The sequence below is a fragment of the Hemiscyllium ocellatum genome, chromosome 16 (assembly GCF_020745735.1).
Source record: "Hemiscyllium ocellatum isolate sHemOce1 chromosome 16, sHemOce1.pat.X.cur, whole genome shotgun sequence".
In the NCBI taxonomy this organism is placed as follows: Eukaryota; Metazoa; Chordata; class Chondrichthyes; order Orectolobiformes; family Hemiscylliidae; genus Hemiscyllium; species Hemiscyllium ocellatum.
In genome coordinates, this window is record NC_083416.1 from 18,537,590 (window position 1) to 18,681,768 (window position 144,179).

Sequence of the window (144,179 nt, forward strand, 5' to 3'; positions counted from 1 at the left end):
GTAAAATATGCTGTTGCATTGTTTTGGAACTTTGGGAGAGAAAAGATCAAAACAACGACAATTTTAAAAGGAGGAAGACAGACAAAGGCAGTGACCACATGGTCAGTAAAAGAAACCTACACATTGCTGTCTGAGACAGCAGTGAATCTGCACTGTTACTGCCTTTGCTGTTTGAGTTCAAGTATCTCTGGACATTGGAATGCATCTAGGAAACATTAACAAATTCACCGCTGACCTTGTAGGAACCTGGGTGAGAGAACTCACAGCACATGAACAGATATGAGCATAGTTTTTTTAATGTAGCCTTGCTGTAAATCTACAGTAGTGAGTAGAGTGGGTTCTTTCTTGATTATGTGTTTGATTGAGATCTGTTCCAATTAAATTTTTAAAATATAAACCATAAGTATGAAGTTAGCCTGGAGTAGTGGGATTTTTAAAGAGCAATATGACAGTGCTATTTTCTGTGCCTGTAGATTGTGAAGGAGCAAAGGTGGCCTTTAGCCAAGTGATGCACTCTTCCTGTTGGATGTGGCAGTTTAGGGAGCATTTCCATGTTACTGATGATTATGTCTACAAGAAGTGTCTTTGGTTGTGAATCCAGTCAAATTGCATGGATCGGTTAGAGCAGCAGTTAGAGGCAATGATGAATTTACAGGAGCGAAGGGGTGTGATGGATGGCAGAGGAAGAGTGAAAAGCCACAGATACAGTCAAGTAGATGGATTAACTTCAGGAAAGATAGGAGATGGAGGCAGATAGTATAGGAGTCACCTGTGGCTATCCTCATTTCAAACAAGTATGCTGTTTTGGAAAATGTAGAGGGTGATGGATTATCAGAGGAATGTAGCATGAACAGCCATGTCTCTGGTATCGAGGGGTAAATCAGGTTCCAAGCAATCAATTGTGATAAGGGACTCTCTAGTCAGAGGCACAGACAGACAGTTCTGCAGCCAGCAGCGAAAAATCAGAATGGTGTGTTGCCTCCCTGGTGCCAGGACCAAGAATGTCCCAAAGAGGGTGCAGAATGTTCTCAAACAGGAGAGGGACCAACAGGAGGTCATTGTACACATTGGAACCAATGACATAGGAAGGGAAAAGGATGAGATTCTGAAGGGACAATGCAGGGAGTTAGGCAGGTACTTGAAAAGGAGGCCTTCAAGCGTAGTGATATCTAGATTACACCTGGTACTATGAGCTAGTGAGAAGAGGAATTGAAGGATGGAGCAGATGAATGCATGGGCTGATGAGCTGGCGCAGGGGACATGAGATAGCTTTGAAAAATAGTGTTAAGAAGAATCCAAAGGGATTCCACAAATACATTAAGGACAAAAGGGTAACTAGGGAGAGAATAAGGCCCCTCAAAGATCAGAACGCAGACTATGTGTTGAACCGCAAGAGATGGAGGAGATACGTAACGAGAGTTTTGCATCAGTGTTTACTGAGTAGAAGGACATGGAAGTTACATAATGTAGGGAAATAGATGGTGACATCTTGAAAAATGTCCATATTGCAGAGGAGGAGGTGCTCGATGTTTTAAAACGCATAAAGGTAGATAAATCCCCAGGACCTGATCAGGTATACCCGAGAACTCTGTGGGATGCTATGGAAGTGATTACTGGGCCCCTTGCTGAGATATTTGTATCATCAATAGTCACAGATGAGGTGCCAGAGACTGGAGGTTGGCTAACATGGTGCGTCTGTTTAAGAAGGGTGGTAAGGAAAAGCCAGGGAACTATAGACCAGTGAGCCTGGAGAAAGTTGCTGGAGGGAATCTTGAGGGACAGGATGTACATGTATTTGGAAAGGCAAGGACTGATTAGAGGTGGTCAACATGGCTTTGTGCATGGGAAATCATGTCTCACAAACTTGTGTTTTGAAGACATAACGAAGAGGATTGATGGGGGCAGAGTGGTGGACGGGATCTATATGGACTTCAGTAAGGTGTTGAACAAGGTTAGCAAGGTTAGATCTCACGGAATACAGGGAGAACTAGCCATTTAGATACAGAACTGGCTGAAACATAGAAAACAGAGAATGGAGGTGAAGGGTTGCTTTTCAGATTGGAGGCCTATGACCAGTAGAGTGCCATAAGGATCAGTGCTGGATCTATTGTTTGTCGTCATTTATACAAATGATTTGGATGTGAACATAGGAGGTATAAGTAGTAAGTTTGCAGATGACACCAAAATTGGAGGTGCAGTGGACAGCGAAGAAGGTTACCTCAGGTTTCAACAGGATCTCGCTCAGATGGGCCAATGGGCCGAGGAGTTGAAGATGGATTTTAATTTAGAGAAATGTGAGGAGCTGCATTTTGGAAAAGCAAATCACAGCAGGATTTATACACTTTATGATAAGGTCCAGGGAGTGTTGCTGAACAAAGAGACCTTGGGATGCAGGTTCATACATCCTTGAAAGTAGAGTGGCAGGTAAATAGGAGAGTGAAGAAGGTGTTTTGATATGCTTTCTTTTATTGGTCAGAGCATTGAGTATAGGAGTTGGGAGGTCATGTTGCAGCTGCACAGGCCACTGTTGGAATATTGTGTGCAATTCTGGTCTTCCTATCAGAAGGATGTTGTGAAACTTGAAACGGTTCAGAAAAGATTTTCAAGGATGTTGCCAGGTTTGGAGGATTTGAGCTATACGCAGGGGCTGAACAGACTGGGGCTATTTTCCCTAGAGCATCAGAGGCTGACGGGTCACCTTATAGAGGTTTATAAAATCATGAGGGGCGTGGATATAGTAAATAGACAAGGTCGGTTCCCTGGGGTGGAGGAGTCCAGAACTAGAGAGCATAGGTTTAGGGTGAGAGGGGAAAAATGTAAAAGGGACCTAAGGGGCAATGTTTTCATGAAGAAGGTGGTACGTGTATGGAATGAGCTGCCAGTGGAAGTGGTGGGGGCTAGTATAACTACGATGTTTAAAAGGCATCTGGAGGGGTATATGAATAGGAAGGGTTTGGAGGGATATGGGACTAGATTGGGTTGGGATATCCGGTCGGTTTGGACAAGCTGGACTGAAGGGTCTGTTTCTGTGCTGTACATCTCTATGACTCTAAGAAGTTGACAGTGTCAAAAGTTTTGCTGATGTTGATATGGCAGTTGGTGTATTTTTTTCTTGAATCTTTCCACACATTCACACAGCACTTCCCTTATCAGCCAGTTTAATAACAAGGGGAGGGTTTGATCTGAGGGAACGAAGTGCAGCAAGTTCAGAGGGTGACAGGCTAAACTGGGGGGTGGGAGCAAAGAAAACAAAATGGCCAATGTTCTCGATGATAAGGTCAAGTACAGGTAACAGGCAGAGAGAGGGGTCCGACTGGAAAAGGAGACAGTCTGTGTGATGGAGAAAGCAGTCCTGTCCAGCTGGAGTGGGGAGTATTGGAGATGGAGAAAAGGTTCACACTAAAGATTAACATTTGCTTGGCAAAGAGAACATATTGTGTATTTTTCAATTATAAATTAGAATGTTGTCATATCTGCTTGGGAGGACACATCAGCAAAACTATCAAAGATAATGCTGCCACAATTAAGGACAAATCTGTACTGTCAGCACAAATGACTTCCCTGATTATCAGGACTAAATACTCTGGAAGGCCAGCATTGGAATCAAACCCAAGTGTGTGTGTGTATGTGTGTATGAGCATGTGTGTGTATTGTGTAATACAGCCAGCAGAGGGAGCTTGTGTTCAGATCCCTGTGTCTCAGCACTGCACTTGAATGCATTCAGCTTTCCTGTTCCTCTCTGCAAATCTCAGAGCTCATGATTGAAGTGAATGACCAAGGAGTCTGTAACACATTGTCCACTGTCCAAAAGTGACTGAAGAAATCTATGACACACTGTAAGAGACTGAGGGTGGTTCGGGGAGTCTATAACATACTATCCACTGCCTGAAAGTGATCACAGAATCTACAACATGCTATCAGTGACTGAGAGTCACTAGGAGAGTCTATATCACAGTGTCTACTCTCCATAGATGATTGGGGAATCCATAACACACTAAAGTTGGTTCTGATATAATAAGATAGTTCCATTCCCACACAATCCGGCATTGTAAGAAAATTGTGTAATAGCAGAGCTATTTAAACTAATGGGACCAGGATCGCATTATAACCAATACAAGTAAAGAAAGTTCATGTTCTACAAATAATGGTCTAAATTCTTCAAACATGTTATAGTTCAATTTGCGTTGAAAAAACCCGAGTTTTAACAGAAGTGACTAAATCCAATGTTCTTCTTCCTGTTGCTTCTTTTGCATTGTGTTGTATGGGAGGGGGAGCAGTGTTGGGTGAGGTTGAGGGTGTGGGTGAGGGGGCGGTATTGGGGGTGTGGGTGGAGGAGCAGTGTTGGATGGGGTTGAGGGTGTGCGCGGGGGAGCGGTGTTGGATGGGGTTGAGGGTGTTGGTGGGGGAGAGGTGTTGGATGGGTTTGAGGGTGTGGGTGGAGGAGCGGTGTTGGACGTTGTTGGGGGCTGGGTGGGGGAGGGCTATTGGATGGAGTTGGGGGGTGAGGGGGAAGGCTGTTGGACAGGGTTGGGGATTGGTTAGGGGGGCCTGTTGGATGGGGTGGGGTGGGAGGGGGAGCGGTGTTGGACAGCATTGGGTGGCCGGGCGAGGTGGGGTGGGGGGAGGCGAGGGTTCACATAAGGTGTGCTGCTGCCTCGTCTCCTGAACAGGGAGCAGATGTAACAGAAAACTCCAAACCCCTGAGGAAAGGCATTGAAACACTTAACCAAATAATCATTTATCCGAACGATGTCGTGCCTGCCCATCTCTTTCCGATAATTGAGGTTCCTCTGTATTAGCAAGGATAGAGGATTGATTAACAGAAGCAGAAAGAAGGTGCATGTTGCAGTTCATAGACAGTGGAATAGTGCTGCAACAGTCAGTATTGGGGGACACAACACTTTACATTCTATATTAGTGACCTTGACAAAGGAGCTGAGAAGAATACAATTCCAAGTTTGATGTAAATGTAAACTATGAGAAGAACACAGAGAGGCAACAAAGAGATAAAGACGATTTAAGCGAGTGAGAACAAGACTAACATAAGGTAAAGAAGTGTGAATGTTTTCACTTTGATAATATATATCAAAAAGCAGAATGTACTTTAACAAATTGTGCAACTTATTCAGATGAGAGACACACGGTGAAAGAGAGGAAGAAAGAGAGGAAGGGAATGTGGAGCTGAGAGCTGGAGGGAACAAGATAGAGAACCAAAAGGATAAATTGGAAATGGAGGAGATGTGGAAAGGAGAGGAAGCAGGAAAGGGAATCATTAGATGATGGGAGGATGGACATAAGAAATTTGAGTCAAAGTAAACCATTCAGCCCATTGAGCCTGCCCCACCATCCGATACAATCCTGACTGACCACTTCTCAATATCTCTCTATTCCCTGAGAAATATCCATTTATCTCAGCCTGAAATATATTCAATGATGGAGACCTCACAACATTCTGGGGTAAAGAATTCCAACCCTCCAAATAAAGAAAATACACCATATCTGAGGCTCAGTTGATTAGCCCCTTATCCTGAGAGTGTGTTCTCTTATTTAAGATTCTCTAGATCAAGGGAAACATTCTCTCACTCTCTGCCCTGTCAGGTGCCTTCATAATCTAATGTGCTTTAATGGAATCACCTCTCATTCTTCTAAACTACAAAAAGCACAGATTCAATTTCCTCAGCTTCTCAGCACATGACAGTGCTCTTAATCTCAAGCTACAAAATGACTGTACCACTTCCAAAACAAGTATTCTCCAGATATGAAATAGGGAATGGAATAAAACACACAGGACTTCTTGCTATCTAAGTGGCATCCTCAGTCAAATGCTTGCTACTATCCAGTGATTATTATTATCCAGTGATTGCTACTATATACTACTTGCTACAATCCAGTGATGACTATTATCCAGTGATTGCTGCTATCCAGTGATTACTGCTATCCAGTGATTTCCACTATATCACGATCCTGACCATCCAGTACCTACTACTATCTAATGATGCTGACTATCCAAAACTTACTACTACCATGCTAACATAAACAGTACAGCCCTTTCACCCACCATGTCTGCACTGACCATGATGCCATTCTAAACTAATCCCATCTGCCCTGCACATGGTCCATATCCCTATATTCCCTGCCTGTTCATGTCTGTTTGAGTGGCCCTTAAACATTGCTATTATAACTACCACCTCCGTGTCAGCATGTTCAAGGTACCTACCAATATTAAAAAAACTTGCATTGCACATCTCATTTAAACTTTCACCCTGTCACCTTAGACCTATGCTTCCTTATATTTGACATTTTCAACCTGGGAAAAAGGTGTCAACTATCCATCCTATCCATACGTCTCACAATTTCATATACTTCCGTCAGGTCACCTCTCAGCCTCCGACATTCCAGCAAAAACTATCCAAGTTTGTCCAACCTCTCCTATAGCTAATGCACTTTAAACCAGGCAACATCCTGAAAACCACTTTTGCAACTTCTCCAAAGAATCCACATCCTTCCTATAATGTGGTGACCAGAACTGTACACAATATTCTAAATAAGGCCTAACCGAAGTCTTATGCAGCTACAGCATGTCTTGCCAACTATTTTACTCAATTCCATAATCAATTAAGGCAAGCATGCCATTCAACTTCTTTACCACCTTTTCGAGTTGGGTTGCCACTTGCAGGGAGCTGGACTTGCACCCCAGCATCCTGTTATATGTCAGAGCTTCTAAGGGTCCTCCAATTTACTGTATGCTTTCCTTTTGCATTTGACTTCCCAAAATGTATCGCCTTACATTTGTTTGCATTAAACTCAATCTGCCATTTCTTCACTCAGTTTTGAGCTGATCTATATCCTGCTTTATATTCTTTGACAACTTTCCTCACTCACCACAATTGCACCAATATTCATGTCATCCACAAAATTATTATTCAGAGTAGTAATATTTTCATCCAAATCATTTGTAGAGATGTATTGCGAACAATTGATGTTTCAGTACTGTCTTTGTGGAACACTACTTAATCTTACTTGTCAAGAGCATTTCAAGACTCCTTTTAGCTCTTCTAATTTCTTGTTTGAGTTCTTTTCTGCTCCCTTTACATTCCAAAAGGACCTTGCCTGATTTCGTTTTGCTAAATCTGACAATATACTTGCTTTTTCTTTTTGAATGAATATTCAATACCTCTTGTATCCAGATTTCCTAAATCTTGCCATCCTTATCTTTCATCCTGAGATGAACATGCAGTCCAAAATTCTGATCAATGGTCTTTAAAAGACATCCACATGTCTGATTTAGATTTACCCTCAAACAGCCACCCCACGATCTGAAATCATCAGTTCCTTCCTAATGTTTAAATCATTAGATAACTTATTTCATTAGCCTTCTCATAATTAGCACTTTGCCGCAAGAATCAGTCTCATCCTTTTCAATAACTACCTTAACACTTACAGAATTAGATCACTTCCTAAAATGCTTCCCCACTGAAACTTCAATCACCTGGCCAGGCTCTTTCCCAATACAAGGTCTAATATGGCCAGTTCCCTCACTGGACTTTCTACACATTGTTTCAAGAAACCCTCCTGGATGCACTGAACAAATTTTGCTCCGTGTGAGCCCTTGGCACGCAGGGAGTTCCAGTCAATATGGGAGAAGTTTAAACTACCCACTAAAACTAACATTGTTCTTTTTACAACGTTCCATAATCTACTTGCATATCTGTTCCTCTATGTGCCACTGGTTATTTGGAGGACGAGAGTATAACCCCATCAAAGTGATTGCACCTTGCTTATTTCTGAGTTCTACCCATACTGCCTCACTGAATGAGCCCACCAAGGTATCCTCTCTTAGCGTAGCTGTATTATTCTCTAATTAATCATGCAGCTTCCCTTATTACAACCCTCTCGATCTTGCCTGAAGCATCTAAACTCTGGAAGCCAGTCCTGCCCTTCCCTCAGCCATGTTTCTGTAATGGCTGCCACATTGTGGTCCATGGACTAATCTAGGCTCTAAACTCATCTGTCTTACATGTTATATTCCTTGCATTAAAATAAATACACTTCAGACCACCAGTCCCACTGCGTCCATTAACCTGGCTGTATTCTTCCTTTTAGACTTGCTTGACTTCACCTCTAACCTCTCTTCAGTTATGACATGTGCTGACCTGCTACTCTACCACATGAGTTTAAATCCTCCAAGTGACACCAACAAACATCCTTGCATAGATATTGGCGCCCTTCCAGTTTAGGTGGAACCTTTCCTTTTTGTACAGATCCCTTCTTCCCTGGAAGAAATCTGACTAATCCAGATATCCTAATCCTTCCCTCCTACACCAGATGTCAATCACACATTCAACTGTGTTGTCTTCCTATTTCTGACCTCACTAGTATGCAACACAGGGAGTAATCCTGAGACTACAACCCTATAGATCTGCTTGTTTAACATTCTACCTAACACCCTAAATTCCCTCTGCAGAACCTCATTTCTCTTCCTGCCTGTTTGTTAGTACCAATATGGACCACGATCCCTGGCTGTTCACCCTCCCCCTTCAGAATACCTTGTGCTTGTTCAGAGATAACCTTGGCCCTGGCACCAGAAAGGCTGCACACCAACCTGGATTCTCACTTGCGGCCACAGAAATGCCAGTCTGTGCCCCTGACTACACAATCCCCCTTCACTGCTGCTCATTTACACTTCAACCCTCCCTGCTCCCTGCTTGATAGTCATGATGCCACTGACCTGACTGCTGTTGTTGCTTTCCATGACCCCGACAGTATTCAAAACACTGTTTGAGAGGGGAATGTCCACAGGGAACTCTTACAATGCCTCCCTGCACATCCAAGCAGTCACTCATCTATCTGGCTGAATTTTTAGTTTGACCACATCCCTGAATTTCCTACCTATAAAACTTTCTGTCTCTGGTATGCTCCTCAGAGAGTCCAATTGCCGCTCCAACCAATCCACATGGTCTGGGAGGAGCTACATGTGGAAACACTCCCTGCAGACACAGTTGTCAGGAGCATGTAACTTCCTCCTGATCTCCCACTTCTCACAGGAGTAGCATACCACTGCACTAATGCCCATTCCTGCCCCTTTGGTAGCTATTGGATTAAAAGAAATGGAAAGACCCGACCTTGCGGTATCTGAGTGCTGTTCCCCCTGCTCAGCAAAGCTTAATGCTCATCGAAGCCACACTTCAACCTCACTGCTGAGGTTTCTGAGCCATAGCCAAATTTTCTAACGTCACACCTCTCCATCTCGTTCTTTCATTCCTTTTTTATGGATTGCAAATGAGGAAGGAAAGGAAATACTATTGTAATAAAGTCATAGAGATGTACAGTATCAAAACAGACCCTTCAGTCCAACTTGTCCATGCTGACCAGATATCCCAACCTAATTTAGTCCCACTTGCCAGCACTTTGGATATATCCGTCTTAAACCCTTCCTATTCATGTATCCATCCAGATGCCTTTTAAATGTTGTAATTGTATCAGTCTCCACTACTTCCTCCAACAGGTCATTCCATACACGTACCACCTTCTGCGTGAAAAAGGTGCCTCTTAGGTCCCTTTTAAAATTTTTCCTCTCACCCTAAACCTATGGCCTCTAGTTCTGGACTCCCCCACCACAGGGAAAAGACCTTGTCTGTGTACCTATCCATACCCCTCATAAACCTCTGTAAGGTCACCCCTCAGCCTCTGACGTTCCAGGGAAAACAGCCCCAACCTATGCAGCCTTTCCCATAGCTTACATCCTCCAACCCTGGCAACATCCTTGTGAATCTTTTCTGAACCCTTTCAAGTTTCACAGAATCTTTCCAAAATGATGGAGACCAGAATTGCACGCAATATTCCCACTGTGGCATAACCAATGTCCCAACTCAATACTCAATGTACTCAATACTCTGACCAATAAAGGAAAGCATACCAAATACCTTCTTCACTAGCCTATCTACCTGTGACTCCACTTCCAAGGAACTATGAACCTACTCTCCAAGATCTCTTTATTCAGCAACACTCCCCAGGACCTTATCATTAAGTATATAAGTCCTGCTCTGATTTGCTTTTCCAAATGTAGCACCTCACGTTTGTCTAAATTAAACTCCATCTGCCATTCCTCAGCCCATTGACCCATCTGATCAAGATTCCCTTTGTACTGTGAGGTAACCTTCGCTGTCCACTACACCTCCAATTTTGGTGTCATCTGCAAATTTACAACCATACCTCCTATGTTCACAGGAGAAAGTGAGGTCTGCAGATGCTGGAGATCAGAGCTGAAAATGTGTGGCTGGAAAAGCGCAGCACGTCAGGCAGCATCCAAGGAACAGGAGATTCGACATTTCGGGCATAAGCCATTCCTGAAGAAGGGCTTATGCCCGAAATATCGAATCTCCTGTTCCTTGGATGCTGCCTGACCTGCTACGCTTTTCCAGCAACACATTTTCAGCTCCTATGTTCACATCCAAATCATTATATAAGTGATGAAAAGCAGTGGACCCAGCACCGATTCTCGTGGCATACCACTGGTCACAGGCCTCCAAAATGAAAAGTAACCCTCCACCACCATCCTCTGTCTTCTACCTTCAAGCCAGTTCTGTATCCAAATGGCTAGTTCTCCCTGTATTCCATGAGATCTAATCTTGCTAATCAGTCTATCATGAGGAACCTTGTTGAACAAATTACTGAATTCCATATAGATCATGTCCACTACTCTGCCCTCATCAATCCTCTTCATTACTTCTTCAAAAAACTGAATCAAGTCAGTGAGACATGATTTCCCCTGCACAAAGCCATATTGACTATTGTCTTGCCTTTCCAAATACATGTAAATTATGTCCCTCAGAATTCTCTCCAACAGCTTGTCCATCAATGATATCAGACTGGCTCCATGTTAGCCAACCTCCAGTCTTCCGGCACCTCATCTTGTTTGGGGCTTCACCATTCTTTGACACCAGGTGTTTTGTGAGTCTTTTCTCAGTCACAGTGAGTGAGCCAACTTCTCCCTGAATCCTCCTCAGTCACTTCTGAATCTAGCCCTCTGCTATCCAGGAGTGAGAGAAAGAGATAGAGAGACACAATGTTAGAAAATTTGACCATGGTTCAGAAACAGCAGAGCCTCGGCTTTAAGGTTGAAGTGTTACTTTTGCAGTTAAAGTGTGAACTTTGATGTGCATTAGGTTTCGCTGAGCAGAGCGAGTGGCATTAAGATACAGCAAGGTCAGGTCTTTCTATTTCTTTTAATCCAACAGTTGCTATCCAGCGTTTGCTGCTTTTCAGTGATCATTAACATTGCGATGCCCTTCCCTTCTTCCCAATTCCCCCTCCTCTCTGGATCCATTGCCCCAGATTTGTTCAGTTTTCACCCTCAGTGATTATGCCTGAATGGCACCAGCTAGTACCCTCCAGCATGAACACTGTCAGTTTTGCCAGATTCAAGGGGCATTTGACCCACCTGATACTTCTATAGTGCTTCTATTAGCTGCTGGCTAGCAGCGCAATTTATAGGCGTCTGAAGTCAGGTCAAGTCTGAAGTTACAGGATGCTGCGAGTGAGTAGAGATTTCAGTCATGTGAATGGTGTAATTTAGTTGGATAAGTATGATGTTGCACTTATCCAACTAAATTACACCATTCACATGACTGAAATCTCTACTCACTCGCAGCATCCTGTAACTGGTGTGCAAATTGAATTCAGATGCAGATCGACAGTGATTGAACAGAATGGTGGAACAATCTCATGGTCAGCTTCTGTCTCTCTCATCAATCTGAGCTCTCCTTTTTCCTACTTTGAATCTGATACATTGCAGCCTGTTGCCACAGTTTATTGAAAGGGATGTTCCCAATTAAAGAGTCACATAGTCATTCAACACACAAACACACCCGTCAATCCAACCAGTGCACGCCAACCATGTTCCCAAACTAAACTAACCTCTCCTACCTGAGCATGTCCCATATCCCTCCAAATCTTTCCTATTCAGGAACTTATCCAAATGTCTTTTCAACATTGTAGCTGTACTTGTATTCATGGCTGTTCTTTCCACACACAAACCCACTCTGTAAAAGTAAAGTTGCCCCCAAGTCCTTTTTAAATCTCACCTCTGACCTTAAAAATGCACTCCATTAAAAAGACCCTTGTCATTCACCTATCTATACTCCCCATGATTTTACAAACTTAATAACGTCATCCCTCAACCTGCTATGCTCCAGTGAAAAATGTCCCAGCCCATCCAGTCTATCTTTACATTTCAAACCCTCCATTCCTGGCAACATCCTGGTACATCTTTTCCGAACCCTCTCCAGTTTAATAATATCCTTCTGTAACAGGGTAACCAGAACTGTATACAATACTCCAGAAGAGGCCTCACCAACAACCTATACAACCTTAACATGACATCTCAACTCTTTACTCAAAGGGCTTAACCTATGTCTACCTATGATACAAATTTCAAACATTATCTACCTGAACCCCAAGGTCTCTCCCTTCTACAACCCTAGCGAGGGCCCTACAATTAATTGTATAAGTCCTGTCGTTGTTTGTATTACCAAAATACAATACCTCACATTGATCCAAATTAAACCCCATAGAGTCACAGAGATGTATAGCATGGAAACAGACCCTTCGGTCCAACCTGTCCATGCCGACCAGATATCCTAACCCAATCTACTCCCACCTGCCAGCACCCGGCCCATATCCCTCCAAATCCTTCCTATTCATATACCAATACAAATGCCTCTTAAATGTTGCAATTGTACCAGCCTCCACCACATTCCATACAGGTACCACCCTCTGCGTGAAAGAGTTGCCCCTTAGGTCTCTTTTATATCTTTCCCCTCTCACCCTAAACCTATGCCCTCTAGTTCTGGACTCCCAATCCCAGGGAAAAGACTTTGCCTATTTACCCTATCCATGCTCCTCATAATTTTGTCAACCTCTATAAGGTCACCCCTCAGCCTCCGAAGCTCCAGGGAAAACAGCCTCAGCCTGTTCAGCCTCTCCCTGTAGCTCAAATCCTTCAACCCTGGCAATATCCTTGTAAATCTTTTCTGAACCTTTTCAAGTTTCACAACATCTTTCTGATAGGAAGGAGACCAGAATTGCACACAATATTCCAACAGTGGCCTAACCAATGTCCTGTACAGCCGCAACATGACCTCCCAACTCCTGTACTCAATACTCTGATCAATAAAGGAAAGCATACCAAACACCTTCTTCACTACCTGTGACTCCACTTTCAAGGAGTTATGAACCTTTGTTCAGCAACACTCCCTAGGACCTTACCATTAAGTGTATAAGTCCTGCTAAGATTTGCTTTCCCAAAATGCAGCACCTCGCATTTATCTGAATTAAACTCCATCTTCCACTTCTCAGCCCATTGGCCCATTTAGTCAAGATCCTGTTGTAATCTGAGGTAACCCTCTTCGCTGTCCACTACACCTCCAATTTTGGTGTCATTTGCAAACTTACTAACTATACCTCTTATGCTCGCATCCAAATCATTTATGTAAATGACAAAAAGTAGAGGACCCAGCACCGATCCTTGTGCCACTCCACTGATGACAGGTCTCCAGTCTGAAAACAACTCTCCACCACCACTCTTCTATCTTTGAGCCAGTCTTGTATCCAAATGGCTAGTTCTCCCTGTATTCCATGAGGATCTAACCTTGCTAATCAGTCTCCCATGGGGAGCCTTAACGAACGCCTTACTGAAGTCCATATAGAAGGGCAAAGGACTAACTTGGATTGTGCAGTCAAAATAAAATAGAACTATTCTAATCCCATTTCCACCTCTTGGCCCTTTGCCTTATAATCTTGGCATCACAAGTTCACATCTGAATACTTTTTAATGTCTCAAGGGTTTCTGCCTCTGCACCCTTACAAGCAGTGAGTTCCAGATTCCCACTCTCTTCTGGATGAAAAAACATTTCCTCACATCTCCTCTCAGACTTCTGTCCTTACTTTAAATCTATATCCCCAGTCACTGATCCTTCCATCGAGAGAAAATGTTTCTTCCTGTCTACCCTATCTATGCCCCTCATAATTCTATACATCTCAATCATGTCCCTGTCAATCTTGTCTGCTCTAAAAAAAACCCAGTCTGTCCAGTTTCTCCTCATAACTGAAACTCCCCAGCACAGGCAACATCCTGGTAAATCTCCTCTGTCCCTCTTCATTTTGATCATATCCCTCCCATAATGTGAATTCCAGAACTGCAAACAATACTTTAGGTGTGGCCAAACCAGAGGAATGTCCTTGCTCTTAAACTCTGTACCTCAACTAGAGTCATAGAGTCATAGAGATGTACAGCATGGAAACAGACCCTTCAGTTCAACACGTCCATGCCGACAAGATATCCCAACCCAATCTAGTCCCACCTGCCAGCACCCAGCCCATATCCCTCCAAACCCTTCCTATTCATATAACCATCCAAATGCCTCTTAAACGATGCAGTTGTACCAGCCTCCACCACTTCCTCTGGCAGCTCATTCCATACCCATACCACCCTCTGTGTGAAACAGTTGCCCCTTAGGTCTCTTTTATATCTTTTCCATCTCACCCTCTAGTTCTGGATTCCCCAACACCAGGGAAAAGACATTTTCTACTTACCCTATCCATGTCCCTCATAATTTTGTAAACCTCTATAAGGTCACCCCTCAGCCTCCGACGTTCCAGGAAAAACAGCCCCAGCCTGTTCAGCCTCTCCCTATAGCTCAAATCCTCCAACCCTGGCAACATCCTTGTAAATCTTTTCTGAACCTTTTCAAGTTTCACAACATCTTTCCGATAGGAAGGAGACCAGAATTGCATGCAATATTCCAATAGTGGCCTAACCAGTGTCCTGTACAGTCGCAACATGACCTCCCAACTCCTGTACTCAATACTCTGTCTAATAAAAGAAAGCATACCAAACGCCTTCTTCACTATCCTATCTATCTGCGACTCCACTGTCAAGGAGCTATGAACCTGCACTCCGAGGTCTGTTTGTTCAGCAACAAAGCCTAGGACCTTACCAGTAAGTGCACACGTCCTGCTAAGATTTGCTTTCCCAAAATGCAGCACCTCGCATTTATCTGAATTAAACTCCATCTGCCACTTCTCAGCCCATTGGCCCATTTGGTCGAGATCCTGTTGTAATCTGAGGTAACCCTCTTCGCTGTTCTCTACACCTCCAATTTTGGTGTCATTTGCAAACTTACTAACTGTACCTCTTATGCTCGCATCCAAATCATTTATGTAAATGACAAAAAGTAGAGGACCCAGCACCGATCCTGGTTCCACTCCACTGGTCACAAGCCTCCAGTCTGAAAAACAACCCTCCACCACCACCCGCTATTGTCTACCTTTGAGGCAGTTATGTATCCAAATGGCTAGTTCTCCCTGTACTCCATGAGATCTAACCTTGCTAATCAGTCTCCCATGGGGAACCTTGTCGAAAGCCTTACTGAACATAGAACATAGAACATAGAAAAATACAGCACAGTACAGGCCCTTCGGCCCTCGATGTTGCGCCGATCCAAGCCCACCTAACCTACACTAGCCCACTATCCTCCATATGCCTATCCAATGCCCATTTAAACGCCCATAAAGAGGGAGAGTCCACCACTGTTACTGGTAGGGCATTCCATGAACTCACGACTTGTTGAGTAATGAATCTACCCCTAACATCTGTCCTATACCTACCACCCCTTAATTTAAAGCTATGCCCCCTCGTAATATCTGACTCCATACGTGGAAAAAGGTTCACATGGTCAACTCTATCTAAACCCCTAATCATCTTGTACATCTCTATCAAGTCACCCCTAAACCTTCTTTTCTCCAATGAAAACAGCCCCAAGTGCCTCAGCCTTTCCTCATATGATCTTCCTACCATACCAGGCAACATCCTGGTCAACCTCCTTTGCACCCGTTCCAGTGCCTCCACATCCTTCCTATAGTATGGCGACCAAAACTGCACACAATACTCCAGATGCGGCCGCACCAGAGTCTTATCCACCTGCAACATGACCTCAGGACTCCGGAACTCAATACCTCTACCAATAAAAGCCAGTATGCCATATGCCTTCGTCACAGCACTATTTACCTGGGTGGCAACTTTCAGAGATCCGTGTACGTGGACACCAAGATCCCTTGCTCATCCACACTACCAAGTATCCGACCATTAGCCCAGTACTCCATCTTCTTGTTACTCTTATCAAAGTGAATCACTTCACACTTAGCTACATTGAACTCCATTTGCCACCTTTCTGCCCAGCTCTGCAGCTTATCTATATCCCGCTAACCTGCTACATCCTTCCTCACTATCAACAACTCCACTGACTTTCATATCATCCGCAAACTTGCTCACCCAACCTTCTAGCCCCTCCTCCAGATCATTTATAAAAATGACAAACAGCAATGGTCCCAAAACAGATCCTTGCAGAACACCACTGGTAACTGCACTCCAAGATGAACCTTTACCATCAACTGCTACCCTCTGTCTTCTTCCAGCCAGCCAATTCCTAATCCAAACCTCCAACTCACCCTCAATGCCATACCTCCGTATTTTGTGCAGCAGCCTACCATGGGGAACCTTATCAAACGCCTTACTAAAATCCATATACATCACATCTACCGCTTTACCCTCATCCACCTCCTTAGTCACCTTCTCAAAGAATTTAATAAGGTTTGTGAAGCACGACCTGCCCTTCACAAAACCATGCTGACTATCCTTGATCACATTATTCCTATCCAGATGTTCATAAATCCTATCCCTTACAATTCTCTCTAAGACTTTGCCCACAACAGAGATAAGACTCACTGTCCTATAGTTACTAGGGTTATCCCTACTCCCCTTCTTGAACAGGGGAACCACATTTGCTATCCTCCAGTCTTCTGGCACTATTCCTGTAGAACCAATGGCTCTGCAATCTCTTCCCTTGCTTCCCAGAGAATCCTAGGATAAATGCCATCAGGCCCAGGGGACTTATCTATTTTCACCCTTTCCAGAATTTCCAACACCTCTTCCCTACATACCTCAAAGCCATCCAATCTAATTAATTGTGACTCAATATTCACATCGGCAACAATGTCCTGTTCCTGAGTGAATACTGACGAAAAGTATTCATTCAGTGTCTCCTCAATTTCTTCAGCCTCCACATGCAACTTCCCACTACTATCCTTGACTGGACCTATTCCTACCCTAGTCATTCTTTTATTCCTGACATACCTATAGAAAGCCTTTGGGTTTTCCCTAATCCTACCAACCAAGGACTTTTCATGTCCCCTCCTTGCTGCTCTTAGCTCTCTCTTTAGATCCTTACTGGCTACCTTATAACTCTCAATCGCCCCAATTGAGTCTTCACGCCTCATCTTTACATCGGCTGCCCTCTTCCCTTTAACAAGGGATTCCAATTCCTTATTAAACCACGGATCCCTCACACGACCTTTTCCTCCCTGTCTGACAGGTACATACTTATCAAGGACACTCAATAGTTGCTCCTTGATCAAGCTCCACATATCGATTGTACCCTTTCCTTCAAGCCTACTTTTCCAAGCCACGCATCCTAAGTCATGCCTCGCCGCATCATAATTTCCCTGCCCCCAGCTATGACTCTTGCCCTGTAGTGCACACTTATCCCTCTCCATCACTAGAGTAAAAGTCACCGAATTGTGGTCACTGTCCCCAAAGTGCTCACCTACCTCCAATTCTAACACCTGGCCTGGTTCGTTACCCAGAACCAAATCCATGCCTTATTTCCCAAGAGTAGGTCAAGTTTTGCACTTTCTCTAGTAGATATATCCACATACTGAATCAGAAAATTGTCTTATACGCACTTAAGAAATTCCTCTCCATCTAAACCTTTAACACTATGGCAGTCTCAGTCGATGTTTCAAAAGATAAAATCTCCTACTATAACCACCTTATTATTCTTACAGATAGCTGAGATCTTACAAATTTGTTTCTCAATTTTCCTCTGACTATTAGGGGGTCTATACTACAATCCCAGTTAAGTGATCATCCCTTTCTTATTTCTCAGTTCCACACAAATAACTTCCCTGGATGTATTTCCCGGAATATCTTTCCTCACCACAGCTGTAATGCTGTCCCTTATCAAAAATGCCACTCACCCTCCTCTTTTGCCTCCCTTGCCTTCCTGTAGCATTTGTGTCCTGGAACATTAAGCTGCCAGTCCTGCCCATCCCTGAGTCATGTTTGTATAATTGCAATGATATCCCATGTTCCTAACCATGCCCTGAGTTCATCTGCCTTCCTTGTTAGGCCCCTTGCTTTGAAATAAATGCAGTTTAATTTATTAGTCCTAACTTGTCCCTGCCTGCCCTGAGTGTTTGACTCACTTCTGTTCTCAACTATACCAGTCTCAGATTGATCTCTTTCCTCACTTCTCCCTGAGTTCCCCCCCCCCCCCTACCAACCTTACTAGTTTAAATCCTCCCAAGCAGTTCTAGCAAATCTCCCTGCCAGTATATTAGTCCCCTTCCAATTTAGGTGCAATCCGTCCTTCTTGTACAGGTCACTTCTACCCCAAAAGAGATTCCAATGATCCAAAAATGTGAATCCTTCTTCCGTACACCAGCTCCTCAGCCATGCATTCATCTGCTCTATCCTCCTATTCCTGCCCTCACTAGCACGTAGCACTGGGAGTAATCCAGATATTACTACCCTTGAGGATCTTCTTTTTAAATTTCTGCCTAACTCTCTGTAATCTCCCTTCAGAGTCTCAACCTTTTCCCTTCCTATATCGTTGTCTGCCACTGCTTTTGCCCATTGTGGGAAGTTAGGGAAGAAATTGTTTTGCCCTTGGGAGAAATATTTGTATCATCAATAAACACGGGTGAAGTACCAGAGGATTTTAGGGTAGCCACTGCTTTGCCGTTGTTTATTAAGGTCTCTTTGTATTCTTAAATAACCTTCTTCACTGTCCATTATTGCCACAAATTTTGGCATCATCTGCAAACATATGAACTATACCTCTTATATTCTCATCCAAATCATGTACATTTATAAAACACAAACAAAAGTGGACCCAGCACTGATCCCTGTGGAACACCACTGATCACAGGCCTGCAGTCTGAAAAACAATGCTCCACTACCACCCTCTGTCTGCCACCATCAAGCCAATTTTGTATCCAATTGTCAAGCCCACTCCGAATCCTATGTGATCAAACTTGACTAATTAGTGTTCCATGTGGAACCTTCTCTAAGACTTTACGAAGATCATGTCTATCACTGTGCCCTCACCAGTCTTCCTGGTTACTTCATTAAAAAACTCATCAAGTTTGTGAGACATGACTTCCCTTGCACAAAACCATATTCCTAATCAGTCCTTGCTTCTACAAATGCATGTAAATACTATCTTTCGGAATCACCTCCAACAAGATACCCACCATCAATGTCAGATGCACAGGTCTATAGTTTCCAGGCTTCTCTTTCCAGCCTTTCTTAAACAACGGCAAAGCAGTGGCTACCCTAAAATCCTCTGGTACTTCACCCGTGTTTATTGATGATACAAATATGTCTCCTAAGGGCCCAGCAATTTCTTCCCTAACTTCCCACAATATCCCACAATGGTCCTGGAGATTTATCGATTTTTTTTTCTAAAACCTGCAGATCTTCCTCTTCTACAACATGAACTACTCTGACTTTGAATCATTCACAAGCTCAGGCCCCTCTCGAAGACATCCTCTCAGATGCCTCTTTGTAATCTGGATGCCCCAGATAAAGCTTCACACAAGCAGTTAGGAAATAGCACATCCGGGATAAGGCACAAACTGAGTGTTTCTGGGATTTTGGAGCACAATGGAAATTTGGTGCAGAGTGGAAGAGGTGCTTTTCCTCAGAGTGGAAGAGGTGGCACTGACCAGGAGTGGACACAGTGTTCGAGGTGGGACTGACCATGAGTGGACACAGTGTTCGAGGTGAGACTGACCATGAGTGGATACAAGGTGGAACTGATATGAAGCTAAGTGAGACTGAAATAAATAGAACTTAACTATTTGATTAAATTGTTCATTTTGCTGTTTGACCATCTCCAGAATCACATGCAGAGGAGCAGTGAGAGTTGGTTCAGCCTTCTCATCCTTCTTTATCCAGACCCCCAGTTTTCAAAGGGAACGAGGGAGATTGAATACCCAAATTCACAAGTCTCACCAGCACTGGGTACGAATCCTCACTCATACTGACCCGAGACAGTCAAGACAAAGCAATTTATCTCCTCAGTCATTTTCTCGCCCAGGAGAGCAACAAACTTTCTTGCTGCTTCTTTGACCCAGTTTCTTGCACACTTCTAACAACTTGCGTTCTCATTGTACATATTTCTGGGCTTTTTATTTATTAGTTGACAGACTGAGTAAGAGAGTGTTGATTTGTTGATAGGATAGGATAGCGCTTACAACAGAAGGAGCCCCTTGAGATTGTAGGTTATATCTGAAAGCTGGGTCACCTCAACTCCACCCCAACAGGATGGCGAACTGTCTCAGATTTCCACGTACAATACCTAGACTTCATGGGTTAAGTTACATGGAGATCTTAGACAAATTAGGCCTTTATTCGCTGGAATTTAGAAGATTAACAGGTAATCCAAACAAGGTTTTCAGAATATTAACAGGGAAAGGCAGGGAAGATAAAGATTAACCATTTCCACTGGTAGAAGATTCTAGAATCGGGGCAGAAGAAACATTAGAAAACACTTCCACATGCCAAGAATAGTGAAGGTTTGGAATTCTCTTCCTATAACAGCTGTAGATAATGATTCAATTGTTAACCTTACATCTGTGGCAGAGAAATTTCTACGAAGCAAGGGACATGGGCCCAAGGCAGGGTGTAGGACCATTCGGCGCAGCCACTTTGGCGTCAGCGATTCGGCGCGGCCAGTTTGGCGCAGCCCCTTTTGGCGCAAACCCATTTAGGCGTGGAACTGTTTCAGTGCAGCTCATATTTATTCCTTTTCAGGCTTAAACACAAGCATTAATGAAAGCAATAAAATGAAAAATAATGCTTATCCTCTTTAGTAAAAATATTAAAAAGAAAATAAAAATGTAAGAAATAAGGTAAATATGAAAAATCTGAAATATGACATTTATTCAAAATTATGGGCAATCCCTCATAAATATTCAATGTCATTTCTCTCACTAAATCTTCTTACAAGTAGCTGTATTCTAGCGTCTGCTTCCCTGAATTTCTTCAATTTCAACAGAATATCATTTTAATGGCTTATAGTTTATTTAATAATAACTACAAACTACTGAATAACTACAAAACAGTTCTGTACCTAAATAGGTCGTGCCAAACCGGTCTCGCCAAATCGCTCACGACAAAGTGGCTGCACCGAATGGTCCCATTCCGAATTAGGCCATGATCTATTGAATGGCCTATCCTGTTCCAATATTCCTGTGTTCCATTCCTTGACCCACCTCTCTTCCCAGCCACATATGTAGTTTTTAAAAATTCATTCATTCATAGATGAGAGGCCAGCATTTATTGCCCATCTGAATTGCCCAGAAGACAATTAAGAGTCAACCACTTTGGTATGGATCTGGAGTCACATGAAGTCCAGACCGGGTAGGGGTGGCAGATTTCTTTTCCTGAAGGACATTAGTGAACCCGATGGATTTTTCCAACAATCACCAATGGCTTCATGGTCATCATTACACTCTGATTCCAAATTTTTATTGAATTCAAATTCCACCATCTGCCATGGCAGGATTTGAACCAGCACCCCCAGAACGTTATCTGGGTCTCTGGATTAACAGTCCAGTGATAATTTGTGAAGGTTTGTAGCTCAGGTTGAGGTTTAGGGTGAAGATTTGCTTGCTGAGCTGTAGGTTTGACATTCAGACATTTCATTACCTGGCTAGGTAACATCATCAGTGGCGACCTCCAAGTGAAGCGAAGCTGTTGACTCCTGCTTTCTATTTATATGTTTGTCCTGGATGGGGTTCCTGGGGTTTGTGGTGATGTCATTTCCTGTTCATTTTCTGAGGGGTTGATAGATGGTATCTAGATATATGTGTTTGTTTGTGGCATTGTGGTTGGAGTGCCAGGTCTCTAGGAATTCTCCGGCATGTCTTTTGTCCCAGAATAGATGTGTTGTCCCAGACGAAATGGTGGGTTTTTTTTACATCCGTGTATACGGCTACGAGGGAGAGAGGCTCGTGTCTTTTTGTGGCTAGCTGGTGTTCATGTATTCTGGTGGCTAACTTTCTTCCTGTTTGTCCTACGTTGTGTTTGTGGCAGTCTTTGCATGTAATTTTGTAGATGACATTCATTTTGTCCATGGGTTATATTGGGTCTTTTAAGTTTGTTAGTTTTTGTTTGAGAGTGTTGGTGGGTTTGTGTGCTATTAGGATTCCGAGGGGTCTTAGCAGTCTGGCTGTCATTTCTGAGACTTCTTTGATGTATGGTAAGGTGGTTAGGGTTTCTGTCTGTATTTGGTCTGTTTGTTGCGGTTTGTTCCTGAGGAATTTGCGGACTGTATTTCTTGAGTATCTGTTCTTCTTGAATACGTTGTATAGGTGGTTCTCCTCTGTTTTCCGAAGTTCGTCTGTGCTGCAGTATATGGTGGCTCGTTGGAATAGTGTTCTGATACAGCTTTGTTTGTGTGTGTTGGGATGATTGCTGGTGTAGTTAAGTATTTGGTCAGTGTTTGTCAGTTTTCTGTATACGCAGGTTTATAGTTCTCCGTTGTCCTTTTTTTCGACTGTGATGTCCAGGAATGAGAGTTTGTTGTCGGTTTCTTCCTCCTTGGTGAACTTTATGCCTGTGAGAGATGTGTTGATAATGTTAAATGTCTCTTCTATCTTGGTTCATTTTGGGATGACAAAAGTGTCATCTACATAGCGGAACCAGATTTTTGGTTTGATGGTTGGTAGGGCTGTTTGTTCTAGTCTTTGCATTACCGCTTCTGCTATGAATCCTGATAACGGAGATCCCATGGGTGTGCCGTTGGTTTGTTTGTAGACTATGTTGTTGAACATAATCTCGTAGGCTAAGCAAAGACATGCCAGAGAATTCCTAGAGGCCTGGCACGCCAACCACAACAGCATAAACAAACACATAGATCTAGATACCATCTATCAACCCCTCAGAAAACGAACAGAAAATGACATCACCACAAACCCCAGGAACCCCATCCAGGACAAACATATAAATAGAAAGCAGGAGACAACAGCTTCACTTCACTTGGAGATCGCCACTGATGATGTTACCTAGCCAGGTAATATGAAATGTCTGGATATCAAACCTACAGCTTAGCGAGCAAACCTACACCCTGAAGTCCAGTGATGATACCAGCATGCCGTCACCTCTCCGCTCCCCCCCCCCCCCACCCCACCCCCCATGGGTAATCACCCAACTACCATATCTATCCATCAATTCACATACCCATGTACAGTCTCAGAAACACATCCAAATGGATTTATAACTTTTTAAATGTACAAAGAAAATGAAAAAAAATCGCAATATCCATGGCCTTCCTCATTTTCCTGCTGAATGGCTCAAAATTGCCTCCTGGAGATTCATCCTTAGTTGCTGTGAGATCATAACAGTCCGGGGCAGTTGTCAATTCTCAGTGTAACTGTGACCAGCTGGAGATTATCTGTATCCTCCATAACACCCCCACATCTCGAAACACAGGATTGTCCTCCCCTTGCAACACTGAGACCAGACCAGTACTAATCACCCTGCCCCCAACACTGAGGGAGGACCCTAATGCTAGCAGTGTATGAAGTGATGAGAGATTGTTGGTGGAATTGCTAAGTGCTTGTGAATTTTGAAAGTGTGTGTATCCAGCCAACATCACCTGACACTGGATCAACATTGCATTGTGAAATCATCTGGCTCAAACAGATGCTCCATTGACTTTGACAGTTTTCCCTGAATACATTCACTCCAATACAATTCCTCCAGTGCCAGAGGAAACATTACAGAAGCTCTTCACAGGAGGCTCCCAAGCACTGAGGATGTCACCTAGACAGGGGACGAAATCTCTGCAACACAAATTCCCAGTTCGGCGAACAGAACCACAACAATACAGAAGTCAGTCACAGACATGAATAATAAGCAGCAGAGTTTATCATTGCATTAATTCTAAGCAGATTCCCTACAAATGATATCTCTTTTGATGGTCCATGGCATGATTGTTAATGGGTGTGGTCATTACTGGAAGTCTTATGGTTTACTGACTCCACAGCTCACCCAGTTGTGCCTTGTAGTGTCTTCAGGAAAATTACCCACACAAACTGCCTATTGGAAAGTGGACATTGGAAACAGTCAGCCGTTCAGGTAGCAGCTAAAGAGAGAGATTGAGGTAAGATTACAAGTCAATGGCATTTCATTGCTCATTCCTCATGAGAATCAGGATACAAGAACTGATCTTGTATAATCACTTATACTGGTACTGAGATCAGAACTCATTTCCTTATTGTGAGAGTTGGGAATCTTCGGACTTTTCTATGCCAGAGAGCTATTGATTCTCAGATATCGAATGTATTTAATATGACATTCAATAGATAGAATTTCGGGTCCAGAAGGGAATTAGGGAATATGGGAAAGTGCGGGTTGATGCAATTGACCATCTTGTAGAAAGGAGCAATGAGGTCAAATGGCAAAATGGCCAACTCCAGGTTCTATATCCTGTAAAAGAGATTAGCTTCTGTATTTACTGATCAGGAATCCTTTATCCAAAATGCTTACCACCAACTTTTTTAGATAAAAGATATTTTAGTTTTCCGATACAACTGATAGGTTGTTTGGACCCTTTGGCAAAAACTTCACCTTAAGGTCAGTTCTGGTCCATTTGGCCAAGTGTAGTTGCCCTTGAGAAGGTGATAGTGAATTGTAGGTAGACCCACAATGCTGATAGGGAAGAAATTTGATTTTGACTCAGCAACAGTGAAGGAATGGTGATATACAGTATTTCCAAGTCAGGATACTGATTGGCTTGGAGGGGAAGATGCAGGTGATGGTGTTCCCATATATCTGCTGTACTTGACCATTCCAGATCAAAATGACCATGGGTTTGGAAGGTGCTGTCTAAGGATCTTTGGTGAATTGCTGCAGTGCTTCTTGTAGATGGTACGCACTGATGCTATGAACATCACTGGTGGAGGGAGTGGATGTATGTGGATATGATGTCAGTCAAGTGGTGTCAAGCTTCTTGAGTGTTGTTGGAGCTGCAATCATCCAGATAAGTGGGGAGTGTTCCATCACAGTTCTGACTTGTGCCTTGTAGATGGTGGATATACTTTGGGGAGTCAGGAGGTGAGTTACTCACTACATTATTCCTAATCTCTGACCTGCTCTTGCAGCCACTGAGTTTATGTGGTGAATCCAATTGAGTTTCTGGTCAATGGCAACCCCAAGGATATTAATAGTGGAGTATTCAGTGATGGTAACACCATTGACTGTCTCAGGGCATTATTTAGATTGCCTCTTATTTGAAAGGGTCAATTTCAGACATTTGTATGGCATTGTTACTTGCCACTTGTCAGCACAGGCCTGAATATTGTCCAGATCTTCTTGCATTTAAATGGTGCTGATCATTGTGAAATCATTGGCAAACATCCCCACTTCTGATGTTATGGTCATTGATGAAGCAGCTGAAGATGATTGGACCTAGTACACTACCCTGAGGAACTCCTGCAGAAATATCCTGGAGCTGAGTTGACTGACCTCCAACAACTTCAACCATCTTCCAATGTGCCAGGTATGACTCCAACCAGCAGAGAGTTTGCCTCCGTACCTATTCATTTCAGTTTTGCTAGGGCTCCTTGATGCCAAACGGTTGAACGCAACCTTGGTGTCAAGGGCTATCAATCTCACCTCCCCTCTGGAACTGAGCTCTTCTGTCCATTTATGAACCAAGGCTGTAATGTGATCAGGAGCTGAGTGGCCCTAGTAGAACGTAAACTGGGCATCAGTCAATAGATTATTGCTGAGCAGGTGCTGCTTAATAGCACTGTTAATGATATCTTCCAGAACTTTACTGATGATCGACAGTAGACTGATGGGGTGGTAATTGCCCAGTTGAGTTTGATCTGATTTTTGTAACAGAGAGACAGACAGAATGTGAGAGAGATGGAGAGAGACAGAGAGAGAGAGAGAGAGAGAGAGAGAGAGGGAGAGACAGAAAGAAACAGAGAGAGACAATGAGAGGTAAGGAGACGGATAGAGAAAAAGGGTGAGAGAGATGAAGCCTTCTCATTGGGAAAAGGGTCTACAAGCAGAGAAACCAGCCCTCTACATGTACCTTCATTAGAAAATTTATATAACTCTGCCAGGTGCTGATCACTCTCAACATTAATTTTGATTCATTAATTGATGACAATCAAAAAAGGAGATGTTTTGTAGTAACATCTTAATATTAACAGGTAAACATGACTGGGTGCAGGAAAATTCATGAACCTCTGGCCGCATCCAGGAATTGACAAAAAATGAATTTTTAGTTTCATCTTTCATTCTTCCAAACTCCAGTAGACATTACAGATCGAATCTCCTCAATCTCTCCTCATTGAACTTCCTTGCACTCTCTCTGGGACATGTATATCCTTAGAGAGGAACCCATATTGCATAGAGTGACAGCCATGGTCTCCTCAGTGCCCTGTTTAATTGTACAGACTTCTTTACTCTTATACTCAAACCCCTTCATAACAAAAACACTAACTAACTGACCATTCCCGTCCTAAACATTTCCTGTAGCTGCATATTAATTTTTTAGACGAGTTGGACAGAAGGGTCTGTTTCCATGCTATACATCTCTCTGACTCTATGTACAAGGACACCCTCTGAATGCAAATGATTTTTATTGTCTCACCATTAATAAAAATGTTCTGCTTTTCGATGTGGAGTGGATAACACCACACTTCCTTCATTACATTCTCTCTCTTATGTCCTGGCCAGTCACTGTAACATGGGTATATCCTTTTGCAGGCTCTTTGCATGTTCCTCACAACTTACGTTCCCATCTAACTTTGCCTTGTCAACAAATTTGGTGAGAGACAAAAAAAACTGCAGATGCTGGAATCAAAAGTAGACAAACAGGAGGCTGGAAGAACACAGCAAGCCATCAGCATCAGGAGCTAGAGAAGTCGACATTTCAGGTGTAACCTGAAGAGGGGTTATCTCCCTCCCCTTTCTTAACTTGTCCGTTTACCCCCCTGCCCACTTTATCTGCAGTTCCCCTTACACCCACCCCCAGTCCTGATGAAGGGTTATACCCAAAATATTGACTTCTCCATCTCCTGATGCTGCTTGGCTTGTTGTGTTCTCCCGGCCTCCTGCCTGTCTACTTTGTCAAAAATGAGTTGCCTAATTCTGATAGTGATGAGGTTTGAAATCATTTTGGGATACTGTTATCGTCTATTCCGCATTTGCAATTTTCCTCAACAACTTTCCTATAGTTCCCGAAGCAGAAAGAAAAGCTGATTGGTCCATTTTACATCTATTGCCCAGAATTCCCACAAGGAATGTGCTTAGCATGCATTGAGCATTAAAGTTTGAGCTATTTGAGATAGTTAAAAGGCTTTGAATAAGTAAATGGGGAAAATGAAATTTGTGGTGGGACAGTTCAAAACATAGGGTAGAATCTTCAGATTTGAGTCAGGTTGTTTAAGTGCAGATGGCAAGTAACACTATTTCACCCAGTGAGGAAGAGAAATCAGGAAGTCTCTTTCCCCCACAAAGAGGGTGAGGCCAGGACCCACCTGAAAATCTCAAAATTAAGCATCACAGGCTTTTGTGACCCAATTGTTGATGGACAATATCAGTTGTTAAATTCAGACTGTGAGTAAGATGTTGAGGAAAGGTACCGAAGCAGAGCGAACAATATCGATTTGATAGGTGGTCCTGAGCTGTCAGTTTGTCACGACAGTGAGCCGAGCTCCCAACGATAAACTCCAAGAATGATAAAGCTCAAAAAGAGGCCATTAGCCTCTCGTGTCTATGTTGGCTCTCTGAAGGAAATATTCCATTTAGTTTCACTTCTCCAGCTGCTCCCCTCTAACTCTGTGAACCAATTCTCCTCAAATTCACATTCAATTGCCTTTTGAAGGTACCAATGGAAGTTTTTTAAATATGTTGCTTAATTAACAACACTTCTAACTTTTCCTCTTATCCATTGGCAATGATTTTAAATTGCTGAGCTCTGGTTCCTCCTCCAAACCTGCTTCCTCAGTCTGAAGATCCTGCTCCCTGCATCACCCCAGTAACATTCCTTTCCAAAGCTTTCTAAGATGTAATAGCCAGAAATGTACACCAAAGGCTAAGGTTAAACAGTGATAAGAAAAAATTGTGTATTCTGATTTATGTTCACTGTCTCTTTATGGAAAGCCGAGTGAACAGTTTCTAAACTATTCTATCAACTTTCCCAACCACATTTAAAGGTTCTCCAATATTTACCCCTCAGGATTCCTCTGTTCTTGACCCTACTTCCAGACTATCCATGTTACCTTGCTGATTAACCTCTGACTAACAAGCTGTACCTTCCAACATGTGTCATCTCTCAAATATCCACATACAACTATATATACAGAAACATTTAATAAAACACATTAATATGTCTCTGCCATACTTTTAAGACAATCTACTGAGAACATTCAGTCAGGATTAAATATTTATTTTCAATGAGCCGTTAGTTAAAATGTGGCCAATCGGTGTGTTACAAGCAGAGAAATTCATATTTCATATGACAGGATGTGCAAGTGTATTCATTGCTGCTGCTGCTGGGAGTATCAGTTACAGACTACTATAGTGAGCCACAGAACAACCAACCAGACAGGGAGGTACAACAGCTTGCCAACATGAGAGTTGCCAAGGTTGCGTATCATAGATTTGAAGCATTTTAACAAGAGTGGAAGAAAACGAAAAACAAAATAAAGAGAGAGAAAGAGACAAGTGGAGAGAGAGAGAGAAAGAGAGAGAGAGACCAATCGAGACAAGCAGGTGTGCAAAGGCTTAAGGTGGAGAGACACACAGACGTAGGGAGTGAGAGACAGAGGTGCAGAAATGGCAGAAAGAGGGACTCAGACCAAGAGGAAGAGTGAGAATTAGGCAGACAGAAAGTAACATATCCAGAGTGAGAGAAAGAGAGAGAAAGAGAGAGAGAGAGAGAAACAACGGAGAAAGGGAAAGAGCTGAATAAGGGACGACAATACAGAAAAGGAGAATGAGATAGACCGAGAGGCATAGAGAGAGGAGGGAGAACAAGAAACAGTGATTCTGTAAATGGGCAGACAGCGCGGAGAGTGAGAGGTGGCGACATCAAGATAGAAAGTAAGAGAAACCAAAAGTAAGAGACAAACTGAAGGAGACAGAGAGAGAGCAGGATATGTACAGAGTGAGAGAATGGTGATCTGTACAGTAAAAGGAAGGGTGTGGAAGCAAGGTAGAGAGAGAGCATGTGAAAGAGGGGAGGAGGAAGAATAGTGATAGCGATTTAAGGAGAGGGTGATGCAAGTTGGACGAGGTCGGTGAGATTACATTCAGCAGTTTGTCATGAAGGGGAAGGAGTGCCTCCCAGCGAAGTACTTGGAAGGATGCTGAATATCAAAGGCGAGTCAGAGGGGCTGCAGACTCTGGGAATTGTGATTGTAGTATGTACATCACTGAAACTTCTCCACTTTCTTGGACTCATTGATTTCTCTGACAGTAAGTGAGACTCCCACATTCTCCTTTGTCTTGCTGTGTCCTTATTTTGCCATGCGTTTAACCATTTAAGGCATGATAGTTTTAGCTCAACCTGCTGGGACTCCAGCTGTTTTATTTTCCTGTAAAACGTTTCCTGCCTTGGTCGCAGCTCTGAGAAGGGGCTGCAGCCCTGAATGTTGAGAGTATCTTGGTCTGCACTCGGAGTTGGGACTCCTGTCTGCTCACAGTTCTCCCAAACTGCACAGAGAGATCACGTAGCTTCTCATTTCAACAACGAGTTTAAATAAATATACAGCAGCTTCCTGAAGTTGGGACAGATTTATCCTGAGTCAGCGACAGCAAAGAAACTAGAGCAAAGAAATCCTGATGGAGATGTGGAGAATCGGGGAAGGACAGTGTTCAGAACAAAGCAAAATCACAGACTGGGAGGGGGCAAAGATGCCAGGAAGTGTGAAAGGGAATAGGGCAGTGAGAGAGCAAAAAGGAGAGTTGGAAGCCTCAGGAGGTGCCATTGTTATCAACATCAGAACCTCTTTATCATCATCACTGTCTGCTTCAGTGCACACGCCTGGGATCTGGAGGGACTAGGCAGAGTGGAGCTGGGAAATCTGATCCCAACAATTAGGAAAGAGTGAGCTCAAGATGGGAGGTAGGGCTGGGTTTAGGGAATTGCAATTGGGGGAGGGGATTATGTCATCAAACGCTGCAACTGAGAGAAGGAAAGCTAAAGGTTTCTGTGTGTGAATGGTAGGGTAGAGACATATACTTTGGGGTATGGGGTGGGAGGGGGCGGGAGGGTGGTGTGATATGTTCAGATCTGTATACTTGACACAATGTACTTGGGTCATAACCTGGGGTTGCATACATAAGAGATACATCTGGAGACTTATACGTGGTGCCATATAATGGGGATATATACCTGGGGAGATATACCTGGGTCTGTGTACATGGGTCTGTAAAACTAGGAACATATATATGGGGCATGTACATGGAGGATAGTTCTGGAGGTATATGCCTACATCTGTACACCTGGGAAAAAATATCTGGGTCCCAATACCTAGGCTGTATACTTTGGGCTGAATACCTGTCACGATATGCCTTGGAGCATATACCTAGGGGCAGATACTTGAGACTGTATACCAACACTATGTACCTGGAGGCATATAACTGCACTTATATACCTGGGCTCATATACCTAAGGCAGTATACCTACAAGACACACTTGAAGGTGCACACCTGGGGTTGTATACCTGCGAGAATCTACTAGCGGCTGTATACCTGGCACACTATAGCTTGAAGTCGCTGTATACTGGGAGGATATGCATTGGACTTAAAGAACAAAGGGTTGGGCAGGTCATTTAGCAGAACAGATTCCTGTAAAAACAGCAGTCCAAGGTGGGTAGGGCCCCTTTCTGATTTTTAATTTAACACGCTGCCAAAACATTAGAATCTCAACCATGTGAGCACTTTGCAACTTATTTTCATTCTTACCCCCGCCCCTTCATCTTCCCCACGGCCCCCTACCCCCTGCCCCTTTACCTTCCCCACAGCCCCCTGACCACTGCCTCTTCACCTTCCCCGCAGGCTCCCAACCCCTGCCCCTTCACCTTTCCCATGCCCCCCCCCGACCTCTGCCCCTTCATCTTCCCCGCAGTCCCTCCCCCAAACCCTCCCCCTTCACCTTCCCCACAGCCCCCCAACCCCTGCCCCTTCACCTTCCACACATCCCCCCCCCACCCAAACCCTCCCCCCTCACCTTCCCCACAGCCCTCCGGCCCCTGCCCCTTCACCTTCCCAATAGCTCCCCGACCCCTGCCCCTTCACCTTTCCCACAGCCCTCAACCCCTGCTCCTTCACCTTCCCCACAGCCCCCAACCCCTGCTCCTTCACCTTCCCCACAGCCCCCAACCCCTCCCCTTCACCTTCCCTTCAGCCCCCCGACCCTTTACCTTACCCACATGCCCAAAACCCCGCACCCTGACCCTTTACCTTAACCAATATGCCTGTAACCTCAGCACCCTGACCCTTTACCTTACCCATAACCTGTTCAGTCTGACCCTTCACCTTACCCACTTGCTCATAGCCCATGCACCCTGACCCTTCACCTTACCTACGTATGCATAACCCCTGAACCCTGACCCATCGCTTTACCCACATGTCCATAACCCCTGCACCCTGACACTTCACTTTACCCACATGTCCATAACCTCTGCACCCTGACCCTTCACTTTACCCCCATGTCCAGAACCCCGCACCCTGACCCTTCACTTTACCCACATGCCCATAACCCCTGCACCTTGACCCTTTGCCTTACCCACATGTCCATAACACTTGCACCCTGACCCTTTGCCTTACCCACATATCCATAACCCCTGCACCCTGACCCTTCACCTTGCCCACAGGTCCACACCCGCTGCATCCTCATCACTGCTGCTTCACCTTACCAACAGCAGCCTTCCCCCAGCCCTTCCCCAACACATAGCACACTGCCCTTTGCTTGTTCACTGTACCCACAGCCCCCACCCCTTTACCCTCCCCAAAGCACCCTGACCCCTGCCCCTAACTCCTTGGCACTCTCCCCTCAAGGTCGCCAATTCTGATTGCATTCATTCCCGGAGATTCCCAAATGACCCCCTAGCTCCACCATCCCCACCCCTTCCAGCGGGTCTTCCCATGGATTGGAACAGTTTGTATTCCCATCAGCAAAATTCATAAAGTCATGGAGGAGTCCAGAGAAAATGTGAAAAAGAAGCTTGTTTTTAAAACCTGGGGTCTTTGCACCTCCGAAATCAGTAGGCACTATTTCTTGACCCCAGAGAATCCAGTGAATCCTTGGCAGCCCCACCTTATTTTCATTTCATTTGTGGGATCAGTGACTAGCCAGCATTTATTGCCCATCCCTATTTGCCTTTGAAGGCGTTTTGTAGCAATTGGTACAACTGAATGGCTTGCATTTCACAGGATAATTGAGAGACAACCACTTTGCTGCAGGTCTAGAGTCACATATAGGCAAAACTGGTGAGGGTGGCAGATTTCCTTCCCTGAAGAACATTAGTGGGTTTTGCCGACAATTGGCAATGGGTTCCATTGTTGTCAGTAGATTCTTAATTTCTGATTTTTTTTTATGCTGTGGTCGGATTCAAGGCTGGGACACCCGAACATTAGTTGAGTTTGTAGATTAATAGTCCAGCAACAATACCACTTGGCTGTCACCTACTGTGCCATTTCCTGTCACCCCCTGTCACCATCTCCTACAGTCCCAGACCCATCGCCTCTCCTCCCACCCACACAAGCCTGGACACTCCACAACCCACCCCTCCCAACGCCCCCAATTTCATGCCCCTAAACCTCAACTCCACTGTCCATCCCAGAAACATCCACACTCTCCTAAACACCCACTTCCTGCACACAACAGATTGTCCCTGAGAGCGAGTGTGAAGCCACTGTAAGTAGGACTTGCCCAGGGATAGCTGAAGTAGACTGGATTAAAAATAGCAGTGGTGTGCGATGGTGTGCGAACTCCATGTGTAAGTACAGTGTGTGTACTCGATCAAACTGACAGCAGAAAGAATGTGAGCAATGAGGAGAGCTCAGTACCAGCCACACTGAGCAGCTATTAGTGCGAGATTCCAAAAAAAACCTCTAGCACATCACATTTCTCAATGAGGTACATAATCCATCATGATCTCACTGTAATTAACAGCAGGCACTGGATGGGTGAGCTCCCCCAAGCTGCAATTGAGCCTTTTCAGCTCGCACTTGCATACAGGGATCCATTGGAAAAGGTCGGTTCTAGACCACCTATATAACGGGCCCTAGAACCTTCCATTCAACTAGGAAGGGAGACAGCAGAGGCCATTCACCACATCTCAAAGTCAGTACTGAGGGAATGCTGCACTATTGGATGGTCAGTACATAGGGAATGTGGTATTATCGAAGGGTCAGTATGAGTGAATGCGGCACTGTGGAAGGGACAGTACTGAGGGAATGCTGTACTGTGGAAGAGACAGTACTGAGGGAATGCTGCACTTTGGGAGGGATAGTACTGTGGAAATATTGCACTGTGGGAAGGACAGTACTGAGGGAATGCTGCACTATCAAAGGGTCAGTACTGAGGGAATGCTGCATTATCAGAGGGGCAGTACTGAGGGAATGCTGCACTGTGAGAGGGACAGGACTGTGGAAATATTGCACTGTGGGAGGGTCAGTACAGAGGGAATGCTGCACTGTCAAAGGGTCAGTATTGAGGGAATGCTGCACTATTGGAAGGACAGTACTGGGGGAATACTGCACAGTGGGAGAGATAATACTGAAGGAATGCTGCATTGTGGGAGGATCAGTACAGAGGGAATGCTGCACTGTAGGAGGGTCAGTACAGAGGGAATGCTGCACTATCAAAGGGGAAGGTGCAGAAGCCACCGAGTAGTAGTCATGGGCGATTTCAACTTCCCAAATACTGATTGGAAGCTCTTTAGATCAAGTAGATTGGATGGGGCGGTGATTGTGCAATGTGTCCAGGAAGATTTTCTAACTCAGCACATAGATTGTCCGACCATAGGGGAGGCCATATTGGATTTGGTAATGAACCGGGACAAGTGATGGGCATGTTAGTGGGTGAGCATTTTGATGATGGTGACCACGATTCTGTGACTTTCACCTTGGTTATGGAGAGAGATAGGTGCGTGCAACAGGGTAGGTTTTACAATTGGGGGAAGGGTAAATACGATGCTGCAAGACAGGATCTGAGGAGCATAAGTTGGGAGCATCGGCTGTCAGGGAAGGATGTTGTTGAAATGTAGAACTTTTTCAAGGAACAGATACAACGTGTCCTTGATATGTATGTACCTGTCAGGCAGGCAAGAGATGGTCGTGTGAGGGAACTTTGGTTGACGAGGGAGATTGAATGTCTAGTAAAGAGGAAGAAGGAGGCTTACATAAGGTTGAGGAAACAAGGTTCAGACAGAGCGTTGGAAGGATACAGGATAGCCAGGAGGGAGTTGAAGAAAGGGATTAGGAGAGCTAAGAGAGGGCATGAAAAATCTTTAGCGGGTAGGATCAAGGATAACCCAAGGCCTTTTATGCATATGTGAGAAACATGAGAATGGTGAGAACTAGGGCAGGTCCGATCAAGGACAGTAGTGGGAGACTGTGTATTGAGTCGGAAGAGATAGGAGAGGTCTTGAAGGAGTACTTTTCTTCAGTATTTACAAATGACAGGGACCGTATTGTTGAAGAGGAGAGTATGAAACGGACTGGTAAGCTAGAGGAGATGCTTGTTAGGAAGGAAGATGTGTTAGGCATTTTGAAAAACTTGAGGATAGACAAGTCCCCCGGGCTGATGGGATATATCCTAGGATTATGTGGGAAGTAAGAGAGGAAATTGCAGAACCGTTGGCAATGATCTTTTCGTCTTCACTGTCAATGGTGGTGGTACCAGGGGACTGGAGAGTGGCGAATGTTGTGCCCCTGTTCAAAAAAAGGAATAGGGATAACCCTGGGAATTACAGGCCAGTTAGTCTTACTTCGGTGGTAGGCAAAGTAATGGAAAGGGTACTGAGGGATAGGATTTATGAGTATCTGGAAAGACACTGCTTGATTAGAGACAGCCAGCACGGATTTGTGAGGGGTAGGTCTTGCCTTACAAGTCTTATTGAATTCTTTTAGGAGGTGACCAAGCATGTGGATGAGGGTAGAGCAGTGGATGTAGTGTACATGAATTTTAGTAAGGCATTTGATAAGGTTCCCCATGGTAGTCTTATGCGGAAAGTCAGGAGGCATGGGATAGTGGGAAATTTGGCCAGTTGGATAGAGAACTGGCTAACCGGTCGAGTGGTGGTAGATGGTAAATATTCAGCCTGGAGCCCAGTTACAAGTGGAGTTCCGCAGGGATCAGTTCTGGGTCCTCTGCTGTTTGTAATTTTTATTAATGACTTAGAAGAGGGAGTCGAAGGGTTGGTCATAATTTGCAGATGATACGAAGATTGGTGGAGTTGTGGATAGTGGGGAGGACTGTTGTCAGCTGCAAAGGGACTTTGATATGATGCAGAGCTGGGCTGAGGAGTGGTAGATGGAGTTCAATCCTGTCAAGTGTGAGTTTGTCCATTTTAGAAGGACAAATAAGAATGCAGAATACATGGTTAAAGGTAGGGTTCTTAGTAAGTTGGAGGAGCAGAGGGATCTTGGGCTCGATATTCATAGCTCTTTGAAAGTTGCCACTCAGGTGGATAGAGCTTGTAAGAAGGCCTATGGTGTATTAGCATTCATTAGCAGAGGGATTGAATTCAAGAGTCGTGAGGTGATGTTGCAGCTGTACAGGACCTTGGTAAGGCCATATTTGGAGTACTGTGTGCAGTTCTGGTCGCCTCACTTTAGGAAAGATGTGGAAGCTTTGGAGAGGGTGCAGAGGAGATTTACCAGGATGTTGCCTGGAATGGAGAATAGGTTGTACAAGGATAGGTTGAGAGTGCTAGGCCATTTCTCATTGGAACGGCAAAGGATGAGGGGTGACTTGATAGAGGTTTATAAGATGATCAGGGAAATAGATAGAGTAGACAGTCAGAGACTTTTTCCCCAGGTACAACAGCGTGTTACAAGGGGACATAAATTTAAGGTGAAGGGTGAAAGGTATAGGGGGATGTCAGGGGTAGGTTCTTTACCCAGAGAGTGTTGGGGGCATGGAATGCGCTGCCTGTGGGAGTGGCAGAGTCAGAATCATTGGTGGCCTTTAAGCGGCAATTGGATAGGTACATGGATAGGTGCTTAAGCTAGGACAAATGTTTGGCACAACATCGTGGGCCGAAGGGCCTGTTCTGTACTGTATTGTTCTATGTTCTATGTACAGTATTGAGGGATTGCTGCACTATCAGAAGGACAATACTGAGGGACTGCTGCATGGTGGGAGAGATAGTACTGAGGGAATGCTGCACTGTTGGAGGGTCAGTACGGAGGGAATGCTGCACTGTGGGAGGAACAGTACTGAGAGAATGTTGCACTGTGGGAGGAACAGTACTGAGGGAATGCTGCACTGTGGAAGGGACAGTGCTGACGGAATGCTGCACTATGGGAGAGTCAGTACAGAGGGAATCCTGCACTATTGAAGGGTCAGTAAGTAGGGAATACTGCACTGTGGGAGGGACAGTACTGAGGGAATGCTGCACTGTGGAAGGATCAGTACTAAGGAAATGCAGCACTGTGCAAGGCACAGTACTGAGGGAATGCTGCACTGTGGGAGGGTCAGTACTGAGGGAATGCTGCACTGTGGGAGGGTCAGTACAGAGGGAATGCTGCACTGTGGGAAGGTCAGTACAGAAGGAATGCTACACTATTGGAGGGTCAGTACAGAGGAAATGCTGCACTATCGGAGGGTCAGTACAGAGCGAATGCTGCACTGTGGGAGGACAGTAGTGAGGGAATATGCACTGTGGGAGGACAGTACTGAGGGAATGCTGCACTGTGGAAGGGACAGTACTGAAGGAATGCTGCGCTATGGGAGGTCAGTACAGAGCGAATGCTGCACTGTGGGAGGGTCAGTACAGAGCAAATGCTGCACTGTGGGAGGGTCAGTACAGAGGGAATGCTGCACTGTGGGAAGGTCAGTACAGAGGGAATGGAGGGTCAGTACAGAGGAAATGCTGCACTATCGGAGGGTCAGTACAGAACGAATGCTGCACTGTGGGGGGACAGTAGTGAGGGAATGCTGCACTGTGGGAGGATAGTACTGAGGGAATGTTGCACTGTGGGAGGACAGTACTGAGGGAATGCTGCACTGTGGGAGGGTCAGTACTGAGGGAATGCTGCACTGTGGGAGGGTCAGTACTGAGGGAATGCTGCACTGTGGGAGGGTCAGTACAGAGGGAATGCTGCACTGTGGGAAGGTCAGTACAGAAGGAATGCTACACTATTGGAGGGTCAGTACATAGGGAACACTGCACTGTGGGAGGAATAGTACTGAGGGAATGCTGCACTGTGGAAGGGTCAGTACTAAGGGAATGCAGCACTGTGCGAGGGACAGTACTGAGGGAATGCTGCACTATGGGAGGGTCAGTACAGAGCGAATGCTGCACTGTGGGAGGGTCAGTACTGAGGGAATGCTGCACTGTGGGAGGGCTAGTACTGAGTGAATGCTATACTGGAGGAGGGACATTATAGAGGGAATGCTGCACTGTGGGAAGGACAGGACTGAGGGAATGTTGCAGTATCGGAGGGTCAGTACAGAGGGAATGCTGCACATTGACTGGGGCTTGATTTAACACTGTAGCACACTGACTGGTCCTAATTTAACACACTAGCGCACTGACTGGGGCTTGCTTTAATACTGTAGCACAATGATGGCAGCTTAGTTTAACTGCAAGACACTAGCTGGGCCGAGTTTAATACTGTAGCACACTGACTGTGGTTTGATTTAACCCTGCAGCACACTGGCTGGGCCAAGTTTAAAACTGCAGTGCACTGGCTGTTCCTAGTTTAATACTGCAGCACACAGACTATATCAAGTTTAACACTGCAGCACATGGCCTGGGCCTAGTTTGTAACACTGTAGCACAATGACTGGGCCTAATTTAACCATGCAGCACACTGACTAGGCCTAGTTTAACCACGGAGTGCACTGACTGGTGGTAGTTTAATACTGCATTGCACTGACTGGAGCTAGTTTAACACTGCAGTGATCTGACTAGGCATCCTTGAACATTGCAGCACACTGTCTGGGCCGAGTTTAACATTGCAGCACACTGTCTGGGCCTAATTTAACACTGCAGTACACTGACTATGCCTAGTTTAAACTGCAGCGCACTGTCTGGTGCTAGTTTAACACTGCAGCACACTGACTGGTGCTAGTTTAATACTGCAGCGCATTGACTGGCCTAGTTTAACCACGCAGCACCCTGACTGTGCCTAGTTTAACGCTGTAGCACACTGACTGGGCCTAGTTTAACACCGCAACACACTGACTGGGACTAGTTTAACACTGCAACACATTGACTGGGCCTAGTTTAACCATGCAAAACACTGACTGGTGCTAGTTTAACACTGTAGCACACTGACTGTTGATAATTTAACACTGTAGTGCACTGACTGTACCTAGTTTAACACTACAGCACACTGACTAGGCCTAGATTAACACTGCAACACACTGATTTAAGGCCCCAAGGGATCCTTCCATATCCGCCACAATTTCACATGCACCTCCACACACATCATCTATTGCATCCGCTGCACCCGATGTGGCCTCCTCTATATTGGGGAGACAGGCCGCCTACTTGCAGAACGTTTCAGAGAACACCTCTGGGACACCCGGACCAACCAACCCAACCACCCCATGGCTCAACACTTTAACTCCCCCTCCCACTCCACCAAGGACACACAGGTCCTTGGACTCATCCATCGCTAGACCATAACAACACAACGGTTGGAGGAAGAGTGCCTCATCTTCCGCCTGGGAACCCTCCAACCACAAGGGATGAACTCAGATTTCTCCAGTTTCCTCATTTCCCCTCCCCCCACCTTGTCTCAGTTGAATTCACCCCGACCTCAAATTCACCTGGACCGTCTCAGACCCTCCCCTTCCTAGACCTTTCCATTTCTATCTCGGGCAACCGAATCAACACAGACATCTACTATAAACCGACTGACTCCCACAGCTACCTAGACTACACCTCCTCCCACCCTGCCCTCTGTAAAAACGCCATCCCATATTCCCAATTCCTTTGTCTCAGCCGCATTTGCTCCCAGGAGGACCAGTTCCAATACCGTACAGCCCAGATGGCCTCCTCCTTCAAGGATTGCAGATTCCCCCCAGACGTGATCGACGATGCCCTCCACCGCATCTCCTCCACTTCCCGCTCCTCTGCCCTTGAGCCCCGCCCCTCCAACCGCCACCAGGACAGAACCCCACTGGTTCTCACCTACCACCCCACCAACCTCCATATACAGCGTATCATCCGCCGTCATTTCCGCCACCTCCAAACGGACCCCACCACCAGGGATATATTTCCCTCCCCTCCCCTATCAGCATTCCGAAAAGACCACTCCCTCCGTGACTCCCTCGTCAGGTCCACACCCCCCACCAACCCAACCTCCACTCCCGGCACCTTCCCCTGCAACCGCAAGAAATGCAAAACTTGCGCCCACACTTCCTCCCTTACTTCTCTCCAAGGCCCCAAGGGATCCTCCCATATCCACCACAAATTCACCTGCACCTCCACACACATCATCTATTGCATCCGTTGCACCCGATGTGGCCTCCTCTATATTGGGGAGACATGCCGCCTACTTGCGGAACGTTTCAGAGAACATCTCTGGAACACCCGGACCAACCAACCCAACCACCCTGTGGCTCAACACTTTAACTCCCCCTCCCACTCCACCAAGGACATGCAGATCCTTGGACTCCTCCATCACCAGACCATAACAACACGACGGTTGGAGGAAGAGCACCTCATCTTCCACCTGGGAACCCTCCAACCACAAAGGATGAACTCAGATTTCTCCAGTTTCCTCATTTCCCCTCCCCCCACCTTGTCTCAGTCAAACATTTTCAGCAACACACTGATTGGACCTGGTTTAATACTTCAGCACACTGACTGGGCCTAGTTTAACGCTGCAGCGCACTGACTGGTCCTAGTTTAAAACTGCAGCACATTGACTGGGCCTAGTTTTACACTGCAGCACACTGACTGGGCCTGGTTTAATGCTGTAGCACACTGACTGGACCCAGTTTAATACTGCAGCACACAGACTGGGCCTAGTTTCATACTGCAGCACACTGACTGGGACTAATTTAACACTTCAGTACATGGACGGGTCCGAGTTTAACCACACAGTGCATTGACTAGTCCTAGTTTAACACTGCAGCATACTGACTGGGCCTAGTTTAGCACTGCAGCACACTGACTGGTCCTAGTTTAATACTGTAGCACACTGACTAGGTTTCGTTTAACACTGAAGCATACTGACTAGTCTTTGTTCAACACTTCAGTGCACTGACTGGTCCTAGTTTAATACTGCTGCATACTGACTGGCACTAGTTTAACACTGCAGCGCACTGACTGGATCTAGTTAAACCATACAGCACACTGACTAGTCCTAGTTTGACGCTGCAGTGCACTGACTGGTCCTAGTTTAATACTGCAGCACACTGACTGGGACTAATTTAACACGTCAGTACATGGACGGGTCCTAGCTTAACCACACAGTGCACTGACTAGTCCTAGTTTAATACTGCAGCACACTGACTGTGCCTAGTTTAGCCCTGCAGCACAATGATGAGGGTTTGATTTAACCTGCAGCATATTGACTGGGTCTATTTTAAAACTGCAGTGCACTGACTGGGCCTAGTTTAACACTGCACCCCACTGACTTGGCTTAATTTAACCATGCAGCGCACTGACTAGGCCTAGTTTAACCATGCGGCCCACCGACTGGGCCTAGTTTAACCACGCAGTGCGCTGACTGGGCCTAGTTTAGATTAGATTACTTACAATGTGGAAACAGGCCCAACAAGTCCACACAAACCTGCCGAATCGCAACCCACCCAGACCCATTCCCCTAGATTTACCCCTTCACCTAACACTACGGGCAATTTAGCATGGCCAATTCACCTAACCCCGCACAATTTTGGTCTGTGGGAGGAAACCGGAGCACCTGGAGGAAACCATGCAGGCACGGGGAGAATGTGCAAACTCCACACATACAGCCGCCTAAGGCGGGAATTGAACCTGGGTCTCTGGTACTGTGAGGCAGCAGTGCTAACCACTGTGCCACCATGCCGCCCACTGTTTAACCACACAGTGCATTGACTGGGCCTAGATTAAAAAGTGAGGTCTGCAGATGCTGGAGATCAGAGCTGTTGCTGGTTAAAGCGCAGCAGGTCAGGCAACATCCAAGGAGCAGGAAATTCAACGTTTCGGGCATAAGCCCTTCTTCACGAATGAGGAAAGTGTGTCCAGTAGGCTAAGATAAAAGGTAGGGAGGAGGGACTTGGGAGAGGGGCGTTAGAGATGCGATAGGTGGAAGGAGGATACGGTGAGGGTGATAAGGTGAGGGTGATAGGCCGGAGTGGGGGAGGGGGGGATTGGAGAGATCAGGAAGAAGATTGCCGGTTAGGAAGGGTTGAGACTGAGACAAGTTGGGGGGAGGGGAAATGAGGAAACTGGAGAAATCTGAGTTCATCCCTTGTGGTTGGAGGGTTCCTAGGCGGAAGATGAGTTGCTCTTCCTCCAGCCATCGTGTTGCTATGGTCTGGTGATAGAGGAGTCCAAGGACCTGCATGTCCTTGGTGCAATTTCCCCCTAGACATGGTCGACGATGCCCTCCACCGCATCCCCCCCAGCCCCCGACCCCCCCGACCCCGAGCCCCACCCCTCCAACCGCCACCAGGACAGAACCCCACCGGTCCCCACCCACCACCCCACCAACCCCCACACACATCGCACCATCCATCGCCACATCCGCCACCCCCAAGCAGACCCCACCACCACGGATACACCTCCCTCCCCTCCCCCACCAGCACCCCGAAAAGGGCCTAGATTAACCATGCAGCGCACTGACTGGTGCTAGTTTAATACTGCAGAGCAGTGACTGGGCCTAGTTTAACACTGTGGTGCACTGACTGGGCCTATTTTAAAACTGCAGCGCGCTGACTTGGCCTAGTTTAACCATGCAGCGTGCTGAGGTCTGGTTTAACACTGCAGCAGACTGACCGGGGTCTAGTTTAACACTGCACCAGACTGACCGGGGTCTAGTTTAACGCTGCGGCAGACTGATTGGGGTCTGATTTAACACTGCACCATACTGACTGGGGGCTGGTTCAATGCTGCATCAGACTGACCGGGGTCTGGTTTAACACTGCACCAGACTGACCAGAGTTTGGTTTAACACTGCACCAGACTGACCGGGTTCTGATTTAATACTGCACCAGACTGACAAGGACCTGGTTTAATACTGCACCAGACTAACCGGGGTCTAGTTTAACGCTGCACCAGACTGACAAGAGACTGGTTTAACACTGCAACAGACTGACCGAGGACTAGTTTAACACTTCACCAGACTGACTGAGTTCTGGTTTAACACTGCACCAGACTGACCGGGTTCTGATTTAATACTGCACCAGACTGACAAGGACCTGGTTTAATACTGCACCAGACTAACCGGGGTCTAGTTTAACGTTGCACCAGACTGACAAGAGACTGGTTTAACACTGCAACAGACTGACCGAGGACTAGTTTAACACTTCACCAGACTGACTGAGTTCTGGTTTAACACTGCACCGGACTGACCAAGGTCTAGTTTAACACTGCACCAGACTGAATGTGGTCTGGTTAAGCATTACATTACTCTGACTGGGCCAAGTCTAACACTGGAGCATGCTAATTTAACACTAGTTTAACGTTGGTCCTAGTTTAACACTGCAGCACATTGATTGGGCCTAGTTTAACATTGCAGTGCACTGACTGGGCCTAGTTTAACACTGCAGCACATTGACTGGGCCTAGTTTAACACTGCAACGCACTGACTGGACCTAGTTTAATACTGCAGTGCACTGACTGGGCCTAGTTTAACACTGCAGCACATTGACTGGGCCTAGTTTAGCACTGGGGCTTGATTTAACAAAGTGTTGAATCTTTACTATATATTCTGTGTCCTATGATCCTGCTCCACTGTCTGCCTGATGAAGGAGTAGTGCTCTGAAAGCTTGCATTTCCAAATAAACCTGTTGGACTATAATCTGGTGTTGTGAGTGTTTTAAATCAGTAAGATCATTAGTTCATACAAAATAACAGCAGCAAGAGGCCATTGGGTGCATTGAGCTTGTTGTTTTGTTCTGCATGATCATGAATGATTTTGATCAGTTTCAACTCCCCTTACCTGTCTTACCCCCTCATCTTTGACCCCCTGTTAAAGCAGTGTAACTCAACCTTCAATGTAGTCAATGACCCAGCCTCCACTGCTGTCTAGGGAAGACAATTCAAAGACCAGTCTACACCTGAGAGAAGACAATCTTCCTCATCTCCATATCAAGCATGAGAGGCTCTATTTGCCCACCGCTGCAGCCTGAGTCCGTCCCTGTCTCTCGACGTTTTTATACTCATTTATTCAACTGACAGTATATATTGAATGTCTCTATATTTTGGGAAGATATAACCAAAATAAAACACTTCCTAAATACCAAATCATTCCTTTTCAGTCTATTCACAGACACGTACAGCAAAGTTTGGTTTAACTGGCACCTATGAACCAGTAGTGTTGATAAACTGGCAAAAATTATATGCCACAAATTCTGCAAATTTCACTGTATTATTTTGTACAATTATTATAGATTTTTAAATTTATGTAACTCAATGGAAGTATGCTTGTTGCTCAATTGAATGGCCGCACAAAACATCAACAGATGATTAAATTACGAGTCAATTCCTCCTCAAATTCCACGATCTGCTGCAATGTCCAAGAAGTCCATTGAGGGTGCGAGTGAGAGGGCTCTGCGTAGGTAAGTTTTATATAAGGCAAAGTGATTTAAGCCATAAATAAAGTATAACAAAGATGTGTCAACCCTTTACATTACATTTCTTTATTTACTGTTTGTTTTTACATTGATTAAGCAAACCAGAATATTTGATTTGTTGGCACATTCCTGGTCCCATTGGTGCTAGATAATAAAACTTTAGCTGTATTTGGAAAGTGAAATGTGCCATTCCTGTTCTGCAATCAGTCCCTTTGCTTTGCTGTGTCCAAAATAGTCACAAAATGGATAAGCAGGCAGCAGGTCACCTTTCTGTTGAAGTTCACAGTCACACTCTGTTAAGTCTGGACTCGACTCCTCCAACATGCTCTGGTCTGCATCCCGTCTACCATTCTCCTTAAATGTCGCTCATCCAAATCTGTGGTGCCCGTGTCTTAATGTCTAGCAAGTCCCATTCCCCTAATTAATGTGCTTGATGGCTCCCTGTTAAGCTATGCCCTAAATTATGAAATTCTCACCCTTGCCTTCAATCTCCACTCATGGAACCCTCACTCACCCTAATATCACTCTTTCTAATATTGGAGACCCTGTCTAGCGCGGTGCTCTGCAACTCCATCCCAAAACTCTTTGCTGCTCTCTCCTTTGGAGGATCCTTAAAACATGTCTGTCTTTTGACCTTCTGTTACTCTGCATCAGATGATTTGCGTGAAGTGTCTCAGAACGTTATGGCACTTTGAAGGTGCGACATCAACACAAAATATTAGATGAAATTTGGTCAGTCAGAGGTAAATTATGCAATATTCCAGGCAGCAGAATGATGAAGAATAGGCGCACTGAATCAATTTATTGAGCTGGATCTGCAAAGATCTTTTCACTCTGTTTATTTAAGCCGAGGATCAAAGCAGTTATGGCTCTATAAACAGTAATAAATACATCCATCAGAACATTAACATTGACTTCCAGTGATTACAGATGTATGGAAATATCGCATCTATTATCGTGTCAAAATGATCGATCTGTGCAGATAAGCAATGTTTTTAATCCGTGTACCTATGAACTAACACAGAAAACGCTGTTTTGAAAGGAGTGCTGAGGTGCAGTGATGTCGGTGAGAGGGAAGTGTTTAATTACTGTGCATATACATCAGGATGAGGACCAGTGATCAGTGAAGCTGCAGAGAGTAAGAAGCATTCTTTAACAGATCAGTAATCTCTCTGTGAGTGCAGGCTAAAATTTCATCAATATCAATTGGGAAAGTCAAATTCCAAATCAGGATAAGCAAAGCCATCCCCGTGCTTAGTGAACATAGTGAGAAGAGGAGAAATGTCTCCACCCACAGATTGGTGAGCCTGGGGATTTTTCTGCCATGGAAAGTGATTGAGGCTTCAACATTGAATGTTTTCAAGAAGGTAGTGTGAAGTTTTTAGGCCTAAAGGGTTAAAAGAGCATGGGGAGGAAGGAATGGGAACAGGGCACTGAGTTAGATGATCAGCCAGGATCATATTGAATGGAGGAGCTGGCTCAAAGGGCCAAATGTGCTCCTCCAGCTCCTATTTTCTATGTTTGTAAGACACATCTCCAAGTTAGGAGACAGCGAAAGCACTGCTACACGAACATACTCCAAATTTGGGAACTATGTAATGGAGCAGCTTGTGCAGGTAATGTGATGGGCTATGTATCTATTCCCTCCCTCATTGGTACCAGGCATTAGACAAGATGTGTTGAATGTGCTGATGAAATGTGTGACCTTGGCTGAGGGCTATTTGTGCCTCTGAGGTGCTGCTACTATTCTCCTTCATTTCTCTGACATTGTCTGGTTGTGCTTTCTCTTTTTACAGATAAGGTTGAAGATGAGCTGGAAATGGCCACAGTTTGCCATCGGCCCGAGGGCTTACGACAACTACAGGCCCAAACCAACTTCACCAAGAGGGAACTTCAGGTGCTCTATAGGGGCTTTAAGAATGTAAGATTTTGTACCTTCTGTCCAATTCTTCCTGAAGTAATTCCTAGAAAGATATGATTTGGAGATGCCGGTGTTGGACTAGGGTGTACAAAGTTACAAATCACTCAACACCAGATTGTAGTCCAACAGGTTTAATTGGTAGCACACTAGCTTTCGGAGAGCCACGCCTGTATCAGGTGGTTGTCAACTACCTGATGAAGGAGCAGCGCTCCAAAAGCTGGTGCTTCCAATTAAACCTGTTGGACTATAACCTGGTGTTGTATGATTTGTGACCTAGAAAGATAAGCTGCAGTAGAAATGGAAAGAAACAAAGTTTAATGGGATTAGGAAAGATCGGAGAGAATTTGACTGGGTGGAAATTCTACCAAATATGTCTGCAAATAATCAGTGGGAAACTTGCAGTTATGAATAAATATTATTTTCATATAGTGAAACCAAGGTGCAACAAAACATTGAGTTCTGTGGATAAACAGTAAACCACAACAAATCAAAAACTTGAAAGGGTGATCGTTAATGAAGGGGATGCTAATGAACATAAGGAGAATTAAATCTGCAGCTGGAGAACAGACAGAGTGAAAGGGATTATGAAAACAAGACAGCCGGTAATATAAATGTAAACAGTGAAGCACAGAGTCATTAAAAGCACAGTTCAAGAGAGTATAGCCACTTGGAGGTGAAGCTGGCAGTTTAACAGTGGAGCCATTAAAGTAATAACAGTGTTTGTCAATTTAGTGACGCAAGTGCAAGTGGTGATGACAAGAGGGTTGAATGAATAATCATTTGTGACAATTGCAGGGAAGTAGCCAGTGCAGTACCTGTCAACTTGCACAACTACATTCTTTGCTGGAGAGGGAAAGAAACTAGACTGGAGAAGGCAGGGGATTCTGGCTACCGTGTCTTATAGACAGGGCCAGACCTTCTCAAAATATTTTAAGAAGGTAGCCCAGACCCTAACTTTTTCTTATTTTAAAGGCAGATGTGTGGTGGACATTCCAGGTGTGATGCAGCTGGTCAAACCACTCAGCTTTAAGCCAAACAGAATTGATGTAAACACGCAGTTGAAACACAAACAAAAGAAAATGGAATTTAGGATAACTATTGGAAAATTTAACCAACCCAACACAGCAACTTAACTAAGAAGCTGTTCCAATTCCTGTAACATTCCATGAACACACCCCTTTGGAAAAAGGTAAATTCAAACACAGGTTCTTACAGGCAGGAGAGATTTCAGAGAGCAAAGTCAGCCAGGAATCATCTGCTGAAGCTTGGAACCCTTTTCTGGACTGCAGCAGCTTCCCTGCTACAGCTAAACCATCAGTTTCTCACTGTTACAACTAGCCCAAACTAAGCCAAACCTGAACTGGGACAACTGGCTACTCCCCTGCTTTTGTTAAAATAGACATTTCAGCACCTGTGCCTTTAGGACCTCCCTTGAAAAAAACCCAAGGACAAAATTACCTTGTTAAAGTGACAGTATTGTCACACCTTTCTCAATCCTCCTTAAAAACAGATATTATAGCCATGGGACTGAGAGTTGATGGAGTAGCATCTCTGCTGAAAAAGGGCAAGAAAGACAAAGCAGCTAAACGGAGACCAGTAAGGCTATAACAAAAACCAAAAGAAAACTGAAAATACTCAGCAGGCGAAAAATAGTTTCAGGCCTGTGACCTTTCATCAACCCTTAGACATGAAATTGTTTCTCACTCCACAGGTGCTGCCTGAACTGCAAAGTATTTCCAACATTTTCTGTTTTCTTTTTCATGTCCGACTTCCAGCATCTGCAGGGTCTTTCCTTTTTGTACTCATTAGTTTCAGGCCAGTTGTGGGCGAATTCCTAGAGTGCACAATTACAGTTGCATCTACAGAGTATTTAGGAAGGTACAGGGTAACAAAATGTATGTGAGGACTGCAGATGCTGGAGATCAGAGTCGAGAGTGTGGTGCTGGAAAAGCACAGCAGGTCAGGCAGTATCCAAGGAGCAGGAGAATCGAAGTTTCAGGCATAAACCCTTCAAAATGAATGAGAGCTTTTCAATGGAGATGTAGTTAACTGAACAAAAAGGATGCAGTAGAGGTGGGAATTGCAAATAGCATGTTGATGGATATTATTGAAATAGCTATAAAGGGCTACCAGTTCACACTTCCAAGTTAGAAAATGTAACATGTATCAAGGTGGCATCAAAAGAGGTTGGAGAAATCATGCAGGACATGGACAGGGTGGAAAGCCAAGGTCTTTTTCCTAGGGTGGGAGAATTCAAAACTAGAAGGCATTGGTTTTAAGGTGAGAGGGAAAAAATTTAAAAAGGACCTTAAGGCACATATAGATTGGTGTGTGCATGGAATGAGCTGCCAGTGGTGGAGGGGGGATACAATCACAATATTTAAAAGGCATTTGGATGTGTATATGAATAGGAAGGATATGGGCCAAGCGCTGGCAAATGGGACTAGGTCAAATTGGAATATCTGGTCAGCATGGACAAGTTGGACTGAAAGATCTGTTTCTGTGCTGTATGCCTCTGACTCTAAATGGGCAGGTATATGGCAAATCAGATTTAACGCAGAGAAGTGATACATTTTGGTTGGAAGAATGCGGGCAGCCGAAATGAACCAATTGCTGCTGCTTGTAGATACTCCTCCCAGGAAAGGAGCCTTCATGCTCGTCTGTTTGGTGTCACCTTCATGTATCCACTGCAGCTTGTCTGCTTTTACCAAGGCCACCCCCTTTATGAGTTCTCTTCGTTCTTGCTCCTCTTCATGTGTTTTATATTCCATAGTGGAACCAGCTGGACGCTCCAGCAATGGACGTAATCAGGAAGAATGGGCCAAATGGATTATTGTATGGTTCAATTATCCAGGGAACATTTGTAAAGGCTGTCTGACAGGAAGCTTGTTAGAAATAATCAAAGGAGAATACCAGAAGCAGCTTGGAGAGAACAATGATAGATGGAGAGCAAAGAAGGGCTGCTGTGTGAAATGAAGCAAGGATGGAAGTGGTGTACATCAGGGATTGAGCACACCAGTGATGCTACTGAGGTTAGTAATCCAGAGCAATGAGTTCACATTGCAACTAGCATTCCCATTGCACCAGGGAATTTTAAATTTAATCAGTTAACAGAAGCTAGTCTCAGTGTTGGTGACCATGAAACTATCATCTGGTTAAAAACCCATCTGGTTCACTAATGTCTTTCAGGGATAGAAATCTGATGTCCTAACCTAATCGAGACCATTGACTGCAGATACGCCACAATGTGTTTGACTCCAAAATGTTCTCTGAAATTGCCTAACAAGCTACTCAACTGTATCAAACCACTGCAGAAATGACAAATAAGAGTAGAGCTGAAACATAACTTATCGAGTAGCGCTTCTTCATAATAACCTGCTCACTATCCCTCAGTTTGGATTCTGACAGGGCCACTCAGCTCCTGACCTAATTACAGCCTTGGTTCAAACATGGACAAAAGAGCTGAATTCCATGGGGAGAGGAGAGTGACAGCCATTGACATCAAGGCTGCATTCGACTGAGTATGGCATCAAGCTGGCCGAGCAAAACCGAAGTTAATGAGAATCAGTGAGCAAACTCTCACAGGTTGGAATCATACCTGGCACTTTGAAAGATAGTTGCAGTCATCTCAGCTCCAGGACTTCCCTGTAAATGTTCCTCAGTGTCGTGTCCTAAGCCCAACCAACAGCTGCTTCATCAATGACCTCTCTCTGTCACAAGGTCAGAAGTGGAGATATTCGCTGATGACCACACAAAGTTCAGCTATATTTGTGACTCCTCAGATACTGAAGCAATCCATGCCCAAATGTAGCAAGACCTGAATACTCTACAGGTTTGGGGTGTCAAGTGCCACACAAATGCCAAGCAATGACCATCTCCAATAAGAGACAATCTAAGGACACAGTTTAAAGATAAGGGGTAGGCCATTTTAGAACAGAGTTGACCCAGAGAGTGGTGGATATATGGAATAGGAGAAAGTGAGGACTGCAGATGCTGGAGATCAGAGCTGAAAATGTGTTGCTGGAAAAGCGCAGCAGGTCAGGCAACATCCAAGGGACAGGAAATTCGACGTTTCGGGCATAAGCCCTTCTTCAGGAATGAAGGGCTTATTCCCGAAACGTCGAATTTCCTGTTCCTTGGATGCTGCCTGACCTGCTGCGCTTTTCCAGCAACACACATTTTCAGCGCTGGATATATGGAATGCTGTGTCCCAGAAAGTGGTGAAGGCCAAGTCTCTGGAAAATTTCAAGAAAGAGATGGATAGAGCTCTTAAAGATAGTGGAACAAGGGTTATGGGGATAAGGCAGGAACAAGGTACTGATTGTGGGTGATCAGCCATGATAATAATGAATGGTGGTGCTGGCTTGAAGGGCTGAATGGCCTACTCCTGCATCTATTGTCGATTGTCTAACCACCGCCCCTTGACAATGGGGATTACCATTGATCTGAATCTCAACTGGACTAAGTATATAAATAGAGTAGCTACTAGAGCAGTTTAGAGGTTAGGAATTTGGCACCTCATAACTCACTCCTGACTGCTCAAGGTCTGTCAACCGTTTGCAAGGCACAAGTCAGAGATGTGATGGAATACTCCCTCCTTGCCTGGATGGGTGCAGCTCCAACAATACTCAAACAGAAGCTCATAGAATGAAAGAGATCTACAATACAGAAGAAGGCTCTTCCGCCCATCACATTTGTGCAGGTCAAAAATAAATAGAACTATTCTAATCCCATTTCCACCTCTTGGCCCCTTGTCTTATAATCTTGGCATCACAAGTTCACATCTGAATACTTTTTAATGTCTCAAGGGTTTCTGCCTCTCCCACCCTTACAGGCAGTGAGTTCCAGATTCCCACTCTCTTCTGGATGAAAAAACATTTCCTCACATCTCCTCTCAAACTTCTGTCCTTACTTTAAATCTATATCCCCAGTCACTGATCCTTCCATCAAGGGAAAATGTTTCTTCCTGTCTACCCTATCTATGCCCCTCATAATTCTATACATCTCAATCATGTCCCTGTCAATCTTGTCTGCTCTAAAAAAAAACCCAGTCTGTCCAGTTTCTCCTCATAACTGAAATTCTCCAGCCCAGGCAACATCCTGGTAAATCTCCTCTGTCCCTCTTCATTTTGATCATATCTCTCCCATAATGTGGATTCCAGACCTGCAAGCAATACTTTAGGTGTGGCCAAACCAGAGGAATGTCCTTACTCTTAAACTCTGTACCTCAATAGAGTCATAGAGTCATAGAGATGTATAGCATGGAAACAGACCCTCCAGTTCAACACGTCCATGCCGACCAGATATCCCAACCCAATCTAGTCTCACCTGCCAGCACCCAGCCCATATCCCTCCAAACCCTTCCTATTCATATAACCATCCAAATGCCTCTTAAATGGTGCAGTTGTACCAGCCTCCACCACTTCATCTGGCAGCTCATTCCATACCCATACTACCCTCTGTGTGAAACAGTTACCCCTTAGGTCTCTTTTATATCTTTCTCATCTCACCCTAAACCTATGTCCTCTCGTTCTGGACTCCCCAACCCCAGGGAAAAGACTTTGTCTATTTACCCTATCCATGCCGCTCATAATTTTGTAAACCTCTATAAGGTCACCCCTCAGCCTCCAACATTCCAGGAAAAACAGCCCCAGCCTGTTCAGTCTCTCCCTATAGCTCAAATCCTCCAACCCTGGCAACATCCTTGTAAATCTTTTCTGAACCCTTTCAAGTTTCACAACATCTTTCCGATAGGAAGGAGACCAGAATTGCACTCAATATTCCAATAGCAGCCTAACCAGTGTCCTGTACAGCCGCAACATGACCTCCCAAACTCCTGTACTCAATACTCTGTCCAATAAAAGAAAGCATACCAAACGCCTTCTTCACTATCCTATCTACCTGCGACTCCACTTTCAAGGAGCTATGGATCTGCACTCCGAGGAATCGTTGTTCAGCAGCACTGCCTAGGACCTTACCAGTAAGTGCATACATCCTGCTAAGATTTGCTTTCCCAAAATGCAGCACCTCGCATTTATCTGAATTAAACTCCATCTGCCACTTCTCAGCCCATTGGCCCATTTGGTCCAGATCCTGTTGTAATCTGAGGTAACCCTCTTCGCTGTTCACTACACCTCCGATTTTGGTGTCATCTGCAAACTTACTAATTGTACCTCTTATGCTCACATCCAAATCATTTATGTAAATGACAAAAAGTAGAGGACCCAGCACCGATCCTTGTGGCACTCCACTGGTCACAGGCCTCCAGTCTGAAAAACAACCCTCCACCACCACCCTCTGTTGTCTACCTTTGAGCCAGTTCTGTATCCAAATGGCTAGTTCTCCCTGTATTCCATGAGATTTAACCTTGCTAATCAGTCTCCCATGGAGAACCTTGTCAAATGCCTTACTGAAGTCCATATAGATCTGCCCTCATCAATCCTCTTTGTTACTTCTTCAAAAGACTCAATCAAGTTTGTGAGACATGATTTCCCACTAACAAAGCCATGTTGAGTATCCCTAATCAGTCCTTGCCTTTCCAAATACATGTACATCCTTTCCCTCAGGATTCACTCCAACAACTTGCCCACCACTGAGGTCAGGCTCACCGGTCTATAGTTCCCTGGCTGTCTTTACCACCCTTCTTAAACAGTGGCATCACATTTGCCAACCTCCAGTATTCCAGCACCTCACCTGTGAGTATTGATGATACAAATATCTCAGCAAGAGGCCCAGCAATCACATCTCTAGCTTCCCACAGAGTTCTAGGGTACACCTGATCAGGTCCTGTGGATTTATCCAACTTTAACCATTTCAAGACATCCAGCACTTCCTCCTCTGTAATCTGGACATTTTGCAAGATGTCACCATCTATTTCCCTACAGTCTATATCTTCCATATCCTTTTCCACAGTAAATACTGATACAAAATATTCATTTAGTATCTCCCCCATTTTTTGTGGCTCCACACAAAGGCTGCCTTGCTGATCTTTGAGGAGCCCTATTGTCTCCCTAGTTACCCTTTTGTCCTTAATGTATTTGTAAAAACTCTTTGGATTCCCCTTAATTCTATTTGCCAACACTATCTCATGTCCCCTTTTTGCCTTCCTGACTTGCCTCTTAAGTATACTCCTACTATCTTTATACTGTTCTAAGGATTCACTCGATCTATCCTGTGTCTACCTGACATATGCTTCCTTCTTTTTCTTAACAAACCCTCAATTTCTTTCGTCATCCAGCATTTCCTATACCTACCAACCTTTCCTTTCACCGTGACAGGAATATACTTTCTCTGGGTTCTCATTATCTCATTCTGAAGGCTTCCCGTTTTCCAGCTATCCCTTTTAAATCAAATAGAGTTCTGTTCGCTGGCCCCAAAGTGCTCCCCCACTGACACCTCGGTCACCTGCCCTGCCTTATTTCCCAAGAGTATGTCAAGTTTTGCACTTTCTCTAGTAGGTGCATCCACATAATGAATCAGAAAATTGTCTTGTACTCTCCATCTGAACCTTTAACACTATGACAGTCTCAGTCTATGTTTGGAAAGTTAAAATCCCCTACCATAACCACCCTATTATTCTTACAGATAGCTGAGATCTCTTTACAAGTTTGTTTCTCAATTTCCCTCTGACTAATAGAGGGTCTATAATACAATCCCAATAAGGTGATTATCCCTTTCTTATTTCCACCCAAATAACTTGCCTGGATGTATTTCTGGGAATATCCTCCCTCAGCACAGCTGTGCCCTCACTATTCCTTATCAAAAATGCCGCTCCCTCTCCTCTCTTGCCTCCCTTTCTATCCTTCCTGTAACATTTGTATACTGGAACATTAAGCTGCCAGTTCTGCCCATACCAGAGCCATGTTTCTGTAATTGCTATGATACCCAGTCCCACGTTCCTAACCATGCCCTGAGTTCATCTGCCTTTCCTGTTAGGCTTGCATTGAAATAAATGCAATTTAATTTATTAGTCCTACCTTGCCCCTGCCTGCCCTGACTGTTTGACTCACTTCTGTTCTCAACTGTACCAGTCTCAAATTGATCTCTTTCCTCACTATCTCCCTGGGTCCCCACCCCACCTTACTAGTTTAAATCCTCCCAAGCAGCTCAAGCAAATTTCCCTGCCAGTATATTTGTCCCCTTCCAATTTATGTGCAATCATCCTTCTTGTACAAGTCACTTCTACCCCAAAAGAAATTCCAATGATCCAAAAATGTGAATCCTTCTCCCATACACCAACTCCTCAGTCATGCATTCATCTGCTCTATCCTCCTATTCCTGCCCTCACTAGCACTGGGAGTAACCCAGATATTACTATTCTCGAGGACCTCCTTTTTAAATTTTTGTCAAACTCTCTGTAATCTCCCTTCAGAATCTTAATCTTTTCCCTTCTTATGTCATGGGTTCCAATGTGGACAATGACCTCTTGCTGGCCCCTCTCCCCCTTGAGAACATTCTGCACCCTCTCTGAAACATCCTTGATTCGGGCACCAGGGAAACAACATACCATTCTGATTTCTCACTGCTGGCCACAGAAACGTCTATCTGTACCTCGGACTAAAGAATCCCCTAACACAATTGATCTCTTGGAAGCCTAGGTACCCCTCATTGCATTAGAGCCAGTCTCAATACCAGAAACTTGGCTGTTCGTGCTACATTCCCTGAGAATCCATCACCCCTTACATTTTCCAAAACAGCATATCTGTTTGAAATGGGTATATCCACAAAAGACTCCTGCACTATGTGCATACCTCTCTTACCTTTCCGGGAGTTATCCCATCTATGTGACTATATCTGAGACATTCCCTCCTTCCTATAATTGCCATCCATCACATACTGTTGCTGTTGCAAATTCCTCATTGCTTCGAACTGTCTCTCCAACTGACCTATTCAATCTGATAAGATTCGCATCCAACAGCATTTATAACATATATAATCCACAGTAACCGTTAAACTCTCTTTAAACTCCCACATCTGACAAGAAATACATATCAAGGCCATTCTTGTTCCTTCACAATCTACAGACCCAGAAAATAACACCATCTTATTCCTCTACAAAACACTGTCCCAGGTTAAATTTATACTAATAAAGACAAGCTTCCCATATATGTCCTCAACCATTTTATCAACATTTCCTGATACCTGAAGGGACCAGCTCTGATTCTCCTTGCTTCCTGGAGCCTACCATTTATCATTTACTTGCTTGCTTTGTTAGTTCTGCTCATCACCTCACATTTATCTGGATGATTACTTAACACCACAAAGCAGTCCGCTTGACTGCCACAACATTCACAAACATCCATTCTCTCCACCACCATGACCATTCTTATACCAGTCACAAAAATGTGACTCCTTACTGTGTTAGCACCTTGGAAATCATGCCCCACTATTCCTGGAGTCACGCTAATCAGAGAGTTTTTAAACAGTACATAAACATTCCCCAATTTATCTGACTTTCAGACCCACGTTGACAGAAACACGGACTAGGTTTTCTGTAATGCACTACTTATTATTTAAAACTTCTCTCAATATAGGGAAACAATAATGAACTGTCAACATATAATCTATGAATTAAAACTCAAATTCCTGATAAAATGACATTTACATTTGAAAACAATGGGTGTTGAGGGAAAAACAAGCAAAGGTAGTTCAATAGTTCCTATGATGATTCTTGTGCTGATCAGAAGGTAGCTTCTCAGTCATCCTTCTCTGGATGCAACCACTAGTTTACAAAAGGCAGAGGGTGGCTGATAAAAGGCCACTGACTTATCAACTAAAAGTTATAACTTCCAGAAAGAGCTGAAGAATGGATGAAGTGGCTCTCTTCAGGCTTAAAATGCCTTCCCACAGAGAACAGAGAGCTCCTGAGCTGCTGATACTTTTGTGGCTACTCTGTATCTCATTCAAGCCCCACACTGTTAAGCTACCTGAGAATCAAGCATTAAACAAAAAAAGAATTTACTTAGATGATTTGAAGTTAGCGACCAAATGCGATGAGTCAAAGTTCGCAGACAACAGTAAGGTGAGTGGTGGACCAAAGTGTGCAGACAACACTGAAAGTCTGCAGAGGGATATAGAGAGGTTAAGTGAGTGGGCAAGGGTCTGGCAGATGGAATACAATGTTGGTAAATGTGAGGTCATCCATTATGGGAGGAATAACAGCAAACTGGACTGTTATTTAAATGGTGAAAACTTATAGCATGCTGCTGTGCATAAATCACAAAATGTTGGTTCGCAGATGCAGCAAGTCATTCAGAAGACAAATGGAATATTGTCCCTTATTGCTCGAGGGATGGAGTTTAAAAACAGGGAGGTGAGGTTAGGCTGCAGCTGTATAGGGTGCTGGTGAGGCCACAATCGGAGTACTGTGTACAGTTTTGGCCTCCTTAATTGAGAAAGAATGTATTGACACTGGAGGGGGTGCAGAGGAGGTTCACTACATTGATTCTGGAGGTGGGAGGGTTGGCTTATGAGGAGACGTTGAGTAGACTGGGATTATATTCATTGGAATTTAGAAGGGGGGAATCTTATAGAAACATATAAAACTATGAAGAGAATAGATGCAATAGAAGCAAGGAGATTGTTTCCATTGGCAGGTGAAACTATAACTCGGGGGGGAGGGGAGAGACATAGCCTCAAAATAAAGGGGGGAGGCAGATTTAGGTCTGAGTTGAGGAGAAATTTGTTCCCCCAAAGGATTGTGAATCTGTGAAATTCCCTGCCCAGTGAAGCAGTTGAGGCTTCCTCGTTGAATGTTTTTAAGGTAAAGACAGGTAGAGTTTTGAACAGTAAAGGAATTAAGGGTTATAGTAAGTGTGCAGGGTCTGGGGTAAGTGGAGCTGAGTCCATAACCTTATTGAATGGCGGAGCGGGCTGGAGGGGCCAGATGGCCTATTCCTGCTCCTAGTTCTTATGGTCTTATGTTCTCATGAACTGTGAATGCTGGAAATCAGAAATAAAATCAGGATTTGCCAGGAAAACTCAGCAGGTCTGGCAGCATCTGTGGAGAGAAAGCAGGGTTAACATTTCTGGCCCAGTGACCCTTCTTCAGAGCTGATTGTAGCTAGGAAAACGAAAACTCTGACCTTCCTGTTGCTTGCCACTTCACCACATCACCGTGTTCCCTGGCCACTTGGGACCCTTCAGCCTTCAGGGCTCAATATCGAGTTCAATAATTTTAGGGCCTGAACACCTTCTCCCATGTCTTTACCCCAACTGCGCACATCAGTTCCTGCCTTCGCACAGGCTGCTATCACAACCATTGTCAGTACTAATGGACACAATTCACAGCTATTGGTTCTCCCACGTTGACCTTTACCTATTTTTTTTTGTCTGTCGAACTCTGGGTTTCATTTCCATTTGTTATTGACTCCTCCACCTTACCCCCTCCCCCAATCCCAACCATCTTCAGAAATATTTCCTAGCTATAGTCAGTTCTGAAGAAGAATTGCTGAACCCAAAACATTAGCCCTGCTTTGACTTCACAGATACTGCCAGACTTACTGAGTTTTCCCAGCAATTTTGGTTTTTGTTTCTGAGAACCAACCACATCGATGTTGGCAAGCAAAAGGACTTTGTCATCAAAAACTGGTCAGTGGTCCACAGATCAATCGACTACCATACCAATCAAAGCTCTGGGGGTATGCAGCCCCTCAACTCCAATACTTCTACAAGCACACTTCAACCTCTGCTCAAAAAACCCACTATGTTAGCTGTACTTAACATGCGTGTGTGTTATTTGCTATCAAAACATGCAATAATGCTGCAGCAATCACTGATTTCAAATCAGTTCTTTTTTCATTTCAAGCCCCATTAAAAATAAATAAAAGTTTAAATGTCATTACAAAAATACATGATACACAAACAGCAAAACACATTACTTACATCTATTCATTTTTCCTCCATCCTTATGAAGCCTTCTAAACTTAGCATTTCTTAGACCTTTAACTTATTCCATAATTTTCTACTTAGGACAATGTATCTGTACATTATCTTTCCCAATTCAGTGAATAATCTTTATTTTAAATGGTTACAACAAAAGACTCTGACAGAACGATATCACATTTCACATTTTAAACTTTTCAGTGGATTATAATCAGTGTAAATTAGTGTTTCCTTATTTTTGTGTTGGACAAAGACTTCAAAGTGTTGAAGAACCAATACAAACCCAAAGTCTTTTCTCCCCCAGTACAGTACTCCTTCTAATAATGGTTTGGTTTCCTAGAGTATTGCCCCACTGGTATCTCTATTTCCACCTCCTCACCTTGACAAGACAGCACCCATCCCAAGTCGCTAACATCAATCACCATTTTGAAAAGCCCAGAAAAATCAAGGGCGGCTAACCATGTTCATGAATTAAGATTACCTTCAGCTCCTCAAGGAACACCTGTCTTTCTGCTGTCATCACACTTTTGCTTGTTTCTTTAACAAATTCATTAAGGTTACAGCTACTGTACTGAAATTGTGCTCAAATTTCCAGTAAGATCCACAGATATCTAAAAATGTCATGATTTCTTGTTTAGTTTTTGGAGCAGGGAATCTATTTGGTAATACTTGTCCTTTTCCAACAATATGCCCCAAGTAAATTGCACTTGATTTTCCATAATCAAGCAAAGTTAAAGTTCTTACTTAGCCAGTGAACTGTAATTGCTTAAGCAAATCTTTGACTTCTTTTATGTGTTGTTCCCAATTGTTGCTATGGATGACATGAACCAAATACACAACACAGCTACAAACTCAAGCTACAACTTGATTTATAAGCCTCTGAAATGTAGATTAGGTTTTCATTAACTCAAATTGCATTACCCATATTGATATAATCCATATAATACATTTTTAGCTCTTGATGTTAATGGCACTTCAATAGGTTATTCTTTGAAAGGAATGAGACACTACATGCAACCTTCCAACAAGGGAATTGAGTCTGAATCTATCTCCATGACATTAAAAATCACACAACACCAGGTTATAGTCCAACAGGAAGCACTACCTTTTGGAATACTGCTCCTTCATCAGGTTGTTGTGGAGTACACGATTGTATAGCATAAGTTTACAGTGTGATGTAACTGAAATTATACATTGAAAAATACCTTGATTGTTTGTTAAGTCTCTCATCTGTTAGAATGACCATGATAGTTTCACTTCTTTCATATGTAAATCAAAAAACTTTTTCTTAAAAAGTTACCTTCTCAGGTTAACTGTAACAATTGGAGTCAGCACAAGATGTTGAGATGTTGAAGGTGTTAGCCCCCTGTGTCCCCTGTCTGTGCCATAATGTTTAGACTGATTCTAATCTAAAAAGTGAGTTAATAGAGTCTTACATGGATTCATGCAGTTTTTGAGCAAAGTACAATTTAACTCTCCAAGTACAAATTCACCCACAGACGTACATGTGTGTGTGTGTGTGAACAGACAGTTGTCTTGGTGCATGTAGGCACAAACAATATAAGTACAAAATGAGATGAGGTCCTGAAAGAAGAATTCAGGGAGCTCAGAGAGAATTTAGAGAGGAGGACCTCAAAGGTAGTGATCTCGGGATTACTACAAGTGCATGTGCTAGCCAGTGTAGAAATGAAAATATAGGCAGGATGAACATGTGGCTTGAGGGATGGGGTAGGAGGGAGGAGTTCAGATTTGTTGGACATTGGGACAGATTCTGGGGAAAGTGGGACTATTACAAAATGCACGGTCTACATCTGAACCAGACCGGAACCAATGTCCTGGGGGAGTTTTTGCTACTGCTGTTGGGGAGGTTTTAAACTAATGTGGCAGGGGGCTGGGAACCAGAAGAGAAAACAAGTAGGCAGCAAGGTTGAGACTAGAGACTGTAAGTAGTATGAAAATAACATTAATAAAGGGAGGAATATGCAGAGAGCAGGTGAACACAAAAGAAATGCATCTACTTTAATGCAAGGAGTGTAGTGTGTAAGGCAGATGAACTTAGGTCTTGGATTGGTGCCTGGGAGTATGACGTTATTGCAATCACAGAGACTTGGTTGAAGGAAGGGCATAATGATTGTCAACTAAATGTTCCAGGATATAGACGCTTAAGGCAGAACAGGGAGGGAAATAAAAGGGGAAGTGGAGTTGCATTACTGGTAAGGGATGATATCACAGCTGTGCTAAAGGAGCATGCTATGGAGATCTTGGGTAGTGAGACATTATGGGTGGAGCTGAGAAATAAGGGTGCAGTTACATTTTTGGGGCTGTATTACAGGTCTCCCAACAGTGACCATGAGGAAGAAGAACAAATAGGTAAACAGATTATGGAAAAACGGAGAGGGAGTAGGGTAGTGGTGATGGGAGATTTTAATTTTCCCAACATTGACTGGGATACACTTAGCGTCAGAGTTCTGGATGGGGTAGAATTTGCAAGAAGTGTCCAGGAGAGTTTTCTAGAGCAGTATGTCAATAGTCCGACGAAGGAAGGGGCCATATTGGACCTGGTACTGGGGAATGAGCCAGGCCAGATGGTAGAAGTTGCAGTGGGGGATTTCTTTGGGAACAGTGACCATAATTCTGTAAGGGTTTTAGAATACTCGTAGATAAAGAAGAGAGTACCGAACTGGGCCAAGGCCTATTATATCCAAATTAGGCAGGAGCTCGGAAATGTGGATTGGACATTTGAAGGGAAGTCAACATTTGAGATATGGGAGGCTTTCAAAGATAGGTTAAAGATAGTGCAGGATAGGCATGCCCCGTTGAAGGCAAAGGATAGGCAGAGCAAGATCAGTGAACCGTGGATGACAGGAGAAATTGTACGACTAGCCAAGAGGAAAAGGGAAGCATACATAAGGTCTAGGCAGCTGAGAACAGAACTGGCCCTGGAGGAATATCAGAAGAGCAGGACAAGTTTTAAACAAGGAATAAAGTTGGCTAAAAGGGGCCATGAAATAGCTTTAGCGAGCAGAATTAAGGAGAAGCTCAAAGCATTTTATTCTTATATAAGAAGCAAGCAGGTAGCTAAAGAAAGGATTGGTCCACTAAAGGATAATGAAGGATGGCTGTGTGTTGAACCTGAGAGAATGGGTGAGATTCTGAATATTTACTTTGCATCAGTGTTCACTGAGGAGGGGAACATGATGAATGTTGAGATTAGAGATAAAAGTTTGATTAGTGTGGATCACATTGACATAAGTTGGGAAGATGTGTTGGGTAGATTATAGGTTATTAAAGTGGACAAATCCCTAGGGCTGGATGGGATCTATCCCAGGTTGCTGAGGGAGGTGAGAGAGGAAATAGCTGGGGCCCTGACAGATATTTTTGGAGCATCCTTAAATACAGGTGATGTGCTGGAGGACTGGAGGGTTGCTCATGTTGTCCCCCTGTACAAGAAGGGTAGTAGGGATACTCCAGGTAAGTACAGACCAGTGAGTTTAATGTCGGTGGTAGGAAAGTTGCTGGAGAAGGTACTGAGGGATAGGACCGATTTATATTTAGAAAAGAATGTACTTATCAGTGAAGGCAATATGGTTTTGTGTCAATATGGGGAGATCGTGTCTTACCAACTTAATAGAGTGCTTTGAGGGAATGACCAAGTTGATAGATGAAGGAAGGGTTGCTGATGTCATATACATGGACTTTAGTAAGACATTTGATAAGGTTCCCCATGGTAGGCTAATGGAGAAAGTGAAGTCACATGGTGTGCAGGGTGTTCTAGCTAGGTGGATAAAGAATTGGTTGAGCAACAGGAGACAGAGAGTAGTAGTTGAAGGGAATTTCTCGAAATGGAGAAAGGTGACCAGTGGTATTCCACAGGGGTCAGTGTTGGGGCCACTGTTGTTTATAATATACATAAATGATCTGGAAGAGGGCACTGTTGGTATGATCAACAAGTTTGCAGATGACACAAAGATTGGTAGAGTAGCAGAAAGCATAAGGGACTGTCAGAGAATACAGGAGGATATAGATAAACTGGAGAGTTGGGCGGAAAAGTGGCAGATGGTTTTCAATCCAGATAAATGTGAAGTGATGCATTTAGGCAAGACTAATTCTAGAGCGAATTATACAATGAACGGAAGAGCCTTGGGATAAGTTGATGGGCAGAAAGATCTGAGGTTTGCTGCACAGGTAGATAGAGTGGTCAAGAAGGCATATAGTATTGAGTATAAGAGCTGACAAGTCATGTTAAAATTGTACAAGACATTGGTTCATTTGCATTTAGAATACTGTGTACAGTTCTGGTTGCCACATTGCCAAAAGAATGTGGACGCTTCGGAGACGGTGCAGAGAAGGTTTACAAGGATGTTGCCTGGTATGGAAGGTGCTAGCTATGAAGAGAGGTTGAGTAGGTAAGGTTTATTTTCATTAGAAAGAAGGAGATTGAGGGGGACCTGATTGAGGTTTACAAAATCGTGAAGGGTATAGACAGGGTGGATAGAGACAAGCTTTTTCCCAGGGTGAAGGATTCAATAATGAGAGGTCACTTTTTCAAGGTGAGAGATGGAAAATTTAAGGGAGATACACGCGGCAAGTACTTCACACAGAGGGTGGTGGGCATCTGGAACACGTTGCCAGCAGAGGTGGTAGAGGCAGGCATGGTAGATTCATTTATGATGCATCTAGACAGATGCATGAGTAGGTGGGGAGCAGAGGGATACAGATGCTTAGGAATTGGGCAACAGGTTTAGACAGTACATTTGGATCAGCTCAGGCTTGGAGGGCTAAAGAGCCTCTTCCTGGACTGTAAATTATCTTTGGTGTGTGTGTATCTTTCTGTCTGGGGTGTACACATCAGTCCAACACCGACATCTCCAAATCATATCTCCATGACCGCATTCTTACTATAATCTATACAAAGCTGCTTTGACCAGATTTAATCAAGTGGTTTTCCAGCATGTTCTGATTCTATGTTTTTACCTAATCTTGCTTTTCTGGGTTTAAGCAATATGGATGTTGTTTTCTCAGTCCTGATTCTCCTATGTACATATCCTGTTGAGTGAATGTAATACATCCAAGTGTACCTGCACAGGTCACCTCATAGTTTCTACTGGTCTTACACAATTCTCTTCGTATGAAACGCAGAATCTAACTGTCCCAATATTTCTCTGTTAGCTAGTTGAATTGTAGAAGGTTAACACTGAGAACTGTTTACTTCTCCCTGTTCCTCTTCTTCACTATCCCAGTAATTTTCTATTCCTCTTGCCACCTGAAACAGTTGTTTCTCCTTCTATTTCCTATGATGGCACCTTTTCAGCATGTTTATTTAATAACTGATTCTTTTTCCTGCAATCAGGAATATTTATCAGATAAGACACTTTACTAAAATCTTCCAAATGTTTTATATGAATTTCACTTTGAGAAATTCACCTTGTAAATGTAACAAGACAATTCCTTATCTCCCACTTGAAACACTCTTGTTGCTGCATGTTTATCCACCCATTTATTTTTTCATTTGTGCCTGGGAGGCATTCCTGTGCCATTCCTGTGAGTCTTTCTAGAAACATAGACACATGGTCCAACTTTGAGGACCCATCTTTCTGCTTCAAAGACTTCTTCCAATGTCGTGCTGCAATGATAACAACCTCCCTCTCAATGTCAGCAAAACAAAAGAACTGATCATGGACTTTAGAAAGATAGGAGGAGAATACGCCCCCAGCTAAATGACCATAAACCAATTAAAATGAGCTAACTCCATAGATTCCTTTGGAGAATCTTTAGAAATAAATAAGAAGAAATTTCATCATTTAACCCAATCCTGTGGGTATTCATGACAATCTACCTTATTTGATTTGATTTATTATAGTCACGTGTACCTAAGTACAGTGAAAAGCTTTGTTGCGAGCAGTACAGGCAGATTGCAGTAAGTAAGGACAAACAGATCATAGAGTGGTTAGACAGAGTGAGACACACAGGTTACACTGTACAGGGGCTGCGTGAAGCAAGATCAACATTATTTGAAGTTAGAGAGTCCATTCATTAGCCCAATAACTGCCAGGAAGAAACTGTTCCTGAACCTGCTAGTGGGTGTATTCAAGATTCTGTATCTCCTGCCTGACAGAAGAGGTTGGAGGAGAGCATTATTGGGATGGGATGGGTCTTTGATGATGTTGGCAGCTTTTCCTGGCAACAAAATGTGCAAATGGAGTCCATAGATGGGAGGTTGGCTTCAGTGATGGCCTGACTGTGCACACAACCTTCTGTAGTTTCTTACGGTCCTGGGCAGAGCAATTGCCATACCAGGCTGTTATGCACCCAGGCAGTACTCTTCCTATGGAGTATCTGTAAAAGTTGATGAGGATCCTTATGGACATGCTGAATTTCCTAAGCTGCCTGAAAAAGAAGAGGGGTTGTTGTGCCTTCCTGAGCTTCACATCTACGTGGGAAGTCCAGCACATGTTGTCAGTTATTGTCACTCCGGGGACCTTGACGCTCTCCATCCTCTCCACCCCTACTCCGTTGATGTAGATGGGGCATGTTCACCTCCTTTCTTTTTGAAGTCAATGATCAATTGTTTTATTTTGCTTACATTGAGAGAGAAGTTATTCTTATCTCACCACGACACCAAGCCCTTTATTTCCTTTCAGTAACTTGACTCATCATTAATATCCATCCTACCACAGCGGTATTGTCAGCGAACTTAGTGATGGAGTTCATTCAGAATTTGGGCACATGGTTGTGGGTGTACAGGGAGTACAGTATGGGGCAGAGAACACATCTTGGGGGTGCTCCAGTGTTGAGTGTTATCATGGAAGAGGTGAAGTTGCCTATCTTCACTGATTGCAGTTGATGGATTAGGAAGCTGAAGATCCAGTTACAGAGGGCGGAGCTCAGACCTAGGACTCGGAGTTGTGAGATCAGTCTGTTACGTTGATAGGTCAACTGTAGGGGATGGAAGCTGGCTGAGAGACTCGAGTTGATGTGGGCTATGACCAGCCTCTTGAAGCACTTCATAATTGTGGAGGTCAGAGCCACAGGGTGGTCGTCATAATGTGAATTCTTAGGTACTGGGATGATGGTGGTCTTCTTAAAGCAGGTGAGGACTTTAGGTTTCTAGGAGGAAGAGGTTGAAGATGTTGGTGAAGACCTCTGCCAGTCAGTCCACACACATCCTAAAGTGTTCAGCTTTCTTTAGGTTGATTCCCAGGAAGACCAATCTGCAGCAATGACTGTGGGCACAGGTGCATCTGGGACTGTTGGGGTAGGTAACACCTTGCCACTGCTATTCTGCTCAAACCGAGCATAGAATGCAGTGAGTGCATCAAGGAGGGATGTGTCTGCTATCTTGCTCTGCTACATTTTGTATCCTGTCATGTTGTTTAGGCCTTGCCACAGGAGACAGGTGTGGGTATGGTTGGTTTGGGCCTCTAACTTGGTCTGGTACTGCTTCTTGTCATTCCTGATGGCTTTGTGGATGTCATATGTGGATTTTATGTTTAAGTCTGGATCATTCAACTAGAATGCGCACGCCTGGTCTTCAACAGGGAATGGATTTCCCAATTCGTCCAAGGTTTCCGATTGAGGAACACCCAGATTGACTTTGTTGGTACACTGTGATCCATGCACTTGCTAATGAAGTCCATGACAATGGTGGCATACTCATCTAGGCTGTCTGCTGTGTTCTTGAACATGGTCCAATCCATCAATTCCAGGCAGTCCTGGAGAAGCTCTTCCAGAGCCTCGGATGAGCATTGTGTTACTTCCTGCGAAGGATCCTCCCGTTCAGTTTCTGCTCGTAAGCTGGGAGGGGGAACACGGTGATGTGATCTGATTTTCCGAAGTGGGGGCAGGGGATGGAGCGGTAGGCGTCTTTGATGGTTGTGCAGCAGTACTCCAGGTTGTTCGGTCCTCTCGTGGGGGCAGGTGATATGTTGGTGGTATTTTGGCAGCACCCTCTTTGTTAAAGTGACCGGCCATGATAAAGTCTCAGGGAATTTTGTTTACAGAGAATTTGTTGCTGTGTAAATTCTATTCAGGACATTCTTCATATCCGCATGGGACAGTATGTAAAGTGCGATCAGGATGGCGGAGGTGAATGCGCGCAGCAGATAGTAGGGATAGCATTTCACTGTAAGGTATTTCAGGGCCGGGGAGCAGTGGCTCACCAGGGTCACCACATCTGAGCACCAAGAGGTGTTCATTAGTGTTAGACCCCTCCTCAAAATATTTTAAGAAGGTAGTCTAGATCCTAATTTTTTTCTTATTTTAAAGACAGATGTGAAGTGGGCGTTCCAAATGTGATGCAGCTGGTCAAACCATTCGGCTTTAAGCAAAACAGAATTTATTTAAACACTACAGTTGAAACATGAGCAAAAGAAAGCAGAATTTAGAAAACCTTAACTATTGGAACACTTAACCAACCTGATACAGCTAAGGAGCTGTTCCAATATAGAAACACCCCTTGGCAGAAAGATAATTTCAAACACAGATTCTTACAGGCAGGAAGAAACAACATCCAGAGAGAGATTTCAGAGAAAGTCAGTGAGGAATCATTTATTAAAGCTTACAACCCTTCTGGGACTCAAACATCTTGTGAGTGCTACAGCTAAAACAAACTAAAAACTCTGAACTGGGAGAACTGGCTATTCCCCTTCCATTGTTAAATTGTTTTAGCTATCTAGCTCCCTGGACTGTTTGACACCTCTGCCTTTACAACCTCACTTCAAAATAACCTTTTTAAAATGAGAGCAGCATTGTCACAATTAGGAAGCGTACAATTCCGCCCTTTGCCTTACCTGAGGATGCTGTGCGGTCCCTTGCAAGACACAGTCAGGTATGGCAGGAGTGATTCATCTCTCTGTAAAACAGAGCACATAGCAGTCTCTCATCTGCCTCTGGAAGGTAAGTCTAGATCTGAGTTCATCTATATTGTTTTCGATAGCTTGGTGTTTGCTAAGAGTATGCTTGGGCGGGGTGACTTAAAACCATGTTGTTTTAATCACTCGGACATGCAAAGTGATTATTGATGCATGAGTTTTGCGTATTCCTACATTCCTTGAAATTGATATTTCACATGCTGATTTTATGATCGCTTCTGATCCTCCTTCCTTATGGAATGTATTAGGGAGTCTGAAAAAAATCAAAGAATTCCTACAATGCAGGGAGGGGCCAGTTGACCGGTCGAGTCTGTTTTGTCACTCCAAAGAGCATCCCACCCAGACCCAACCCATCCCTGTAACCCTGCATGTCCCATGGCTAATCCACCTAGCCTGCACATCCTGGGACACTACATCATGGCTAATCCACCTGCACATCTGAGGGCACCCAGCAGAAGCCAACACAGACATGAAGAGAAGGTGCAAGCTCCACACAGACTGTCAGCGAAGCCTGGAATCAAACCCAGGGCCCTGGTGCTGTGAGGCAGCAATGCTAACCACTGTGTCACTATGCCACCCGGGATCGAATGTTATGTTTCCTTTTTTATCTCAGTCATTAGCTATTACTGCTGTCTATCAAGAGGTTGCAACCATTTGGTCTTCAATGGATTTTTAAAAATTACAAAAGGTAGTATGTTGTTAAATTATTCCTCGAGAATGATCTCTTTTAGTGCTTTGTAAATGACTTCAACTCTGAATGTTCATATCCACCCCCCCCCTTCAAAATTACTTTGCTTACCTGTTTCAAATTCAATGCTGTTTTACCTAAACTTTTCCTTTATATTACAAAACATTTGCACCTAGAGGTAACTCATAGGCACTAGTTACAGTGTCATAATCCCTAGAAACCTCCTCTGACAGTAAGAGTATAAATTTCCTGGACTTTACCTGTCAATTTTCCTGTTTTAGTCACCCCCCATCTGATCCATTATTTTCTCAGAAGGAATAAATAATGCCTTAATGTTGATTTCCTGAAATTTTGGAAAAACCTGTACAAACCTAAAACATTTCCTTGCTGTACTGTTCAGATTATAACTGGAATTTTCCCCATCAGAGATTTCTTCTTCTCCCGGCATCCACTTTTGCAACAATATCATTCTCATTTCCAATTCCATTCTTTTCAATTCCATCTCCTTTTACTATTTTTTTCTGCTCACCCTTTGTCTTTCTCCACTGCCTTTAGCTTCAAACTGTTTTAACTGTAACTCTACACGAATTGATTCCAGTGTCTCACTACTTGGAATACTTGGTACCTTGTATGTCTTTATTTAGCCCAAATACTGCTTTCTGTCTTTAATTATTTCTGCCTTCTTAACCTTGGCAGGCAATGCTACTTCTAGTTTACTTGCTAATTCAGTTAACCTGGTTTTTGGGATCTTTATCAGGTCATCTCTTTTGGAAGGCTTTAGCAGTTTTTACTGCCATCATAGTTTCAACACTATAAAACCTGATATTTTCTTTTATCCCTTTATCATTGGCCATCTCCACATCTAATCTAATATTGTCTTTGTTCCAAAATATCCTGACACAAGACTCCCAAACTTTTTCAAGACTTCCTGGAGTGGTGCACTAAAACTCAAATCCTAATATTCCCTAAGGTACAAATCACGCAACGCCAGTTATAGTCCATGTAAGGTTTCATAAATCCCACTTTAGAAATAGAATCAGTCTGACCTACCGCTGGAACTCAGACAGAATTTAACTTCACACCTTCAATGCATTATCTGAGCTGAGATGAAGCCTATTGTTAAACGCTATCTTGAGAATGTAATTTTAAAAATGTTCTTGGATTTACATATTTAGGAACCAAAACTAATATGATTAATTCTGAAAGATGAAAGACATAAATCTGTTTAATGTTACATTCCATGACACTGCAATCCTGTTGCCACAAAGTCTGCATCTTATGATTCTGCTCCACAACCACCTGATGAAGAAGCAGTGCTTCGAAAGCTAGTGCCTCCAAATAAACCTGTTGGGCTATAACCTGGTGTTCTGATCCAGAATCTGGGTTCCAGCATCTGCAGTCATTGTTTTTACCTCGTTGCTTATAACCTGGTGTTGTGTGATTTTTAACTTTGCCCATTCCAGTCCAACACCAGCACCTCCAAATCATGGCTACCATTCCCAGAGTTGTCACAGGTGTGAAAATATCTCTTCAAACTATTCCAAAGTTTACTGGATTGACAAATTCAGAGTAAAGCACTCATCAGGTTTCTATACTTAGCAAGAATATAATAGCTTATTATAAACTATTTTTTTCTAACCAATGGCAAAATGGAAGTAGAAATTGCAATCTTTTGAAGATGTGACTTAAACTCTACCCCTTCTTAAATCTGCCCTAGCCCCTACTAGATAAACAGACTGACACACAAAGATAAATAAGATATGGATATTAAGGATGGGAAAAGTATTTTTTTAAAAACTTAGTGAAACACAGGCTCATATTCTCCACATTGTTTTCCCTGTGTATGTAGGAGGTGTGCATGAATATCCTGCAGAATCCACATCCAAGTAGGTTCTGAAGGACTTAGCCAGATCCCACTGGCAATCTCCTACGTTTGGAAGGCTTCTTAATGATCAATTTAAATCAGACAATTCAGAGGTTTCTGATGAAATTGAGAACAGCAGTTACTCATGGAAGATTAGACTCTGAGACACCTGAGTAACATCAGGTCTAGTCTAACATCTGAGTAATGATTCAACTCAACGCCAACTTATTTCGCACACCCCCAATTACATCATTCAGTCTCTGACTTAACAACCCCTCTCACTCACGCTGGGACCCCACACCCCTCTTCTGACCCTCTCCTTCTCTCCTCTACAGGCCCACTCTCTTGATCCCCCATCTCCAGATATGGCCCCTTCTCCCACTTCAGATCTGACCCCCTTCCCACACTCTGGACTGACCCACTCCCTTCCTTTGGTCTGAGACGGATCCACCTCCATTCTCTATCCTCCCAGCCCCACCTACCCCAATCCCCCACTGCCATCCCAACACAAAATGCCATCCGTGGACCTGACACCCACCCTCACTTGCCCTCCACCAAAACTGATTTCTCTCACACCCAATACCCTGGCTAAATTCTGCCTAACTTACCTGGTTCCTTTGCGCACTTCCCCCTACCCACCTGACACCCTACTCCTGAACCATGCGGCATCCTTCCCAAGGTGCCCCTGGCAACCCACCCTTTATTCACTTCGTAATCTACCTACCTGGCATCTTACCCCCAGCAACCTGGACCCTTCTGACCTAGCAACCTGCCCACTTGATATACCTCCTACTGGCATCCTACCCAGCTGGAACCACTCATATCTGGCACTTGACTGCCCATCCCACCTGATATCCTGCCCTCCTTCACTCTAAAAGCACTGTCAGAATGAAAGTACACGCTCCATGTTTTCTGAGGGACCCCTGAGTAGAATCTCCTGTCAGAAATCTGGAGCTCTCTCCTTTCACAAAACAAAGGGACACAGTGGCAATCTGTGTGAGATTGCCACTGTTTGTGCCACACCTTGTAATATCTGGCCCACACTTTTCAAGCACCAGGGTGGACCACAGGATTCAGTGAGCTGCTCGCTCTTGCTTCCTTTTGATTCTTTGATGTTGGCACAAGCTTGCCTCCCCATTGATTAGATTAGATTAGACTTACAGTGTGGAAACAGGCCCTTCGGCCCAACAAGTCCACACCGACCCGCCGAAGCGAAACCCACCCATACCCCTACATTTACCCCTTACCTAACACTACGGGCAATTTAGCATGGCCAATTCACCTGACCCGCACATCTTTGGACTGTGGGAGGAAACCGGAGCACCCGGAGGAAACCCACGCAGACACGGGGAGAACGTGCAAACTCCACACAGTCAGTCACCTGAGTCGGGAATTGAACCCGGGTCTCAGGTGCTGTGAGGCAGCAGTGCTAACCACTGTGCCACCGTGCCGCCCACTAAGAAAGACCTGATGCAGCTCATCATTAATGATAACTATGCCACAAACCTTCCTCCATCATTTCTCCGCCATCTATACTGGACCCAACCAACGCTGAAGTCGACACTCTTCAGGCGCCATCTCTCACCGCTGGGCCGATTCTCCTCCTCCATTGCCTCACTGTTGCATGTGCTAGACCCACCAACATGAGAGTTGCATCTCTCACTGTGGGGCCCACCTCACCTGATGTCGCTGTGATGCCCTTCTGCCACCAACTTGATGTTCAGGCAATTATTCACTGGTTGAGAATTTGTCCTTCAACATCTCTGAAGATGTTTTTATTCACCCTTCAACAGGCAGCTTTCAGAGGAAAGTGAATGGCAGCCAGCTATCTGTTAGAGGTTATCTGTTTCTAGTATCTCCACACAGGAGAGAGCAAGAGATTCTTCATACTTTCTCTTTGCGTGCTAGAGCTGGACCACTGACTGCACGCAAACCATGGTCATCTAGTCAGAAGCCAATGAAAACGTTGTTGTTGAGCAATTGTTCCCACGTTCAGAGCCTTTCAGTTCTGGACTACCTGTTTTTTGCTCTCACTGTTCCAGGACAGCACGACGGCTCAATGGTTAGCATACGACCCCATAATGCCAGGAAACCAGGTTCAATTCCAGCCTCGGGCGACTGTCTGTGTGGGTTTCCTCTGGGTGCTCCAGTTTTTTTTTCCGACAGTCCAAAAGATGCGCAGGTTAGGTGAATTGGCCCTGCCAAATTGCCCATAGTGTTCAGGGGTGTATAGGTTAGGTGTATTAGTCAGGAGTAAAAGGGTAGGGAGATGGGTCTGGGTGGATTACTCTTCGGAGAGTCAGTGTGGACTTGTTGGGCTGAATGGCCTGTCTCCACACTCAGAATTGTAGGACAGGACAACGTGGTCTTCAACTCTCAACATGCTCCAATTCTTGTTTAAGCTGACAGTCCAAAAGTAAAATAAATTGTAATAATGTGGTCTTTGCAGGATGGATTCAGAAGAGTCACCATGGATTTGTTCAGTAAAAATCGTTTATAATTAACTCACTGGAGCAAGCCTTAAATATTCAGCCTTTTGAATAGATTCAATGAATCAGTCTACACTGCTCTTGAGCAACTTCCAAAACTGGGAGAATAATTTCATCCTCCTCCCTCTCTCCAAATGGGTACCTTGTTGGTTATGTCCCTTGGTTCTAGATATCTTCAGGAGGGAGAGCATCTTCTCTGTAACCAGATGAACAAGCTACCTCAGAATCGTTTGGTCTGTGTTCTCAAGGTCTCATTCACCAAAGCTCAATGTAATTTTCCATCAAGTCATTGGACATTGGTCCTCAAATTCTGCATCTCCAAGCTTCATTTCATTTGTTGTTTGTTCTTTTTTCCACAGGAATGTCCCAGTGGAGTTGTCAATGAGGAGACCTTTAAGCAAATCTATTCACAGTTCTTTCCACAGGGAGGTGAGTGATAGTTCCATCAAAACATTCCAATAAACAAGGAAACTCCAATTGTTGTTTCATAAGGTCCTGAATCCATGAAATGAGCAGCTTAAGGTAATGGGAGTTGTTTGAAGAATGAAAACCCAAGCTCACTTAGTTTATCATCTGTCAGTCCTGAAGCAAGTATAATGGAAATACCGAGTAATTGCCTTCATACTGCTCTGAACAGACCCAGGCAGAAGGTGGTGTTTCTCTGGTGATAGAGAGCATTATGAAATATAGGCTCCAAGGTTACCTTCCCAATCTATCTGCAAAGGCTAAACATCATCTGTCATCTTCCTCAGATAGTGTTTTCCAAAATATTCTTTTCCTGAAAGCAATCCATCAAAGTTACATTTGAAGAATCATTGCTAACTTCTTCAACCACACCCTGTCCTTCCTGAATACCTAATGCTTACTGGAGGGGAGTGAATGGAGAGTGTTGAGCTTCACAGCCAGCTCAACTGAGAGTCACAAAAGGTAGGTAACCCTCGCAATCAGGAATTAGATGATATGGGGCGCAAGAGATTGGTAAAAAGAAAGTAGAAGGTTGCTGCTTCCTATCTGATAGTTGGGCAGAGGGTTGATGGAACAGGACGTGTTTGCAAGGAATCAGATTGTCAGAGTAGATGTTGATTTGTGTCTGATCCCAGAGCAGAAACAGATTATTTTATAGGACCAGAGTGTTAGATGTGGCATTACTGCTCCAGCTGACCCCCAAGCAGTAATGTGAATCCAGGTACCTGTTCTATGCACCCTTCAGTTGATGGGATTCCCAAAACCCACTTGGCCAGAACCTCCGTTGGAATAGAGTGAAAACCAGAGCTGTGCTGGCTCATTATCATGTTTCGATGATTGACTAAATCATGGAAGCAGATTGGTTACTCACCACACATACCATCTCTCCTACAATTGAAACAGTGAAGGTTCATGGTGAATTTAAAATGGTATTGTTGATATTTTGGCTGTAATGCGAGTCCACGAATCTGAGGTTATATTTTCTACTGAACTTTCCCACTTCACTCTCAGGTGGCATCCTCTGCTCTGACTGGTCAAGTCTTGTTCCGCACACAACCCCAAGCACCAGCCTTCAATCTGAATTACAACAGCAGACGCAGGCTGCCTGTTAAACCATGGAGTTAAAGCAGAACAACTGCCCACCACGCATATCAGATAGCTCAGCTAGGAGGGCCCTGAGACAGATCCAGGAAAGAAGCCTCCAACATTACTGCAAAGGGAATCTAAACCAAAAAGATCCCAAGGGCACATTCTCATAAATTAAACAATCGTATAGTAATGGCTAATAATTAATTTTTACAGTGAATAGATACAAACTGTAACTGAATTACAATAGAGAGCAGTTGGAGACAGTAGATAATTATTGTAGAGAGCAGCTAGAGACTAAAGTTACAGACTGTAATTTATTATTGCAGGGATTAGTTACAGAGTGTAATAAATTATTATAGATAGCAATTACAGTCTGAGAGATTAATATAAAATGCTGTTACAGATGCAGTGTATTATAATAGAGCAGTTACAGACTTTAATTTATTATAACAGAGACCAGTTACAGCGTGCAATATATTGTTTTAGAATACAGAAAAACACACTGTAAGGAATTATTACAGAGTGCAGTTACAAACCGTAATTATTATTACAGAGTGCAGTTACAGACTGCAGTGAATTAGAACAGAGTAGATGTTAGAGTACATGAACAGGGTATAACAGAAAACATCTTCAAACTGCAGTGATTTATTATGAAGTGCAGCTTCAGGCTGTGATGAATTGTAAGAGACTAACAGAATGTAATCAATTATTACAGAGAGCAGTAAAAGAAATATGGAATTACTAAAGACAGCAGTCAAAGATTTGAATGAATTATTGCAGAAAGCAGTTACAGAGATGACTATCCATAATTGTGACCAGTTCTAGGCTCCGGTGAATGATTTCTTATTACATCTGTCTTTTCTTCCAGATGCCAGCATGTATGCTCATTACCTCTTCAATGCTTTTGACAGTGCACATAACGGATCCATCAAATTTGAGGTAACTCTTCTTCCATGATAACTGGCCACTGCATGAAGATTTGCAACTGTGTTTACACTAAACACAGAATAGAATGATTAAGCTCAACCAAGTGTGAGGGAGCTCGATAAACACCACTAAAGATACATTCCTTAACACAGGGCACTAGGGGTTACTGAATGACAGTGTGAGGGATCTAGATTAACATCAGTAGAGATACAGACAGTCACACAGGGCTTTGGTTGGAGAGCGGTTACAGAGTGACAGTGTGAGGGAGCTGGTTAACATCATTGGAATTAGGGGATATTCTTCCACCTTCCCGCTCCACCCACTCCCCCTCCCCCAACTCCTTCAGTCCTCAGGCCCAGTTCTGAAATCTGACAGTTTTTTTAAAGTATCCTGAGACATACAGAACCAAGGCCAACTATGTGCCTCACTTTTCCCAGGAAATGGAGGAGGGATGAACATCTCTGGTCCTCCTGTGCACACACAAGACCATAAGACATAGGAGTGGAAGTAAGGCCATTCGGCCCATCGAGTCCACTCCGCCATTCAATCATGGCTGATGGGCATTTCAACTTCACTTACCAGCATTCTCCCCATAGCCCTTAATTCCTCGTGACATCAAGAATCTATCAATCTCTGCCTTGAAGACATTTAGCGTCCCGGCCTCCACTGCACTCTGCGGCAATGAATTCCACAGGCCCACCACTCTCTGGCTGAAGAAATGTCTCCTCATTTCTGTTCTGAATTGACCCCCTCTAATTCTAAGGCTGTGTCCACGGGTCCTAGTATCCTCGCCTAATGGAAACAATTTCCTAGCGTCCACCCTTTCAAGCCATGTATTATCTTGTAAGTTTCTATTAAGTCTCCCCTTAATCTTCTAAACTCCAATGAATACAATCCCAGGATCCTCAGCCATTCCTCATATGTTAGACCTACCATTCCAGGGATCATCCGTGTGCCAGTATGTCCTTCCAGAGGTGTGGGGACCAAAACTGGGGGCCTAAGCAGAGCTTTATAAAGTCTCAGTAGCACAACGGTGCTTTTATATTCCAACCCTCTCGAGATAAATGACAACATTGCATTCGCTTTCTTAATCACAGACTCAACCTGCATGTTTACCTTTAGAGAATCCTTGACTAGCACTCCCAGATCCCTTTGTACTTTGGCTTTACGAATTTTCTCACTGTTTAGAAAGTAGTCTATGCTTTTATTCTTTTTTCCAAAAGAATTGGAAGACCTCGCATTTGCTCACATTGAATTCCATCAGCCATTTCCTGGACCACTCTCCCAAACTGTCTAGATCCTTCTGTAGCCTCCCCACTTCCTCAGTACTACCTGACTGTCCACCGAACTTCGTATCACGGCAAGCTTCGCCAGAATGCCCCCAGTCCCCTCATCCAAATCATTAATATTTAATGTGAACAGCTGCGGCCCCAACACTGAACCCTGTCACTGGACACCGCTTGTCACTGGCTGCCATTCCGAAAAAGAACCTTTTATCCCAACTCTCTGCCTTCTGTTAGACAGCCAATCCTTACTCCGAGTTAAAAAATCGCACAACACCAGGTTATAGTCCAACAGGTTTAATTGGAAGCAACTAGCTTTCGAAGCGGTGCTCCTTCATCAGGTGGTTAGCATTGCTGCCTCACAGCGCCAGAGACCTGGGTTCAATTCCCCCCTCAGGCGACTGACTGTGTGGAGTTTGCACATTCTCCCCGTGTCTGCGTGGGTTTCCTCTGGGTGCTCCAGTTTCCTCCCACAGTCCAAAGATGTGCAGGTCAGGTGAATTGGCCATGCTAAATTGCCCGTAGTGTTAGGTGAAGGGGTAAATGTATGGGTGGGTGGTGGGTCAGTGTGGACTTGTTGGGCTGAAGGGCCTGTTTCCACACTGTAAGTAATCTATGGGCAATTTAGCATGGCCAATTCATCTGACCTGCACATCTTTGGACTGTGGGAGGAAACCGGAGCACCCGGAGGAAACCCACGCAGACACGGGGAGAATGTGCAAGTAAGTACCTAAAATGTGATGCCAGAGGAGGTGGTGAAGCAGGCAAATTTTAAGAGGCACCTTGACAGAAATATGTATCGGCAGGGAAAAAAGGGATATGGATTCTGTTGAGGCAGTATGTTTTCAGTTCAGAAAGGCATCATGTAGTCTTGGGGTCCATTCCTGTGCAATACTGTTCTTGTTCGTTGTAACCTTACATTGAGAGAACAGCATCAGTACACCAACGCAACAGATGATGAAGAAGGTTTCCCTCCTCCCACAGCCCAAATTGTGGGTTATCTTGAGCCAGACTTAGCCCCTTTTTAAAGTCATTGATGCTCACGTCACCATCATTGAGAGGTTAATGTTCAGTTTGCAAATCACATGGAAATGACATGGGGAGGTGATAGCTTAATGGTACTGGCATTAGACTATTAATTCAAAACTCAGGTAATATTCTGGAGACTTCGATTTAAATCTTTAGAATGATTGACCCCCTACAGTAGGGAAGCAGGCCATTCAACTCGTCGAGTCCACACTAACCCTCCAAAGAGCATCCCACCCAAACCCGCGCCCCCAAATCTCTCCCTGTAACCCTGCAATTCCCCATGGCTAATCCACCTAACCTGCACATCCCTGGACAATGTGGACAATTTAGCATAGCCAGTCCATCTAACCTACACATCTTTGGACTGTAGGAGGAATCCAGAGCAGGATGCCAGGAGATGGCAGAAATCAGTTTATGTAGAAGGCGGGTAAGGGTAGTTGTCAAATCCGTTGAGGGGATGGCATTGTTGGTTGGATCTGGGGTGGGTTTTCCTGAAGGGTAGAGAATGAAGGCAGATCAGGCACAGAGCAAGAGAAGGGGCAAATTGGGTCTGAAGCATGTGAAGGGCAGAAACTGAGTGTGAGAAAGAGGGTCAGATCCAGAGTAGGAATGTTTTCAGATCTGGAGTTGGGTAATGGAGACAGTGAATCTAGAGCGGAGGGAAAGAGGGCAGCAGAAGGCAGGAGAGGGCCTGAAGCAGGGAAGGGTGTGGAATACCATCATGAGTGAGAGGGAGTGTTAAATCAGAAACTGAATGACGCAGTTAGGCAATATGTGAAATAAGTTAGAGGTCAGTTATAGAATTATGGAGTCATACAGCATGGAAACAGTCCCTTCGGTCCAACTTGTGCAGACATCCCATCTGACTTAGACCCCTTGCCAGCATTTGGCCCATATTCCTCTAAACCTTTACTTTTCATATACCACTCCAGATGCATTTGAAATGTTGTAATTGTACCCATCTCCAACACTTCCTATCTCTCACCTCATTCCATTCATACACCACCCTCTGCATGAAAAAGCTCCCTGCTTTTAAGACCCTCAAAGGCTGGATACGTGGGCCTGTTTGTTTTCTTGTAGCCTGTCCTGGAGCATTTTCACACCAGGCCTGGTTCCTCTGTCTGAGCCTCAGAAGTGGACGGTGTGTATCAGGCCTCTTGCACCTGAAGTGTCTTGGAATAAATATATTGTCTTCTTCAGGCAGTAAAGGTATCAAGGTGCGACATACGCTGTCTCCATCTCAAATTCTGAGGTTTCTTCAACACTAGACCGAATGAGAGAACCCATGGACTCCAACAGCATTCCTGGGCTGTTCTGAGGTGGAGATTACATTTTGCTCTTGACCTGTCTGTGGGTTTGCAGCTTTCATGTGGTCTATGTGCTTGATCCGGACCGTCTCACCTGCCCAAACCTTGTAAGGGACCTGACCTAGCATCAGTCATGCCTCCTATGCATACAGGGCTATTTCCATGGTTTCATCCCCTGAAATAAACTGTGTCTCTCACTTGGAGGAGTCTTGTGTCTTGCATTTGGTGTTCCTGATGATGTTTCACCCTCCCCCCCCCCCAGTCCAGATTTAACCTGGTGCAGAGTCTTCTCCCCATTAACACTCTTCTGGAGCTGTCCCTGTAATTATATGAGGGGTGGTCCAGTAATCAAAGGGAACTGGGACAGTTTGGTATAGAGTAAAGCTGTAGGTTGTTTCTTTAAGCCTGTCTTCAAAGTTTGGACTGGTCTTTCTGCCAGGCCATTGGATGATGGATGGTATGGAGCTGCCCTTATATGCCTGAATATCATTCAACTTTAGGAAATACTTGAATTCCCTGCTGGTAAATGATGACCTGCGACCAATGTTTCTGGAAGCTCATGTCTTGTAAAAGATGCTCACAGCTTTTCTGTTGTCATCCCCGTGTTTGACGAATGAACTCTATGCACTTTGAGTGGGCGCTGACAATGAGTAAGAACATTGAGCTCATGACAGGGCCAGCACAGTTGATGTGTAACTGAGTCCAGGGTTTACCTGGCTATTCCCAATTGCTGGTGGTAAATATTGTCATTCTGGGCACTGCCCCAGTTATGTCTGCATCTAGTCCTGTTCCACCAGATATGGCTTCTTGCCAACATCTTGATTTTTGAACGCCTGGATGACCCTGGTTGGGGTTCAGCCAGTATCTGACCCTTTTGCTTGGGACGGTCACTCTTGCTCCCCATAGTAAAATGCTGTCTTCTGCAGTGATCTGGTCTTGTTGGGTCCAGAAAGGTTCCTGTTCTGGTTATGATTAACCCTTTTGTTACCCATCATCGCCATCTGTTTTAGTTTTGTCAGGACTGGAGCATTCACAGTCAGTTATCATCAGCGGTGAAAGGGTGTCCAGAAAGTTTAAAACCAGAATGGGCTCTTCCAGTGGTGAACACTGATGGTGTGTTTGCCAATGGGAGACTCAAGGCATCCACATTTGCTAATGGCCTCCTGGACAGTATTCCAACTTGTAACTGTATGCACTTAAAACGAGAGCATACTGCTGAATTTGACTTGGTGCTTTAGATGCCATAGATTTGTGTTCTGTGAGTATTCCTAGCAGGGGTTACTAATAGAAATTTAAATCTGTAAAGGTGTTGGTGGAACTGTCTCACACAAAGTTGACTATCAAACCTCCTTTCTCTATTGGGCATATTTGTGCCAAAGTCCAGGAAGTGTATACTATTGGGCATTCCTTTCTATTTGACTCTCTGTAAGCCACAGTACCCTGATACTCCAAGGGGGCATTGCATGTCAGCACCAGATCTCCCTTGGGATCACAGTGTGCCAACACCTTGGACAGTGACCACTGTTTCTTCACTTCCCTCAAGGCTACATCTTGGCTATGAGACCATTTCCAAGTCTGCCCCTTTTCCAATAGCAGGTGCAAGGGTGCCAGGAGGGAGGCCAGCTGACATATGAACTGTCCGTAATAGTTCACCAATCCAAGGGAATACCTGAGCTCCGATACAGACATGAGAGCTGGGGTACCTTCAATCATCCTCACTTTATCCTACAATGGAGTGGTTTACTATCCCCACAAAGGCAAACTGACTCATTGAGCTTCACAATCACTGTATTGCCTATCCCGGAAATTGGACTGGTTTGATACTTCCTTCACTTTCCAGCCTGATTTCTGCTTCTACTTTTGCAAATAAGGCAAGTGGCACTGCAGAATCGTGGAATTGCTTCCTGGTCAAGATGCAAAGTGGTCTTGGCTCCTCTGGTAGTCTGAGTCAAAAAGTGTGATGTTGGAAAAGCACAGCTGGTCAGGCAACATCCAAAGAGCAGGAGAGTCAACATTTCAAGTATAAGCCCTTCATCAGGAATGTAGAGGAGTTGGATCTGGATGAGGTCGGGGAGGGGGAGATAAGGAAACAGTGAAGTCAGTGTTGATGCCTAATGGTTGTATGCCCTGACATGGAAGATAATGTGTTCTTCCTGCAGTTGGCAGTGACTTTGATCTGGTGGTGGAGGAGGCCCAGGATGTGCATATCCTTGAGGAAGTAGAAGGGGGAGTTGAAGTGGTCAGCCACAGGGCAGTGGGGTTGTTTGGTGTGTGTATCCCAGAGACATTCTCTGAAACGCTCCACCAGTTCACCAGTTTCTAAATCTCCCCTGCCCACACCTCATCCTAGATCCAATGCTCCAACTTGGTACACCCTCTTGACCTGTCCATCTTCCTTCCCACCGCTCCACCTTCCTCACTGACCTATCACGATCATCCCCCCACCCCCCGCATCCATCTATTGCCTTCCCAGCTACCTTGCCCCCAGCTCCACCCCCAACCCTCTATTTATTTCTCAGCAGCAGCCCTCCCCCTACATTCCTGATGAAGAGCTTATGCCCAAAGCATCAATTCTCCTGCTGTTCGGATGCTGCCTGATCAGCTGTGCTTTTCCAGCACTATACTTTTTAAACTCTGACACTCCAGCATCTGCAGTTCTCACTTTCTCCCCTGATAGTCCCTCGACCTTCCTGAAAAAAATCCTGGTATTTAGTTAGGATTTCACTCAGCCATTTTGTTATCAAAAAATGTTGAGCCAATCAAGGTGAATCTTTCTCAACCAGTTTTGCCCCTTCAGGCTTGGGTCTGAGTCTTTTACTACAATCAGTGAAAACTGAACCAGCTGTTTCTCATAAGTGCTGAAGTGTTAGCCTTACCCTGGAAAGGTTCACAGTCCAGTGAGGTCTGAGACAAATTTAAGGTTTGGAGCACAGAGGGAATTTTGTTGAAGACTGTTTTAGCAATCACTGCACCCGTATCAACCTCCATGGGAACTGACTGACCATTTAATCAGCCATTTATTTTGATTGATTCTGATTTGGATGTTGCTGAGCAACTTAACTGTTCCAGATGTAGGTGGGCTTTCTGGGATGTACACTTTCCTGGATATCAGTCTATGAGTTGTCTTACTCAATTCAGGCATGGAAGGAATCTTTAGCTGTCTTGAGTTGACATGCCAGCAACAACAAGAATGGCTTGCCACCCAAAAACATGAAGAAAATTTTAACTGTTTGGCTGAGGCTTGGCTTTGTTTTGGGGTTTTTCCAAAGATAAGCCAGTTGTAGTGCCTGCTTGAAGTCAAGCTGGGCTTCAGCTAGTAGGCAGTTTTGCATGGTTACATCATTAATCCCACATACCAAATGGTCTCGCAGCATCTCTTTATGGGTTAAACCAAAGTCATATGCCTCTTCCAGTCATTTTAACCTCATTAAAAATCCCAACATGAATTCCCCTAGTTCTCAAACTGCCAAGTAAAACTGACTGTGTCTCAGAATTAGAGGAGACTTGGGGTCATAATATTTCTTAACTAATTCCATCAACTCTTGAAAGGTTTTAGTGTCTGGTGCCTTGGGAAATGTTAGGCTCCTAATAACTGAAAAAGCTGTGGGTCTGCAAGCTGTCAGGAGAATTTCTCGTTGCTTTTTATCTGCCTCAATGTCATTTGCATGGAAAAATAAAACATACTTTTTCCACATACTGGGCTCAGTCTTTGAGGCAGGATTGAATGAGTTGAGCTTCGCATATAATGGCACAATGCCAGAAATGCTTATGCAAACTCAAATACAACTGCTGCGAGCCAATTTCTTCAGGAGCATTTTTTTTCTTTCGTTGCCACTGAAATAATTCCACAGAGGCCAGTATCCCATCACCAAGACCCCCTTCATACTGGAAAGGCTAGCTCAGAGCCAGCTCTCAGTGAGCAGAACCTTTGACACTTCCGTTTATACTTCTTTCTCCTTTTCCTACAAACTATGACCAAGGGATAGGATTTATGCAATAATTAGAGATCACTTTGATTCCAGAGATCGGGGTGTAGAATCAGCTTGATGGAGATGAGGAATAAAAAGGAAATTAAGTCAATAGTAGGAGTGGGCTGCAGTCCCCGAACACTAGTCATTACATGGGAAAAAAATGCAAGAATAAATATTGAATCAAAACAGTAGTTTCTGGGAAAACTCAACTGGTCTGGCAGAACTTGTGGAGAGAGAAAGCAGAGTTAATTTTAGGTCCAGTCACCCTTCAGAAATAATGAATGCTTAGTTTAAAGAGATGGCAATAACATGGTAAAATAATTGTGCAGATGCCAGTATCCCATCACCAAGTCACCCTTTACTTACATGTACTAGTACTTGACACTGGAAAGCTCATCTCAGAGCCAACTCTCAGAGTGAGCAGAACCTCTGCTACTGCTGTTTGTATATTTTTTTCTTCTGCAAGTCATTGTGATACACTATTATCTCTTTGGATTTAATGGCCTTGAAAGGTATCTCTTCTTCATCTGAATTCTGGAAAAGTGAGAAGGAAGTAGCTTCACTCAATACCCACAATACAATGTTTATGTCTGTCAGCCAGCTCTCCCTGATTGGATCAGCTTAACAGCCCAATCAAGACACTCATATTCTGTGAGGTCCATCTGGCTGACCTCATTACAATGATTACACCTCTCTCACCTTAAACCTATGCACTCTAGTTCTGAATTCCCCCACCCCAGGTAAAAGACTTTGTCTATTCATCCTATCCACGCCACTTATGATTTTATAAATCTCTATGAGGTCATGCCTCAGCGACAAAGGCCCCAGTCTATTCAGCCTCTCTATAACTCAAAACCTCCAGTCTCTCCAAAATCCTTGTAAATCTTTACTGCACCCTCTCAAGTTTAACAACATCCTTCCTGTTGAAGACCGGACCACAATTGGACATAGCATTCTAAAAGTGGCCTCACCACTGTCCTGTACAGCCGCAACATGACATCCCAACTCCTATACTCATTGGTTCTGACCAATTAAGGCAAGTGTGTGCCAAATGCTTTCTTTACCAACCTGTCTACTTTCAAGGAACAATGCATCCGTACCCCTTGGTCTCTTTCTATTGGGAAAACTCCCCACAACCCTACCATTAACTGTTTAAGTCCTGCCCTGGTTTGCCATACCAAAATGCAGCACCTCACATTTATCTAAATTAAACTCCATCTGCCACTCCTCAACCCATTGGCTCATCTGATCAATGTCCTATTGTATTCTCAGATAAACGTCTTCACTGTCCACCTATTTTAGTGTCATTTGCAAACTTACTAACTGTACCTCCCATATTCACATCCAAATGCTTTATGTAAATAACAAAAAGCAATGAACCAGGCACCGTCCTTGTGGCACACTGCTGGTCACAGGCCGCTAGTTTAAAAACCAACCTTCTATCCCCACACTCTGTCCCCAACCTTCAAGCTAATTTTGCATCCAATTGGTTTACTCCCCCTGGATCCCATGTGATCTAACCTTATTAAGCAGTCTACCATGTGGAACCTTGTCGAATACCTTGCTGAAGTCCATATAGATAATATCTATATCGGTGGAGTTGTGGATAGTGAGGAAGGAAGTGGTAGGTTACAGCGGGATATAGATAAGTTGCAGAGCTGGGCGGAAATGTGGCAAATGGAATTCAATGTAGCTAAGTGCGAAGTCGTTCACTTTGGTAGGAATAACAAGATGATGGATTACTGGGCTAATGGTAGGCTACTTGGTAGTGTGGATGAGCAGAGGGATCTTGGTGTCTATGTACACAGATCTCTGAAAGTTGCCACCCAGGTAAATAGTGCTGTGAGGAAGGCATATGGTGTACTGGGCTTTATTGGCAGAGGAATTGAGTTCCGGAGTCCTGAGGTCATGTTGCAGTTGTATAAGACTCTGGTGAGGCCTCATCTGGAGTATTGTGTGCAGTTTTGGTCGCCATACTATAGGAAGGATGTGGAAGCTTTAGAACGAGTGCAGAGGAGGTTTACCAGGATGTTGCCTGGAATGGTAGGAAGATCGTATGAGGAAAGGCTGAGGCACTTGGGGCTGTTCTCATTGGAGAAGAGAAGGTTTAGGGGAGATCTGATAGAAGTATATAAGATGATTAGGGGTTTAGATAGGGTAGATACTAAGAACCTTTTACCGCTAATGGAGTCAGGTGTTACTAGGGGACATAGCTTTAAATTAAGGGGTGGTAGGTATAGGACAGATGTTAGGGGTAGATTCTTCACACAGCGGGTTGTGAGTTCATGGAATGCCCTGCCCGTATCAGTGGTGAACTCTCCTTCTTTATGTTCATTTAAGCGGGCATTGGATAGGCATTTGGAAGTTATTGGGCTAGTATAGGTTAGGTAGGACTCGGTCGGCGCAACATCGAGGGCCGAAGGGCCTGTACTGCGCTGTATCCTTCTATGTTCTATGTTCTATGTTCTATCTACCGTTCTGAGTTCATCAATCTTCTTTGTCACCTCTTCAAAAAACTCAATCAAGTTAGTGAGACACAATTTTCCACACACAAAGCCATGTTGACTATCCCTAATCAGTCCTTACCTTTCCAAATACATGTATTTGGCCAATGGGCTGAGAAGTGGCAGATGGAGTTTAATTTAGATAAATGCAAGGTGTTGCATTTTGGGAAAGCAAATCTTAGCAGGACTTGTACGCTTCATGGTAAGGTCCTAGGGAGTGTTGCTGAACAAAAAGACCTTGGAGTGCAGATTCATAGCTTCTTGAAAGTGGAGTCGCAGATGGACAGGATAGTGAAGAAGGCGTTTGGTATGCTTTCCTTTACTGGTCAGAGTGTTGAGTACAGGAGTTGGAAGGTCATGTTGCAGCTGTACGGGACGTTGGTTAGGCCACTGTTGGAATATTGCATGCAATTCTTGTCTCCTTCCTATCGGAAAGATGATGTGAAATTTGAAAGGGTTCAGAAAAGATTTACAAGGATGTTGCCAGGGTTGGAGGATTTGCACTTTCGGGAGGGGTTGAAAAGGCTGGGGCTGTTTTCCCTGGACCGTCGGAGGCTGAGGGGTGACCTTATAGAGGTTTTTAAAATTATGAGGGGCATGGATAGGATAAATAGGCAAAGTCTTTTCCCTGGGGTGGGGGAGCCCAGAACTACAGGCCATAGGTTTAGGATGTGAGGGGAAAAATTAAAAAGGGGCCTAAGGGGCAACTTTGTCATGCAGAGGGTGGTACGTGTATGGAATGAGCTGCCAGAGGAAGTGGTGGAGGCTGGTACAATTTCAACATTTAAAAGGCATCTGGATGGGTATATGAAGAGAAAGGGTTTGGAGGGATATGGGCCAGGTGCTGGCAGGTGGGACTAGATTGGGTTGGGATATCTGGTCAGCATGGACAAGTTGGACCGAAAAGTCTGTTTCCGTGCTGTACATCTCTCTATGACTCTGTAAATCCTGTCCCTCAGAATCCCCTTCAACAGTTTCCCTACCATTGACATAAGGCTCACCGATCTTTAGTTCCCTAACTTTTCCTTACAGCCTTTCTTGAATAGTTACTCAAGTGTTAGACTAGGTATTCTATAGGCTAAACTTTCTGAAGTATTTTTCTTAATCTCATGGAAACCTCTGAATTGTCTGATTTAATTGGGGACTGTATGAGGGTGCCAAGTTTAGGGAGATTGCCACTGGAATCTTCAATAACCTGGCTGATTCCTTCAGAATGTAATACAATAGGGATTCTGGCTGAAGTGCTAATATACTAAAGGGAAGGCATGGCAAGGCAGTTATGGTACAAGCATACAATTGGGTGCTAAGGGACCAAGTGAGCAGCCAATCATGAACTGGAGTCACCAGGTCTCCACTCTGACTGATGTGCCAAGAATTCTCAGCATCAAACCTGCTCTCTTTGGGACTGTAGGGGAGTGGGGCAAGATAGGAGCCTATGTATTTACGAGGCAAATGTGCCGTTAATAGATTTGCTAAAAATCCATTAATAGATAATTGCCTCACAAATCCAGCACTAGCCCAAGCTGCTGTGCTTTTCCAGCACTAAACCTCCACATACAATACATCATCCTCCGCCACTTCTGCCACCTCCAAACAGACCTCACCACCAGAGATATATTTCTCTCTCCACCCCCACCAGCGTTCCAAAAAGACCATTCCCTCAGCGATTCCCTTGTCAGGTTCTCACCCTGCATCAGCCCACACCCCACACCTGGCACCTTTCCCTGCCACCACAGCAAGTGCAAAACCTGCACTCATACCATACCCCTCAACTCCGTCCAAGGCCCCAAGGGATTCTTCCATATCCATCAGAAATTTACCTGTACCTCAACCAATGTCATTTACTACATCCGTTGCATCTGGTCTGATCTCCTTTACATCGGGGAGTCAGGATGCCTTCTTGCGGATCATTTCAGAGAACATCTCTGGAACACCTGCACCAACCAACCTGTGGCTGAACACTTCAATTCTCACCCCCTACTCCGTCAACGATATGAAGGTCCTGGGCCTCCTCTACTGCCAAACCCTAACCACCCGACGCCTGGAGGAGGAACGCCCCATGTTGCACCTTGGCACCCTGCAACCACGTGGGATCAACATGGATTTCAACAGCTTCCTCATTTCTCCTCTCCCCACATTATCCCGGTCCCAAGCCTCCAACTCGGCACCGCCCCCAGACCTGCCCATCACTCCCCCCTCTGACCGATCACCTTCTACCTCACCTTCATCCACCAATCACTTTCTCAGCTTCCTTCCCCCTAACCCCACCCCCTCCCATTTATCTCTCAGCCCCCCAGGCCCAAGCCTCATTCCTGATGAAGGACCTATGCTCGAAATGTTGATTCTCCTGTTCCTCGGATGACCTGCTGTGCTTTTCTAGCACTACGCTCTCGACTCATGAATCTCTCCTCAACTACTGCAATTTAGTTCCTGGTGGTTGTAACAGATATTGAGGTAGGCCTCGACAGTTTACTGTAACTGAATTTTCCCTACAAGATTACACTTGATCTTCAAGTCATAACACTCACCTGGTATGTTACATGTAAAGCAATGCTCAATATCCATTTTCCACTTTTAAGTCCAAGAAGGAAAAATATGCATAAGATTCCTTATGAAAGTCAGTGTGGATAGAGAGTGGCCAGCAGGTCAACAGCATCAGAGAAGCAGGGGAGTCGACATTTCAGGTCAGAACCTTTTCATCAGGACAGGAAGAGGGGGAAGGGGACTGAGAAATAAATAGGAGAGGAGTGGGGCTGGGGGTAAGGTGAGCAGAATAGCAATAGGTGGATACAGGTAGGAGGCGATTGAGATTGGTCGGTGAGAAAGGTGAAGAGCATAGGTGGGAAGGAAGATGGATGGGGTCGGGTCAGGTTAAGGAGGTGGGGCAGAGAAAGGGTCTGGACTTGGAATCAAGTTGTGGGGGAGAGGGTGGGGGTAGATTTGGAAGCTGGTGAATTCAATGTTAAGCCATAAGGTTGTAAGTTCCCAAGGTGGAAGATGAGGTGTACTTCCTCCAGTTCCCGTGTAGCCTTGTGTTTACTGTGGAGGAGGCCCAGATGGACATGTCATCAGGGGAAGGGGAGTGAAATGGATGGCAATCAGAAGGTGAGGTTGATTGGAACATACAGACCATAGACGTTGCCTGAACCAATCCCTAATTTGCACTCGGTCTCTCCAATGTACAGGAGATCACATCAGGAGCAATAGATGCAGTAAGTCAGGTTAGAGAAAATGCATGTGAATCTCTGCCAGACTTGGAATGATACTTTGGGGCTTTGGATAGAGGTGAGGGGTTTGGGGGGGGGGGGGGTTAGGGGGCTGGTTTTGCATCTACTGCGACCTCAAAGCAAGGTTCTCACTGTCTCCCTATGATAGCCAGTAACACAGGGCGCTGAGGGGAGGAGAGAATACTGAGAAACAGTGTTGCCAAGCTGGCTTAATCAAAGTAGAGACACAGATAGTAACACAGGGCATTGGGGGAGTGCAGATATTGACCGACAGTGCGACCATGCTGGATTAACACCAGAGAGTATCTGAGCACAATGGGGAGACATGGATTTCTGAGTGACAGTTTGATTAACATCAGTAAACATACAGTCAGTAACACAGGGCACTTACAGTCAATAACACATTGTTGTGGAGGTGGAGAGGGGTTTCTGACTGATGTGATGGAGCTGGGTTAGCATAAGCAAAGGTACAGTCACGAACACAGGGCACTTAAGGTGTAGAGGGTGAGTGAGAGTGTTGGGGAACTGATGAACATTGTTAGAGATACAGTCTGTAACACAAGGCAATGAGGGAAAGGGGTTACTGAGTGACAGTATGATGAAACTGGATAGAATCAGTTTGAGATGCAGACAGTAATATGGGGCTGTGGTTGGAGAGGCAGCTTCCGAGGAGCAGGAGCATCGACCTTTCGGGCATAAGCCCTTCATCCAAAATGAGGGGCTCATCATTCCTGATGAAGGGCTTATGCCCAAAACGTCGATTCTCCTGCTCCTCGGATGCTGCCTGACCTGCTGTGCTTTTCCAGCACCACACTCTCAACTCTGATCTCCAGCATCTGCAGTCCTCATTTTCTCCTGTGGTTGGAAAGGGGTGACTGGGATTAACATCAATAGAGGTACAGTGGGAAGGTGATGGCCTAACAGTATTTTCACTGGATTATTAATCTAGAGACCCAGGTAATATAATGTTCTGAGGGATAGATTCGAATCCCACCACAGCAGTCCCAACAGCAGTAGGATACTGGAGTATCCTACTGGAGACTGGAGACTTCAAACAGATCTAGCAACCCAAGACTAGGCATCCTTCAGGCAATGGGGGCCATCAACAACAGCAGAACTGTACTTCAGCACAATCTGTAACTACGGTGGCACAGTGGGATACAGTCAGGTGAGAGCTGCCCTGGGAGTTCTCAACATTGATTCCGGACCCCGTGAAGTCTCTTGGCTTCAGGTTAAACATGGGCAAACTGATTACCACGTACAGTCCTCCGTTAGCTGATGAATCGGTACTCCTTCATGTTGAACATTACTTAGAGAAAGCACTGAGGATGGCAAAGGTACAAAAGTTACTCTGGGTGGGCGATTTCAACGTCCACCACCTAGAGTGGCTCGGCAGAAGGATTACAGATCGAGCTGGTTGGGTCCTAAAGGATGTAGCTGCAAAACGGGTCTGTGGCAGGTGGTGAAGGAATAAACAAGAGGGAAAAACATACTTGATCTCAACCTTAGTATCAATAAGAGTGACCACCACACAGTCCTTGTAGACAGGAAGTCCTGCCTTCACATTGAGAATAACATCCATCGAGTTGTGTGGCACTATCACTGTGCGAAATGGGACAGACTTCAAACAGATCTAGCAACCCAAGACTAGGCATCCTTCAGGCAATGGGGGCCATCAACAACAGCAGAACTGTACTTCAGCACAATCTGTAACTTTACGGCCTGACATATCCCCCAATCAATCATTACCATCAAGCCAGAGCATCAACCCTGGTTCAATGGAAAGTGCAGGAGGGCATACTAGGAGCAGCATCAGGCATACCTGAAGATGTGGATGTCAACCTGGTGAAGCTACCAAACAGGGCTACTTGAATGCCAAACAGCATAAGCAGCAAGTGATAGACAGAGCTAAGCGATCCCACAACCAATGGATCAGGTAAAGCTCTGCAGTCCTACCATATGCAGTCATTAATGATAGTGAACAATTAGAGGAGGAGACATTGGAGGAGGAGACTCCACAAATATCGCCATCCTCAATGATGGAAAAACCTAACACATCAGTTCAAAAGATCAGGCTGAAGTTTTTGCAGCAATCTTCAGCCAGAAGTGCCAAGTTGATGGTTCATATCGGCCTCCTCCAGTGATTCCCAGCATTTCAGATACCAGTCTGCAGCCAATTCAATTTATTCCACGTGACATCAAGAAATAGTTGTACACACTGGATACTGCAAAGGCTACGGGCCCTGACAACATTCTGTCAATAGTACTGAAGACTTGTGCTCCAGAATTTGCCACTCCCTTTGCCAAGTTGTTCCAACACTGGCATCTACCCAACAATATGGAAAATTGTCCAACTACATCCTACAAATAAAAGCAGGACAAATCTAAACCAGCCAGTTACTGCCCCATCAGTCTACTCTCGATCATCAGTAAAGTGATGGAAGGTGTTATCAATAGTGCTATTGAACAGCACCTGCTCAGCAATAACCTGCTCAGTAACACTCAGTTTGGGTTCTGCCAGGGCCACGCAGCTCCTGACCTCATTACAGCCTTGGTTCATACATGGACAGAAGAGCTGAATTCCAGAGTGGAGGTAAGAGTGACAGCCGTTGACATCAAGGCTGCATTTGGCCAAGTGTGACATCAAGGAACCCTGGCAAAATTGAAATCATTGGGTATCGGGGGGGAATCTATCCAGCGGCTAGAGCCATACCTGACATAAAGGAAGATATCATGATTTGGAGATGCCGGTGTTGGACTGGGGTGTACAAAGTTAAAAATCACACAACACAAGGTTATAGTCCAACAGGTTTAATTGGAAGCACACTAGCTTTCGGAGAAACACTCTTTCATCAGGTAATAGTCAGGGTAGGGTCCTCAGCCTAAGCATTTTCAGCTGCTTCATCAAGGACCTTCCCTCCATCACAAGGTCAGAAGTAGGGATGTTTGCTGATGATTGCACAATGTTCAGCACCATTCGTGACTCCTCAGATACTGAAACAGTCAATGTCCAAATGCAACATAATCTGGACAATATCCAAGCTCGGGCTGACAAGTGGCAAGTAACATTCATGCCACACAAATGCAAGGCTATGATCATCACCAGTAACAAACATTCTAACCAATTCTCCTTGACATTCAATGGTGTTATCATCACTGAAACCCACGCTATCAACATCCTGAGGGGGTTATCATTGATTAGAAACACAAAAGGAGTCGCACATAAATGCAATGGCTACAAGAGCAGGTCAGAGGCTTGAAATACTGCAGTGAGTAACTCACCTCCTGACTCCCCAAAGCCTATCCACCCTCTACAAGGCACCAGTCAGGAATGTGATGGAATACTCCCCCCTTGCCTGGATTAGCACAGCTCCAACAAGACTCAAGAAGCTTGACACCATCCAGGACAAAGCAGCCTGCTTTATTGGCACTATATCCACAAGCATCCACTCCCTGCACTCCTGATGCTCAGCAGCAGCAGTGTGTACAATTTACAAGGTGCACTGCAGAAATTCATCAAAGATCCTCAGATGGCACCTTCCAAACCCACAACTATTTTCATCTAGAAGGATAAGGGCAGCAGACATATGGGAACACCACCACCTTCAAGTCACTCACCACCCTGACTTGGAAATATAATTGCCGTTCTTTCACTGTCACTAGGTCAACATACTGGAATTCTCTCCCTCATGGAATTGTGGGTCAACCCGCAGAAGGTGCACTGCAGCTGTTCAGGAAGGGAACTCATCTTCTCAAGGGGCAACTAGGGACAGGCAGTAACTGCTGGCCCAGCCAGTGATGCCCACATTCCACAAAATGAATAATTTTTTAAAAAGTCAGTAACACGGGATGCTGGCTGGTTGAGGGAAGGAACGTGCAGGAACGAGAACAAAAATTGTTGGGAAAATGCAGCAGGTCTGGCAGCATCTGTGGAGAAAAAGCAGAGTTAATGTTTCGGCTCCAGTGACCAGTCTTCTTGTACTAATTGTAGCTTGGAAAAGGGTGGTAGATAGGCTGATGGTGGGATAAGGGGAATGAATAATTGATGATTGGAGATAAAACCCAGAGAGAGAGAGTGATAGTTGGACAGATAAAGGAATGGATTAAGGTTAACTTGGGGGAATCAATAATTGTGAGTGACAGTGTGAGGGAGCAGGACGACATCAGTAAAACAGGACATTGTTGAGTGTTGGGGTTCCTGAGTGACAGTATCATGGAATTCAATCAACATCTGCTGTGTTACAGTCAGTAAAATCAATTGCTGAGGTGTCAGACGTGTTGCTGAATGACAGCATGGTGGAGGTGGATTAATATCAGTTGAGGTACAGTCAGTAACACATTGGGCCTGGAGGGCTAAAGAGGTTACTGACTGACTAAAGGAGATATATTAACATCAGGAGAGATGCAGTCACTGAAGCAGATTTCTGTGGAGAAAGAGATGAGTGACAATGTTAGGGAGAAGGATTAAAATGTTTAAAGATATAATCTATAACATAGGCACAAGTGACTTGACAAAGACAGTGTGAGGGGTTTGATTTATATCATAGAGACGCACTTATTGAGCAGGGTGGTGAGGAGTAGGGGGGAGTAAAGTATGACAGTGTTAGGGAGCTGGAATAACATGATTAGAGATATAGACTGTAGTAAAGGTCACTAAGGAAGCCTGGGGGCTAATGAGTCACAGTGTGAGGGAACTGCATAATGTTAATAAGCATACTGTCAGTAAAAGCATGCGCAGGAGAAGGTTAAGGGTTACTGTGTGACTGTTTGAGGAAGCTGGATTAACATAAATCGAGATACAGTCAGTAGAACAGGGCTCTGGGTTCAGAATGGTTTTTGAGTGATAGTGTTGGGGAGCTGGATTAACATGAGTTCTGAGGAAGGGTCACTCAACCTGAAACTCTGATTTCTCTCCACAGATGCTACCAGACCTGCTGAGCTTTTCCAGCAATTTCTGTTTTTACTTTTGACATTGAGTGAGGAGGGTTAACATCAGTACAGTTACAGTCTGTAACACAAATTGGAGAGGATGATAGAAGGGAGAGGTGTTACTGCTTGACAGTGTGATGGAGCTGAATTAACATCAACAGCAATACAGTCATGCAAACAAGTTGTGGGCATAGAGGGGTTACAACATAGAACATTACAGCACAGTATAGGCCCTTCGGCCCTTGAGATTGGTTTCACAGGGTGGTGCAATCTGAAGCCCATCAAACCTACACCATTCCATTCTTGTCCATATGCCTACCCAATGACCATTTAAATACCCATAAAGTTGGCGAGTCTACAACTGTAGCAGGCAGTGTGTTCCACGTCCCTACTACTCTCTGAATAAAGAAACTACCTCTGACATCTGTCCTATACCTATCACCCCTCGATTTGAAGCTATGCCCCTTGTGCTAACCGTCACTATCCGAAGAAAAAGGCTCTCACTGTCCACCCAATCTAACCCCCTGATTATCTTATATGTCTCAATTACGTCACCTCTCAACCTTCTTCTCTTGAATGAAAACAGCCTCAAGTCCCTCAGCCTTTTCTTGTAAGACCTTCCCTCCATACCTTCCCTCCTAGTAAATCTGCTCTGAATCCTTTCCAAAGCTTCCTTTCTAAAATGCAGTGACCAGAACTGCACACAATACTCAAAGTGCAGCTGCACCAGAGTTTTGTGCAGCTGCAGCATGACCTCATGGCTCTGAATCTCAATCCTAATTCAAAACTAATACAGTAATAGCTAATACACCATCTGCCTTCCTAAAAGCCCTATCAGCTTAGCTGGCAACTTTGAGGGGCGCTGTGTACATGGACATCGAGATGTCTCTGCTCATCTACACTACCAAGAATCTCACCATTAGCCCAGTACTCTGCACGCCGGTTACTCCTTCCAAAATGAATCACCTCACACTTTTCTGCATTAAACTCCATTTGCTACCTCTCAGTCCAGCTTGCAACTTATCTATGTCTCTCCGTAACCTACAACATCCTTCATTACTATCCACAACTTGTGTCATCGGAAAATTTACTAACCCATCTTTCTCTGCCCTCATCCAGATCATTTATAAAAATGACAAACAGTAGTGGCCCCAAAACATTTCCTTGCAATACACCACTAATAACTGAATTCCAGAATGAACATTTTCCATCAAGCAGCATCCTCTGTCTTCTTTCAGCTAGCCAATTTCTGATCCAAACCGCTTAATCGCCCTCAATCCCACGTCTCCGTATTTTGTGCAGTAGCCTATCGTGGGGAACCTTAACAAACGCCTTACTGAAATTCATATGTAACACATCAACAGCTTTACCCTTATCCACCTGTTTGGTCACCTTCTCAAAGAACTCAATAAAGTTTGTGAGGCACGATCTACCCTTCACAAAACCATAGTTACTATCCCTAATCAACTTGTTCCTATCGAGATGATTATAAATCCTATCTCTTATAACTTTTTCCAGCACTTCACCCAAAACTGAAGTAAGGCTCGCAGGTATATAATTTCCAGGGTTGTCTCAACTCCCCTTCTTGAACAAGGGAACAACATTTGCTATCCTCCAGTCTTCTGGTATGATTCCTGTAGACAATGACAACGTAAAGATCAAAGCCAAAGGATCTGCAATATTCTCCCTGACTTCCCAGAGAATCCCAGGATAAGTCCCATCCAGCCAAACCAACAACTTCTCATTTCCCCTCCTCACTTGTTTTAGCTCTCCCTTTAGGTCTTTCCTGGCTAGCTTGTAACACTCGATCACCCTAACTGAGACTTCACATCTCATCCTGACATAATTTGGAGTGCCGGTGTTGGACTGAGGTGTACAAAGTTAGAAATCACGCTAGTCCAACAGGTTTAATTGGGAGCACTAGGTTTGGAGCACTTGCACCTTCATCAGGTGGTTATAAACTACCCGATAAAGGAACAGCGCTCCAAAAGCTAGTGCTTCCAATTAAACCTGTTGGACTATAACCTGGTGTTGTGTGATTTTTAACTTTAGGAGAAAGTGAGGACTACGGATGCTGGAGATCAGAGCTGAAAATGTGTTGCTGGAAAAGCGCAGCAGGTCAGGCAGCATCCAAGGAGGAGAGTCGACGTTTCGGGCATGAGCCCTTCTTCAGCCTTCCATTCCTGAAGAAGGGGTCATGCCCGAAACATCGACTCTCCTGCTCCTTAGATGCTGCCTGACCTGCTGCGCTTTTTCAGCAACACATTTTCAGCTCTGGTCTCCAGCATCTGCAGTCCTCATTTTCTCCAAGAAGATTTTAACCTACTGCGAATCCTCTTGCAAGGATGCCCTCCTTGAAGAAGCTCTCTTTCTCCATTCCTGAAGAAGGGCTCATGCCCGAAACATCGACTCTCCTGCTCCTTGGATGCTGCCTGACCTGCTGCACTTTTCCAGCAACACATTTTCAGCTCTGATTTTTAACTTTGTACATCCTAACATAAGCCTTCTTCTTCTTTTTGACAAGATATTCAACTTCCTTGGTAAACCACTGCTCCTGCGCTCAACAACTTCCTCCCTGCCTGACAGGTACATACTTATCAAGGACACAAAGTAGCTGTTCCTTGAATAAGCTTCACATTTCTATTGTACCCATTCCCTGCAGTTTCTTTCACCATCCTATGCATCCTAAATCTTGTCTAATCGCATCATGATTGCCTTTTCCCCAGTTGTAGCTCTTGCCCTCCCGTGTATACCTATCCCTTTCCATCACTGAAGTAAACATAACTGAATTGTGGTCACGATCACCAAAGTGCTCACCTACCTCCAAATTTAACATCTGGCCGAGTTCATTACTCAGTACCAAATCTAATGTGACCTCGTCCTTTGTTGGCCAGTATTCATACTGTGTCAGAAAACCCTCCTGCATACATTGGACAAACACTGACCCATCGAAAGTACTGGAACTATAGTATTCCCAGTCAATATTTGGGAAGTTGAAGTCCCCCATAACAACTATTGTGTCATTCTGGGTTCTATCGAGAATTATCTTTGCTATCCTTTCCTCTACATCTCTGGAACTATTCGGAGGCCTATAGAAAACTCGCAACAGGGTGACATCTCCTTTCCTGTTTCTAATCTCAGCCCATACTACATCAGTAGACAAGTCCTCAAATGTTCTTCCTCCAGCCGTAATACTGTCCTTAGCCGACAATGCCACACTCCCACCTTTTTTACCATCTTCTCTGTTCTTACTGAAACATCTAAATCCCAGAACCTGCAATAACCACTCCTGTCCCTGCTCTATCCATGTCTCCGAAATGGCCACAACATCAAAACCCCAGAGACCAATCCATGCTGCAAGTTCACCCACCTTATTCCGGATGTTCCTAGCGTTGAAATAGACACACTTCAAACCAACCTTTTGCTTGTCAATGTCCTCTTGTGACCCTGAAACCTTATTTCAGATTTCCTTACTCTCAACCTCCTGTATACTTGAACTACAATTTAGGTTCCCATCCCACTGCTGAATTAGTTTAAACCCACCAGAGGAGCATCAGCAAATCTCCCTCCCAGAATATTGGTACCCCTCTGGTTCAGGTGAAGACCATCCTGTTGTAGAGGTACCATCTACTCTAATTCTCCAGGAATCCAAAACCCTCCCTTCTACATTATCCCTGTAGCCATGTGTTCAACTCGTCTCTCTCCCTATTCCTCGTCTCACTTGCACATAGCATGGGCAACAAACCAGAGATAACAACCAGGGTTAATGAATGACGCTGTGGGGAAGGAAATTTATCATCATCAAGATACGTTACACAGGCCCTGGGGAGTTTCAGGCTTAGTGAGTGACAATGTGAGGGAGCTGGATGGGCATCCATAGAGATACAATCATTAATACAGGGCTGAGTGGGAGAAAGATTTCTGAGTGACAGTATGAGGGAGCTGGATTAACATAAGTCAAAACACAGTCAGGAAAACAGGATTGCTTTGAAGAGAGATTTCTGACTGACAGTGTGAGGGAGCTAGATTAACATCAGTCAAGTTACAGTCAGGAAAACAGGATGTGGGTGGAGAGGGGTTCCTGAGTGTCACTATGCTGCAGCTGGATTAACCACGGTAGAGATAAAATTTGAAATGTAGAGCATTTGTTGGAAGAGGGTTCACTGAGTGATAGTGTGAGGTTGCTGGATTAACACCAGTACAGATACAGTCAATAATACAGGGCACTCAGGGGAGAGACAATTCTGAGTGACAGTGTGAGGGAGTTGGATTAACATCAGTTAAACAGTGCTCTGGGTGGAGTGGCGTTCCTGAGAGACAGTGAGGTGGAGTTGGATTATCATGAGTAGAGAAACTGTCAGTAACACATGGGACTGGAGGGGAAAGAAGCTAAGAGTGATAGTGTGACGGGGATGAATTAACATGTTTAGAGATATAATCTGTAAACAAAGGGCTGACAAAGTGGATTGACAAAGACAGTGTGAGGGGACTGGATTAACATCAATTGAGATAGAGTTAGTCACACAGGGTGGTGAGGGGTAGGAGGGATCTAGTGTGACAATGTTAGGGAGCTGGAATAACATGATTAGAGAAATAGACTGCAACACAGAGCATGGAGAGAGTGAGGGCTAATGAGTGACATTGTGAGGGAGCTAGATAATTTCAGTAGACATACAGTCAGTAAAAATAGTGTGCTGGAGCATGTTAGCAATCTTAGGAGAGAGTCACCCGAGGCACTACACGAGTAGTGCCTCCCACCCTTCCACCTCCTCTAACCTAATAATAAGACCAATTGTGACTAGCAGGTAAGTGCTGCATTTTCCTTGTTTGTTTCTTTAGATTTAGTTGGTTTTGTTGTTTTTTTTTAAGGAAAGCTTACTTTTAGAGGGATGGCAGTGCAGAGAGGGCAATGTTCCTCTTGCAACATGTATGAGGTGAGGGAAGCCATTAGCGTCCCTACTGAGTACACTTGCAAGAAGTGCACCCATCTCCAGCTCCTCCAAACCCGTGTTAGGGAACTGGAGCTGGAGTTGGATGAACTGCGGATCATTCGGGAGGCAAAGGAGGTCGTAGATCGGAGCTTTAGGCAAGTAGTTACTCCGAAAGTTCAAGATAGATGGGTGACAGTGAGGGGGAGTGGGAGGAGGAAGCCAGTGCAGGGACCCCCTGCGGTCATTCCCCTCAAGAACAAGTATACCGTTTTGGATACTTGTGGGGGGGATGACTTACCAGGGGCAAGCAACGAGGTTCAGGCCTCTGGCACGGAGCCTGGCCCCGTTGCTCAGAAGGGTAGGGTGGAGAAAGGTAGAGCAATAGTTCTTGGGGACTCGATAGTGAGGGGTACAGACAGACGGTTTTGTGGGGGCGACAGGGACTCACGTTTGGTATGTTGCCTCCCAGGTGCAAGGGTACGTGATGTCGCTGATCGTGTTTTCCGGGTCCTTAAGGGGGAGGGGGAGCAGCCCCAGATCGTGGTCCACGTTGGCACCAACGATATAGGTAGGAAGAAGGGTGAGGATGTCAGACAGACTTTCAGGGAGCTAGGTTGGAAGCTCAGAGTTGGAACAAACAGAGTTGTAGTCTCTGGTTTGTTACCCGTGCCACGTGATAGAGAGTCGAGGAATAGGGAGAGAGAGCAGTTAAATGCGTGGCTACAGGGATGGTGCAGGAGGGAGGGATTCCGGTTTCTGGACAACTGGGGTCCTTTCTGGGGAAGGTGGGACCTCTATAAAAAGGATGGGCTACACCTGAACCTGAGGGGCACCAGTATCCTTGGGGGGAGGTTTGCTAGTGCTCTTTGGGAGGGTTTAAACTAACTCCGTGGGGGCATGGGAACCAGGACTGTAGCTTTAGGGTACAGGACCTTGAGTGTCGGGAGGTTAGGAATAATGCAGTGATCTCTAAGGAGGGTGCCTGTAACCAGAAGGGTGGATTGAAGTGTGTATACTTCAATGCCAGAAGTATAAGGAATAAGGTAGGTGAACTTGCAGCGTGGGTTGGTACCTGGGACTTCGATGTTGTGGCCATTACAGAGACGTGGGTAGAACAGGGACAAGAATGGCTGTTGCACGTTCCAGGGTTCAAATGTTTTAGTAGGATCAGACATGGGGGTAAAAAAGGGGGAGGCGTGGCATTACTTGTCAAAGATAGTATCACAGCAGTGGAATGGACGATGGAAGAGGACTTGCCATCTGAGGTAGTTTGGGCTGAGGTTAGAAATAGGAAAGGTGAGGTCACCCTGTTAGGTGTTTTCTACAGGCCTCCTAATAGTCCTAGAGAAGTAGAGGATAATATTGCGAGGATGATTCAGGAAAAGAGTGAAGGTAGCAGGGTGGTTGTTATGGGGGACTTTAACTTCCCAGATATTGACTGGGAGAGCTATAGCTCGAGTTCATTAGATGGGTCGGTGTTTGTACAATGTGTGCAGGAGGGTTTCCTGACACAATATGTCGACAGGCCAACAAGAGGGGAGGCTATATTGGATTTGGTTCTAGGTAATGAACCAGGCCAGGTGTTAGACTTGGAGGTAGGTGAGCACTTCGGGGACAGTGACCACAACTCGGTGACTTTTACTTTAGTGATGGAGAGGGATAATCGTGCGCCGCAGGGCAAGAGCTATAGCTGGGGGCAGGGAAATTATGATGCAGTGAGGCATGACTTAGGATGTGTGGATTGGAAAAACAGGCTTCAAGAGAAGAACACTAATGAGATGTGGGGATTGTTCAAGGAGCAGCTACTGCGTGTCCTCGATAGGTATGTACCAGTCAGGCATGGTGTAAAGGGCCTTGTGAGGCAGCCGTGGTTTAGTAAGGAATTGGAGTCCCTTGTGAAAGGGAAGAAGGCGGCATATGTAAAGATGAGGCGTGAAGGTTCAGTAGGGGCGATTGAGAGTTATAAGGTAGCCAGGAAGGAGCTAAAGAGGGAGCTAAGAGAAGCGAGAAGGGGACATGAAAGTCTTTAGCTGGTAGGATTAGGGAAAACCCAAAGGCTTTCTATAGGTATGTCAAGGATAAAAGGATGACTAGGGTAGGTATCGGTCCAGTCAAGGATAGTAGTGGGAAGTTGTGTGTGGAGGCGGAGAAGATTGGAGAGATATTAAATCAGTACTTTTCATCAGTATTCACTCAGGAACAGGACACTGTTGCTGATGTGAATATGGAATCACAAATAATTAGAATGGATGCCCTGGAAATATGCAGGGAAGAGGTTTTGGGAATATTGGAAAGGATGAATATAGATAAGTCTCCTGGGCCTGATGGCATTTACCCCAGGATCCTATGGGAAGCTAGGGAGGAGATAGCAGAGCCATTGGCCTGGATTTTTATGTCGTCATTGTCAACGGGAATAGTACCAGAGGACTGGAGGATAGCGAATGTGGTCCCATTGTTCAAGAAAGGGAGTAGGGATAGCCCTAGTAACTATAGGCCAGTGAGTCTGACTTCAGTGGTGGGCAAAGTCTTAGAGAGAATGGTAAGGGATAAGATTTATGAACATCTGGGTAGGAATAACGTGATCAGGGATAGCCAGCATGGTTTTGTGAAGGGCAGGTCGTGCCTCACAAACCTTATTGAGTTCTTTGAGAAGGTGACTAAGGAAGTGGACGAGGGTAAAGCAGTAGATGTTGTGTATATGGATTTTAGTAAGGCGTTCGATAAGGTTCCCCATGGTAGGCTAATGCTAAAACTTCGGAGGTATGGCATTGAGGATACATTAGAGGTTTGGATTAGGAATTGGCTGGCTGGAAGGAGACAGAGGGTAGTAGTTGATGGATTATGTTCATCTTGGAGCGCAGTTACTAGCGGTGTACCACAAGGATCTGTTTTGGGACCATTGCTTTTTGTTATCTTTATAAATGATCTAGAGGAAGGACTTGAAAGCTGGGTAAGCAAGTTTGCGGATGACACAAAAGTCGGAGGAGTTGTGGATAGTGAGGAAGGAAGTGGTAGGTTACAGCGGGATATAGATAAGTTGCAGAGCTGGGCGGAAATGTGGCAAATGGAATTCAATGTAGCTAAGTGCGAAGTCGTTCACTTTGGTAGGAATAACAAGATGATGGATTACTGGGCTAATGGTAGGCTACTTGGTAGTGTGGATGAGCAGAGGGATCTTGGTGTCCACGTACACAGATCTCTGAAAGTTGCCACCCAGGTAAATAGTGCTGTGAGGAAGGCATATGGTGTACTGGGCTTTATTGGCAGAGGAATTGAGTTCCGGAGTCCTGAGGTCATGTTGCAGTTGTATAAGACTCTGGTGAGGCCTCATCTGGAGTATTGTGTGCAGTTTTGGTCACCATACTATAGGAAGGATGTGGAAGCTTTAGAACGAGTGCAGAGGAGGTTTACCAGGATGTTGCCTGGAATGGTAGGAAAATCTTATGAGGAAAGGCTGAGGCACTTGGGGCTGTTCTCATTGGAGAAGAGAAGGTTTAGGGGAGATCTGATAGAAGTGTATAAGATGATTAGGGGTTTAGATAGGGTAGATACTAAGAACCTTTTACCGCTAATGGAGTCAGGTGTTACTAGGGGACATAGCTTTAAATTAAGGGGTGGTAGGTATAGGACAGATGTTAGGGGTAGATTCTTCACACAGCGGGTTGTGAGTTCATGGAATGCCCTGCCCGTATCAGTGGTGAACTCTCCTTCTTTATGGTCATTTAAGCGGGCATTGGATAGGCATTTGGAAGTTATTGGGCTAGTATAGGTTAGGTAGGATTCGGTCGGTGCAACATCGAGGGCCGAAGGGCCTGTACTGCGCTGTATCCTTCTATGTTCTATGTTCTATGTTCTATGTTCCTGAGTGACGATGTGGTGCCACTGAATCAGTTGAGATACAGGTCTTTGGTTGCAGAGAGGTTTTGCAGTGACAGTGTGAGAGAGCATGATAAACATCAGAAGAGATACAGTCAGTAATGGGGTTTCTGGCTAGAGAGGTGATACTGAGTGATATTGTGAGGGAGCTGGATTGACATCAGTAGGGATACAATCTAAAGTACAAAGCACTTGGTAGAAGAGGGGTTACTGACTGACAGTGTGAGTGAGTGGATTAACATCAATACAGATGCAGTCAGTAAAACAGATCTCTAGGGGTGAGTGGCATTTCTGCATGACTGTGTGATGGAACTGGATTAACATCAATAGCAATACAGTCAGAAAAACAAGGTACAGGCACGAAGGGGTTACTGGGTGATGGTGTGTGGGAGGAGAATTATCACTGTTGAAGTGTGATTAGTTACACAAGGCGACAGTAAGGAGTGCCGATGCTGGAAGCCAGAGTCAATAGAAGTGAAGCTGGAAAAGCACAGCAGGTCAGACAGCATCCAAGAAGCAGGAAAGTCAACGTTTCAGGCCGAAACCCAAAACCCTTAATCAGGACTGGGGAAGGAGAGGGGGAGCCCTGAAGTATATTGGCAGGGTGGGGTGGGGCGGGGGAGGAGAGTTGGGAAGGTGGTTGGTGGTGCTGGGGCTGGGAAAAGGGTGAGTGGGAATTGTGGATTCCAGTAGGAGGTTATGGTCAGGTCAGGTTAGGTTAGGTCAGGGAGGTAAGGAGGAGGAGGTGGAGGAGGGCTGCACATAGAATAAGGGTGGGGTAGGAGGGATTTTGAAGCTGGTGAAGTAGATGTTGAGGTCATTTTGGGCTGTAAGCCCCCCAGATGAAATATAAGGTTTTATTCCTCCAGTTTCCATTTGGCTTTACTCTGACAGTGGAGGAGACCAAGGATGGATATGTCACCGGAGAGGTGGGAAGGGGAATTAAAGTGGATGGCAACTGGAAGGTCAGGTAGATTGTGGCGTGCAGACCCCAGATGCTCAGTGAACCAGTCCCTGAGTTTGGCCTTGGGGGTCTCTCCAATATAGAGGAGACTACATCGGGAGCAACAGATGCAATAGATCAGGTTGGATGAAGTGCAGGTGAATCTCTGCTGGATCTGGAAGGATTGTTTGGGGCCTTGGATGGAAGTGAGAAGGGAGGTGTGGGTAGGTATTGCACCTCTTGCGGTTGCAGGGAAAGGTACAGGGTGTTGGTGGGGAGTGTAGAGTTGACGAGGGAGTTGCAAAGTGAATGGTCACTGCAGAAAGCGAATGGGGTGGGGATGGAAAAATCTTTTTGAAGGTGAGGTCTGATTTTAGAAAGTGAAATGTTGAAGGATGATGCATTGGAGTCGAAGGTTGTTGGGGTGGTACATGAGGACTAAGGGGATTCTATCCTTATCGTTGTTGGGGGAGGAGTTTTGAGAGCAGAAGTGCAGGGGATGGAGGAGATACGGTTGAGGACATCCTTAATTGCTGAGGAGGGAACACTACAGTCTCTAAAGTAGGAAATCCAGGAGGAGAATGCCTCATCCTGGGAGCAGATGTAATGGAGGTAGAGAAATTGGGAGTATGGGATAGCAGCTTTGCAGAAGATGGGTAAGAGGAGATGTGGTTGAGGTTGTTGTGGGAGCCAATGGGTTTGAAATGGATATCAGTGGTGAGTCAGACTCCAGAGATAGAAACGGAGAGGTCCAGGAAGGGGAGGGAGGTGTCAGAAATGGTCTAGGTGAACTTGAGGCTGGGTGGAAGGTATGAGGGAACTGGATTGACATCAGTAGAGACACAGTCAGTGATACAATGCTCCAATTAAGAGAGATTTCCAAATGGAGGTGTAAGGGAGCTGGATTGGCATCAGTAGAGATGCAGCCAGTAACATAGGGTACTGGGGAGAATGTGCAATGCTAAGTGACAGTGTGAGGGAATTAAATTATCATCAGTAGAGAAGCAGTCAATAATACAGGGAGCGGGAAGGGAATAGGAATTACTGAGTGACAGTGTGAGGTGGCTGAATACACGTCAGTACAGATACAGACAATAATACAGGGCACTTAGGCACTAAGAGTGGGTTCTGAGTGACAGTGTGGGGGAGCAGGATAACATCAGTGAAAATATGGTCAGTAGAACAGTGGATGTGAGGGTCATTGAGTGACTATGTCAGGGAATTCAGTTAACATCAGCAGTGACACAATCATTAACACATTACTGAGATGTCAGAGGTGTTGCTGAGTAATAGAGTGATGAAGTTGGATTAAAATGAATTGACACACATGTTCTGGAGGGTTAAAGAGGTTACTGAGTGACTTTGAAGGAGATGGTTTAACATCGGCGAGATACAGTCAGTCAAACATGTATGGGGGGTGTTACTGAGTGACAATGTTATGGAGAAGGATTAACATGTTGAGAGATTTAATCTGTAACAAGGTGCTGGTGGATTGACAAAGAGAAGTGTGAGGAGGCTGGATTAGCATCAGTAGAAAGAGTCAGTAACACAAGGTGGTGATGTGATACTGATTCAGAATATAACATTATGCAGAATCTGATTTATCATCAGTAGAGATACAATCTGAAGCACAGAGCACTTTCTGGGAGAGCATTTACTGAGTGACATTGTGATGGAGATGGATTAACACCAATAAAAATACAGTCAGGGAAATAATGCACAGGCATACGTGTCTTACTGAGTGACAATGTGATGGAGATGAATTAGCATCAATAAAAATACAGTCAGGAAAACAATGCATAGGCATACATGTCTTACTGAGTGACAGTGTGAGAAAACTGGATTAACATTAGTAGAGATACAGTCAGTAACACAGGGTGGTGAGAGGTAGGGGGGAATAATACAGGGCACTTGGAAAGAGGCAGCTTTCAGTGACAGTGTGAGAGATCAGGGTAACACGTTGAAATACAATCAGTAAAACATGGCATTATGGACTGTGGGGCTTACTGAGTCACAATGTGAGGGAACTTGATTAACATCAGCCGTGATACAGTCAATAAAACAGATTGCTGGGGAGTCAGAAGTGTTGCTGAGTGACTGAATGATGAAATAAAGTGAGCAACACATGAGTCTGGAGGGGTAATGAGGTTACTGAATGACTGTGAAGGAGATGAATTAACATCAGGGGAGATACAGTCACAAAAACAGATTGCTGGGGAGAAAGCAGTATTACTGAGTGACTTGTTAGGAAGTATGATTAACATATTTAGATATATAGTCTGTAACACAGTTTGACAAAAACAGCGTGAAGGGGCTGGATTAGAATCAGTGAGATACAGTCAAAAACGCAGGGAGGGAGGGGTAGGGGGATAAAATGTGACAGTGTTAAGGATCTAGAATAACATGACTAGAGATATACACTGTAACACAGGGCAGTGGGAAGTATGAAGATTACTGAGTGAGATTGTGAGGGTGCCTAATACAGTCAGTAAAGAACGTGCTGGATTGGATGAGGGGTTTTGAATGACAGGTTGAGGGAGTTGGATTAGTATTAATCAAGATACAGTCAGTAAAACAGGGCTCAGGTTCGGAGCAGAGTTTCTAAGTGAGAGTATGAGGAACTGAATTAACTTCTGTAGAGATATAGTCAATCGCACCTGGCTTTGGTTGAAGAGGAGCTACTGAGTGACAATGTGAGGGAGCTGGTTAAACATCAGGGGAGGTACAGTCAGAACCTGATGGATTGAGAGCTTACGGAAGAACAACTGTGTGACATCTCTGGATAATCTTAGGACTGATACAGTCAGTAACACAGGTGCTGTTGGGAGAGGGGTTCCTGAGTACAATGTGAGGCACCTGAATTAATGTTAATTGAGATACAATCAGTAATATAGGTCTGTGGTTGCAGAGGAGTTTTTGGGTGACAGTTAGAGGGAGCAGATTATCATCAGTTGTGGTACAGTCAGAAACACAGGGCACTGTTGAATATGAGATTACTGAGTGACATTGTGAGGCAGTTGCATTAATGTCAATAGAAATACAGTGAGTAACACAGGGTGCCTGAGGGATAGAGGGTGTGTGAGGGAGCTGCATTATTATTATTACCTCATTCAGACTGCGATACCAGAGTATCTGTATCCCTGACACTCACCCTTTTGATCTGTCGGCCAGGGTTCCCTGATTGGGCTAGATTAACAGCCCCAATCAGGGACCTCACTTTATGAGGTCCAGCTGGCTGACCTCATTACTATCACCAGTGTCCATGCCTCTCATACCCTTGAACAGCTCTATCAGGACACCCCCAAATGTTTCTGCTCTAAAGAAAACAATTCAGTTTATCCAGCTTTTCTTCAGCTCCATCCCATCTGGGATGAAGTGCTCCATCCCAGGCAACATCCTGGCAAATCTGCATTGCAACAACGCAAGTTCAGTCAGATCTTTCCAATAGTGCTGTGGCCAGAACTGCAAATAGTACTCCAGCTGTGGCCTAGTCAAAGCCTGTACAGCTCCAACATGATGTCCCTGATCTTCTAACCTATGCCGTGACTGATGAAGGCAAGTTTCCCCTATGCCTTCCTACTAACCTGGCCTTCCACCTTCAGTGATCTGTGGACAAGCACCTTGAGGTTCTTCTGTTCTTCTGTGCTTCTTACTGCCTTGCTGTTTGTTGAATATTCCCTCGTCTTGTTCCTTGTTCCAAATACATCACCTTACATTTATCAGGATTATATTCTATCCGCCACTGATCTACCTTTCTGATCAATCTGTCTATATCCTCATAAAACCTAAGACCTTCTTCATCAGTGTCAACCACTCGGCTAATTTTTGTATTGATACACTGTACACAGACCTCCCAGTGTAGATACACTGTACACAGACCTCCCAGTGTACACTGTACACAGACCTCCCAGTGTGGATACACTGTACACAGACCTCCCAGTGTAAATACGCTGATCACAGATGTCCCAGCATAGATACACTGTACACAGACCTCCCAGTGTAGATACACAGAACACAGACCTCCCTGTGTAGATATGCTGATCACAGATATCCCAGCATAGATACACTGTACACAGACTTCCCAGATTAGGAACACTGTACACAGCCCTCCCAGTGAAGACATGCAGATCAAATGTTTTGCCTGGAGTGTCGGAGACTGAGGGGTGACCTTTATAGAGGTTTACAAAATTATTTGTGTTCATGGATAGGATAAATAGACAAAATCTTTTCCCTTGGGTGGGGGGGGGGTCCAGAACTTCAGGGCATAGGTTTAGGGTGAGAGGAGAAAGATATAAAAGAGGGCAACTTTTTCACACAGAGGGTGGTACGTGTATGGAATGAGCTGCTAGAGGACGTGGTAGACGCTGGTACAATTGCAACATTTAAAAGGCATTTGGATGGGTATATGAATAGGAAGGGCTTGGAGGGATATGGGATAGGTGCTGGCAGGTGGGACTAGATTGGGTTGGGATATCTGGTCGGCATGGACGAGTTGGACTGAAGGGTCTTTTTCCATGCTGTACATCTTTATGACTCTATGACTCTAAAGACCTCCCAGCGTAGATACACTGAGCACAGACCTCCCAGCTTAGATACACTGTGCACAGACCTCCAATATGCTGTGCACAGATCTCCCATCATAGATATACTGTACACAGACCTCCCAGTGTAGCTACACTGTACACAGACCTCCCAGTGTAGCTACACTGTACACAGACCTCCCAATGTAATTACACTGATCACAGACCTCCCAGCGTAGAAATACTGTACACAGACCTCCCAGCATAGAAACACTGTACACAGAACCCCTGGTGTAGATGCACTGTGTACACAGACCTCCAAGTGGAGATACACTGTACACAGACCTCCCAGTGTAGATACATTGTACACAGACCTCCCAGTATAGATACACTGATGACAGACCACCCAGTATAGATACGCTGATCACAGACCTTCCAGTGTAGATACACTGTACACAGACCTCCCAGTATAGGTACATTGTACACAGACCGCCCAGTATAGATACATTGTACACAGACCTCCCAGTGTAGATATGCTGTACACAGACCTCCCAGTGTAGATATGCTGATGACAGACCACCCAATGTAGATACATTGATCACAGATCTCCCAGTGTAGATACACTGTACACAAACCTCCCAGTGTAGATATGCTGATCACAGACCTCCCAGTGTAGATACGCTGTACACAGACCTCCCAGTGTAGATATGCTGATGACAGACCACCCAATGTAGATACATTGATCACAGATCTCCCAGTGTAGATACGCTGATCACAGACCTCCCAGTGTAGATATGGTGTACACAGACCTCCCATCGTAAATACATAGTATGCAGACCTCCCAGTGTAGATGCACTGTACACAGACCTCCCAGTGTAGATATGCTGTAGATAGACCTCCCAGCATAGATACACTGATCACAGATGTCCCAGTGTACATATAGTGTACACAGACCGCTCAGTGTAGATATGCTGATCACAGACCTTCCAGTGTAGATACACTGTACACAGACCTCCCAGTGTAGGTATGCTGTACACAGACCTCCCAGTGTAGATACACTGATCACAGACCTCCCAGTGTAGATACGCTGATCACAGACCTCCCAGTGTAGATACGCTGATCACAGACCTCCCAGTGTAGATATGGTGTACACAGACCTCCCATCGTAAATACATAGTATGCAGACCTCCCAGTGTAGATGCACTGTACACAGACCTCCCAGTGTAGATATGCTGTAGATAGACCTCCCAGCATAGATACACTGATCACAGATGTCCCAGTGTACATAGTGTACACAGACCGCCCAGTGTAGATATGCTGATCACAGACCTTCCAGTGTAGATACACTGTACACAGACCTCCCAGTGTAGATACACTGTACACAGACCTCCCAGTGTAGATACACTGATCACAGACCTCCCAGTGTAGATACACTGATCACAGACCTCCCAGTGTAGATACACTGATCACAGACCTCCCAGTGTAGATACACTGATCACAGACCTCCCAGTGTAGATACACTGATCACAGGCCTCCCAGTGTAGATACACTGATCACAGACCTCCCAGTGTAGATACACTGTACAAAGACCTCCCAGTGTGGATACACTGCAGACAGACCTCCCAGTCTAGATACACTGTACATAGACCTCCCAGTGTAGGTACGCTGTACATAGACCTCCCAGTGTTGATACGCTGATCGCAGACCTCCGAGTGTAGATACACTGTACACAGACCTCCCAATGTAGCTACATTGTAGCAGACCTCACAATGTAGATATGCTGATCACAGACTTCCCAGCATAAAGACACTGATCTCAGACCTGCCAGTGTACATACACTGTACACAGACCTCCCAATTTAGGTATGCTGTACACAGACCTCCCAGTGCTGATACGCTGATCACAGACCTCCCAGTGCAGATACACTGATCGCAGACCTCCCAATGTGGATACACTGTGCACAGACTTCCCTGCATAGATATGCTGTTCACAGGCCTCCCAGTGTAGATACACTGTACACAGACCTCCCAGTGTGGATACACTGTAGATAGACCTCCCAATGTAGATACACTGTGTACACAGACCTTTGTGGGCGGCACGGTGGCACAGTGGTTAGCACTGCTGCCTCACAGCGCCGGAGACCCGGGTTCAATTCCCGACTCAGGCGACTGACTGTGTGGAGTTTGCACGTTCTCCCCGTGTCAGCGTGGGTTTCCTCCGGGTGCTCCGGTTTCCTCCCACAGTCCGAAGATGTGCGGGTTAGGTGAATTGACCATGCTAAATTGCCCATAGTGTTAGGTAAGGGGTAAATGTAGGGGTATGGGTGGGTTGCGCTTCGGCGGGTCGGTGTGGACTTGTTGGGCCGAAGGGCCTGTTTCCACACTGTAAGTCTAATCTAATCTAAAAAACCTCCCAGTGCAGATACACTGATCACAGACCTCCCAATGTAAATATACTGTGCACAGACCTCCCTGTATAGATATGCTGTAGACAGACCTCCCAGTGTAGGTACGCTATTCACAGGCCTCCCAGTGTAGGTACTCTGTTCATAGGCCTCCCAGTGTAGATACACTGACCACAGACCTCCCAGTGTAGGTACGCTGTACACAGACCTCCCAATGTAAATACACTGTGCACAGACCTCCCAGTGTAGGTACAATGTACACCAGACCTCCCAGTGTAGATGCACTGTATACAGACCTCCCAGTGTAGGTATGCTGTACATAGACCTCCCAGAGTAGATATACTGTACACAGACCTCCCAGCATAGAGATGCTGATCACAGACCTCCCAGCATAGATACATTGTACACAGACCTCCAAGTGTAGATACACTGTGTACACAGACCTCCCAGTGTAGATACACTGTACACAAACCTCCCAGTGTAGGTACTCTGTTCATAGGCCTCCCAGTGTAGATACACTGACCACAGACCTCCCAGTGTAGGTATGCTGTACACAGACCTCCCAGCATAGAGATGCTGATCACAGACCTCCCAGCGTAGATACACTGTACACAGACCTCCAAGTGTAGATACACTGTGTACACAGACCTCCCAGTGGAGATACACTGTACACAAACCTCCCAGTGTAGAAATACTGTACACAGATCTCCCAGTATAGATACACTGATGATAGACCATCCAGTGTAGATACATGGATCACAGATCTCCCAGTGTAAATACACTGTACACAGACCTCCAGGTGTAGTACGCGATTCACAGGCCTCCCAGTGTAGATACACTGATCACAGACCTCCCAGTGTAGGTACTCTGTTCATAGGCCTCCCAGTGTAGATACACTGACCACAGACCTCCCAGTGTAGGTACGCTGTACACAGACCTCCCAATGTAAATACACTGTGCACAGACCTCCCAGTGTAGGTACAATGTACACCAGACCTCCCAGTGCAGATGCACTGTATACAGACCTCCCAGTGTAGGTATGCTGTACATAGACCTCCCAGAGTAGATATACTGTACACAGACCTCCCAGCATAGATACACTGTACACAGACCTCCAAGTGTAGATACACTGTGTACACAGACCTCCCAGTGGAGATACACTGTACACAAACCTCCCAGTGTAGGTACTCTGTTCATAGGCCTCCCAGTGTAGATACACTGACCACAGACCTCTCAGTGTAGGTATGCTGTACACAGACCTCCCAATGTAAATACACTGTGCACAGACCTCCCAGTGTAGGTACAATGTACACCAGACCTCCCAGTGTAGATGCACTGTATACAGACCTCCCAGTGTAGGTATGCTGTACATAGACCTCCCAGTGTAGATATACTGTACACAGACCTCCCAGCATAGAGATGCTGATCACAGACCTCCCAGCGTAGATACACTGTACACAGACCTCTAAGTGTAGATACACTGTGTACACAGACCTCCCAGTGGAGATACACTGTACACAAACCTCCCACTGTACACCAGATCTCCCAGTATAGATACACTGATGATAGACCATCCAGAGTAGATACATTGATCACAGATCTCCCAGTGTAAATACACTGTACACAGACCTCCCAGTGTAGGTATCTGTACACAGACCTCCCAGTCTAGATACACTGTACACAGACCTCCCAGTGTAGGTACGCTGGACACAGACCTCCCAGTGTAGATACACTGTACACAGACCTCCCAGTGTAGATACGCTGTACACAGACCTCCCAGTGTAGATACGCTGTACACAGACCTCCCAGTGTAGATATGCAGATCAAAGACCTTCCAGCATAGGTATACAGACTTCCCAGCATAGATACACTGATCACAGACCTCCCAGTGTAGATATGGTGTACACAGACCTCCCATCGTAAATACATAATATACAGACCTCTCATCGTAGATACACTGTACACAGACCTCCCAGTGTAGATACACTGTACATAGACCTCCTAGTGTAGATATGCTGTAGATAGACCTCCCAGAATAGATACACTGATCACAGGTGGCCCAGTGTAAATACACTGTACACAGACCTCCCAGTGTAGATATGCTGATCACAGACCTCCCAGTGTAGATATGCTGTAGACAGACCTCACAATGTAGATATGCTGATCACAGACTTCCCAGCGTAGATACACTGATCACAGACCTCCCAGTGTACATACACTGTACACAGACCTTCCTGTGTAGGTATGCTGTACACAGACCTCCCAGTGCTGATACACTGATCACAGACCTCCCAGTGTTGATACGCTGATCACAGACCTCCCAATGTAGATACACTGTACACAGACCTTCCAGTGTAGATACACTGTAGACAGACCTCCCAGTGTAGCTACACTGTAGCCAGACCTCCCAATGTGGATACACTGTGCACAGACTTCCCTGTGTAGATATGCTGTTCACAGGCCTTCAGTGTAGATACACTGATCACAGACCTCTCAGTGTAGGTATGCTGTACACAGATCTCCCAATGTAAATACACTGTGTACAGACCTCCCTGTGCAGATATGTTGTAGACAGACCTCCCAGTGTAGGTACACTGTTCACAGGCCTCCCAGTGTAGATGCACTGTTCACAGGCCTCCCAGTGTAGATACACTGATCACAGACCTCCCAGTGTAGGTATGCTGTACACAGACCTCCCAGTGTAGATACACTGTACACAGACCTCCCGGTGCTGATACGCTGATCACAAACCTCCCAGTGTAGATACACTGTACACAGACTTCCCAATGTAGATACACTGTTGACAGACCTCCCAGTGCAGATACACTGTGCACAGGCCTCCCAATGTAGATACACTGTGCACAGACCTCCCTGTGTAAATATGCTGTAGACAGACCTCCCTGTGTAGGTACGCTGTTCACAGGCCTCCCAGTGTAGATACACTGATCACAGACCTCCCAGTATTGATCGGCTGTACACAGACCTCCCATTGAACCTCGTTCTTTCTGACAGAAGCTAGAAAACAAATTGATTGTCTTCTGTGATGTTCAAAATTGGATTGGTTCCTTTAAAACATTTGACCAAGTGTACAAGCCCCCAACTGGCTTGATTTGTGTTGATTATCAAAGGACACATTTATTCTGTGATCTTGTAATTTCAGGACTTTGTGATGGCTCTCTCAGTGTTACTGAGAGGTACTGTTCATGAGAAGCTCAGATGGACATTTAACCTCTATGACATTAATAAGGATGGATATATCAACAAAGAGGTATGCAAAATGAAACAAGCAAGTACCAGAAATATTATTTAACTTACCGGAGCAATGTTCAAGCCAATTGTGATATTGTATCATACTGATATATGGAATATTAATATATTGAAGGAATAGTCTTAAATGGGAGCTAATGTACTACAAGGATGGTCCTCAATGAAGAATTAGTCTACTCTAGGAGTAGTCTTCAACATGGAGTTAGTGTCCTAGAGGTATGATCTTCACTGGGTATACTAAAGAAATGATCTTCCATGAAGAGTTAGTCGGCTCGAAGGATGGTCTTCAGTGAGGACTTAATGAATAAGAGGAATGGTTGTAATGATGAGTAAATGTACTAGAGTAAAAAATCTTTTGTGATTAGTTAGTGTATTGAAAGAATAATCTTCCATTGAAAAGTAGTGCACTACAGGAGTTGTCTTCAATGGGGAGTTAGTGTACTAGAGGGATGGTCTTCAATATGAAGCCCTTATATTCGATGATTGGTCTTCGATGGGGAGTTAGTGTACTAGAGGGATGGTCTTCAATATGAAATGTTTATGCTCAATGATCGGTCTTCAATCGGGATTGAGTATACTAGAGGGATAATCTTCAAAATGAAGTCCTTATACTCGATGATTGGTCATTAATGGGGAGTTAGTATACAAGAGAAATGAACTTTCTAACACACTGGAAGGATGGTCTTCAATGATAAGTTAGTGTACTGAAGGAATGGTCTTAAATGGGCAGTTAGTGCACCAGAGGGATAGTCTTCAATCGGGACATAGTGCACTAGAGGAGGAGTCTTCAATGGGAAGTTATTACACTGGAGAGATGGTCTTAATACAAAGATCTTGTCCTGAATGATTAGTCTTCAATGAGGATTTAGTGTAGTAGAGCATGGTCCTTAATGAGGCATTTTTTGATTTAATTAGCTAATTAGTTCACATGAGGCTGCAGATTTTCTTTAACAACTGAAAAATATCAATTCCATGAAAGAAGAATGAATAAGCTATCTAAATAATGAAGATAATTTTAATGGGAAGTAAATGTACTAGAGGATATGTCTTGAATGAGGAGTGTATTGGACAATTAATTTTCAATGGAGAACGATTGTAAAAGTTGATGATCTTCACTATAGTAGTGCAGATCATATAGTAGTATATAGCTGATTGTGCCTCAATTTGGGAAAGTGTCTGAACTTGCTGTTCCTGCAACTACAGGAGATGACTGACATTGTGAGAGCTATCTACGACATGATGGGGAAGTACACCTATCCTGTGCTCAAGGACGATGCTCCACGCCATCATGTGGACGTCTTTTTTCAGGCAAGTTCTTTCAGAGTTTAACATTACCAGAACGGTTCACTGTAGTGGTCTGAATGAGAGCGACTTGTTTGACCTTTCCCCATGGGCCCCAGGTTTGGATTCTGCCCACAATGATGGAATTGTTTTGTGGTTTGGATATGTCAGGGATCTACTCAGTGGGTTTGTGTGACCTTGCAGAGACCCTGCTCCAGTCACAATTGTTTCCAAGAATGTCGCTGCTGTGAGGGTTATTGGTTATTCTGAGGCAAGTGGCAGTGTATTTCATCATTTATCAGCTGCAACTAGGACTGCGACACATACTTGAATAACATGGCAGCAGCAGCTATGTTTCAAAAGGCGCTTTATACTCAGGGTACACTTGACAAGGCCTGAACTCCAGGAAACCTGCATCTTATTTATTTTTCCCCTTAGATCAATGTTCCCATGATCCCACTTGGTGGCAGTACTGGACAAGCTAGATCTTAGAATGAAATCAGACTTGACATATCATTTTTTTGGATTAATTAGTTCACATGAGGCTGTAATGTGATTATAGTTATCTTAAAGCAGAATAAAATCATAAGCTGTTTCCCCACAATATCCACTGCAGAGTCTCAAGTACAGGAAAATTATGCCCTGTCTCAACTTTTTAGGATTCTACTTAACTGACCTCTTACAGTTTTTTTTATCATGGACTGTAGAGACAATCCTTTCCAAATCTGAGAACTTAAATTTTCTCAATTCTGATAACCTGCAGACTTTAAACCAAACTCTCCTTACAAACTAATCACTTTAGCTGAGGAAACTGGTTCCCAGAACCATGCTTAAACTCGTTCCTGGAGAGAAACTGGACTTGTTTTGAAACTCAACCAATCTGGTCTCCTAACCTAAACTGAAAACAAAGTTAACAGTTATAAATCCAATAAAACAAACATGTTTCTAGCTTTTATAATTATCATGGGAGTGCTCTCAAAGTCTTGTCTTTTTTTATTGTGAAAGAACATTATTAACAGAAACAATTGATACCCATCTACGTCTATCTTCAAAACAAATTTCCATTAATGATATTAATATATTTGTAAGTTATTCGCCTTTCATCATACTATGACCAACCTCCAACTCTGTTTGGGATTGCGGTCTAAATTCCAATTTCATGCCTTTTTCTTAATAGCTGAGTTTAAAATGTTTCTGATAGAACCAATTCCTTGGTGAGTTCGATGATTTATTTTTGGCACGTTCTATGGCTATGGAAGTGATGAGAATGATGGATTGATTGTCAGTATCATGGCTTACAAGGACAGTGCTGGTTATGCTCAGTCGCCTTCAGAACCCTCTTACTCTGATCAGCCAGTTCATGGTGATGTCCCAGCACTCACATCTTACACAAATTTGGGTGGCTCTATGGTTTAAGAGAGATTCCTGTTCTCTGATCCCTCACCTGTATGGCTATGTCAGCTCACTGAAATGGGTGAGCTGCTGCTGCTGATGATGTAAATTTCTGCCATCATCTTCTTTAAATATAAGGAACCATGGCATGTGGTGTGGCTGGGGAAACCACTTCCTGGTATAACTGGAAGAGCCCTTTGCAATTAACAAGATATAGTTTATTGCATGTTAGCAACTAGTGACAGCTTTCATTGATATGATAGACATTGTTGCAGAGATCTTGAGGAGAACCCAGTGTTAAGATCTTCAAGATACCAAGCTATACCATCCACAAGTCTACATGATATCATCACAATGGATGGTGTTTATGCCACTCCTCAGTTTTAACCGTTTCAGGTTTAGCCCACCCATATACAGAAGTAACTACTTATATCTGGGTACTCAGTGTGCGTCAAGCTCTTGCGCAGATTGTGAAAATTGCTACCTGCACCAGCATTTATTGCCCATTCTGAGTTGGCCTTGAGAAAGTTGTGGCGAGCTGCCTTCTTGAACCGCTGCAGTTAATTACCGTGTGCTGTCGGTAAACCCAGAATGCCATGAGGGAGGGAGTTCCAGAATTTTGACCCAGTGATGATGGTGGGCACGGTGACATATTTTGTGATTTGGCGATGGTGCTGCAGTTTTTTTGTCCAGTCCTGTTGCTGGTTATAGACACAGCTAGACTAGCATTCTTGTTCAATTTCATAAAAGTTTCAAATGTAAATCTACACCAAGATTGTTTCATGCATGGACTAGACCAGTGGAGGAAGTATCTGTGTGTTCCTTATGGAAACATTTCTTAACAATCTTTCATATCAATCTGTACCATCACAGAAAATGGACAAGAACAAGGATGGTGTGGTAACGATGGATGAGTTTATAGAATCTTGCCTCCAGGTAAGTCTCTATATAATTATTCTTACAGTCACAATTTGCATGTCTAATTGTACTGATAATTACAAGTATAATTACACTGGCAATCACACCTACATGTGACTCACGGTCACAGTGAGAAGTATATTGTACTGACAATCATGGAATTTATGTAGTTTTAGTTACACTTACAAGTGGAAGTATACTGACAGTCACACTTACATATGTCATTACATGACCATGTACATGTAAGTATGGGGCGACCCCCCCTCCCTCCCCCATATCTGCAGAATCATTTTCCGCAGTTTCAGTTACCCATGGTTTGCCGCGGCCCAAACATATTATAGGGAACCTTCCAGAACCAGAGCCTGGGGACTGCCGGGAAGGTAAATTTCCCATTTTAAATTAATGGGTTCGCTCCTATCCGCAGTTTTGAGCTTCCGCAGTAGGTCCTGGAACGTATCTCCTGTCGGTACAGGGGCACTACTGTACAGTTCTACCCAGCTAGAATTGTGGAATCATAGAATTTTACAGTAGCGAAGAAGCCCATTTGACCCATCGTATCTGACTGGGTCACAAAGTAGTTATCTTGCTAGTCCCATTCTCCTGCCCTATCGCCATAGCCCTCTAAATTCATCACTTTCAAATATATATCCAGCTTTGTTTTGAAATCCCCTACAGATTCCATTTCTATCACTCTCCCAGGTAGTACATTCCAAATTCAAACAGCTCTCTGAATAAAGCAGTTTCTCCTCATCTCACCTTTAGCTCTCTTGCTGACAATCTTGAAATTGTAACCCCGAATACTGACACCCATGAGTGGAAACAGAATATCCTTCTTTATCCTTTCGAAATAATTCATAATTTTGAACACTTCAATAATAATAAGGTCACCTCTTAATCTTCTCTGCTGCAAGAAGAGGCAGCTCAATTTCTGTAATCTTTCCCTCTAGAGGTGTATCATCACTTATTTGCTTTTGCACTCTATGCCCCTATTTATAAACTCAAGGATTCTCTAAGCTTTCCGAACAGCTATTTCAACTTGCCTGGCCATATTCAGAGAATCATGCATGTAAACCCTTTGCTCCACCGTGGGGTGGCACAGTGGCACAGTGGTTAGCACTGCTGCCTCACAGCGCCAGAGACCCGGGTTCAATTCCCACCTCAGGCGACTTACTGTGTGGAGTTTGCACATTCTCTCCATGTCTGCGTGGGTTTCCTCCGGGTGCTCCGGTTTCCTCCCACAGTCCAAAAATGTGCAGGTCAGGTGAATTGGCCATGCTAAATTGCCCGTAGTGTTAGGTAAGGGGGAAAATGTAGGGGTAGGGTGGGTTGCGGGTCGGTGTGGACTTGTTGGGCCGAAGGGACTGTTTCCACACTGTAAGTGATCTAATCATTTGAGATTACTTATCTCAAAGTTGTACCTGTGTTGTGTCTCCATGCTTCATCTTCCAAAGTGCACGATCTCACAATTTCTTGCATTGAGATTCATCTGCCAGGTGTCTGCACATTTGGCCAACCTGTCGCTGTCCTTCTTGAGTCACCCAGCATCATCCTCACGATTTATTATTCTGCTTAGCTCGGTATTATCTGCAAATTTACAGATTTTGCCCTCAACACCCATCTCCAACCCATTTGTTTAATCAGAGAAAGCAAGGTGCCAGAAGTCAATTCCTGAAGAACACCAGATAGATTAGATTAGATTCCCTACAGTGTGGAAACAGGCTCTTCGGCCCAACAAGTCCACACCGACCCTCCAAAGAGTAGCCCACTCAGAGCTAATTCCGCTCTGACTAATGCACCTAACACTATGGGCAATTTAGCATGCCCAATTCACCTGACCTTTGGACTGTTGAAGGATACCAGAGCAACAGGAGGAAACCCATGCAGACACGGGGAGAATTCAACACAGACAGTCATCCAAGGCTGGAATCAAATCTGGGTCCCTGGCGCTGTGAGGCAGCAGTGCTAACCACTGAGCTACCATGCTGCCAATTTCCACTTGTTCCCAACTTGAGAATCACACATCTATACCTACCCTCTGTTTCCTATGTTTCTGCCAACTTCTAATCCATACTGCCAAGGTATCATCAGTCACAAACATTTCTAATTTGCTAATCAACCTACCATGTGGCACCATATCAAATGTTTTCCAAAAGCCCAATAACATCTGGCCATAAGGCTCTGGTCAGACCACATCCATAGTGTCGTGTGCAGTTTTCGGCCGTGATTGAGTGGTGGAGCAGACTCAATGGGCCGAATGGCCTAATTTCTGCTCCTATGTCTTGTGGTCTTATCTACAGTATTACCCTCATCCACTGCCTGTGTCACCTAATCAAAGAACTCAATCAAATTTGTCCGACTCCAAGATGCCAAGGTCAAGGATGTCTCTGAGCAATTGCATGAAATTCTTAAGGAGGAGAGTGAGCAGCCAGAGGTCGTTGTGCACATTGGTACCAATGACATTGGTTGAAACAGGGATGAGGTTCTGTGGAGTGAGGAAAGAGGCTGGAAAACAGGACCTTGTGGCTAGTAATCTCTGAGTTACTACCAGTGCCACATGCTAGTGAGGCGAGGAATAGAAGGATCAGACAGATGAATGTTTGGCTAAGGAACTGGAGCGGGGAAAGGGTTTCAGGTTCTTGGATCATAGGGTCTCTTCTGGGGCAGGTGTGACCTGTACAAGAGGGATGAAATGTACTTAAACTGAAGGGAAACCAATGTCCTTGGAGGGAGGTTCACGGGTGCTACTGAGGAGGGCTTACACAAGAGTGGCAGGAGGATGGAAACCAGGGGGAGAGACTTGGGTTGAGAGTGGGACAGGACTGACTGCTCAAGGTTCCAGGGTTTCTTTGATTTAAGCGAGGTAGAGAGCAAGGTGAAACAGGTGGAGGAATGACTTTCTAAACAGGGAGAATGCACTCAGAGAGGATGTACTGGAGAGTTCATCCACTGAGGCAATATAGGTAGACCTCAAAAAATAAGATGGGTGCAATCTCTCTGATAGGAATATACTATAGACCCCCAAACAGTCACCTAGATATTGAGGAACAAATATATTGGCAGATTATGGAAAGATGCCACAAGAACAGGGTTGTGATAGTGGGTGACTTTATCATCCCAATATTGACTGAGATTTCCTTAGGGCAAGAGGCTTAAATGGGGCAGAATGGGGGCCACACTGGACTTATATTGGCTAATGAGTCTGGTCAGGTGACCGAGCTTTCATGGAAGAACAATTTGGAAACAGTGATCACAATTCTTTATGTTTTGAAATAGCTATGAATAAGGATATGTCAGGACCTTGTGGGAAGGTAGTAAATTAGGGAGGGCAGATTACATTAGTATTAGGCAGGAACTAAGGAGTGTTAATTGGGAAGAGCTGTTATGTGGCAATTATTTAAAGACCTGCTGGGAGAGTTCAGAACTGGCACCTTCCAGCAAGGAGGAAGGACAAGGATGGTAAGGTAAAGGACTCATGGATAACGAGTGGGATTATAAATTTAGTCAAAAGGAAAAATGAAGCATATGAAGGTTAAGGAAGCTAAAGTCAGACACGGCCTATGTGGAATATAAAGAAAGCAGGAAAGAACTCAAGCAGGGAATTAGGAAGGCAAGGAGGGGTCATGAAATGACCTTGGCAAGTAAAGTTAAAGAGAATCCCAAGGTATTCTATCTATATATAAAAACCAAAACAATAACTAGGGAGAAGGTAGGATCACTCAAGGATAAAGGAGGGAACTTGTGATTATAGGCAGAGGATGTAGTCGAGATTCTAAATGAATATTTTATGTTGGTATTCACCCAGGAGAAGGATATGGAAGATAGTGAGATTGGTGTGGAGTATGCTAATATGCTCGGGCGTTTTGAGATGAAGCAATGTGATGTTTGGTGTCCTGAAGAGCATTAAGGTGGGTAGGTCCCTAGGGCCTGATGGTATCTACCCCAGGTTATTGAGAGAGACAAGAGATGAGATTGATGGGGCTTTGACCAAGATCTCTTTATCCACACTAGTGACTGGAGAGGTCCCTGAGGACTGATGAGTAGCTAATGTTGTTCCTCTGTTCAAGAAGGGAAATAGGGACAATCCAGGAAACAATAAACCGGTGAGTCTCACATCGGTGATTGGGAAGTTATTAGAGAGAATTCTGAGTGATAGGATTTAAATTCACTTGGAAAGGCATGACTCACTTAGGGATAGTCAGTATGGCTTTATGCAGGGCAGGTCATGTCTTACTAACTTGATTGAATCTTTGGAGGAAGTGACGAAGGTGCTTGATGAGGGAAGAGCAGTGGATGCTGTTTACATGGATTTTAGTAAGGCTTTCGACCAGGTCCCTCGCGGTAGGCTCATCTAGAAGATTAAGATGCATGGGATCCTCAGTGACTTAGCCATTTGGATTCAGAACTGGCTTACTCATAGAAGGCAGAGGGTAGCGGTGGAAGGATGTTTTTCAGCCTGGAGGTCAGTGACTAGTACTGTTCCACAGGGATCCATACTGGGATCTCTGCTGTTTGTGAAATATCTAAATAATTTTGATGAAAATGTAGATGGTGAGTTAGTAAGTTTGCAGATAACATAAAGATTGGTGGAGCTGTGGATAGTGTAGAAGGTTGTCAAAGGATACAGCAGGATATAGGTCAGTTGCAGATACAGGCAGAGAAACGGGCAGATAAGAGTTTAATCCGGGCAAGTGTGAGGTGCTGCTGTTTGGGAGATCGAATGTTAAGGAAAAGTAATCTACTCCAATGGTAGATTATGGTTGGAGTGTTATGGTTCAAGTCCATAGGTCCCTGACAGTGGCCATGCAAGTAGATGGGGTGTAACAAAGGCAAGTAAGCCTTTATTGATCAGAGCATTGGTACAAGAGTCAGGATGTCATGTTGCAGCTTTATAAGACTTTGGTTCGGCCACACTTAGAGTATTGCATTCAATTCTGGTCACCACATTATAGGAAGGATGTGAAAGCTTTGGAGAGGGTGCAGAAGAGGTTTACCAGGGTGCTGCCTGGCTTAGACGGTATAAGGAAAGGCGAGAAAAACTCGGGTTGTTTTCTCTGGAGCAGTGGAGGTTGAGGGGAGACTGGATAGAAGTCTATAAAATTATGAGATGCACAGATAGAGCTGACAGTCAGCTCTAATCTAATACTAGGGAGCATGCATTTAAGGTGAGTGAGGGAAAATTCAAAGGAGATGTGAGGGGCAAGTGTTTTACACAGAGATCGGTAGGAGTCTGGAACATACTGGTGGTGGAGGCTGATACGCTGGGACCATTTAAAGGGCTTTTAGATAGACATACAAATATGCAAGGAATGGAGGGATATAACCTAAGGTCAGGCCGAAGGGCTAAGTTTAATTTGGTATCATGTTCAGTCCAATATCATAGACCAATTGGCCCGTTCCTGTCCTATATTGTTGTATGTTCAATGTTCTGTTGTTTGTGTTCTATGTTTTATGACTTGACCTGCCCTTGACAAAGTCATGTTAACTGTACAGTAATAACATATTTTTCTCTGTGTCTGTATTTATCTTCTCCTGTATTGTGATCTCTATCCATTCTCCCACTATTGATGTCAAGCTGAGAGGTCTGTAATTTCCTGGGTTATCCTTATCCCTTCCTTAAATTACTGTGTCATACTTACAATCCTCCGGTAACCTGGGACTAATCCTGTGTTCAGATATGTCAGGACGATTTCTGTCAACGGCTCCACTATTTGCTTCTTTACTTACCCCAGCAATCTGGGATGCATCCCATTCAGACCTTGCAACTTCTCTCCCTGGAATATTGCCTGCCTTTTTAACATCTGTACTTTATCTATCTCTAAACTGCTCAGTTGCTCAACACCCACATTTTCAACAATGCCATTTTCAATATCCCCTAATTGAATAATCACAGAAGGAAAATATCAACTTAGGTTAAATGAACAATCACACTTCATGTGTAATTACAGTCACATTTAGATGTGTAATTGTATGTAAGTGTGTAATTGTACTAACCATCATGCCAACATGTTTAATTGCACTGGCAGTCACACCTATATGTGTAATTGGACTTACACTCCCACCAATATGTGAAGGTTTACTGACAGTCCTACCCATACACTAACTCCTTCACTTTGAGTGTGACACTTGGGAGTGACCCACAATTTGTAACTTATGCACTGCACACTGGAGTCAACACCAAACTTTAGGTGAAATGAGGGGTGTTCGATCACAGCCTGCGAATATAGCCCAATTCCTACTTGACAATTCAGCGACTGAGCTCCATGACCACTTACTGCAGTGGGTGAAAACTTCACACAATCCTGGAACAGGTAGAATAAAAATAAAGAACTGCAGACAATGGAGATCTGAAACAAAAACAAAATGCTGGAGAAACTCAGCAGATCTGCTAGCATTTGTGGTTGACAGAGTCATCAGCCATATCTGACCCATTTCCCACACTTCTGGCCCTCCCCTTACAACAGCGATAGATTCCCCCTTGTCCTCACTTTCCACCCCAGAAGCTTCCATATTCATAGAGTCATAGAGATGTACAGTATGGAAACAAACCCTTCCGTCCAACCCATCCATGCCGACCAGATATCCCAACCCAATCTAGTCCCACCTGCCAGCACCCGGCCCATATCCCTCCAAACCCTTCCTATTCATATACCCATCCAAATGCCTCTTAAATGTTGCAATTGACTAGCCACCACCACTTCCTCTGGCATCTCATTCCATATACGCACCACCCTCTGTGTGAAAAAGTTGTCCCTTAGGTTTTTTTTATCTTTCCCCTCTCACCCTAAATCTATGTCCTCTAGTTCTGGACTCCCCGACTCCAGGGAAAAGACTTTGTCTATTTACCCTAACCATGTCCCTCATGATTTTGTAAACCTCTATAAGGTCACTCCTCAGCCTCTGACGCTCCAGTGAAAACAGCCCCAGCCTGTTCGGCTTCTCCCTGTAGCTCAAATACTCCAATCCTGGCAACATTCTTGTAACTCTTTTCTGAACCCTTTCAAGTTTCACAACATCTTTCCGATAGGAAGGAGACCAGAATCACACGCAATATTCCAACAGTGTCCTGTCCAGCCACAACATGACCTCCCAACTCCTGTACTCAATACAATAAAGGAAAGCATACCAAATGCCTTCTTCACTATCCAATCTATCTGCGACTCCACTTTCAAGCAGCTATGAACCTGCACTCCAAGTTCTCTTTGTTCAGCAACACTCCCTCGGACCTTACCGTTAAGTGTATAAGTCCTGATAAGTTTTGCTTTCCCAAAATGCAACACCTCGCATTTATCTGAATTAAACTCCATTTGCCACTTCTCAGCCCATTAACCTATCTGGTCAAGGTCCTGTTGTAATCCGAGGTAGCCTTCTTCGCTGTCCACTACACCTCCAATTTTGGTGTCATTTGCAAATTTATTAACTCTACCTCTTATGCTCTCATCCAAATCATTTATGTAAATGACAAAAAGTAAAGGACCCAGCACCGATCCTTGTGCCACTCCACTGGTCACAGGCCTCCAGTCTGAAAAACAACCCTCCACCACCACCCTCTGTCTTCTATCTTTGAGCCAGTTCTGTATCCAAATGGCTAGTTTTCCTTGTATTCCGTGAGATCTAACCTTGTTAATCAGTCTTCCGTGGGGAACCTTGTCGAAGTCCATATAGATCACATCTACCGCTCTGCCTTCATCAATCCTCTTTGTTACTTCTTCAAAAAACTCAATCAAGTTTGTGAGACATGATTTCCCATGCACAAAGCCATGTTGACTATCCCTAATCAGTCCTTGCCTTTCCAAATACATGTACATCCTGTCCCTCAGGATTCCCTCCAACAACTTGCCCACCACCGACGTCAGGCTCACTGGTCTATAGTTCCCTGGCTTGTCCTTACCACCCTTCTGAAACAATGGCACCACGTTAGCCAACCTTCGTCTTCTGGCACCTCACCTGTGACTATCGATGATACAAATATCTCAGCAAGAGCCCCAGCAATCACTTCTTTAGCTTCCCACAGAGTTCTTGGGTACACATGATCGGGTCCTAGGAATGTATCCACCTTTATGCATTTCAAGACATCTAGCACTTCCTCCTTGTAATATGGCGAAATCGACGTTTCGGGCAAAAGCCCTTCATCAGGAATAAAGCTTTATTCCTGATGAAGGGCTTTTGCCCAAAATGTCGATTTCGCTGCACTTTGGATGCTGCCTGATCTGCTGTGCTCTTCCAGCACCACTAATCCAGAATCTGGTTTCAGCTTCTGCAGTCATTGTTTTTACCTCCTCTGTAATATGGACAATTTGCATGGTGTCACCATCTATTTCCCTACATTCTATATCTTCCATATCCTTTTAGATTAGATTAGATTCCCTACAGTGTGGAAACAGGCCTTTCAGCCCAACCAGTCTACAATGACCCACAGTAAATACTGATATCTCCCCCATTTTCTATGGCTCCACACAAAGGCCGCCTTGCTGATCTTTGAGGGGCACTATTCGCTCCCTAGTTACCCTTTTGTCCTTAATGTATTTGTTAAAACCCTTTGGATTCTCCTTAATTTTATTTGCCAAAGCAAATGTCCCCTTTTTGCCCTCCTGATTTCCCTCTTAAGTATACTCCTACTGCCTTTATACTCTTCTAAGGATTCACCCGATCTATCCTGTCTATAACTTAAATATCCTTCCTTCTTTTTCTTAACCAAACCCTCAATTTCTTTAGTCATCCAGCATTCCCTATACCTACCAGCCTTTCCTTTCACCCTAATAGGAATATACTTTCTCTGGATTTTTGTTATCTCATTCCTGAATGCTCCCCAATTTTCCAGCCGTCCCTTTACCTGCAAACATCTGCCTCTAATCAGCTTTCAAAAGTTCTTGCTAATACCGTCAAAATTGGCCTTTCTCCAAATTAGAACTTCAACTTTTAGATCTGGTCTATCCTTTTCCATTAGTCCCACCATCCCCGGAATCAGCCTGGTAAACCTTCACTGCTCTCCCTCCAGAGCACAAGCATCCTTCCTCAGAAAAGGAGACCAAAACTGCACACAATATTCTAGGTGTGGCCTCACCAAGCTTGTATATAATTGCAACAATATATCCTTGCTCCTGTACTCGAAACCTCGAGCAGTTAAGGCCCACATACCATTTTCCCTCTTTACCACCTGCCGGACCTTCAGCAACTGTGCATAAGGAACCCAGGTCCCACTGCACACTCCCCCACTCCCAATTTACAGCCATTCAGGTAGCTTTTGCTTCCAAAGTGAACAAACTCACATTTATCAAACTTATATTGCATCTGGCATTGTTTTGTCCAGATCATGCTGAAGGATCTCTGCATCCTTGTCAGTTCTCCCTCCCATCCAACTTGGTGTCATCTGCAAATTTTGAGATGTTACGTTTCGTTCCCTCATCCAAATCATAAATATTATTGTGAATACTGCTGGAGTCCCAGCACTGATCCCTGTGACACCCCACTAGTTCATGTCTGCTAATTTGAAAAGGACCCATTAATTCTTAATCTTTGTTCCCTTTCTGTTAACCAGTTTCCTATCCATCTCAATACACTTTCTGCAATCCCATGCACTTTAATCTTGCACATTTGAAAGTCCAGATATACCACATCAACTGGCTCCCCATTGTCAATTCTTTTAGTTACACCTTCATAAAATTCCAACAGATTTGTCTCGCATGATTTCCCCTTCACAAATCCATTCTGACTCTGTCTGATCCTGCCACTACTTTCTAAATGCTCTACTATAAATTCCTTGATAATGGATTTGAGAATTCTTTCCTGCAGTCAATGTTTGGCTTACTGGTCTATAATTCCCTCTCTATCTCCCTTTTTGAATATTGGAATTACATTAGCTACCCTGCAATCTGCAGCGAATGCACCAGAGTGTATAAAATCTTGGAAAGTGACCACCAATGCATCTGCTATTTCTGGAGCCACTTCCCTAAGTACTCTAGGAATGTAGATTATCAGGTCCTGGGAATTTATCAGCTTTCAATTCCCTCAATTTTCCCAGCACCATTTCTCTATTAATATTGATCCCCCTCAATTCTTCTTTCTCACTAAATTTTGCAATCTCTTCTGGTATCTGATTAGTGAAGACAGAACCAAAGTATGTATTCAGTTGCTCAGCCGTTTCTTTGTCCCCTGTTATATCTTCCCCCATTTCCATCTGTAGAGGACCTATGTTTGTCTTCACCAATCTCTTCCTCTTCACTCTTTGTGTCAGTCTTTATATTCCCTGCAAGTTTACTTTCATACTGTATTTTCACCTTCTTAATCAATCCCTTGATCTTTCTTTGCTGAATTCTAAACTATCCCCAATTCCCAGACCTATAATTTTTCTTGGCCAATCGGTGTGTTTCTTCTTTAGATCCTCTTTTGTAAGCCATTGATTGACCCTAGTACACATTTTGATTTTGTGCCAGACAGAAATAACCAGCTGTTGCAGTTCCCTCATACACGCCTTGAAAGTTTGCCATTGCCTATCCACCCTAATTACCTAACTTTACCTAACTCTCCCCAATCTATCAAGGACAAATCATGCCTCATATCTTCTTAATGTCCTTTATTAAGATTCAGCACCCGAGCCTCCATATCAACTCCATATCAACTCCGTAGTCTCCAGCTTGATTTTAAAAAATTCTATCATGTTATGGTCGCTCATCCCCTAGAGGTCTCACACAGTTAGAATGGCAATGATTCCCTTCTCACTATACAGTACCCAGTCTAAGATGGCCAACTCTCCAGTTGGTTCTTCCACATATTGTTCAAGAAAACCATCCCGTATGCACTCCAGGAATTCCTCCTCTATGACATTGTGGCTTATATGACTTTCCCAGTCTGTGCGCAGATTAAAATTACCCATGATCATTGATATTCCCTTATAACATGCTTCTCTAATTTCCCATTTAATGCCATTCTCAACATCACCACTGCAGTTTAGGGTCTATAAATGATATGTTTTTTGCCCCTTGGTATTTCTCAGCTCTCCCCATACAGACTCCACATTGTCAGAGCTAATATCCTTTCTCACTATTGTGTTAATTTTCACTTTAACCAGCAATGCTACTTTACCACCTTTCCCTTTTTGAATGTCCTTCCTAAATACCGAATACCCCTGGGGGCATTCAGTTCCCAACCCTGGTCACCCTGCAACTCTGTCTTCATAATCCCAATTATATCGTACCTGCTTAATCTATCTGCACAATTAGTTCATCCACATTATTGCAAATGCACCGCACATTAAGGCACAAGGCCTTTGAAGCTAGTCTTTTTAACATTGTTTGTCTCGTTCCCAATATTTTTTCTCAATAGCCCAATTTTGTGCTTAGTTTCTCTGCCTATCACTTTCCTTAGTTCTGTCTCCTTTTGTTTTTGTCCCTGCTGTCTCCTTCTCTGACTATGTACATAGGTTCTTATCCCTTGGCATATTAGTTTAGAGGAAAAATTGAGGTCTGCAGATGCTGGAGATCAGAGCTGAAAATGTGTTGCTGGTTAAAGCACAGCAGGTCAGGCAGCATGCAAGGAACAGGAAATTCGACGTTTCGGGCATCAGCCCTTCATCAGGAATCACATAGAACATAGAACAATACAGCACAGAAATCCCTTCAGCCCACGATGTTGTGCCGAACATTTGTCCTAGCTTAAGCACCTATCCATGTACCTATCCAATTACCGCTTAAATGATTCTGACTCTGCCACTCGCACAGGCAGCGCATTCCATGCCCCCACCATTCTCTGGGTAAAGAACCTACCCCTGACATCCTCCCTATACCTTCCACCCTTCACCTTAAATTTATGTCCCCTTGTAACACTCTGTTGTACCCGGGGAAAAAAGTCTCTGACTGTCTACTCTATCTATTCCCCTGATCATCTTATAAACCTCTATCAAGTCACCCCTCATCCTTCGCCGTTCCAATGAGAAAAGGCCTAGCACTCTCAACCTATCCTCGTACGACCTATTCTCCATTCCAGGCAACATCCTGGTAAATCTCCTCTGCACCCTCTCCAAAGCTTCCACATCTTTCCTAAAATAAGGCGACCAGAACTGTACACAGTACTCCAAATGTGGCCTTACCAAGGTCCTATACAGCTGCAACATCACCTCACGACCCTTGAATTCACTCCCTCTGCTAATGAACGCTAATACACCATAGGCCTTCTTACAAGCTCTATCCACCTGAGTGGCAACTTTCAAAGATCTATGAACATAGACCCCAAGATCCCGCTGCTCTTCTATCTTACTAAGAACCATACCTTTAACCCTGTATTCCGCATTCTTATTTGTCCCTCCAAAATGGACAACCTCACACTTGACAGGATTGAACTCCATCTGCCACTTCTCAGCCCAGCTCTGCATCATATCTAAGTCCCTTTGCAGCTGACAACAGCCCTCCTCACTCATCCACAACTCCACCGATCTTCATATCGTCTGCAAATTTACTGACCCACCCTTTGACTCCCTCTTTCAAGTCATGAATAAAAATTACAAACAGCAGAAGACCCAGAACTGATCCCTGCTGAACTCCACTTGTAGCTGGGCTCCAGACTGAATATTTACCATCTACCACGATTCTCTGACTTCAACCGGTTAGCCAGTTCTCTATCCAACTGGCCAAACTTCTCACTATCCCATGCCTCCTGACTTTCCGCATAAGCCTACCATGGGGAACCTTATCAAATGCCTTACTAAAATCCATGTACACTACATCCACTGCTCTACCCTCATCCACATGCTTGGTCACCTCCTCAAAGAATTCAATAAGACTTGTAAGACAAGACCTACCCCTTACAAATCCGTGCTGGCTGTCTCTAATCAAGCAGTGTCTTTCCAGATACTCATAAATCCTATCCCTCAGTACCCTTTCCATTACTTTGCCTACCACCGAAGTAAGACTAACTGGCCTGTAATTCCCGAGGTTATCCCTATTCCTTTTTTTTGAACAGGGGCACAACATTCGCCACTCTCTAGTCCCCTGGTACCACCCCCATTGACAGTGAAGACGAAAAGATCATTGCCAACAGTTCTGCAATTTCCTCTCTTGCTTCCCACATAATCCTAGGATATATCCCGTCAGGCCCAGGGGACTTGTGTATCCTCAAGTTTTTCAAAATCCCCAACACATCTTCCTTCCTAACAAGTATCTCCTCTAGCTTACCAGTCTGTTTCATACTCTCGTCTTCAACAATACGGTCCCTCCCATTTGTAAATACTGAAGAAAAGTACTCATTCAAGACCTCTCCTATCTCTTCCGACTCAATACACAGTCTCCCACTACTGTCCTTGATTGGACCTACCCTCGTTCTCGTCATTCTCATGTTTCTCATATATGCATAAAAGGCCTTGGGGTTATCCTTGATCCTACCCGCCAATCCTATAACATTTTTTTTCTCTCTGGTAAAGCTAACAAATGGGGTTTGCCCTAACTGTCTTGAACTAATAAACTACAGAATGTTGAACAAAGGAGTTTAATCTCTCCCCAACCGCTCTAGCAAACACTCTCCCGAGGACATCAGTCGCAGTCCTGCCCATATGTAACCTGCCCAATTTGTACACGTCGCACCGCCCCAAGAGATCGGAATTAATCATTCATATATACAGGTCTTACATTTACCATCCATATATTTAGCTGAGGCTTCAGCGGAGCCCACTTACTGAGTGGGCCCCCTGTTCTTCTTTGGCAGGCAAACGTTACACCGATGTAAATCTTCACCCTACAGCCAATTAATATCATTGCAGTCATCTGTTGGACACTTGTCTTCACTTGAACTCAGAGGGTGTTTTGCTGAGGTCCTCCTTCTGGTAGTGATGACCATGCTGATGCAAATCTTCACCTAGACTGCCATTCAGCATCGTCACAGTTTTCTGCTGGTCCTCGCAGTCCTCTGCTGAACCAGATGGGTTTTTCAGACAATTGACAATGAGGTCATGATCATCTCTAGAATCTGAATTCCAGATTCTTTTTCATTGGATTCAAATTCCACTATCTGCCATGGTGGGATTTGAACTCATGTCCCCAGAACATTACCTGGGTCTCTGGATTAAGTCGAGTGATAATACCACTAGGCTATCACCTCCCCTTGTAACATCTGCCCATTTGCTTCCTCCCTCCTCACTATCCAAGGCCTCAGACAGACTTTCCAGGTGAAGCAGTGATTTACCTACACTTCACTGAATCTTCTCAACTATATGTTCCTTTGGACTCACAGCAAGGAATCACTGAAACAACTACACAACAACATCAATGATATCAACAATTCATCCCATCATCAGACTTACCATGGACTACTCTTCAGAAGCAGTCTCATTCTTGGATACATGCATTTCCATCTTGGGCAGACACCTCAGTATCTCACTCTACTGCAAGCCCATGGATAACCTCATGATGCTGCACTTCTTTAGCTTCCACGCTGAACATGTTCAAGGAGCCATCCCCTACACAGAATCTGCTCCGATAAGGAGGAATGCAATGGAGACCTGAAGATTTGAAGAACATGGTCAACTCATTGATTACCAGTTCACGCATGCCAGAGTGAAAAATGTAATGACCTCCTCAGAAGACAAACACAGGTCACGACCGATAGAGTCCTCTTCATTGTCCAGTGCTTCCCCAGAGAGACACTGCACCATGTTTTCCGCAGCCTTCAACATGTCATCGATGACGATGACCATCTCACCAAGATTATCCCTATGCCTCCAGTTCTTGCCTTCAAACAACTACCAAACCTTAAACAGACCATCATTCAGAGCAAACTACCCAACCTTCAGGACAACATTGACAAAAAAACCTCACAACCCTGCCACGGCAACCTCTGCAGGACATGTCAGATCATCAACATGGATACTACCATCGCACATGGGAACACCATCCACCACATACCCAGCAGATACTCAGCTGACTTGCCCAAAATTGTCTCTCTCATACGCTGCAGACAAGGATGCCCTGAGGCATGATATATTGGCAAGACCAGTAGATGAATGAACACCATGCAACAATCAGCAAACAGGGGTGTTCCCTCCCGATCCAGGAACACTTCAGCAGTAAAGGACATTCAGCCTCCGATCTTTGGATAAACATCTTCCAAGGCAGCCTTCAAGATACACAACACAGAATCGCTGAGCAAAATCTGATAGCCACATTCTGTACCCATGAAGACAGCCTCAACAGTCCTCAATAGACCTATCATGTTATTCCAGTCATCTAGTTTGACTCACTTTATTTTTAATTTGTTTAAAATTATATTTCTGCCTCATTTAATCAGATTATGGGTTTGAAGAATGTGGTGCTGGAAAAGCACAACCAGACAGGCAGCTTCTGAGGAGCAGGAGGGTCGACGTTTCAAGCATAAGCTCTTCATTAAGAATGAGGGTGGCCCAAGGGGGCTGAGAGGTAAATGGGAGGGGGCGGGCTGGGGGGGGAAGGTAGCTGAGAATTCCATTGGTCGATGAATTTGGGGGTGAAGGTGATAGAGTGGAGTAGATAGGTGGGAAGGAAGATGGACAGGTCAAGATGGCGGTGCCGAGTTGGAAGGTTGGATCTGGGATAAGGTGGAGGGAGGGAAATGAGGAAACCAGTGAAATCCACATTGATCCTGTGTGGTTGGAGGGTCACATTGCAGAAGATGAGGCATTCTTCCTCCAAGCGTCAGGTGGTTAGGGTTTGGCAATGGAGGAGGCCCAGGTCCTGCATGTCCTTGGCAGAGTGGGAGGGGGAGTTAAAGTGTTCATCGACGGGGTGGTAGGGTTGTCTCATGTGTGTATCCTGGAAATGTGCTCCGAAGCATTCTGCAAGTAGGCATCTTGTCTCCCCAAAGTAGAGGAGACCTTATCAGGAGCTACAGATATAATAGATGATGTGTGTGGAAGTGCAGGTAAATCTCTGATGGATGTGGAAGGCTCCTTGGGGCCTTGGATGCAGATAAGAAGGGAGGTATGGGCGCAGGTTTTGCAGTTTGTGGGGTGACAAGGGAAGGTGCCAGGAGTGGAGGGTGGGTTGGTGGGGGACGTGGACCTAACAAGAGGGAATGGTCTTTACGGAACACCAATAGTGATAGGGAGGGAAGTTTATCCCGGGTGGTGGGGTTTGACTGTAGATGGCAGAACTGGCTGAGGATGGCGTGACACTTACAGAGGTTGTGGGCTGAAAGGTGAGGACCAAGGGAGTTCTGTCCTTGTGGCAGTTCGAAGATACAGTAGATGATGTGCGTGGAAGTGCAGGTAAATCTCTGATGGATGTGGAAGCCTCCTACTCTGCCAATGGCATGCAGGTTCTGGGTCTTCTCCACCACTAAACCCTTACCACCCGACGCCTGGAGGAAGAATACCTCATCTTCCTCCTTGGGACCCTTCAAACACATGGGATCAATGTGGATTTCACCAATTTCCTCATTTCCCCTCCCCCCCACCTTATCCCAGATCCAGCTCTCCAACTCAGCACCGCCCTCATGACCTGCCTTACCTGTCCCTATTCCTTCCCCCCCATCCGCTCCACCCTCCTCTGCAACCTATCACCTTCTCTCCCACCTTCATCTACCTATCGCATTCTCAGCTAGCTTCCCCCCCCAGCACCACCTCCTCCCATTTATTTCTCAGCCCCCTTGGGCTACCCCCTCATTCCTGATAAAGAGCTTATGCTTGAAACATTGACTCTCCTGCCCCTCGGATGCTGCCTGACCAGCTGTGCTTTTCCAGCGCCACACTCTCGACTCTGATCTCCAGTCCTCACTTTCTCCCACTTTACTTACACTGTCTGACACTTCGATCACCTGCAGAGACTTATTATTCGATCTGCGGACATTCCACTCTCACCATTCATATGATCTTTTGATCTGTTACAAATTTTGTGCCTATGTGCCTCTCTGCACCTGATGAAGGAGCAGTGCTCTGAAAGTTTGTGATTTCAAATAAACCTGTTGGACTATAATCTCTGTGATTTCTGACCTCGTCCACTATAGTCCAACACCATATCTTCTCCACTTTATTCACTGCTCATAGTATGGTCTCCTCCAAAAATACATAAATTGCTGGAGAAACTCAACAAGTCTGGCGGGATGTGCAGAGAGAAAGTGGAGTTAACACTTCGGATCCAGTGACTCTTCTTCAGAACTCTCCTCTACATTAGAGAGATGACATGCAGACTAAGTGACTGCTTTGTGATTCTGTCTGTAAATTGACCCCAAGTTTCAAGTTACCTGCCACTTCAATACATCACCATATTCCCTAGCCAACATTTCAGTCTCAGGCCTGCTGCAGTGCTCCAGTGAAGTTCAACGTAAACTAGAGGGTTCTTCCACCAAGGGTACTTACAGCCTTCAGGACCTTATATCAAGTTTAACAATTTTAGTATGTGAATATCCTCCTCGATGTCCACTGCCTACGCCCTCAAACCCAAGTACTGTTTTGTATAATTGCTCCCAGCACAGCCAATCCATTTTCAACTCTTGTTCACACCCCACCCAGTTTATCTGCTCTCAGCTCGTCATCAGCAATCTCTTTGTTTGCCTATCCCATCTCTGTCTCCCATCTCTCTCTGGGCAAACTGTTCTTAGTTTTGAGCTGCTGTCAACACGTTTCATTATAAATACACCACAGACCAGCAGCAGTGCTCCCCCCTGAGGTGGGAGGGTAGCATTACAGTATGACAGGTTTACCAATGCAATTTCCACTCTCACTACAAAAGTAGGAATTGAGCATGAGAAAGAACGGAGGGGAGAGTTTGTTCAAAGATTACATTTTTAGTAGAGTTCAATTCTTAGACACAAGAAATGAAGATTAGGCATAGTCACTGATTTAGTAGGGTTTACAAGGCTGGGGATCATCAAAACTGGTCTGAGGGAATGTTTTGATGTAGAAAGTCAGAGAAACAGGGAAACAAATATGTCAAAAACAGTTCAGACTGTGGTGGAGCCTCAGCCTTTTCTGAATTTTATAGGTTGCAGTGAATAAGACAGTTTCACTCAGTATCGGCTGGTCACAGAGGGTGGTCCCAATCTGTTTGTCTTTTAAAGTTTAATCATTTGGAACACTCTGTTTCTTCCTTTTTTCAGGATGAAAATATCATGAGATCTTTACAACTCTTTGAAAACGTGATGTAGCCACCCAGAAGGAGCTTCCAGACAGTGGGATATTCATCAGACAGTTTGAGAGAGGGGTTCTGCCTGGACATTTCTTCTGTTTATGCATGTTTCCTGCTGGAGTAGTGTCTAACCAGAAAGAGATTCTGACACATTGATTTTCTACAACAAAAAGCCCATAAATGTGCAAAGAACTTTTAACAAGCCATTTTTGATGAAAGCATGATCCAATGTCGAGGTGTGTAAATGGGAATCAGAGATTATTTCCACAGCTGGTGTATTAATCTGACTGCTATCCAATCAGACTCAGAGCACAAGTCTAGAACTGCTCCCTACATTCTATTTATCTTTATTCCTTTCCATTTTTCTTTACTCCTTTCCTTTGTTTCTTGTTCCTTCGTCCCTGCCTCATTTTTCACTTCTTCTCCTACAATTGTGTTGCTTATTTCTTATTATCTGTTGCTTTTATTGTCTCTGTCCATCCTTCACTGTCTGCTCCCCCTCAGTCCTCAATTCTGCCCTTGTTTCTTTCTTGTTCCCCCTTTTAATTGCTTGTTTCTTTCCCATTCTCTCTCTGTCTCTCTCCCTTTCTGCCAAACTTGCTTTGTTTCTCTCCCCTTTTCTGTGTCCCTTCCATTTTCTCTACCAGTCCTCCTTTGTCTGGACTCTAGTAGCTCACGGTTCTCCATATTGCATTTTTTCATCTTCAAGATGTCATCAACTACCTGAAGTTCAGTTTCTGTTTCTGGGACCTGGATTTGTCAGATTGAGCACTTTTTATAAATCTGCCTTCTCATACCCAGAAAAATAAGCAAAATAGCCAATGCAATTGTGAATTATTGTTTTGTATACACGCTGCAAAGCAACGGGTGGAGATTGGCGTGGACTCTAACAGCTGTGATATTTCGCTGAATGTAAGATGTCAAATATGCTCTGTCGTGTCATTCGTTGTTAGTATTATATGTCATTAAATGAATAAATTCTCGGAGCCTTTCTTGGAGATAGAGTGAGAGCAAAGTTGCTTTGGATGGTACCTGTGCTCATTCCACACTAAACACTGACAGGCAGCTGTGAATTCCCTGGTCCAGCCCATTCCCCACAATTCTGACAGCTCTGAGTATGACATGTTCTGTTCAAATAGTATCTTTCTGGCGTTTCAGTCCTTTTACGTTTGGAAACAATTAGAGTTGAAAACTTTTCATGAAGTAATTTTCTATACAACTCACATCATTGCATTAGGATCATTCATGTCATTAGGGCCAAGGCAAGGGCTGGGTTGGGTGTTAGCCAGACCTTTCAAATCATTCCTGAACCATACAGGAATGGCCATTCCTCCTCCTCCTGCTCCCACTGCCCACTCAAACTTCCCCACCACCGGAGAACTGTCCATCACCGCCCCCTCATGCACTGAAGGAAAGCATTCCTTGTGCCTTCTTTACTGCCTTATCTACCTGACCTATCATTCGTGAAATTGCACTCCAAGTCTCTCATTTCCTCCACTCCTCTCAGTAAGAGCATAAGAGCTAGGAGTAGGAGTAGGCCATTCAGCCCATCGAGCCTGCTCCGCCACTCAATACAATCATGGCTGATCTTTTCATCGACTCATATTCACTGACCTATGTTCTCACCATAACCCTTAATTCCTTTATTGTTCAAAAAAAATCTCCCTTAGCTTTAAAAACATTTCCTGAAGTAGCATCAACTACTCCACTGGGCAATGAATTCCATACCCTCTGGGCAAAGAAGTTCCTTCTCAATTCCATTCTAAATCTGCTCCCTCTGATCTTGAGGCGATGTCCTCTTGGCATAGCTTCACCTCCCAGTGGAAACATCCTCTCTACTTCTACCTTATCTATTCCCTTCATAATTTTACATGGTTCTGTAAGATCCCCCCTCAATCTTTTGAATTGGGGAGGGTCAGAATGTGATACAGGGATTGCCATGATCATATTAAATGCTGGGGCAGACTAGAAGGGCCGAATAGCCTACACCTGCATCTATGGAGAGAAATTAGAGCTAATGTTTCAGGTCAACTGACCTTTCCTCAGAACAGAGACAGTGCCTGCTCTCAGAGACTTGAGTGCTGCATGACAATTTTACACACACAGTTCCCAAATTCTTTTTACTTCTCTTAATGCGATGTGGACATTTATTTCCATCCCTAATTGCTTGGCCATCTCAAAGTTAGTGAACCACATTGATGTCACGTCTGGGCCTAACTGATGGCAGATTTCAAAGTGGTTTTTACAACATTGCTTTCATCCTCATCATAAGCTAAATTTTCATTCTAGACTTTTTTTATTGAATTTAAATCTCAGCATCTGCCATGAAGGGATTTGAACCAATTTGTGCGCAGACATTAATCTATGTCTCTGGATACTAGCCCAGGAATATCACCACACCACTACTCCACCCTGTTCAACTTGCCTGAGATTTGCATACAGGCAAGTTTCAGAGCTCCAGAGTCAATGTGCCCTATATTCCCTGGCCTCAAAGGGTTCCTAGGCAGAAGGAGGGTTCCTAGGTTCCTCCAACCACAAAGGATAAACTCAGATTTCTCCAGTTTCCTCATTTCCCCTCCCCCCCACCTTGTCTCAGTCCCAACCCTCAAACTCAGCACCACCTTCCTAACCTGCAATCTTCTTCCTGACCTCTCCGCCCCCACCCCCACTCCGGCCTATCACCCTCACCTTAACCTCCTTCCACCTATCGCATTTCCAACGCCCCATCCCCCAAGTCCCTCCTCCCTACCTTTTATCTTACCCTGCTTGGTCCACTTTCCTCGTTCCAGATTGTAAGAAAGGTCAGGAATGTTGTCTTCCCATAGTGGGGTAGAGAAGTGGTTCCAAATATCAATAATTTGGGTAGTTTCTTCGAGAAGATCCATATTTTCCTCTGGCTCCCAGCTCTGCATTCGTGAACAAGCTGTTCTAGTGCAACTACAAGACTAGCATCCAGCAGACAACGTTGAAACTTGCCCAGTTATGTCCTGTATGCAAAATGCAGGACAAATCCAACTGGGCCAATTACATTCAATCTGTCTACTCTCAACCATCTGTAAAGTGAAGGAAGGTGTAATCAACAGTGCCTGCTCTGTAATAATTTGCTCAGTGATGTCCAGTTGGGTTTCGCCAAGGCTTCCCAGCTCCTGACCTCATTACAGCCTTGGTTCAAACATGGACTGAAGAGCTGAATTCCAGAGGTGAAGTGAGAGTGACAGCCCTTGATATTAAACCGAGTGTGGCCTCAAGGAGCCCAGGCAAAACTGGAATCAGGAGGCAAACTCTCCACTGGTTGGAGGCGTACCTGGCATGTAGGAAGCAGGCCATTTGGCCCATTGAGTCCACAAGAGCATCCCACTCACCTATCCCTGTCACCCCATATTCCCCATGGCTAATCCACCTAACTTACACAACCCTGACACTGTGAGCAATTTAGCATGGCCAATCCACCTAACCCAACCTTTGGACTGTGGGAGGAAACCGAACGACCTAGAGGAAATCCGTGCAGACATGAGGAGAAAGTGCCAACTACATGCAAACAGTCGTCTGAGGGTGGCATCAAGCCCAGGTCCTTGGCGCTGTGAGGTAGCAATGCTAACTGCTGAGCCACCACGCTGCTCCACGGTTGTTGGAGGTCGATCATCTAAGCTCCATAACATTTCTGCAGGTATTCCCCAGGGACATGTCCTAAGCTCAACCACCCTCAACAGCAGCTGTTTCATCAACAACCTTCCCTCCATTATGTCAGAAGTTGACTGTTAATTGCACAATGTTCAGCATCAATCGCAACTCCTCAGATACTAAAGTAGTGCCAGATGACATTCTCGCCACACACATGGCAAACAATGGCCATCTCCAGTAAGAGACAATGTAACCATTGCCCCTTGACTTTTACTGGTACTGCTGTTTTGAAGATGTGGGTGTACTGTATCTTTAAGAGAGTTAAACGCTAGCGGAACTACTCGACAGCACCAACTGTTCTGATCATGTGGTCCAGCAGCGAGAGTAGCTGGTTGCCTGAAGACAAAAACAAATTTGAATTCAGCTAATCAGCTTAAATTATATCCCCGCAATAAAAACAGACTCCAATCCAGTTTTAATTGATTATACTGACAATATTGAAAGCCAATGATGCAATCCGGTGCTTGGGGGTATAAAACCAGGGAAAATTGAACAGTTGTGGGAGAACTGCCAAAAGACCAACAGATGTGGCTGCTAGTAAGAACTCTCAGAGAGGTACATGTCTAGAGAAGGAGTTTGCACAGAGAAAAACATCAGCACCGACCTGGAGAGCAATCTATAGAGGAAGATACGGCAGCTGGCTGGTTTCGAAATTGGAATTTTTTTGGTGAATCTTAATCTGGGGTTTTATCAGACTAATATTACAGATGGGAAAACAAAAGATAGGTTAGAGGAAGAAGCTGTAAATAGTTGTTAGTTAATTATTCTCTGTTAACTATTATACTTTAAGAAATAAGAGTTGTTAATTTTTACTTTAACTAGTTCTTGGCTTCTCGAATTTTCACCAATTACTGTATGGGACAAATCTTTTCTGTGTTGCTGGTTTAAATTAAGCAGAAGGGTTTACCCCGTGTTGTAACACTGCCATCACTGAATCTTCCGCTATCACAAAGAGGGGTTACAATGGTCCAGAAACAGCACTGAATTTGCCACCTAAACACAAGGCTATGTCCAAGTTCTAAGTTGGTGCAAGGTGAATTTTGATGGAATTAGACCCGAGCTTGCAGGGGCTGATTGGAATAGTTTGTTTACAAGCAATGGGATAGCTGACAAGTGGGAGACCTTTAAAAGTGAGATAGCTAGAGTCCAAAGTCTATATGTTTCTGTGAGGGTCAAGGGCAAGGTTGGCAGGAATAGGAAACCCTGGATGACCAAAGATATTGAGGCTTTGACGAGAAAAAGAAGGCGGTATGGCTCAGGTACAGGCAGCTATGATCAAGGGAATCCCTGGAGGTATACTGTGAATACAGGAGTTTACTGAACAAGGAAATCAGGAGGGTGTAAAGATAGCCTAGGCTGAGAAGATTACAATGAATCCAAAGAGGTACTTCAATTATATTAAAGGAAAAAAAAATAACTAGAGAGAGAATTGGGCCCCCTCAAGGATCAAACTGGACATGTACATGTAGAACTGCGGGAGATGGGTGAGTTCCTCAATGAATACTTCTCCTGTGTTTACCGTGGAGAAAGACATGAAGACTTGGGAACTTGGGGAACTTAGTGGTGATATCTTAGGGACAGTCCATATCACAGCAGAGGAGGTGTTGGATATATTAGAATATATGAAGGTGAATAAATCTCCTGGTCCCGACCAGGTATATCCAAGAACACTGCAAGAGGCTAAAGAGGAAATTGCAAGGGCCCTGGCAGACAGTTTTGCATCATTGTGAGCCAAGGTGAGGTTCCAGAAGGAGAAAGTGAGGACTGCAGATGCTGGAGATCAGAGCTGAAAATGTGTTGCTGGAAAAGCGCAGCAGGTCAGGCAGCATCCAAGGAGCAGGAGAATCGACATTTCGGGCATGAGCCCTTCTTCAAGAATGAGGAGCATGTGCCAAGCAGGCTTAGCCTCCTTGGCACACTCTCCTCATTCCTGAAGAAAGGCTCATGCCCAAAACATCGATTCTCCTGCTCCTTGGATGCTGCCTGACCTGCTGTGCTTTTCCAGCAACACATTTTCAGCTCTGAGATTCCAGAAGACTGGATGGTAGCAAATGTGGCATTACTCAAGGAAGGCTGCGAAAAGAAAAGCCCAGGAAATACAGACCAATAAGCCTAACATCTGTGGTGGGTAAGTTACTTGAGAAGATTCTGAAAGTTAAGATAGACATGTATTTGGAAAGTCAGGGTTTGATTAGGAGTAGTCAGCATGGCTTTGATGTGGGAGATCATACCTCACAAATTTGTGAAGAGTTCTTTGATGAAGTGACCAGGAAGATTGACGAGGGCAGAGTAGTAAACGTAGTCTACATGGATTTCGGTAAGACCTCTGATAAGGTTCCACATGCTAGGCTGCTCTGGAAGGTTAGATCACATGGAATCCATGGCGAGGTGGCAAATTCGGTACAAAATTACCTTGATGGTTGGAAGCAGAGGGTAATTGTGGAAGAATGCTTGTCGGACTGGAGGCCTGTGACTAGTGGAGTGTCTCAGGGGTTGGTGCTGGGCCCATTACGGTTTGTTGTCTGTATCACTGATTTGGATGAGAATGTAAAGGCATGATTAGTAAGTTAGATGATGACTCTAAAATAGATGGTATCATGGACAGTGAGAAAGTACAGCAGGGCATTCGTCAGCTGGGGAAGTGGGCCAAGAAATGGCAAATGGAGTTTAATATAGATAAGTGTGAGGTCTTTAATTTTGGAAAGTCAAATCAATGTAGGTGCTACATGGTGAATGGTTGAGCCTGAAGGAGTGTGGTTGAACAGAGGGACCTTGGAGTTCAGGTGCACCATTCTCTGAAAGTGGAGTAACAGGTAAACAGGAAAGTGAAGCGGGCTTTTGGCAGACTTCCTAACTCCAACACTTCATCAGTCAGGGCATTGAGTGTAGAAGTTGGAAAGATATGTTGCAGTTGTACAGGACATTGGTGAGGCTGCACTTAGAGTATTGTGTTCAGTTTTGGTCACCTGGTTATAGGTAGGATATTATTAAACTAGAAAGAGTGCAGAAGACATTTACAAGGATGTTGCCTGGACTCAATGATCTGAATTATAAGGAGAGGTTGGACAAGCTAAGACTTTTCCCTTTAGGGCATAGGAGACTGACAGGGGATCTTATAGAGGTGTGTAAGGTCATGAGAGGCATGGATAGGGTGAACGCATTCAGTCTTTTTCCCAGGGTTGGTGAATCGATGACTGGAGGCCATCACTTTAAGGTCAGAGGGGAAAGAATAAAAGGGAACCTGACGGGCAACATTTTTACACAGAGGATGGTACGCATATGGAACGAGCTGCCATTGGTAGTGGTTAAGGTGTGTACATTAACAACATTTGAAAGGCATTTGGACAAATGCATGGGCAGGAAAGGATTAGAAGGATACGGGCTAAGTGCAGAGAAGTGGGATTAGCGTGCACTGACATTTTGGTCGGCATGGACCAGTTTGGGCCAAAGGGCCTGTAGGACTCTAAGAGCAGGTCAAAGGCGAAGAATGCAGCCGCAAGTAACTCACCTCCTGACTCTCCAAAGCCTGTTGCACCATCTACAAGGCACAAGTCAGAAGTGTGATAGATTATGCTTGAATTGCCTGGATGAGTGCAGTTCCAAACTCAAGACATTTACAGCAGCCAGCACAAAGTAGCCCATTCAATTAGCAACACATTCACAAGCATCCATCCCTTTACCAGTGACACTCAGCAGCAGTAATGTGTACTATCTACAAGGTGCACTGCAATACATGCCACCAAATTTCCTTTGACAGCACCTTCCAAGCCCATGACCACTTCTATTTGGAAGGACAAGGGGAGGAGACCCATAAGAACACCACCACCTTCAAGTTCCCCAACAAGCCCCTCACCATCCTGACTTGGAAATACAATGTCATTCCTTCAGTGTTACTGTATCAAAATCTTGGAATTCCCTCTCTCAGGACATTTTGGGTCTACCCACAGCACATGGACTGCAGCGGTTCACTACCATCTTCTCAAGGGCAACTAGGGATGTGCAATAGATGCTGGTTTCCATCCCCTGAGTGAATAAAAACATTAAAACTGAGCTATGGAATGCTGGATAACTGGCTGAAGCCAGTTTGTTTGTGGACAATATCGCTTCCAGTCAGTTTTCACAATTCTCTGTACCTCAGTGCTTCCATTTCCCTAGCCTTGGTTCCCAAGGTCAGATCGACCAGTTTTATCCCGAAGCAAAATCCAGTAGAAATGGTGAGTGGCACAAACTGATTGGACTCATTTTATGGACGTTAAGATGGAGCTGTGATATGGCCACTTCTATATTCCTTTATCCAACAAATCTTGTTGTTTTCTCCCTTCTTGAATGACCTGGGAATGTTCTGGATGTTTCACTGGGATAATATGTTGGTGCGATTGGAGAAGGCAGGAATTTCGAGCTGACTCTCACCCTTTTTGTACTAGCTGGATCTTTTGTCATGTAATGAATGGACTGAATGATATTGTCCCTGGGATAAGTTTGATCACACTCTCTGATAGGCTTGTGTAAAGGGAGGTTAGATAGTAATGGCTGCTGTCTCTGTATCAACATGTTTGTTGTAATGCACTGCACAATATGCTTCATTCTCAACTCTCTCTCTCTCAATATATCCTGCACCAGCTTCAAAAATCAATGTACAAACACCCCCGTGTCACAGATGAGCTCCCAGAAGACTGGAGAATAGACAATGTTGTCCCATTGTTTAAGAAGGGTAGCACAGATAATCCAGGAAATTACAGGTCTGTGAGCCTCATGTCAGTTGTAGGGAAATTATTAAAGATTCTCAGGGACAAAATCTATACTCAACCTTTGCCTTTACAACTGCTGTTCAGAAAACTCAGGATAAAATAACCTTTTTAAAGTGACAGCATCATCACACAGTTATGAGGAGAGATGGTACAGTCTGAGGTCATTTTCCTACAGCAGAGAAGATTGAGGGGGGTCATGATTAAGACGAGGAGCAGAAATGGAGTAGACAGAAAGAAACGTCTCCCCTTGATGGAGAGATCAATGACCAGGAGTTATTGATTTAAGATAAGGGGTGGAAGGTTCAGAGGAGAGGTAAGGAGAAATAGTTTTATCCAGAGAGTAGTGGGAATCTGAAACTCACTGCCTGTAAGGGTGACAGAGGCAGAAACCCCCTGAACATTGAAGAAATATTTAGATGTGAACTTGCGATGCCAAAGCACACAAGACTATTGTCCAAGTGCTGGAAGATGGGATTAGAATAGTTAGAGATTGTTTTTGACTGGTGCAAACATAATGGGCTGAAGGGCCTTTTTATAGAGTCATGGAGATGTACAGCACAGAAACAGACACTTTGGTCCAACTCATCCATGCGTCCACATCTTCCAACTTAATCTAGTCCCATTTGCCAGCACTTGGCCCATATCCTTCTTCACCCTTCCTATTCATGTACCCATCCAGATACCTTTTAAATGCTGTAATTGTACTAGTTTCCAACACCTCTCTGACAGCTCATTCCACCCTCTGTATGAAGATGTTGCCCCTTAGGTCCCTTTTATATTTTTCCCCCTCACCCTAAATCTATGCCCTCTAGTTCTGGACTCCCCCACCCTGGGGAAGAGACTTGGTTTATTTATCCTATCCATGCCGTTCATGATTTTATAATCCTCTATAGGGTCACTTCTCAGCCTCCGACGCTCCAGGGAAAACAGCCCCAGCCTATTCAGCCTCTCCCTATAGCTCAAACCCGCCAACCCTGGCAACATCCCTGGAAATCTTTTCTGAACCCTTTCAATACTCTGACCAACAAAGGAAAGCATACTGAATGCCTTCTTCACTATCCTATCTACATGTGATTCTACTTTCAAGGAGCTATGAACCTACACTCCAAGGTCTCTTTGTTCAGCAACACTCCCTAGGACCTTACCATTAAGTTTATAGGTCTTGCTCTGATTTGCTTTCCCAAAATGCAGCACCTCACATTTATCTAAATTAAACTCCATCTGCCATTCCTCAGCCCATTGGCCCATCTGATCAAGATCCCATTGTATTCTGAGGTAACCTTTTTCACTGTCCACTTCCAATTTTGGTGTCATCTGGAAACTTACGAACTATACCTCCTATGTTCACATCCAAATCATTTATATAAATGACGTAAAGCAGTGGACCCAGCACCGATCCTTGTGGCACTCCACTGGTCACAGGCCTCCGGTCTGAAAAGCAACCTTCCACACCACCCTGTCTTCTACCTTCCAGCCAGTTCTGTATCCAAACTGTTCAAGATCTCTATGACTCAGTTGACTTTATGACTAAGTCTGCCACCACTCCAAGTTTGTAATTTTATTCCACAT

General features: G+C 44.5%; 1 protein-coding gene across 1 annotated transcript; it reads left to right on the forward strand.

Moving 5' to 3' along the window:
* Window positions 1-29,514: 29,514 nt before the first annotated feature.
* On the forward strand, window positions 29,515-118,568 carry LOC132823547 (Kv channel-interacting protein 1-like). The gene is made up of 8 exons (XM_060837490.1): window positions 29,515-29,626; window positions 45,920-46,044; window positions 72,198-72,267; window positions 74,261-74,331; window positions 112,404-112,511; window positions 113,714-113,818; window positions 116,057-116,119; window positions 118,437-118,568. The coding sequence occupies exons 1-8, from the start codon at window positions 29,515-29,517 to the stop codon at window positions 118,566-118,568; spliced, it is 786 nt and encodes a 261-aa protein (XP_060693473.1).
* The last annotated feature ends 25,611 nt before the right edge of the window (window positions 118,569-144,179 follow it).

Bases quoted from the DNA above. Each gene is read 5' to 3' on its own strand.
- LOC132823547 (XM_060837490.1), top strand. From the start codon at position 29,515: ATGCTGAATATCAAAGGCGAGTCAGAGGGGCTGCAGACTCTGGGAATT. The intron at 74,332-112,403 runs GTAACTCTTCTT...TTGTAATTTCAG, and splicing joins ACGGATCCATCAAATTTGAG to GACTTTGTGATGGCTCTCTC. The intron at 112,512-113,713 runs GTATGCAAAATG...CTGCAACTACAG, and splicing joins ATGGATATATCAACAAAGAG to GAGATGACTGACATTGTGAG.